The following is a 144,179-nucleotide window of genomic DNA, read 5'->3' as shown; positions in this document are numbered from 1 at the left end:
GAAACAAGCTTTCTGAGCTGAGAACTGCATTTTGTGACAAAGTGCTTCAGTGGATGATGAGAATGTCAGTTTTGACAAAGAACACTATTCATTACTAAAATGCTCTAATTGAGCTGTTAGAATGTCAGAAACAAGCTTTCTGAGCTGAGAACTGCATTTTGTGACATAGTTCATCAGTGGATGATGAGAATGTCAGTTTTGACGAAGAAAACTGTTCATTACTAAAATGCTCTAATTGAGCTGTTAGAATGTTAGAAACAAGCTTTCTGAGCTGAGAACTGCATTTTGTGACATAGTTCATCAGTGGATGATGAGAATGTCAGTTTTGACAAAGAACACTGTTCATTACTAAAATGCTCCAATTGAGCTGTTAGAATGTCAGAAACAAGCTTTCTGAGCTGAAATCTGCATTTTGTGACAAAGTGAATCAGTGGATGATGAGAATGTCACTTTTGACAAAGAACACTGTTCATTAATGAAATGCTCCAATTGAGCTGTTAGAATGTCAGAAACAAGCTTTCTGAGCTGAAAACTGCATTTTGTGACAAAGTGAATTAGTGGATGGATGAGAATGTCACTTTTGACAAAGAACACTGTTCATTAATGAAATGCTCCAATTGAGCTGTTAGAATGTCAGAAACAAGCTTTCTGAGCTGAAAACTGCATTTTGTGACAAAAAGCATCAGTGGATGATGAGAATGTCAGTTTTGACAAAGAACACTGTTCATTACTGAAATGCTCCAATTGAGCTGTTAGAATGTCAGAAACAAGCTTTCTGAGCTGAAAACTGCATTTTGTGACATAGTTCATCAGTGGATGATGAGAATGTCAGTTTTGACAAAGAACACTGATCATCACTAAAATGCTCCAATTAAGCTGTTAGAATGTCAGAAACAAGCTTTCTGAGCTGAGAACTGCATTTTGTGACATAGTTCATCAGTGGATGATGAGAATGTCAGTTTTGACAAAGAACACTGTTCATTACTAAAATTCTCTAATTGAGCTGTTAGAATGTCAGAAACAAGCTTTCTGAGCTGAGAACTGCATTTTGTGAGAAAGTGAATCAGTGGATGATGAGAATGTCAGTTTTGACAAAGAACACTGTTCATTACTAAAATGCTCCAATTGAGCTGTTAGAATGTCAGAAACAAGCTTTCTGAGCATAAAACTGCATTTTGTGACAAAGTGCATCAGTGGGTGATGAGAATGTCAGTTTTGACAAAGAACACTGTTCATTACTAAAATGCTCTAATTGAGCTGTTAGAATGTCAGAAACAAGCTTTCTGAGCTGAAAACTGCATTTTGTGACAAAGTGAATCAGTGAATGATGAGAATGTCAGTTTTGACAAAGAACACTGATCATTACTAAAATGCTCTAATTGAGCTGTTAGAATGTCAGAAACAAGCTTTCTGAGCTGAGAACTGCATTTTGTGACAAAGTGAATCAGTGGATGATGAGAATGTCACTTTTGACAAAGAACACTGATCATTACTAAAATGCTCTAATTGAGCTGTTAGAATGTCAGAAAAAAGCTTTCTGAGATGAAAACTGCATTTTGTGACAAAGTGAATCAGTGGATGATGAGAATGTCACTTTTGACAAAGAACACTGATCATTATTGAAATGCTCCAATTGAGCTGTTAGAATGTCAGAAACAAGCTTTCTGAGCTGAGAAATGCATTTTGTGACAAAGTGCTTCAGTGGATGATGAGAATGTCAGTTTTGACAAAGAACACTGTTCATTACTAAAATGCTCTAATTGAGCTGTTAGAATGTCAGAAACAAGCTTTCTGAGCTGAGAACTGCATTTTGTGACATAGTTCATCAGTGGATGATGAGAATGTCAGTTTTGACAAAGAACACTGATCATTACTAAAATGCTCCAATTGAGCTGTTAGAATGTCAGAAACAAGCTTTCTGAGCTGAGAAATGCATTTTGTGACAAAGTGCTTCAGTGGATGATGAGAATGTCAGTTTTGACAAAGAACACTGTTCATTACTGAAATGCTCCAATTGAGCTGTTAGAAAGTCAGAAACAAGCTTTCTGAGCTGAGAACTGCATTTTGTGACATAGTTCATCAGTGGATGATGAGAATGTCACTTTTGACAAAGAACACTGTTCATTACTAAAATGCTCTAATTGAGCTGTTAGAATGTCAGAAACAAGCTTTCTGAGCTGAGAACTGCATTTTGTGACATAGTTCATCAGTGGATGATGAGAATGTCAGTTTTGACAAAGAACACTGATCATTACTAAAATGCTCCAATTGAGCTGTTAGAATGTCAGAAACAAGCTTTCTGAGCTGAGAAATGCATTTTGTGACAAAGTGCTTCAGTGGATGATGAGAATGTCAGTTTTGACAAAGAACACTGTTCATTACTGAAATGCTCCAATTGAGCTGTTAGAATGTCAGAAACAAGCTTTCTGAGCTGAGAAATGCATTTTGTGACAAAGTGCATCAGTGGATGATGAGAATGTCACTTTTGACAAAGAACACTGTTCATTACTAAAATGCTCTAATTGAGCTGTTAGAATGTCAGAAACAAGCTTTCTGAGCTGAGAACTGCATTTTGTGACAAAAAGCATCAGTGGATGATGAGAATGTCAGTTTTGACAAAGAACACTGATCATTACTAAAATGCTCCAATTGAGCTGTTAGAATGTCAGAAACAAGCTTTCTGAGCTGAGAAATGCATTTTGTGACAAAGTGCTTCAGTGGATGATGAGAATGTCAGTTTTGACAAAGAACACTGTTCATTACTAAAATGCTCTAATTGAGCTGTTAGAATGTCAGAAACAAGCTTTCTGAGCTGAGAACTGCATTTTGTGACATAGTTCATCAGTGGATGATGAGAATGTCAGTTTTGACAAAGAAAACTGTTCATTACTAAAATGCTCTAATTGAGCTGTTAGAATGTTAGAAACAAGCTTTCTGAGCTGAGAACTGCATTTTGTGACATAGTTCATCAGTGGATGATGAGAATGTCAGTTTTGACAAAGAACACTGATCATTACTAAAATGCTCCAATTGAGCTGTTAGAATGTCAGAAACAAGCTTTCTGAGCTGAGAAATGCATTTTGTGACAAAGTGCTTCAGTGGATGATGAGAATGTCAGTTTTGACAAAGAACACTGTTCATTACTAAAATGCTCTAATTGAGCTGTTAGAATGTCAGAAACAAGCTTTCTGAGCTGAGAACTGCATTTTGTGACATAGTTCATCAGTGGATGATGAGAATGTCACTTTTGACAAAGAACACTGATCATTACTAAAATGCTCTAATTGAGCTGTTAGAATGTCAGAAAAAAGCTTTCTGAGCTGAGAACTGCATTTTGTGACATAGTTCATCAGTGGATGATGAGAATGTCAGTTTTGACAAAGAAAACTGTTCATTACTAAAATGCTCTAATTGAGCTGTTAGAATGTCAGAAACAAGCTTTCTGAGCTGAGAACTGCATTTTGTGACATAGTTCATCAGTGGATGATGAGAATGTCAGTTTTGACAAAGAAAACTGTTCATTACTAAAATGCTCTAATTGAGCTGTTAGAATGTTAGAAACAAGCTTTCTGAGCTGAGAACTGCATTTTGTGACATAGTTCATCAGTGGATGATGAGAATGTCAGTTTTGACAAAGAACACTGTTCATTACTAAAATGCTCTAATTGAGCTGTTAGAATGTTAGAAACAAGCTTTCTGAGCTGAGAACTGCATTTTGTGACATAGTTCATCAGTGGATGATGAGAATGTCAGTTTTGACAAAGAACACTGTTCATTACTAAAATGCTCCAATTGAGCTGTTAGAATGTCAGAAACAAGCTTTCTGAGCTGAGAACTGCATTTTGTGACAAAGTGAATCAGTGGATGATGAGAATGACACTTGACAAAGAACACTGATCATTACTAAAATGCTCTAATTGAGCTGTTAGAATGTCAGAAACAAGCTTTCTGAGCTGAGAACTGCATTTTGTGACAAAGTGAATCAGTGGATGATGAGAATGTCACTTTTGACAAAGAACACTGATCATTACTAAAATGCTCTAACTGAGCTGTTAGAATGTCAGAAAAAAGCTTTCTGAGCTGAGAACTGCATTTTGTGACAAAATGCATCAGTGGATGATGAGAATGTCAGTTTTGACAAAGAACACTGTTCATTACTGAAATGCTCTAACTGAGCTGTTAGAATGTCAGAAACAAGCTTTCTGAGCAGAAAACTGCATTTTGTGACAAAGTGATTCAGTGGATGATCAGAATGTCAGTTTTGACAAAGAACACTGATCATTACTAAAATGCTCTAATTGAGCTGTTAGAATGTCAGAAACAAGCTTTTTGAGCAGAAAACTGCATTTTTTGACAAAATGCATCAGTGGATGATGAGAATGTCAGTTTTGACAAAGAACACTGTTCATTACTTAAATGCTCTAACTGAGCTGGTAGAATGTCAGAAACAAGCTTTCTGAGCTGAGAAATGCATTTTGTGACAAAGTGCTTCAGTGGATGATGAGAATGTCAGTTTTGACAAAGAACACTGTTCATTACTAAAATGCTCTAATTGAGCTGTTAGAATGTCAGAAACAAGCTTTCTGAGCTGAGAACTGCATTTTGTGACATAGTTCATCAGTGGATGATGAGAATGTCGGTTTTGACAAAGAACACTGTTCATTACTGAAATGCTCTAATTGAGCTGTTAGAATGTCAGAAACAAGCTTTCTGAGCTGAGAAATGCATTTTGTGACAAAGTGCATCAGTGGATGATGAGAATGTCACTTTTGACAAAGAACACTGTTCATTACTAAAATGCTCTAATTGAGCTGTTAGAATGTCAGAAACAAGCTTTCTGAGCTGAGAACTGCATTTTGTGACAAAAAGCATCACTGGATGATGAGAATGTCAGTTTTGACAAAGAACACTGATCATTACTAAAATGCTCCAATTGAGCTGTTAGAATGTCAGAAACAAGCTTTCTGAGCTGAGAACTGCATTTTGTGACAAAGTGCTTCAGTGGATGATGAGAATGTCAGTTTTGACAAAGAACACTGTTCATTACTTAAATGCTCCAATTGAGCTGTTAGAATGTCAGAAACAAGCTTTCTGAGCTGAGAAATGCATTTTGTGACAAAGTGCATCAGTGGATGATGAGAATGTCACTTTTGACAAAGAACACTGTTCATTACTAAAATGCTCTAATTGAGCTGTTAGAATGTCAGAAACAAGCTTTCTGAGCTGAGAACTGCATTTTGTGACAAAAAGCATCAGTGGATGATGAGAATGTCAGTTTTGACAAAGAACACTGATCATTACTAAAATGCTCAAATTGAGCTGTTAGAATGTCAGAAACAAGCTTTCTGAGCTGAGAAATGCATTTTGTGACAAAGTGAATTAGTGGACGGATGAGAATGTCACTTTTGACAAAGAACACTGATCATTACTAAAATGCTCCAATTGAGCTGTTAGAATGTCAGAAACAAGCTTTCTGAGCTGAGAAATGCATTTTGTGAAAAAGTGCTTCAGTGGATGATGAGAATGTCAGTTTTGACAAAGAACACTGTTCATTACTGAAATGCTCCAATTGAGCTGTTAGAATGTCAGAAACAAGCTTTCTGAGCTGAGAAATGCATTTTGTGACAAAGTGCATCAGTGGATGATGAGAATGTCACTTTTGACAAAGAACACTGTTCATTACTGAAATGCTCTAATTGAGCTGTTAGAATGTCAGAAACAAGCTTTCTGAGCTGAGAACTGCATTTTGTGACATAGTTCATCAGTGGATGATGAGAATGTCAGTTTTGACAAAGAACACTGTTCATTACTGAAATGCTCCAATTGAGCTGTTAGAATGTCAGAAACAAGCTTTCTGAGCTGAGAAATGCATTTTGTGACAAAGTGCATCAGTGGATGATGAGAATGTCACTTTTGACAAAGAACACTGTTCATTACTAAAATGCTCTAATTGAGCTGTTAGAATGTCAGAAACAAGCTTTCTGAGCTGAGAACTGCATTTTGTGACAAAAAGCATCAGTGGATGATGAGAATGTCAGTTTTGACAAAGAACACTGATCATTACTAAAATGCTCCAATTGAGCTTTTAGAATGTCAGAAACAAGCTTTCTGAGCTGAGAAATGCATTTTGTGACAAAGTGCTTCAGTGGATGATGAGAATGTCAGTTTTGACAAAGAACACTGTTCATTACTAAAATGCTCTAATTGAGCTGTTAGAATGTCAGAAACAAGCTTTCTGAGCTGAGAACTGCATTTTGTGACAAAGTGCTTCAGTGGATGATGAGAATGTCAGTTTTGACAAAGAACACTATTCATTACTAAAATGCTCTAATTGAGCTGTTAGAATGTCAGAAACAAGCTTTCTGAGCTGAGAACTGCATTTTGTGACATAGTTCATCAGTGGATGATGAGAATGTCAGTTTTGACGAAGAAAACTGTTCATTACTAAAATGCTCTAATTGAGCTGTTAGAATGTTAGAAACAAGCTTTCTGAGCTGAGAACTGCATTTTGTGACATAGTTCATCAGTGGATGATGAGAATGTCAGTTTTGACAAAGAACACTGTTCATTACTAAAATGCTCCAATTGAGCTGTTAGAATGTCAGAAACAAGCTTTCTGAGCTGAGAACTGCATTTTGTGACAAAGTGAATCAGTGGATGATGAGAATGTCACTTTTGACAAAGAACACTGTTCATTAATGAAATGCTCCAATTGAGCTGTTAGAATGTCAGAAACAAGCTTTCTGAGCTGAAAACTGCATTTTGTGACAAAGTGAATTAGTGGATGGATGAGAATGTCACTTTTGACAAAGAACACTGTTCATTAATGAAATGCTCCAATTGAGCTGTTAGAATGTCAGAAACAAGCTTTCTGAGCTGAAAACTGCATTTTGTGACAAAAAGCATCAGTGGATGATGAGAATGTCAGTTTTGACAAAGAACACTGTTCATTACTGAAATGCTCCAATTGAGCTGTTAGAATGTCAGAAACAAGCTTTCTGAGCTGAAAACTGCATTTTGTGACATAGTTCATCAGTGGATGATGAGAATGTCAGTTTTGACAAAGAACACTGATCATCACTAAAATGCTCCAATTAAGCTGTTAGAATGTCAGAAACAAGCTTTCTGAGCTGAGAACTGCATTTTGTGACATAGTTCATCAGTGGATGATGAGAATGTCAGTTTTGACAAAGAACACTGTTCATTACTAAAATTCTCTAATTGAGCTGTTAGAATGTCAGAAACAAGCTTTCTGAGCTGAGATCTGCATTTTGTGAGAAAGTGAATCAGTGGATGATGAGAATGTCAGTTTTGACAAAGAACACTGATCATTACTAAAATGCTCCAATTGAGCTGTTAGAATGTCAGAAACAAGCTTTCTGAGCTGAAAACTGCATTTTGTGACATAGTTCATCAGTGGATGATGAGAATGTCAGTTATGACAAAGAACACTGTTCATTACTAAAATTCTCTAATTGAGCTGTTAGAATGTCAGAAACAAGCTTTCTGAGCTGAGAACTGCATTTTGTGAGAAAGTGAATCAGTGGATGATGAGAATGTCAGTTTTGACAAAGAACACTGTTCATTACTAAAATGCTCCAATTGAGCTGTTAGAATGTCAGAAACAAGCTTTCTGAGCATAAAACTGCATTTTGTGACAAAGTGCATCAGTGGGTGATGAGAATGTCAGTTTTGACAAAGAACACTGTTCATTACTAAAATGCTCTAATTGAGCTGTTAGAATGTCAGAAACAAGCTTTCTGAGCTGAAAACTGCATTTTGTGACATAGTTCATCAGTGGATGATGAGAATGTCAGTTTTGACAAAGAACACTGTTCATTACTAAAATTCTCTAATTGAGCTGTTAGAATGTCAGAAACAAGCTTTCTGAGCTGAGATCTGCATTTTGTGAGAAAGTGAATCAGTGGATGATGAGAATGTCAGTTTTGACAAAGAACACTGATCATTACTAAAATGCTCCAATTGAGCTGTTAGAATGTCAGAAACAAGCTTTCTGAGCATAAAACTGCATTTTGTGACAAAGTGCATCAGTGGGTGATGAGAATGTCAGTTTTGACAAAGAACACTGTTCATTACTAAAATGCTCTAATTGAGCTGTTAGAATGTCAGAAACAAGCTTTCTGAGCTGAAAACTGCATTTTGTGACAAAGTGAATCAGTGAATGATGAGAATGTCAGTTTTGACAAAGAACACTGATCATTACTAAAATGCTCTAATTGAGCTGTTAGAATGTCAGAAACAAGCTTTCTGAGCTGAGAACTGCATTTTGTGACAAAGTGAATCAGTGGATGATGAGAATGTCACTTTTGACAAAGAACACTGATCATTACTAAAATGCTCTAATTGAGCTGTTAGAATGTCAGAAAAAAGCTTTCTGAGATGAAAACTGCATTTTGTGACAAAGTGAATCAGTGGATGATGAGAATGTCAGTTTTGACAAAGAACACTGTTCATTACTGAAATGCTCCAATTGAGCTGTTAGAAAGTCAGAAACAAGCTTTCTGAGCTGAGAACTGCATTTTGTGACATAGTTCATCAGTGGATGATGAGAATGTCACTTTTGACAAAGAACACTGTTCATTACTAAAATGCTCTAATTGAGCTGTTAGAATGTCAGAAACAAGCTTTCTGAGCTGAGAACTGCATTTTGTGACATAGTTCATCAGTGGATGATGAGAATGTCAGTTTTGACAAAGAACACTGATCATTACTAAAATGCTCCAATTGAGCTGTTAGAATGTCAGAAACAAGCTTTCTGAGCTGAGAAATGCATTTTGTGACAAAGTGCTTCAGTGGATGATGAGAATGTCAGTTTTGACAAAGAACACTGTTCATTACTGAAATGCTCCAATTGAGCTGTTAGAATGTCAGAAACAAGCTTTCTGAGCTGAGAAATGCATTTTGTGACAAAGTGCATCAGTGGATGATGAGAATGTCACTTTTGACAAAGAACACTGTTCATTACTAAAATGCTCTAATTGAGCTGTTAGAATGTCAGAAACAAGCTTTCTGAGCTGAGAACTGCATTTTGTGACAAAAAGCATCAGTGGATGATGAGAATGTCAGTTTTGACAAAGAACACTGATCATTACTAAAATGCTCCAATTGAGCTGTTAGAATGTCAGAAACAAGCTTTCTGAGCTGAGAAATGCATTTTGTGACAAAGTGCTTCAGTGGATGATGAGAATGTCAGTTTTGACAAAGAACACTGTTCATTACTAAAATGCTCTAATTGAGCTGTTAGAATGTCAGAAACAAGCTTTCTGAGCTGAGAACTGCATTTTGTGACATAGTTCATCAGTGGATGATGAGAATGTCAGTTTTGACAAAGAAAACTGTTCATTACTAAAATGCTCTAATTGAGCTGTTAGAATGTTAGAAACAAGCTTTCTGAGCTGAGAACTGCATTTTGTGACATAGTTCATCAGTGGATGATGAGAATGTCAGTTTTGACAAAGAACACTGATCATTACTAAAATGCTCCAATTGAGCTGTTAGAATGTCAGAAACAAGCTTTCTGAGCTGAGAAATGCATTTTGTGACAAAGTGCTTCAGTGGATGATGAGAATGTCAGTTTTGACAAAGAACACTGTTCATTACTAAAATGCTCTAATTGAGCTGTTAGAATGTCAGAAACAAGCTTTCTGAGCTGAGAACTGCATTTTGTGACATAGTTCATCAGTGGATGATGAGAATGTCACTTTTGACAAAGAACACTGATCATTACTAAAATGCTCTAATTGAGCTGTTAGAATGTCAGAAAAAAGCTTTCTGAGCTGAGAACTGCATTTTGTGACATAGTTCATCAGTGGATGATGAGAATGTCAGTTTTGACAAAGAACACTGTTCATTACTGAAATGCTCCAATTGAGCTGTTAGAATGTCAGAAACAAGCTTTCTGAGCTGAGAAATGCATTTTGTGACAAAGTGCATCAGTGGATGATGAGAATGTCACTTTTGACAAAGAACACTGTTCATTACTAAAATGCTCTAATTGAGCTGTTAGAATGTCAGAAACAAGCTTTCTGAGCTGAGAACTGCATTTTGTGACAAAAAGCATCAGTGGATGATGAGAATGTCAGTTTTGACAAAGAACACTGTTCATTACTAAAATGCTCTAATTGAGCTGTTAGAATGTCAGAAACAAGCTTTCTGAGCTGAGAAATGCATTTTGTGACAAAGTGCATCAGTGGATGATGAGAATGTCACTTTTGACAAAGAACACTGTTCATTACTAAAATGCTCTAATTGAGCTGTTAGAATGTCAGAAACAAGCTTTCTGAGCTGAGAACTGCATTTTGTGACAAAAAGCATCAGTGGATGATGAGAATGTCAGTTTTGACAAAGAACACTGATCATTACTAAAATGCTCCAATTGAGCTGTTAGAATGTCAGAAACAAGCTTTCTGAGCTGAGAAATGCATTTTGTGACAAAGTGCTTCAGTGGATGATGAGAATGTCAGTTTTGACAAAGAACACTGTTCATTACTAAAATGCTCTAATTGAGCTGTTAGAATGTCAGAAACAAGCTTTCTGAGCTGAGAACTGCATTTTGTGACATAGTTCATCAGTGGATGATGAGAATGTCAGTTTTGACAAAGAAAACTGTTCATTACTAAAATGCTCTAATTGAGCTGTTAGAATGTTAGAAACAAGCTTTCTGAGCTGAGAAATGCATTTTGTGACATAGTTCATCAGTGGATGATGAGAATGTCAGTTTTGACAAAGAACACTGATCATTACTAAAATGCTCCAATTGAGCTGTTAGAATGTCAGAAACAAGCTTTCTGAGCTGAGAAATGCATTTTGTGACAAAGTGCTTCAGTGGATGATGAGAATGTCAGTTTTGACAAAGAACACTGTTCATTACTAAAATGCTCTAATTGAGCTGTTAGAATGTCAGAAACAAACTTTCTGAGCTGAGAACTGCATTTTGTGACATAGTTCATCAGTGGATGATGAGAATGTCAGTTTTGACAAAGAACACTGTTCATTACTAAAATGCTCCAATTGAGCTGTTAGAATGTCAGAAACAAGCTTTCTGAGCTGAGAACTGCATTTTGTGACAAAGTGAATCAGTGGATGATGAGAATGTCACTTTTGACAAAGAACACTGTTCATTACTAAAATGCTCTAATTGAGCTGTTAGAATGTCAGAAACAAGCTTTCTGAGCTGAGAACTGCATTTTGTGACATAGTTCATCAGTGGATGATGAGAATGTCAGTTTTGACAAAGAACACTGATCATTACTAAAATGCTCCAATTGAGCTGTTAGAATGTCAGAAACAAGCTTTCTGAGCTGAGAAATGCATTTTGTGACAAAGTGCTTCAGTGGATGATGAGAATGTCAGTTTTGACAAAGAACACTGTTCATTACTGAAATGCTCCAATTGAGCTGTTAGAATGTCAGAAACAAGCTTTCTGAGCTGAGAAATGCATTTTGTGACAAAGTGCATCAGTGGATGATGAGAATGTCACTTTTGACAAAGAACACTGTTCATTACTAAAATGCTCTAATTGAGCTGTTAGAATGTCAGAAACAAGCTTTCTGAGCTGAGAACTGCATTTTGTGACAAAAAGCATCAGTGGATGATGAGAATGTCAGTTTTGACAAAGAACACTGATCATTACTAAAATGCTCCAATTGAGCTGTTAGAATGTCAGAAACAAGCTTTCTGAGCTGAGAAATGCATTTTGTGACAAAGTGCTTCAGTGGATGATGAGAATGTCAGTTTTGACAAAGAACACTGTTCATTACTAAAATGCTCTAATTGAGCTGTTAGAATGTCAGAAACAAGCTTTCTGAGCTGAGAACTGCATTTTGTGACATAGTTCATCAGTGGATGATGAGAATGTCACTTTTGACAAAGAACACTGTTCATTACTAAAATGCTCTAATTGAGCTGTTAGAATGTCAGAAACAAGCTTTCTGAGCTGAGAACTGCATTTTGTGACAAAAAGCATCAGTGGATGATGAGAATGTCAGTTTTGACAAAGAACACTGATCATTACTAAAATGCTCCAATTGAGCTTTTAGAATGTCAGAAACAAGCTTTCTGAGCTGAGAAATGCATTTTGTGACAAAGTGCTTCAGTGGATGATGAGAATGTCAGTTTTGACAAAGAACACTGTTCATTACTAAAATGCTCTAATTGAGCTGTTAGAATGTCAGAAACAAGCTTTCTGAGCTGAGAACTGCATTTTGTGACATAGTTCATCAGTGGATGATGAGAATGTCACTTTTGACAAAGAACACTGATCATTACTAAAATGCTCTAATTGAGCTGTTAGAATGTCAGAAAAAAGCTTTCTGAGCTGAGAACTGCATTTTGTGACATAGTTCATCAGTGGATGATGAGAATGTCAGTTTTGACAAAGAACACTGTTCATTACTGAAATGCTCCAATTGAGCTGTTAGAATGTCAGAAACAAGCTTTCTGAGCTGAGAAATGCATTTTGTGACAAAGTGCATCAGTGGATGATGAGAATGTCACTTTTGACAAAGAACACTGTTCATTACTAAAATGCTCTAATTGAGCTGTTAGAATGTCAGAAACAAGCTTTCTGAGCTGAGAACTGCATTTTGTGACAAAAAGCATCAGTGGATGATGAGAATGTCAGTTTTGACAAAGAACACTGTTCATTACTAAAATGCTCTAATTGAGCTGTTAGAATGTCAGAAACAAGCTTTCTGAGCTGAGAAATGCATTTTGTGACAAAGTGCATCAGTGGATGATGAGAATGTCACTTTTGACAAAGAACACTGTTCATTACTAAAATGCTCTAATTGAGCTGTTAGAATGTCAGAAACAAGCTTTCTGAGCTGAGAACTGCATTTTGTGACAAAAAGCATCAGTGGATGATGAGAATGTCAGTTTTGACAAAGAACACTTATCATTACTAAAATGCTCCAATTGAGCTGTTAGAATGTCAGAAACAAGCTTTCTGAGCTGAGAAATGCATTTTGTGACAAAGTGCTTCAGTGGATGATGAGAATGTCAGTTTTGACAAAGAACACTGTTCATTACTAAAATGCTCTAATTGAGCTGTTAGAATGTCAGAAACAAGCTTTCTGAGCTGAGAACTGCATTTTGTGACATAGTTCATCAGTGGATGATGAGAATGTCAGTTTTGACAAAGAAAACTGTTCATTACTAAAATGCTCTAATTGAGCTGTTAGAATGTTAGAAACAAGCTTTCTGAGCTGAGAACTGCATTTTGTGACATAGTTCATCAGTGGATGATGAGAATGTCAGTTTTGACAAAGAACACTGATCATTACTAAAATGCTCCAATTGAGCTGTTAGAATGTCAGAAACAAGCTTTCTGAGCTGAGAAATGCATTTTGTGACAAAGTGCTTCAGTGGATGATGAGAATGTCAGTTTTGACAAAGAACACTGTTCATTACTAAAATGCTCTAATTGAGCTGTTAGAATGTCAGAAACAAACTTTCTGACCTGAGAACTGCATTTTGTGACATAGTTCATCAGTGGATGATGAGAATGTCAGTTTTGACAAAGAACACTGTTCATTACTAAAATGCTCCAATTGAGCTGTTAGAATGTCAGAAACAAGCTTTCTGAGCTGAGAACTGCATTTTGTGACAAAGTGAATCAGTGGATGATGAGAATGAAACTTTTGACAAAGAACACTGATCATTACTAAAATGCTCTAATTGAGCTGTTAGAATGTCAGAAACAAGCTTTCTGAGCTGAGAACTGCATTTTGTGACATAGTTCATCAGTGGATGATGAGAATGTCAGTTTTGACAAAGAAAACTGTTCATTACTAAAATGCTCTAATTGAGCTGTTAGAATGTTAGAAACAAGCTTTCTGAGCTGAGAACTGCATTTTGTGACATAGTTCATCAGTGGATGATGAGAATGTCAGTTTTGACAAAGAACACTGTTCATTACTAAAATGCTCCAATTGAGCTGTTAGAATGTCAGAAACAAGCTTTCTGAGCTGAGAACTGCATTTTGTGACAAAGTGAATCAGTGGATGATGAGAATGACACTTTTGACAAAGAACACTGATCATTACTAAAATGCTCTAATTGAGCTGTTAGAATGTCAGAAAAAAGCTTTCTGAGATGAAAACTGCATTTTGTGACAAAGTGAATCAGTGGATGATGAGAATGTCACTTTTGACAAAGAACACTGATCATTACTAAAATGCTCTAACTGAGCTGTTAGAATGTCAGAAAAAAGCTTTCTGAGCTGAGAACTGCATTTTGTGACAAAATGCATCAGTGGATGATGAGAATGTCAGTTTTGACAAAGAACACTGTTCATTACTGAAATGCTCTAACTGAGCTGTTAGAATGTCAGAAACAAGCTTTCTGAGCAGAAAACTGCATTTTGTGACAAAGTGATTCAGTGGATGATCAGAATGTCAGTTTTGACAAAGAACACTGATCATTCCTAAAATGCTCTAATTGAGCTGTTAGAATGTCAGAAACAAGCTTTTTGAGCAGAAAACTGCATTTTTTGACAAAATGCATCAGTGGATGATAAGAATGTCAGTTTTGACAAAGAACACTGTTCATTACTTAAATGCTCTAACTGAGCTGGTAGAATGTCAGAAACAAGCTTTCTGAGCTGAGAAATGCATTTTGTGACAAAGTGCTTCAGTGGATGATGAGAATGTCAGTTTTGACAAAGAACACTGTTCATTACTAAAATGCTCTAATTGAGCTGTTAGAATGTCAGAAACAAGCTTTCTGAGCTGAGAACTGCATTTTGTGACATAGTTCATCAGTGGATGATGAAAATGTCGGTTTTGACAAAGAACACTGTTCATTACTGAAATGCTCTAATTGAGCTGTTAGAATGTCAGAAACAAGCTTTCTGAGCTGAGAAATGCATTTTGTGACAAAGTGCATCAGTGGATGATGAGAATGTCACTTTTGACAAAGAACACTGTTCATTACTAAAATGCTCTAATTGAGCTGTTAGAATGTCAGAAACAAGCTTTCTGAGCTGAGAACTGCATTTTGTGACAAAAAGCATCAGTGGATGATGAGAATGTCAGTTTTGACAAAGAACACTGATCATTACTAAAATGCTCCAATTGAGCTGTTAGAATGTCAGAAACAAGCTTTCTGAGCTGAGAACTGCATTTTGTGACAAAGTGCTTCAGTGGATGATGAGAATGTCAGTTTTGACAAAGAACACTGTTCATTACTAAAATGCTCTAATTGAGCTGTTAGAATGTCAGAAACAAGCTTTCTGAGCTGAGAACTGCATTTTGTGACAAAGTGCTTCAGTGGATGATGAGAATGTCAGTTTTGACAAAGAACACTGTTCATTACTTAAATGCTCCAATTGAGCTGTTAGAATGTCAGAAACAAGCTTTCTGAGCTGAGAAATGCATTTTGTGACAAAGTGCATCAGTGGATGATGAGAATGTCACTTTTGACAAAGAACACTGTTCATTACTAAAATGCTCTAATTGAGCTGTTAGAATGTCAGAAACAAGCTTTCTGAGCTGAGAACTGCATTTTGTGACAAAAAGCATCAGTGGATGATGAGAATGTCAGTTTTGACAAAGAACACTGATCATTACTAAAATGCTCCAATTGAGCTGTTAGAATGTCAGAAACAAGCTTTCTGAGCTGAGAAATGCATTTTGTGACAAAGTGAATTAGTGGATGGATGAGAATGTCACTTTTGACAAAGAACACTGATCATTACTAAAATGCTCCAATTGAGCTGTTAGAATGTCAGAAACAAGCTTTCTGAGCTGAGAAATGCATTTTGTGACAAAATGCATCAGTGGATGATGAGAATGACACTTTTGACAAAGAACACTGTTCATTACTAAAATGCTCTAATTGAGCTTTTAGAATGTCAGAAAAAAGCTTTCTGAGATGAAAACTGCATTTTGTGACAAAGTGAATTGATGGATGATGAGAATGTCACTTTTGACAAAGAACACTGATCATTACTAAAATGCTCTAACTGAGCTGTTAGAATGTCAGAAAAAAGCTTTCTGAGCTGAGAACTGCATTTTGTGACAAAATGCATCAGTGGATGATGAGAATGTCAGTTTTGACAAAGAACACTGTTCATTACTGAAATGCTCTAACTGAGCTGTTAGAATGTCAGAAACAAGCTTTCTGAAGCAGAAAACTGCATTTTGTGACAAAGTGATTCAGTGGATGATCAGAATGTCAGTTTTGACAAAGAACACTGATCATTACTAAAATGCTCTAATTGAGCCGTTAGAATGTCAGAAACAAGCTTTTTGAGCAGAAAACTGCATTTTTTTGACAAAATGCATCAGTGGATGATAAGAATGTCAGTTTTGACAAAGAACACTGTTCATTACTTAAATGCTCTAACTGAGCTGGTAGAATGTCAGAAACAAGCTTTCTGAGCTGAGAAATGCATTTTGTGACAAAGTGCTTCAGTGGATGATGAGAATGTCAGTTTTGACAAAGAACACTGTTCATTACTAAAATGCTCTAATTGAGCTGTTAGAATGTCAGAAACAAGCTTTCTGAGCTGAGAACTGCATTTTGTGACATAGTTCATCAGTGGATGATGAGAATGTCGGTTTTGACAAAGAACACTGTTCATTACTGAAATGCTCTAATTGAGCTGTTAGAATGTCAGAAACAAGCTTTCTGAGCTGAGAAATGCATTTTGTGACAAAGTGCATCAGTGGATGATGAGAATGTCACTTTTGACAAAGAACACTGTTCATTACTAAAATGCTCTAATTGAGCTGTTAGAATGTCAGAAACAAGCTTTCTGAGCTGAGAACTGCATTTTGTGACAAAAAGCATCAGTGGATGATGAGAATGTCAGTTTTGACAAAGAACACTGATCATTACTAAAATGCTCCAATTGAGCTGTTAGAATGTCAGAAACAAGCTTTCTGAGCTGAGAACTGCATTTTGTGACAAAGTGCTTCAGTGGATGATGAGAATGTCAGTTTTGACAAAGAACACTGTTCATTACTAAAATGCTCTAATTGAGCTGTTAGAATGTCAGAAACAAGCTTTCTGAGCTGAGAACTGCATTTTGTGACAAAGTGCTTCAGTGGATGATGAGAATGTCAGTTTTGACAAAGAACACTGTTCATTACTTAAATGCTCCAATTGAGCTGTTAGAATGTCAGAAACAAGCTTTCTGAGCTGAGAAATGCATTTTGTGACAAAGTGCATCAGTGGATGATGAGAATGTCACTTTTGACAAAGAACACTGTTCATTACTAAAATGCTCTAATTGAGCTGTTAGAATGTCAGAAACAAGCTTTCTGAGCTGAGAACTGCATTTTGTGACAAAAAGCATCAGTGGATGATGAGAATGTCAGTTTTGACAAAGAACACTGATCGTTACTAAAATGCTCCAATTGAGCTGTTAGAATGTCAGAAACAAGCTTTCTGAGCTGAGAAATGCATTTTGTGACAAAGTGAATTAGTGGATGGATGAGAATGTCACTTTTGACAAAGAACACTGATCATTACTAAAATGCTCCAATTGAGCTGTTAGAATGTCAGAAACAAGCTTTCTGAGCTGAGAAATGCATTTTGTGACAAAGTGCTTCAGTGGATGATGAGAATGTCAGTTTTGACAAAGAACACTGTTCATTACTGAAATGCTCCAATTGAGCTGTTAGAATGTCAGAAACAAGCTTTCTGAGCTGAGAAATGCATTTTGTGACAAAGTGCATCAGTGGATGATGAGAATGTCACTTTTGACAAAGAACACTGTTCATTACTGAAATGCTCTAATTGAGCTGTTAGAATGTCAGAAACAAGCTTTCTGAGCTGAGAACTGCATTTTGTGACATAGTTCATCAGTGGATGACGAGAATGTCAGTTTTGACAAAGAACACTGTTCATTACTGAAATGCTCCAATTGAGCTGTTAGAATGTCAGAAACAAGCTTTCTGAGCTGAGAAATGCATTTTGTGACAAAGTGCATCAGTGGATGATGAGAATGTCACTTTTGACAAAGAACACTGTTCATTACTAAAATGCTCTAATTGAGCTGTTAGAATGTCAGAAACAAGCTTTCTGAGCTGAGAACTGCATTTTGTGACAAAAAGCATCAGTGGATGATGAGAATGTCAGTTTTGACAAAGAACACTGATCATTACTAAAATGCTCCAATTGAGCTTTTAGAATGTCAGAAACAAGCTTTCTGAGCTGAGAAATGCATTTTGTGACAAAGTGCTTCAGTGGATGATGAGAATGTCAGTTTTGACAAAGAACACTGTTCATTACTAAAATGCTCTAATTGAGCTGTTAGAATGTCAGAAACAAGCTTTCTGAGCTGAGAACTGCATTTTGTGACAAAGTGCTTCAGTGGATGATGAGAATGTCAGTTTTGACAAAGAACACTATTCATTACTAAAATGCTCTAATTGAGCTGTTAGAATGTCAGAAACAAGCTTTCTGAGCTGAGAACTGCATTTTGTGACATAGTTCATCAGTGGATGATGAGAATGTCAGTTTTGACAAAGAAAACTGTTCATTACTAAAATGCTCTAATTGAGCTGTTAGAATGTTAGAAACAAGCTTTCTGAGCTGAGAACTGCATTTTGTGACATAGTTCATCAGTGGATGATGAGAATGTCAGTTTTGACAAAGAACACTGTTCATTACTAAAATGCTCCAATTGAGCTGTTAGAATGTCAGAAACAAGCTTTCTGAGCTGAGAACTGCATTTTGTGACAACGTGAATCAGTGGATGATGAGAATGTCACTTTTGACAAAGAACACTGTTCATTAATGAAATGCTCCAATTGAGCTGTTAGAATGTCAGAAACAAGCTTTCTGAGCTGAAAACTGCATTTTGTGACAAAGTGAATTAGTGGATGGATGAGAATGTCACTTTTGACAAAGAACACTGTTCATTAATGAAATGCTCCAATTGAGCTGTTAGAATGTCAGAAACAAGCTTTCTGAGCTGAAAACTGCATTTTGTGACAAAAAGCATCAGTGGATGATGAGAATGTCAGTTTTGACAAAGAACACTGTTCATTACTGAAATGCTCCAATTGAGCTGTTAGAATGTCAGAAACAAGCTTTCTGAGCTGAAAACTGCATTTTGTGACATAGTTCATCAGTGGATGATCAGAATGTCAGTTTTGACAAAGAACACTGATCATCACTAAAATGCTCCAATTACGCTGTTAGAATGTCAGAAACAAGCTTTCTGAGCTGAGATCTGCATTTTGTGAGAAAGTGAATCAGTGGATGATGAGAATGTCAGTTTTGACAAAGAACACTGATCATTACTAAAATGCTCCAATTGAGCTGTTAGAATGTCAGAAACAAGCTTTCTGAGCTGAGAACTGCATTTTGTGACAAAGTGAATCAGTGGATGGATGAGAATGTCACTTTTGACAAAGAACACTGTTCATTACTGAAATGCTCCAATTGAGCTGTTAGAATGTCAGAAACAAGCTTTCTGAGCTGAAAACTGCATTTTGTGACATAGTTCATCAGTGGATGATGAGAATGTCAGTTTTGACAAAGAACACTGTTCATTACTAAAATGCTCTAATTGAGCTGTTAGAATGTCAGAAACAAGCTTTCTGAGCTGAGAACTGCATTTTGTGAGAAAGTGAATCAGTGGATGATGAGAATGTCAGTTTTGACAAAGAACACTGTTCATTACTAAAATGCTCCAATTGAGCTGTTAGAATGTCAGAAACAAGCTTTCTGAGCATAAAACTGCATTTTGTGACAAAGTGCATCAGTGGGTGATGAGAATGTCAGTTTTGACAAAGAACACTGTTCATTACTAAAATGCTCTAATTGAGCTGTTAGAATGTCAGAAACAAGCTTTCTGAGCTGAAAACTGCATTTTGTGACAAAGTGAATCAGTGGATGATGAGAATGTCAGTTTTGACAAAGAACACTGATCATTACTAAAATGCTCCAATTGAGCTGTTAGAATGTCAGAAACAAGCTTTCTGAGGTGAGAACTGCATTTTGTGACAAAGTGAATCAGTGGATGATGAGAATGTCACTTTTGACAAAGAACACTGATCATTACTAAAATGCTCTAATTGAGCTGTTAGAATGTCAGAAAAAAGCTTTCTGAGATGAAAACTGCATTTTGTGACAAAGTGAATCAGTGGATGATGAGAATGTCACTTTTGACAAAGAACACTGATCATTACTGAAATGCTCCAATTGAGCTGTTAGAATGTCAGAAACAAGCTTTCTGAGCTGAGAAATGCATTTTGTGACAAAGTGCTTCAGTGGATGATGAGAATGTCAGTTTTGACAAAGAACACTGTTCATTACTAAAATGCTCTATTTGAGCTGTTAGAATGTCAGAAACAAGCTTTCTGAGCTGAGAACTGCATTTTGTGACATAGTTCATCAGTGGATGATGAGAATGTCACTTTTGACAAAGAACACTGTTCATTACTAAAATGCTCTAATTGAGCTGTTAGAATGTCAGAAACAAGCTTTCTGAGCTGAGAACTGCATTTTGTGACATAGTTCATCAGTGGATGATGAGAATGTCAGTTTTGACAAAGAACACTGATCATTACTAAAATGCTCCAATTGAGCTGTTAGAATGTCAGAAACAAGCTTTCTGAGCTGAGAAATGCATTTTGTGACAAAGTGCTTAAGTGGATGATGAGAATGTCAGTTTTGACAAAGAACACTGTTCATTACTGAAATGCTCCAATTGAGCTGTTAGAAAGTCAGAAACAAGCTTTCTGAGCTGAGAACTGCATTTTGTGACATAGTTCATCAGTGGATGATGAGAATGTCACTTTTGACAAAGAACACTGTTCATTACTAAAATGCTCTAATTGAGCTGTTAGAATGTCAGAAACAAGCTTTCTGAGCTGAGAACTGCATTTTGTGACATAGTTCATCAGTGGATGATGAGAATGTCACTTTTGACAAAGAACACTGTTCATTACTAAAATGCTCTAATTGAGCTGTTAGAATGTCAGAAACAAGCTTTCTGAGCTGAGAACTGCATTTTGTGACATAGTTCATCAGTGGATGATGAGAATGTCAGTTTTGACAAAGAACACTGATCATTACTAAAATGCTCCAATTGAGCTGTTAGAATGTCAGAAACAAGCTTTCTGAGCTGAGAAATGCATTTTGTGACAAAGTGCTTCAGTGGATGATGAGAATGTCAGTTTTGACAAAGAACACTGTTCATTACTGAAATGCTCCAATTGAGCTGTTAGAATGTCAGAAACAAGCTTTCTGAGCTGAGAAATGCATTTTGTGACAAAGTGCATCAGTGGATGATGAGAATGTCACTTTTGACAAAGAACACTGTTCATTACTAAAATGCTCTAATTGAGCTGTTAGAATGTCAGAAACAAGCTTTCTGAGCTGAGAACTGCATTTTGTGACAAAAAGCATCAGTGGATGATGAGAATGTCAGTTTTGACAAAGAACACTGATCATTACTAAAATGCTCCAATTGAGCTGTTAGAATGTCAGAAACAAGCTTTCTGAGCTGAGAAATGCATTTTGTGACAAAGTGCTTCAGTGGATGATGAGAATGTCAGTTTTGACAAAGAACACTGTTCATTACTAAAATGCTCTAATTGAGCTGTTAGAATGTCAGAAACAAGCTTTCTGAGCTGAGAACTGCATTTTGTGACATAGTTCATCAGTGGATGATGAGAATGTCAGTTTTGACAAAGAAAACTGTTCATTACTAAAATGCTCTAATTGAGCTGTTAGAATGTTAGAAACAAGCTTTCTGAGCTGAGAACTGCATTTTGTGACATAGTTCATCAGTGGATGATGAGAATGTCAGTTTTGACAAAGAACACTGATCATTACTAAAATGCTCCAATTGAGCTGTTAGAATGTCAGAAACAAGCTTTCTGAGCTGAGAAATGCATTTTGTGACAAAGTGCTTCAGTGGATGATGAGAATGTCAGTTTTGACAAAGAACACTGTTCATTACTAAAATGCTCTAATTGAGCTGTTAGAATGTCAGAAACAAGCTTTCTGAGCTGAGAACTGCATTTTGTGACATAGTTCATCAGTGGATGATGAGAATGTCACTTTTGACAAAGAACACTGATCATTACTAAAATGCTCTAATTGAGCTGTTAGAATGTCAGAAAAAAAGCTTTCTGAGCTGAGAACTGCATTTTGTGACATAGTTCATCAGTGGATGATGAGAATGTCAGTTTTGACAAAGAACACTGTTCATTACTGAAATGCTCCAATTGAGCTGTTAGAATGTCAGAAACAAGCTTTCTGAGCTGAGAAATGCATTTTGTGACAAAGTGCATCAGTGGATGATGAGAATGTCACTTTTGACAAAGAACACTGTTCATTACTAAAATGCTCTAATTGAGCTGTTAGAATGTCAGAAACAAGCTTTCTGAGCTGAGAACTGCATTTTGTGACAAAAAGCATCAGTGGATGATGAGAATGTCAGTTTTGACAAAGAACACTGTTCATTACTAAAATGCTCTAATTGAGCTGTTAGAATGTCAGAAACAAGCTTTCTGAGCTGAGAAATGCATTTTGTGACAAAGTGCATCAGTGGATGATGAGAATGTCACTTTTGACAAAGAACACTGTTCATTACTAAAATGCTCTAATTGAGCTGTTAGAATGTCAGAAACAAGCTTTCTGAGCTGAGAACTGCATTTTGTGACAAAAAGCATCAGTGGATGATGAGAATGTCAGTTTTGACAAAGAACACTGATCATTACTAAAATGCTCCAATTGAGCTGTTAGAATGTCAGAAACAAGCTTTCTGAGCTGAGAAATGCATTTTGTGACAAAGTGCTTCAGTGGATGATGAGAATGTCAGTTTTGACAAAGAAAACTGTTCATTACTAAAATGCTCTAATTGAGCTGTTAGAATGTCAGAAACAAGCTTTCTGAGCTGAGAACTGCATTTTGTGACATAGTTCATCAGTGGATGATGAGAATGTCAGTTTTGACAAAGAAAACTGTTCATTACTAAAATGCTCTAATTGAGCTGTTAGAATGTTAGAAACAAGCTTTCTGAGCTGAGAACTGCATTTTGTGACATAGTTCATCAGTGGATGATGAGAATGTCAGTTTTGACAAAGAACACTGATCATTACTAAAATGCTCCAATTGAGCTGTTAGAATGTCAGAAACAAGCTTTCTGAGCTGAGAAATGCATTTTGTGACAAAGTGCTTCAGTGGATGATGAGAATGTCAGTTTTGACAAAGAACACTGTTCATTACTAAAATGCTCTAATTGAGCTGTTAGAATGTCAGAAACAAACTTTCTGAGCTGAGAACTGCATTTTGTGACATAGTTCATCAGTGGATGATGAGAATGTCAGTTTTGACAAAGAACACTGTTCATTACTAAAATGCTCCAATTGAGCTGTTAGAATGTCAGAAACAAGCTTTCTGAGCTGAGAACTGCATTTTGTGACAAAGTGAATCAGTGGATGATGAGAATGAAACTTTTGACAAAGAACACTGATCATTACTAAAATGCTCTAATTGAGCTGTTAGAATGTCAGAAAAAAGCTTTCTGAGATGAAAACTGCATTTTGTGACAAAGTGAATCAGTGGATGATGAGAATGTCACTTTTGACAAAGAACACTGATCATTACTAAAATGCTCTAATTGAGCTGTTAGAATGTCAGAAAAAAGCTTTCTGAGCTGAGAACTGCATTTTGTGACAAAATGCATCAGTGGATGATGAGAATGTCAGTTTTGACAAAGAACACTGTTCATTACTGAAATGCTCTAACTGAGCTGTTAGAATGTCAGAAAAAAGCTTTTTGAGCAGAAAACTGCATTTTGTGACTAAGTGATTCAGTGGATGATCAGAATGTCAGTTTTGACAAAGAACACTGATCATTACTAAAATGCTCTAATTGAGCTGTTAGAATGTCAGAAACAAGCTTTCTGAGCTGAGAACTGCATTTTGTGACAAAGTGAATCAGTGGATGGATGAGAATGTCACTTTTGACAAAGAACACTGATCATTACTAAAATGCTCTAATTGAGCTGTTAGAATGTCAGAAAAAAGCTTTCTGAGCTGAGAACTGCATTTTGTGACAAAATGCATCAGTGGATGATGAGAATGTCAGTTTTGACAAAGAACACTGTTCATTACTGAAATGCTCTAACTGAGCTGTTAGAATGTCAGAAAAAAGCTTTTTGAGCAGAAAACTGCATTTTGTGACAAAGTGATTCAGTGGATGATCAGAATGTCAGTTTTGACAAAGAACACTGATCATTACTAAAATGCTCTAATTGAGCTGTTAGAATGTCAGAAACAAGCTTTCTGAGCTGAGAAATGCATTTTGTGACAAAGTGCTTCAGTGGATGATGAGAATGTCAGTTTTGACAAAGAACACTGATCATTACTAAAATGCTCTAATTGAGCTGTTAGAATGTCAGAAACAAGCTTTCTGAGCTGAGAAATGCATTTTGTGACAAAGTGCTTCAGTGGATGATGAGAATGTCAGTTTTGACAAAGAACACTGATAATTACTAAAATGCTCTAACTGAGCTGTTAGAATGTCAGAAACAAGCTTGCTGAGCTGAGAACTGCATTTTGTGACAAAAAGCATCAGTGGATGATGAGAATGTCAGTTTTGACAAAGAACACTGTTCATTACTAAAATGCTCTAATTGAGCTGTTAGAATGTCAGAAACAAGCTTTCTGAGCTGAGAACTGCATTTTGTGACATAGTTCATCAGTGGATGATGAGAATGTCAGTTTTGACAAAGAACACTGTTCATTACTAAAATGCTCTAATTGAGCTGTTAGAATGTCAGAAACAAACTTTCTGAGCTGAAAACTGCATTTTGTGACAAAAAGCATCAGTGGATGATGAGAATGTCAGTTTTGACAAAGAACACTGATCATTACTAAAATGCTCCAATTGAGCTGTTAGAATGTCAGAAACAAGCTTTCTGAGCTGAGAACTGCATTTTGTGACATAGTTCATCAGTGGATGATGAGAATGTCAGTTTTGACAAAGAACACTGTTCATTACTGAAATGCTCCAATTGAGCTGTTAGAATGTCAGAAACAAATTTTCTGAGCTGAGAAATGCATTTTGTGACATAGTTCATCAGTGGATGATGAGAATGTCAGTTTTGACAAAGAACTCTGTTCATTACTGAAATGCTCCAATTGAGCTGTTAGAATGTCAGAAACAAGCTTTCTGAGCTGAGAAATGCATTTTGTGACAAAGTGCTTCAGTGGATGATGAGAATGTCAGTTTTGACAAAGAACACTGTTCATTACTAAAATGCTCTAATTGAGCTGTTAGAATGTCAGAAACAAGCTTCCTGAGCTGAGAACTGCATTTTGTGACAAAAAGCATCAGTGGATGATGAGAATGTCAGTTTTGACAAAGAACACTGATCATTACTAAAATGCTCCAATTGAGCTGTTAGAATGTCAGAAACAAACTTTCTGAGCTGAGAAATGCATTTTGTGACAAAGTGCTTCAGTGGATGATGAGAATGTCAGTTTTGACAAAGAACACTGTTCATTAATAAAATGCTCTAATTTAGCTGTTAGAATGTCAGAAACAAGCTTTCTGAGCTGAGAACTGCATTTTGTGACATAGTTCATCAGTGGATGATGAGAATGTCAGTTTTGACAAAGAACACTGATCATCACTAAAATGCTCCAATTAAGCTGTTAGAATGTCAGAAACAAGCTTTCTGAGCTGAGAACTGCATTTTGTGACAAAGTGAATCAGTGGATGATGAGAATGTCAGTTTTGACAAAGAACACTGTTCATTACTAAAATGCTCTAATTGAGCTGTTAGAATGTCAGAAACAAGCTTTCTGAGCATAAAACTGCATTTTGTGACAAAGTGCATCAGTGGGTGATGAGAATGTCAGTTTTGACAAAGAACACTGTTCATTACTAAAATGCTCTAATTGAGCTGTTAGAATGTCAGAAGCAAGCTTTCTGAGCTGAAAACTGCATTTTGTGACAAAGTGAATCAGTTGATGGATGAGAATGTCACTTTTGACAAAGAACACTGTTCATTAATGAAATGCTCCAATTGAGCTGTTAGAATGTCAGAAACAAGCTTTCTGAGCTGAAAACTGCATTTTGTGACAAAAAGCATCAGTGGATGATGAGAATGTCAGTTTTGACAAAGAACACTGATCATTACTAAAATGCTCCAATTGAGCTGTTAGAATGTCAGAAACAAGCTTTCTGAGCTGAGAACTGCATTTTGTGACATAGTTCATCAGTGGATGATGAGAATGTCAGTTTTGACAAAGAACACTGATCATTACTAAAATGCTCCAATTGAGCTGTTAGAATGTCAGAAACAAGCTTTCTGAGCTGAGAAATGCATTTTGTGACAAAGTGCATCAGTGGGTGATGAGAATGTCAGTTTTGACAAAGAACACTGTTCATTACTAAAATGCTCTAATTGAGCTGTTAGAATGTCAGAAACAAGCTTTCTGAGCTGAAAACTGCATTTTGTGACAAAGTGAATCAGTGGATGATGAGAATGTCAGTTTTGACAAAGAACACTGATCATTACTAAAATGCTCTAATTGAGCTGTTAGAATGTCAGAAACAAGCTTTCTGAGCTGAGAACTGCATTTTGTGACATAGTTCATCAGTGGATGATGAGAATGTCAGTTTTGACAAAGAACACTGTTCATTACTGAAATGCTCTAATTGAGCTGTTAGAATGTCAGAAACAAGCTTTCTGAGCTGAGAACTGCATTTTGTGACAAAGTGAATCAGTTGATGGATGAGAATGTCACTTTTGACAAAGAACACTGTTCATTAATGAAATGCTCCAATTGAGCTGTTAGAATGTCAGAAACAAGCTTTCTGAGCTGAAAACTGCATTTTGTGACAAAAAGCATCAGTGGATGATGAGAATGTCAGTTTTGACAAAGAACACTGATCATTACTAAAATGCTCCAATTGAGCTGTTAGAATGTCAGAAACAAGCTTTCTGAGCTGAGAACTGCATTTTGTGACATAGTTCATCAGTGGATGATGAGAATGTCAGTTTTGACAAAGAACACTGTTCATTACTGAAATGCTCTAATTGAGCTGTTAGAATGTCAGAAACAAGCTTTCTGAGCTGAGAACTGCATTTTGTGACATAGTTCATCAGTGGATGATGAGAATGTCAGTTTTGACAAAGAACTCTGTTCATTACTGAAATGCTCCAATTGAGCTGTTAGAATGTCAGAAACAAGCTTTCTGAGCTGAAAACTGCATTTTGTGACAAAGTGAATCAGTGGATGGATGAGAATGTCACTTTTGACAAAGAACACTGTTCATTACTAAAATGCTCTAATTGAGCTGTTAGAATGTCAGAAACAAGCTTTCTGAGCTGAGAACTGCATTTTGTGACATAGTTCATCAGTGGATGAAGAGAATGTCAGTTTTGACAAAGAACACTGTTCATTACTGAAATGCTCTAATTGAGCTGTTAGAATGTCAGAAACAAGCTTTCTGAGCTGAGAACTGCATTTTGTGACATAGTTCATCAGTGGATGATGAGAATGTCAGTTTTGACAAAGAACTCTGTTCATTACTGAAATGCTCCAATTGAGCTGTTAGAATGTCAGAAACAAGCTTTCTGAGCTGAGAAATGCATTTTGTGACAAAGTGCTTCAGTGGATGATGAGAATGTCAGTTTTGACAAAGAACACTGTTCATTACTAAAATGCTCTAATTGAGCTGTTAGAATGTCAGAAACAAGCTTTCTGAGCTGAGAAATGCATTTTGTGACAAAGTGCTTCAGTGGATGATGAGAATGTCAGTTTTGACAAAGAACACTGATCATTACTAAAATGCTCCAATTGAGCTGTTAGAATGTCAGAAACAAGCTTTCTGAGCTGAGAACTGCATTTTGTGACATAGTTCATCAGTGGATGATGAGAATGTCAGTTTTGACAAAGAACACTGTTCATTACTGAAATGCTCTAATTGAGCTGTTAGAATGTCAGAAACAAGCTTTCTGAGCTGAGAACTGCATTTTGTGACATAGTTCATCAGTGGATGATGAGAATGTCAGTTTTGACAAAGAACTCTGTTCATTACTGAAATGCTCCAATTGAGCTGTTAGAATGTCAGAAACAAGCTTTCTGAGCTGAAAACTGCATTTTGTGACAAAGTGAATCAGTGGATGGATGAGAATGTCACTTTTGATAAAGAACACTGTTCATTACTGAAATGCTCCAATTGAGCTGTTAGAATGTCAGAAACAAGCTTTCTGAGCTGAGAAATGCATTTTGTGACAAAGTGCATCAGTGGATGATGAGAATGTCAGTTTTGACAAAGAACACTGTTCATTACTAAAATGCTCTAATTGAGCTGTTAGAATGTCAGAAACAAGCTTTCTGAGCTGAGAACTGCATTTTGTGACAAAAAGCATCAGTGGATGATGAGAATGTCAGTTTTGACAAAGAACACTGATCATTACTAAAATGCTCCAATTGAGCTGTTAGAATGTCAGAAACAAGCTTTCTGAGCTGAGAAATGCATTTTGTGACAAAGTGCTTCAGTGGATGATGAGAATGTCAGTTTTGACAAAGAACACTGTTCATTACTAAAATGCTCTAATTGAGCTGTTAGAATGTCAGAAACAAGCTTTCTGAGCTGAAAACTGCATTTTGTGACAAAAAGCATCAGTGGATGATGAGAATGTCAGTTTTGACAAAGAACACTGATCATTACTAAAATGCTCCAATTGAGCTGTTAGAATGTCAGAAACAAGCTTTCTGAGCTGAGAACTGCATTTTGTGACATAGTTCATCAGTGGATGATGAGAATGTCAGTTTTGACAAAGAACACTGTTCATTACTGAAATGCTCTAATTGAGCTGTTAGAATGTCAGAAACAAGCTTTCTGAGCTGAGAACTGCATTTTGTGACATAGTTCATCAGTGGATGATGAGAATGTCAGTTTTGACAAAGAACTCTGTTCATTACTGAAATGCTCCAATTGAGCTGTTAGAATGTCAGAAACAAGCTTTCTGAGCTGAAAACTGCATTTTGTGACAAAGTGAATCAGTGGATGAAGAGAATGTCAGTTTTGACAAAGAACACTGATCATTACTAAAATGCTCCAATTGAGCTGTTAGAATGTCAGAAACAAGCTTTCTGAGCTGAGAAATGCATTTTGTGACAAAGTGCTTCAGTGGATGATGAGAATGTCAGTTTTGACAAAGAACACTGTTCATTACTAAAATGCTCTAATTGAGCTGTTAGAATGTCAAAAACAAGCTTTCTGAGCTGAGAAATGCATTTTGTGACAAAGTGCATCAGTGGATGATGAGAATGTCAGTTTTGACAAAGAACACTAATCATCACTAAAATGCTCCAATTAAGCTGTTAGAATGTCAGAAACAAGCTTTCTGAGCTGAGAACTGCATTTTGTGACATAGTTCATCAGTGGATGATGAGAATGTCAGTTTTGACAAAGAACACTGATCATCACTAAAATGCTCCAATTAATCTGTTAGAATGTCAGAAACAAGCTTTCTGAGCTGAGAACTGCATTTTGTGACATAGTTCATCAGTCGATGATGAGAATGTCAGTTTTGACAAAGAACTCTGTTTATTACTGAAATGCTCCAATTGAGCTGTTAGAATGTCAGAAACAAGCTTTCTGAGCTGAGAACTGCATTTTGTGACAAAGTGAATCAGTTGATGGATGAGAATGTCACTTTTGACAAGAACACTGTTCATTAATGAAATGCTCCAATTGAGCTGTTAGAATGTCAGAAACAAGCTTTCTGAGCTGAAAACTGCATTTTGTGACAAAAAGCATCAGTGGATGATGAGAATGTCAGTTTTGACAAAGAACACTGTTCATTACTAAAATGCTCTAATTGAGCTGTTAGAATGTCAGAAACAAGCTTTCTGAGCTGAGAACTGCATTTTGTGACAAAAAGCATCAGTGGATGATGAGAATGTCAGTTTTGACAAAGAACACTGATCATTACTAAAATGCTCCAATTGAGCTGTTAGAATGTCAGAAACAAGCTTTCTGAGCTGAGAACTGCATTTTGTGACATAGTTCATCAGTGGATGATGAGAATGTCAGTTTTGACAAAGAACACTGTTCATTACTGAAATGCTCCAATTGAGCTGTTAGAATGTCAGAAACAAATTTTCTGAGCTGAGAAATGCATTTTGTGACAAAGTGCATCAGTGGATGATGAGAATGTCAGTTTTGACAAAGAACACTGATCATCACTAAAATGCTCCAATTAAGCTGTTAGAATGTCAGAAACAAGCTTTCTGAGCTGAGAACTGCATTTTGTGACATAGTTCATCAGTGGATGATGAGAATGTCAGTTTTGACAAAGAACTCTGTTCATTACTGAAATGCTCCAATTGAGCTGTTAGAATGTCAGAAACAAGCTTTCTGAGCTGAGAAATGCATTTTGTGACAAAGTGCTTCAGTGGATGATGAGAATGTCAGTTTTGACAAAGAACACTGTTCATTACTAAAATGCTCTAATTGAGCTGTTAGAATGTCAGAAACAAGCTTTCTGAGCTGAGAACTGCATTTTGTGACAAAAAGCATCAGTGGATGATGAGAATGTCAGTTTTGACAAAGAACACTGATCATTACTAAAATGCTCCAATTGAGCTGTTAGAATGTCAGAAACAAACTTTCTGAGCTGAGAAATGCATTTTGTGACAAAGTGCTTCAGTGGATGATGAGAATGTCAGTTTTGACAAAGAACACTGTTCATTAATAAAATGCTCTAATTTAGCTGTTAGAATGTCAGAAACAAGCTTTCTGAGCTGAGAACTGCATTTTGTGACATAGTTCATCAGTGGATGATGAGAATGTCAGTTTTGACAAAGAACACTGATCATCACTAAAATGCTCCAATTAAGCTGTTAGAATGTCAGAAACAAGCTTTCTGAGCTGAGAACTGCATTTTGTGACAAAGTGAATCAGTGGATGATGAGAATGTCAGTTTTGACAAAGAACACTGTTCATTACTAAAATGCTCCAATTGAGCTGTTAGAATGTCAGAAACAAGCTTTCTGAGCATAAAACTGCATTTTGTGACAAAGTGCATCAGTGGGTGATGAGAATGTCAGTTTTGACAAAGAACACTGTTCATTACTAAAATGCTCTAATTGAGCTGTTAGAATGTCAGAAACAAGCTTTCTGAGCTGAAAACTGCATTTTGTGACAAAGTGAATCAGTGGATGATGAGAATGTCAGTTTTGACAAAGAACACTGATCATTACTAAAATGCTCTAATTGAGCTGTTAGAATGTCAGAAACAAGCTTTCTGAGCTGAGAACTGCATTTTGTGACATAGTTCATCAGTGGATGATGAGAATGTCAGTTTTGACAAAGAACACTGTTCATTACTGAAATGCTCTAATTGAGCTGTTAGAATGTCAGAAACAAGCTTTCTGAGCTGAGAACTGCATTTTGTGACAAAGTGAATCAGTTGATGGATGAGAATGTCACTTTTGACAAAGAACACTGTTCATTAATGAAATGCTCCAATTGAGCTGTTAGAATGTCAGAAACAAGCTTTCTGAGCTGAAAACTGCATTTTGTGACAAAAAGCATCAGTGGATGATGAGAATGTCAGTTTTGACAAAGAACACTGATCATTACTAAAATGCTCCAATTGAGCTGTTAGAATGTCAGAAACAAGCTTTCTGAGCTGAGAACTGCATTTTGTGACATAGTTCATCAGTGGATGATGAGAATGTCAGTTTTGACAAAGAACACTGATCATCACTAAAATGCTCCAATTAAGCTGTTAGAATGTCAGAAACAAGCTTTCTGAGCTGAGAACTGCATTTTGTGACAAAGTGAATCAGTGGATGATGAGAATGTCAGTTTTGACAAAGAACACTGTTCATTACTAAAATGCTCCAATTGAGCTGTTAGAATGTCAGAAACAAGCTTTCTGAGCATAAAACTGCATTTTGTGACAAAGTGCATCAGTGGGTGATGAGAATGTCAGTTTTGACAAAGAACACTGTTCATTACTAAAATGCTCTAATTGAGCTGTTAGAATGTCAGAAACAAGCTTTCTGAGCTGAAAACTGCATTTTGTGACAAAGTGAATCAGTGGATGATGAGAATGTCAGTTTTGACAAAGAACACTGATCATTACTAAAATGCTCTAATTGAGCTGTTAGAATGTCAGAAACAAGCTTTCTGAGCTGAGAACTGCATTTTGTGACAAAAAGCATCAGTGGATGATGAGAATGTCAGTTTTGACAAAGAACACTGTTCATTACTGAAATGCTCTAATTGAGCTGTTAGAATGTCAGAAACAAGCTTTCTGAGCTGAGAACTGCATTTTGTGACAAAGTGAATCAGTTGATGGATGAGAATGTCACTTTTGACAAAGAACACTGTTCATTAATGAAATGCTCCAATTGAGCTGTTAGAATGTCAGAAACAAGCTTTCTGAGCTGAAAACTGCATTTTGTGACAAAAAGCATCAGTGGATGATGGGAATGTCAGTTTTGACAAAGAACACTGATCATTACTAAAATGCTCCAATTGAGCTGTTAGAATGTCAGAAACAAGCTTTCTGAGCTGAGAACTGCATTTTGTGACATAGTTCATCAGTGGATGATGAGAATGTCAGTTTTGACAAAGAACACTGTTCATTAGTGAAATGCTCTAATTGAGCTGTTAGAATGTCAGAAACAAGCTTTCTGAGCTGAGAACTGCATTTTGTGACATAGTTCATCAGTGGATGATGAGAATGTCAGTTTTGACAAAGAACACTGTTCATTACTGAAATGCTCCAATTGAGCTGTTAGAATGTCAGAAACAAGCTTTCTGAGCTGAAAACTGCATTTTGTGACAAAGTGAATCAGTGGATGGATGAGAATGTCACTTTTGACAAAGAACACTGTTCATTACTAAAATGCTCTAATTGAGCTGTTAGAATGTCAGAAACAAGCTTTCTGAGCTGAGAACTGCATTTTGTGACATAGTTCATCAGTGGATGAAGAGAATGTCAGTTTTGACAAAGAACACTGATCATTACTAAAATGCTCCAATTGAGCTGTTAGAATGTCAGAAACAAGCTTTCTGAGCTGAGAAATGCATTTTGTGACAAAGTGCTTCAGTGGATGATGAGAATGTCAGTTTTGACAAAGAACACTGTTCATTACTAAAATGCTCTAATTGAGCTGTTAGAATGTCAAAAACAAGCTTTCTGAGCTGAGAAATGCATTTTGTGACAAAGTGCATCAGTGGATGATGAGAATGTCAGTTTTGACAAAGAACACTAATCATCACTAAAATGCTCCAATTAAGCTGTTAGAATGTCAGAAACAAGCTTTCTGAGCTGAGAACTGCATTTTGTGACATAGTTCATCAGTGGATGATGAGAATGTCACTTTTGACAAAGAACACTGTTCATTACTAAAATGCTCCAATTGAGCTGTTAGAATGTCAGAAACAAGCTTTCTGAGCTGAGAACTGCATTTTGTGACATAGTTCATCAGTGGATGATGAGAATGTCAGTTTTGACAAAGAACTCTGTTTATTACTGAAATGGTCCAATTGAGCTGTTAGAATGTCAGAAACAAGCTTTCTGAGCTGAGAACTGCATTTTGTGACAAAGTGAATCAGTTGATGGATGAGAATGTCACTTTTGACAAAGAACACTGTTCATTAATGAAATGCTCCAATTGAGCTGTTAGAATGTCAGAAACAAGCTTTCTGAGCTGAAAACTGCATTTTGTGACAAAAAGCATCAGTGGATGATGGGAATGTCAGTTTTGACAAAGAACACTGATCATTACTAAAATGCTCCAATTGAGCTGTTAGAATGTCAGAAACAAGCTTTCTGAGCTGAGAACTGCATTTTGTGACATAGTTCATCAGTGGATGATGAGAATGTCAGTTTTGACAAAGAACACTGTTCATTAGTGAAATGCTCTAATTGAGCTGTTAGAATGTCAGAAACAAGCTTTCTGAGCTGAGAACTGCATTTTGTGACATAGTTCATCAGTGGATGAAGAGAATGTCAGTTTTGACAAAGAACACTGATCATTACTAAAATGCTCCAATTGAGCTGTTAGAATGTCAGAAACAAGCTTTCTGAGCTGAGAAATGCATTTTGTGACAAAGTGCTTCAGTGGATGATGAGAATGTCAGTTTTGACAAAGAACACTGTTCATTACTAAAATGCTCTAATTGAGCTGTTAGAATGTCAAAAACAAGCTTTCTGAGCTGAGAAATGCATTTTGTGACAAAGTGCATCAGTGGATGATGAGAATGTCAGTTTTGACAAAGAACACTAATCATCACTAAAATGCTCCAATTAAGCTGTTAGAATGTCAGAAACAAGCTTTCTGAGCTGAGAACTGCATTTTGTGACATAGTTCATCAGTGGATGATGAGAATGTCACTTTTGACAAAGAACACTGTTCATTACTAAAATGCTCCAATTGAGCTGTTAGAATGTCAGAAACAAGCTTTCTGAGCTGAGAACTGCATTTTGTGACATAGTTCATCAGTGGATGATGAGAATGTCAGTTTTGACAAAGAACTCTGTTTATTACTGAAATGGTCCAATTGAGCTGTTAGAATGTCAGAAACAAGCTTTCTGAGCTGAGAACTGCATTTTGTGACAAAGTGAATCAGTTGATGGATGAGAATGTCACTTTTGACTAGAACACTGTTCATTAATGAAATGCTCCAATTGAGCTGTTAGAATGTCAGAAACAAGCTTTCTGAGCTGAAAACTGCATTTTGTGACAAAAAGCATCAGGGGATGATGAGAATATCAGTTTTGACAAAGATAATTACTAAAATGCTCCAATTGAGCTGTTAGAATGTCAGAAACAAGCTTTCTGAGCTGAGAACTGCTTTTTGTGACAAAGTGCATCAGTGGATTATGAGAATGTCAGTTTTGACAAAGAACACTGTTCATTACTAAAATGCTCTAATTGAGCTGTTAGAATGTCAGAAACAAGCTTTCTGAGCTGAAAACTGCATTTTGTGACAAAGTGGATCAGGGGATGATGACAATGTCAATTTTTAGACAAAGAACACTGTTCATTACTAAAATGCTCTAATTGAGCTTTTAGAATGTCAGAAACAAGCTTTCTGAGCTGAAAACTGCATTTTGTGACAAAGTTCATCAGTGGATGAGGAGAATGTCAGTTTTGACAAAGAACACTGTTCATTGCTGAAATGCTCTAATTGAGCTGTTAGAATGTCAGAAACAAGCTTTCTGAGCTGAAAACGGCATTTTGAGACAAAGTGCATCAGGGGATGATGAGAATGTCAGTTTTGACAAAGAACACTGTTCATTACTAAAATGCTCTAATTGAGCTGTTAGAATGTCAGAAACAAGCTTTCTGAGCTGAAAACGGCATTTTGAGACAAAGTGCATCAGGGGATGATGAGAATGTCAGTTTTGACAAAGAACACTGTTCATTACTAAAATGCTCTAATTGAGCTGTTAGAATGTCAGAAACAAGCTTTCTGAGCTGAAAACTGCATTTTGTGACAAAGTTCATCAGTGGATGATGAGAATGTCAGTTTTGACAAAGAACACTGTTCATTACTGAAATGCTCCAATTGAGCTGTTAGAATGTCAGAAACAAGCTTTCTGAGCTGAAAACGTCTCAGGTTACGACTGTAACCGTAGTTCCCTGAGACAGGGAACGAGACACTGCGTCAATGTTGACACTTTGGGGAACGCCAGCAGCGTGACGCATCTGAATACGTTGTGTGAAACTAATCTCGCGACTTATCGTCGCGCCGCGATTTATCGTCGCGCCGCGATGACGTCACTATGACGTCACGAGTGACGCGCGGCACCGGAAGGTATAAATAGGAAGCGGACGCAATGCAAATCAGCTTCTGCAAAAATTATTGAAGCAAATGCTCCAGGCACAGGGAGTTATGGCACAACGACGCAGTGTCTCGTTCCCTGTCTCAGGGAACTACGGTTACAGTCGTAACCTGAGACGTTCCCTTTCGAGGGAACTCTACACTGCGTCAATGTTGACACTTTGGGGAACGAAATGCCCACTACGCCATAATGCATTGTGTCTGTCCAAGTGTGAAGGTGTCCACGCACATCTCAGGACAAAAGTGCCTGGGTTCCAGGTAAAGAAAAGAGGTCCAGTTTGTAGTACCATATAAACATCCTGCATAGACGCCCGACAGAAGGGCCCGCGAGGAAGCCATACTCCGAGTTGAATGTGCCCTTACTAGCAGAGGTGAAGGTATTCCACGCACCTCGTAAGCTAAAGAAATTGCCTCTACCATCCATTTACAAATGGGCTGCTTAGAGGTTGGTTGACCTCTGTTACGAGGTCCAAAACAGACCAACAGTTGGTTAGAATTTCGTCATAAAGAAGACCTGCGCACATATTCTTCTAACGCCCAGACAGGGCATGACAATTATTACCTTCGGTTATCCGCTATCTCGTGAGGTGGAGGATGAAAAGCCTGGAGCTAACTCCAAACAAGATTGAGAAGCTAATAAAGCTTGAAGGTCGCCTACCCTCCAAAGAGAGGTAATGACTACCAGACAGGCTAGCTTGAGGGATAAATGAATGTCCCAGCTAGACTCAATGGCCTTAAAAGGCATCTGGGAAAGCCCTTCTAGAATCACAGTCTAGAGCAGGAACTTTCACCTGAGATGAAGGCCTCATCCTCATGGTTCCATGCAGGAACCGAACAGCTAAGGGATGTCTCCCCAGAGAACCCTCGGGTATAGGGGGTGACAGGCCGAGATAGCTGCCACATACACTTTAATGTATGTCGGACTCTTTCTAGAAATCCTGGGAGCAGAACGATCGGAGGGAAAGCTTATAATAACTGTCTCGACCGCACCACCAAAGAGGCCTTCCGAGGAGAGAGGTGCATCAAGCAGCACAGTTTTATCTCTCTCCTTAATGCCTGACAGATTTACCCACAGGTGTCTCTCTGTGGCTACCAGTGCTGACATGGAGCGCCCAATAGCTTGGGCTGTCTCCTTAGTGGCCGGAAGAGTAAGATCTGCTGCTGTTCTCAACTCGTTGAGCAGACTTGGATCTATTACCTCGCCCTCTTTAATATCCCCCAGCAAGTCGGCCTGGTATGCCTGCAATAGACCCATGGTGTGTAGGCATGATCCAGCCCGACCTGAAGCCATATATGCCTTGCCTACCAAATTAGATGTCACTCTACATGGTTTGGAGGGCAATGTCGGGGATTTCAAAGATGATGCCGAATCTGGTGAAAGATACACGGCCAACGTATCTTCTACCCTTGGCATCATGCCATACCCCTTATCTCTAGCCCCTAACACATTCGAAAAATTCGTGGATGTGGAAGAAATGCGAGAAGAGTATGGTTTTTTTTTCACGATTTGGACACCTCTGAGTGTAAATCGGGGAAAAAAGGCAACCCCCGACGCTGAGGTTGTACCGGTTTTTCCAAGAATCTTTCATCCAATTTACTGACAGACAAAACTTCTTGTTGCTCTGTGGGCCAGTCAATGCCAAGTCTGGCTACCGCCCGGCCAACAACCTCTAACAGCTCCTCATACCCAGGGGAAAGGGGAATTTCATTGGGCTCATCTATGTCCCGTGCCGCCATGCGGGCTCCCGTATCCCTTCCAGAGGCAATGGAACTGGGGGGTTGAGAAAAGGCCGAAGCCGTCTCAACACCCTCATAAACATCCATCTGCGAGCCCCACGAACGGAGACGCCGCGCTGCCTCGGCAGTAGCGGGTCCCGATCCGTGAGGCTGGCGAATTTTGCCTGACTCATCAAACAAAGCAGCACGAGAGTTGAGTGTTTTTAGTGATAGCCACAAACAATGTTCCCAGGGATCCCCCTTAAGAGCTGCCTTAGCATGCTCAAATCCCAAACACTCAACACAGAGTTCATGTGTATCCCCACCCGTAATAAAACGAGGACAAGGGGAAACACATGGCTTAAAGGTCTTTTGTCTACTCATTTCTAATAAAGTTTTCAATAAACAATCTAGACAACGTCGTAAACAAACAGACAATAAACTTCACACACACAGAGCGCTTTGCTGAAATGGCAGAAGCTGATTTGCATTGCGTCCGCTTCCTATTTATACCTTCCGGTGCCGCGCGTCACTCGTGACGTCATAGTGACGTCATCGCGGCGCGACGATAAGTCGCGAGATTAGTTTCACACAACGTATTCAGATGCGTCACGCTGCTGGCGTTCCCCAAAGTGTCAACATTGACGCAGTGTAGAGTTCCCTCGAAAGGGAACTGCATTTTGTGACAAACTGCATCAGTGGATGATGAGAATGTCAGTTTTGACAAAGAACACTGTTCATTACTGAAATGCACCAATTGAGCTATTAGAATGTCAGAAACAAGCTTTCTGAGCTGAAGACGACATTTTGTGACAAAGTGCATCAGGGGATGATGAGAATGTCAGTTTTGACAAAGAACACTGTTCATTGCTAAAATGCTCTTATTGAGCTGTTAGAATGTCAGAAACAAGCTTTCTGAGCTGAGAACTGCATTTTGTGACAAAGTGAATCAGTGGATGATGAGAATGTCAGTTTTGACAAAGAACACTGATCACTACTAAAATGCTCTAATTGAGCTGTTAGAATGTCAGAAACAAGCTTTCTGAGCAGAAAACTGCATTTTGTGACAAAGTGCATCAATGGATGATGAGAATGTCAGTTTTGACAAAGAACACTGTTCATTATTAAAATGCTCTAATTGAGCTGTTAGAATGTCAGAAACAAGCTTGCTGAGCTGAGAACTGCATTTTGTGACAAAGTGAATCAGTGGATGATGAGAATGTCAGTTTTGACAAAGAACACTGACCATTACTAAAATGCTCCAATTGAGCTGTTAGAATGTCAGAAACAAGCTTTCTGAGCTGAGAACTGCTTTTTGTGACAAAGTGCATCAGTGGATTATGAGAATGTCAGTTTTGACAAAGAACACTGTTCATTACTAAAATGCTCTAATTGAGCTGTTAGAATGTCAGAAACAAGCTTTCTGAGCTGAAAACTGCATTTTGTGACAAAGTTCATCAGTGGATGAGGAGAATGTCAGTTTTGACAAAGAACACTGTTCATTGCTGAAATGCTCTAATTGAGCTGTTAGAATGTCAGAAACAAGCTTTCTGAGCTGAAAACGGCATTTTGAGACAAAGTGCATCAGGGGATGATGAGAATGTCAGTTTTGACAAAGAACACTGTTCATTACTAAAATGCTCTAATTGAGCTGTTAGAATGTCAGAAACAAGCTTTCTGAGCTGAAAACGGCATTTTGAGACAAAGTGCATCAGGGGATGATGAGAATGTCAGTTTTGACAAAGAACACTGTTCATTACTAAAATGCTCTAATTGAGCTGTTAGAATGTCAGAAACAAGCTGTTAATTACTGAAATGCTCTAATTGAGCTGTTAGAATGTCAGAAACAAGCTTACTGAGCTGCAAACTGCATTTTGTGACAAAGTGCATCAGAGGATGATGAGAAAGTCAGTTTTGACAAAGAACACTTTTCATTACTGAAATGCTCTAATTGAGCTGTTTGAATGTCAGAAACAAGCTAACTGAGCTGAAAACTGCTTTTTGTGACAAAGAGCATCAGAGGATGATGAGAAAGTTAGTTTTAACAAAGAACACAAGTTCATTACTGAAATTCTCTAATTGAGATGTTTGAATGTCAGAAACAAGCTAACTGAGCTGAAAACTGCTTTTTGTGACAAAGAGCATCAGAGGATAATGAGAAAGTCAGTTTTGACAAAGAACACTGTTCATTACTGAAATGCTTTAATTGAGCTGTTAGAATGTCAGAAACAAGCTTACAGTGCTGAAAACTGCATTTTGTGACAATGTGCATCAGAGGATGAGGAAAAAGTCAGTTTTGACAAAGAACATAGTTCATTACTGAAATGCTTTAATTGAGCTGTTAGAATGTCAGAAACAATCTTACTGAGCTGAAAACTGCATTTTGTGAAAATGTGCATCAGAGGATGATGAGAAAGTCCGTTTTGACAAAGAACACTGTTCATTGCTGAAATGATCTAATTGAGCTCTTACAATGTTAGAAACAAGCTTACTCAGCTGAAAACTGCTTTTTGTGACAAAGAGCATCAGAGGATGATGAGAAAGTTAGTTTTAACAAAGAACACAGTCCATTACTGAAATGCTCTAATTGAGCTGTTAGAATGTCAGAAACAAGATTACAGCGCTGAAAACTGCATTTTTGTGACATTGTGCGTTAGAGGATGATGAGAAACTCAGTTTTGACAGAGAACACAATCCATTAATGAAACGCTCTAATTGAGCTGTTTGAATGTCAGAAACAAGCTAACTGAGCTGAAAAATGCTTTTTGTGACAAAGAGCATCAGAGGATGATGAGAATGTGAGTTTGACAAAGAACAGAGTTCATTGCTTAAATGCTCATATTGAGCTGCCAGAAACAAGATTTTTGAACTGAAAACTACTTTTTGTAACAAAGAGCATCAGAGGATGATGAGAAAGTGAGTTTTGACAAATAGCACTGTTCATTACTGAAATGCTCCAATTGAGCTGGTAGAATGTCAGAAACAAGCTTACTGAGCTGCAAACTGCATTTTGTGACAAAGTGCATCAGAGGTTGATGAGAAACTCAGTATTGACAAAGAACACAGTCCATTACTGAAATGCTCTAATTGAGCTGTTTGAATGTCAAAAACAAGCTAACTGAGCTGAAAACTGCATTTTTGTGACATTGTGCGTTAGAGGATGATGAGAAACTCAGTTTTGACAGAGAACACAATCCATTACTGAAACGCTCTAATTGAGCTGTTTGAATGTCAGAAACAAGCTTTCTGAGCTGAAAACTGCTTTTTGTGACAAAGAGCATCAAAGGATGATGAGAATGTGAGTTTGACAAAGAACAGAGTTCATTGCTTAAATGCTCATATTGAGCTGCCAGAAACAAGCTTTTTGAACTGAAAACTACTTTTTGTAACAAAAAGCATCAGAGGTTGATGAGAAAGTCAGTTTTAACAAAGAACACAGTTCATTACTGAAATGCTCTAATTGAGCTGTTAGAATGTCAGAAACAAACTTACTCAGATGAAATCTCCATTTTGTGACAAAGTGCATCAGAGGTTGATGAGAAACTCAGTATTGACAAAGAACACAGTCCATTACTGAAATGCTCCAATTGAGCTTTTTGAATGTCAGAAACAAGCTAACTGAGCTGAAAACTGCTTTTTGTGACAAAAAGCATCAGAGGATGATGAGAAAGTTAGTTTTAACAAAGAACACAAGTTCATTACTGAAATGCTCTAATTGAGCTGTTTGAATGTCAGAAACAAGCTAACTGAGATGAAAACTGCTTTTTGTGACAAAGAGCATCAGAGGATAATGAGAAAGTCAGTTTTGACTAAGAAAACAGTTCATTACTGAAATGCTTTAATTGAGCTGTTAGAAAGTCAGAAACAAGCTTACAGTGCTGAAAACTGCATTTTGTGACAATGTGCATCAGAGGATGAGGAAGAAGTCAGTTTTGACAAAGAACATAGTTCATTACTGAAATGCTTGAATTGAGCTGTTAGAATGTCAGCAACAAGCTAACTGAGCTGAAAACTGATTTTGTGACAAAGTGCATCAGAGGATGATGAGGAACTCAGTTTTGACAAAGAACACTGTTCATTACTGAAATGCTCAAGTTGGGCTTTTAAAATGTCAGAAACAAGCTTACTGAGCTGAAAACTGATTTTGTGACAATGTGCATCAGAGGATGATGAGAAAGTGAGTTTTGACAAAGAACATAGATCATTTCTAAAATGCTCTTATTGAGCTGCCAGAATTCCAGAAACAAGCTTTTAACACTGAAAACTGCTTTTTGTGACAAAGAGAATCAGAGGATGATGAGAAAGTGAGTTTTGAGGAATAACACTGTTCATTACTGAAATGCTCCAATTGAGCTGTTAGAATGTCAGAAACAAGCTTACTGAGCTGCAAACTGCATTTTGTGACAATGTGCATCAGAGGATGGAGAGAACGTCAGTTTTGACAAAGAACACTGTTCATTACTGAAATGCTCTAATTGAGCTGTTAGAATGTCAGAAACGTCTCGGGTTACTTGGCTGTAACCCTGTTCCCTGAAAAAGCGGGAACGAGATGCTGCGTTTCAAACGCTATGGGAGAACGTCTTTGTTCGACCGGTTGTGAAGCACGTGTGTCAAACACGCCAAAAATTCTTTTGGCTTTAAATAACCTCGGCAGGTAATTTGGTTAATTACACCATCACCTGCAGGTTATAAATACGCGTGGCGCGAACGCGTCTTCAGGTTCCAATTTTGTCTGAAAGGACGTCCGGCACGCCTACAGTGCGGCATTGAGGCGCAGCATCTCGTTCCCGCTTTTTCAGGGAACAGGGTTACAGCCAAGTAACCCGAGACGTTCCCTATCAAAAGCTACTCTCGATGCTGCGTTTCAAACGCTATGGGAACGAGAATACCAACGCCGCCGCACTGGAGGTGTCTTGACCCCCCAAGGTTGTGTGGTATGTGTGCACACGCCAAGAGGAGGCCTCAGACGTGACTCTGGGATGTAGACTCCAGGACTTGTGAGCCTGGAGTAGCGTGGACATCCAGACTATAAAATCTGACAAATGTGTGCGGAGAGGACCAGCCCGCCGCATCACACACTTGCTGCAAGGGGACACCTCTTGCTAAGGCCATTGAAGATGAAACCCCCCTTGTTGAATGAGCTCTGACACCTAGAGGTGAAGCTTGACCGCGCGCCTCATAGGCCAGAGCAATAGCATCCCTTACCCAATGTGACATTGTTTGCCTGGTGGCAGCCGCCCCTTTGTTGCGGCTCCCATAACATATGAAAAGCTGCTCTGATTTACGCCACTGGCTAATGCGGTGGATGTAATTCTGAAGAGCACGTACTGGACACAGTAGGTGTAATCGTTCCTGCTCAGACGTCGTGAACGGCGGAGGACAGAAGGCCTCAAGAACAACCGGATGCACGGTGGAGAACGGAACTTTAGGCATATAACTCGGGTGAGGATGCAGAATAGCTTTGACCATCCCAGGGGCAAAAATTAAGCAGGACGGTGAGGTCGAGAGCGCCTGCAAATCTCCAATTCTCTTAAGAGAGGTGATTGCCATTAGAAAAACCATCTTAAAGGTCAGAAGCCTAATAGGTGCTGACTCCATAGGTTCAAAAGGGGCGCTAACCAGACCCTCGAGCACAATTGCTAAGTCCCATGACGGAACAGTCCGTCTAGACGGAGGCATTAGCCGCCTCGCTCCACGAATAAAGCGGGCGACTAAAGGAAAACACTAAAAAGTGTTTTCCCACAGAAACCCCACCAATCAGGGCATGGCAAGCCGAAATAGCGGCCACATAAACCCTGAGAGTACCGGGCTTTGTCCCTGAGGACAGTTTCTCTTGCAGAAACTCCAGCACTGAAACAATCTGGCAGTGAATTGGGTCTGCATGGTGTACCATGCACCATCTTTCAAAAACGCTCCATCTAAGGGCGTAGCTCCTTCTAGTGGAGGGAGCCCTAGCACTTAAAATAGTCTCTATTACATCAGGCGGAAGCCCTGAACCTCTCAGCTGGTGCCCTTCAGGGGCCAGACATGGAGGTTCCACAGCTCGGGATGGGGATTAAACACCGTCCCCTGTGCCTGAGACAAAAGATCTCTCCTGACTGGGATCGCCCATGGCTTGTCGTCGAGGAGGGATATTAGGTCCGAAAACCAAATTCTGGTTGGCCAACGGGGAGCTATCAATAAGAGGCGACACCCCTGTTGACGGACCTTCGCTAGGACTCCCGGGAGCAGAGCTATCGGAGGATATGCGTAAAGACGCAGTCTGGGCCACGTGTGGGCCATCGCGTCCAGACCCAGGGGAGCTGGATGACTCAGAGAGAAGTAGAGGGGACATTGTGCTGTCTCCTGTGTAGCAAAGAGGTCCACCTCTGCTTCGTAAAATCTTTCCCAGATTTGTCTCACTATCTCGGGGTGGAGTTTCCATTCCTCGTTCGTCACAGCTTGTCTGGACAGAAAGTCTGCTCCCACATTCATATGCCCCGGGATGTGAATCGCTCGGAGGGACAGGAATTTGACCTCTGCCCAGGGCAGGATCTGCTGGGCCAATTTGTTCAGGTGGCGCGACCGCAGCCCACCCTGGTGATTTATGTACGAGACTACTGAGGTGTTGTCCACCCGCACTAGGACATGGTAGCCTCGTAACTGCCGGAGGAAGTACTTCAGGGCCAGAAATACAGCCATCATTTCGAGGCAATTGATGTGCCAATCGAGAAGATGACCTCTCCAGATCCCTTGGGCTGGACGGCCATCTAAAACCGCACCCCAACCTGTGAGGGAAGCGTCTGTCGTTAGCATCCTGCGACGACAACACGGACCGAGAGTGGGACCTAGAGTCAGAAACCGAGGTCTGAACCACATAGAAAGGGTGCGAAGCCCCTGGCGCGTCACCCTTATTTGCCTCTGGGGGTTGGCCCTTGGATGAAACCCCCTGGCTCTGAGCCACAACTGAAACGGTCTCATATGCAGGAGGCCCAGAGGTATTACTGTGGAAGCCGCCGCCATGAGACCTAGGACTCTTTGAAAGTGATGATTTGTCACTCTCTGGCCTAACCTGATGCTCCTCAGGGTGTTCTGAATGGATTCGACACGTGCAGGTGACAGTTGTGCCTGCATTGCGATCGAGTCCCATATAACCCTCAGATACGTTGTATTCTGTGTAGGGGAAAGAACACTCTTCTTGACGTTGAGTCTTAACCCGAGAGTCTCGAGATGAACTAGGACTACATCCCGATGTCGAAGCGCTAGCTCCCGAGACTGAGCTAAAAGCAGCCAGTCGTCTATGTAATTCAAAATGCGGATGCCCTGGAGTCACAGAGGAGCCAGAGCTGCATCCACGCACTTTGTGTATGTGCGGGGTGACAAGGCTAGGCCGAATGGAAGAACCCGATACTGGTAAGCTTCGCCCCCGAAAGCGAACCTCAGGAATTTCCTGTGTTGTGGCAAGATCTCTATGTGAAAGTATGCGTCTTTGAGATCGATCGTCACGAACCAGTCGTGACACTGAATTTGAGACACAATCATCTTGATTGTCAACATTTTGAACTTGTGTGTTTTTAGGTAGCGGTTCATTCCGCGAAGATCTAGAATTGGACGCAACCCCCCATCCTTCTTGGGAACTAGAAAATACCGACTGTAATAGCCTGACATTCTGTCTGATAGGGGAACACGTTCTATGGCCCCTTTGTCCAGCAGAGCTTGTAATTCTTGTGTCAACAGATGTGCTCGCTCCGGTTGGACGGAAGTTGAGACCACTCCGTTGAAACGCGGAGGACGATATGCAAATTGAATTCTGTAGCCTTTGGCAATAGTTCTTTCTACCCATGGAGAGATACCTGGCAGTAGTTGCCACGCTGCCAGCTTCTCTGAAAGGGGTATAAGCGTTGACACTTCCTCTAATTGGGGGGATGCCAGACGTTCGGCGTCCTGAATCATGGCAGGAGACGACCGAACATTTAGCATTTTTGAGACCGCCAATCCCCGAAACGCCGGTGGCGGCGGAGATTGCACAGCGGCCCTGTGAGGGTGCCGAAGAGGAGCCTCTAATTTCTCTTGGAATTTTAAGCACCCCTCCCTGGGGGGGCACACCCCCACAGTCCCGGGCACACTCATCTCAGGATCTCTTCTTTTTAGAGGAGATGGACTGCCTCAAGTCCGGCCTCCCCGAGGTGGCCTGAGGGGCACGGTGGGCCGCTCCCGTGCCTCTTTGAGGGGGGGCGCGATTCGCCACACTCTGCCTGACGACCTCACGTCTCAGGTAGACCGGACCCACCCGAGACTGTGTGCCTGGCCGGGACTGGGGAACTGGTCCAGAGTGGGTGGCCGACACTCCAGACGCTTGAGCACGACGGGGGAGATACCTCACGAAAGCCTCCTCGTGTTTTCTCGACTCCCTGAACCTGGTGACTACGGTATTAACCGCATCACCAAACAGTCCAGAAGGCGAGATCGGGGCATCAAGGAGGAACGCACGGTCCCGGTCCCTGATGCCCGTGAGGTTCAACCACAGGTGTCTCTCCGTGGTTACCAACGCAGCCATAGAACGGCCGATGGCACGGGCCGTCTGCTTGGTCGCACTGAGAGACAAATCTGTGGCCCGGCGTAGTTCTGAGAACGCCGTTTCATCGATCACCCCGTCCGTGCTCACGTCATGCAGCAAGTCAGCCTGATATGCCTGCAGAACCGCCATGGTGTGCAGGGCAGCACCAGCCTGACCGGCTGCCTGAAAAGCCTTCCCCACCAGCGCAGATGTAACCCTGCAAGGCTTGGTAGGGAGAGAAGGCTTTTTCAAGGATGATGATGTCCCAGGGTAGAGATAACTTGCCAGTGTCTCTTCCACACGGGGCACCATCGTGTACCCTCGTGATTTCGCGCCGACAATAGTCGAATAAATCGACGTTGACGGCACGAAAACACGGGAGGAATGAGGTCTCTGCCATGACCGAGAAATCTCGGCGTGGAGATCCTCAAAAAATGGGAGAGCCCGACTTTTGGGCTCCTCCCCTTGGCCACCCGACAGATATCTGTCATCTAATTTTGAGTGTCTGGGGATCTCTTGTTCCTGCGGCCAGTCGAGTTTTAGACGGTCGACTGCATTCGTCACCGCACCGAGCAGCTCATCTAACGCTTTTGCGTCGCGAGAGGAACGCCCCGAGGCGGCGCTCTCCAAGCCCGCAGAAACAAGAGATGCCTCATCCTCCGCCCGATCCGAAGAAGTGCCGGGGCACGCTTCGGAAGCGGACGCAAGACGTCGCGGCTCGGCGAGTGCATGGGAGAAACGGCTTCCGTCTCCCGTGCGTCGGCTAGATTGAACCGCGAACCCCAGCTCGGAGGAGAGACGGCTCGATCGCTCTTAAAGAAAGAACGCCGAGCACGGAGAACCTTAATGTCGAACACATCACAGAGTTCGCACAGTCCTTCCAGTCCCATGGTGGCATGATCAACCCCCAAACACTCAAAACAGAATTCATGTCTATCCAGTTCGTCCAGGTACCTCTGACACGGAGGCACACATTTCCGTGCTGGACTAGACATGATCCTTTATCTTATTTCTTAAATTAAAGAAAACTTTGCTTTCGCTTTGCTTTCACTTTAGTTTCGCTTAGCGTTCACTTTAGTTTCGCTTTGCTTTCACTTTAGTTTCGCTTTGCTTTCACTTTAGTTTCGCTTTGCTTTCAAACACACACATGCATACAATGCGGTCCTTGAAGACAAAAGAACCTGAAGACGCGTTCGCGCCACGCGTATTTATAACCTGCAGGTGATGGTGTAATTAACCAAATTACCTGCCGAGGTTATTTAAAGCCAAAAGAATTTTTGGCGTGTTTGACACACGTGCTTCACAACCGGTTGAACAAAGACGTTCTCCCATAGCGTTTGAAACGCAGCATCGAGAGTAGCTTTTGATAGGGAACAAGCTTTCTAAGCTGAAAACTGCATTTTGTGACAAAGTGCATTAGTGGATGATGAGAAAATTAGTTTTGACAAAGAACGCTGTTTATTACTGAAATGCTCTAATTGAACTTTTAGAATGTCAGAAACACGCTTATTTAGCTGAAAACTGCTTTTTGTGATAAAGAGCATCATGAATCATGAGAAAGTGAATTTTCACAAAGAACTCAGTTCATTACTGAAGTGCTCTTATTGAGCTGCCAGAATGCCAGAAACAAGCTTTTTGAACTGAAAAATGCTTTTTACTAAGAAAGTTTCGCATTATATTACGGATGAGAAAGTGAATTTTCACAAAGAACTCAGTTCATTACTGAAGTGCTCTTATTGAGCTGCCAGAAGGCCAGAAACAAGCTTTTTGAACTGAAAAATGCTTTTTACTAAGAAAGTTTCGCAAGAAAAAGCGGTTTTCAGACATAGAACACATCTTAGGAGCATGGAAACAGTGTTAAAGTGACATTTGCTACACTTGTCACCTTATCTGATCAGAGGCCTGTCAGAAAACATAAAACTGTCAAAACGTGACTTATGCAGTGAAAAGCTGTTTTCAGACACAAAGAACATCATAGGAGCATGGAAACAGTGTTAAAGTGACATTTGCTACACTTGTCACTTTATCTGATCAGAGGACTGTCAGAAAACATAAAACTGACAAAAAGTGACGTATGCAGCGAAAAGCTTTTTCAGACACAGAAAACATCCTATGCGCATAGAAACAGTGTAAGTCACATTTGCTACACTTGTCACTTTATTTGATCAGAAGTTTGTCAGAAAAAATATAACTGACATTATAATGTGTTTCGCAAGAAAAAGCTGTTTTCAGACATAGAAATCATCCCAGGAGCATAGAAACAGTGTAAAAGTCACATTTGCTACACATGTCACTTTATTTGATCAGAGGTTTGTCAGAGAACATAAAACTGTCAAAAAGTGACTAATGCAATGAAAAGCTGTTTTCAGACACAGAAAAAAAACCCAGGCTCATGGAAAATGTGTAAAAGTCACATTTTCTACCTTTTGTTACTTTATCTGATCAGAGGCCTGTAAAAAAATTATTTGCTGACAGTATAAAGGAGTTGTGCAACGAAAAAATCCTAGGCTCATGAAACAGTGTAAAAGTCACATTTGCTACACTTGTCCCTTTATTTGATCAGAGGTTTGTCAGAAAACATAAAACTGACTTTATAATGTATTTCGCAAGAAAAAGCAGTTTTCAAACACAGAAAACATCCTAGGAGCATGGAAACAGTGTTAAAATCACATCTGCTACACTTGTCAGTTCATCTGATGAGAGATCGCTCAGAAAATATTAAACTGAGAGTATAATGAGTTTCGCATGAAAAAGTGGTTTTCAGACATAGAAAACATCTTAGGAGCATGGAAACAGTTTTAAAAACACATCGGCAACACTTCTTAGTTTATTTGATCAGAGGGTACGTCAGAAAACGTAAAACTGACAGGAACGAGACTTATGCAGTGAAAATTTCAGACACAGAAAACATTCCAGACGCATAGAAACAGTGTAAAAGTCACATTTGCTACACTTGTCAGTTTATTGCATCAGATGTCTCTCAGAGAACATAAAACTGTCAAAAAGTGACTAATGCAATGAAAAGCTGTTTTCAGACACAGAAAAAAAACAGGCTCAATGGAAAATGTGTAAAAGTCACATTTTCTACCTTTTGTTACTTTATCTGATCAGAGGCCTGTAAAAAAATTATTTACTGACAGTATAATGGAGTTGTGCAACGAAAACATCCTAGGCTCATGAAACAGTGTAAAAGTCACATTTGCTACACTTGTCACTTTATTTGATCAGAGGTTTGTCAGAAAACAAAACTGACATTGAAAACAGCTTTTAAAAACACATCGGCAACATAGTTTATTTGATCAGAGGATACGTCAAAAAACATTAAACTGACAGGAACGAGACCTATGCAGTGAATAAAAGCATTCCAGACGCATAGAAACAGTATAAAAGTCACATTTGCTACACTTGTCAGTTTATTGGATCAGATGTCTCTCAGAAAACATAAAACTGACAAAAAGTGACTAATGCAATGAAAAGCTGTTTTCAGAAACAGAAGCCACCATAGGATCATGGAAACAGTGTTAAAATCACATCTGCAACACTTCTTAGTTTATTTGATCAGAGGTCCGTCAGAAAACATAAAACTGTCAAAACGTGACTAATGCAGTGAAAAGCTTTTTTCAGACACGGAAAACATAATAGGAGCATGGAAACAGTGTTAAAGTCACTTGTCACTTTATCTGATTAGAGGCATGTCAGAAAACATAAAACTGACAAAATAGTGATGTTTGCAGCGAAAAGCTTTTTTCAGACATAGAAATCATCCTATGCGCATGGAAACAGTGTAAAAGTCACATTTGCTACACTTGTCACTTTATTTGATCAGAGGTTTGTCAGAAAACATAAAACTGACTTTATAATGTATTTCGCAAGAAAAAGCAGTTTTCAAACACAGAAAACGTCTCAGGTTACGACTGTAACCGTAGTTCCCTGAGACAGGGAACGAGACACTGCGTCAATGTTGACACTTTGGGGAACGCCAGCAGCGTGACGCATCTGAATACGTTGTGTTAAACTAATCTCGCGACTTATCGTCGCGCCGCGATTTATCGTCGCGCCGCGATGACGTCACTATGACGTCACGAGTGACGCGCGGCACCGGAAGGTATAAATAGGAAGCGGACGCAATGCAAATCAGCTTCTGCAAAAATTATTGAAGCAAATGCTCCAGGCACAGGGAGTTATGGCACAACGACGCAGTGTCTCGTTCCCTGTCTCAGGGAACTACGGTTACAGTCGTAACCTGAGACGTTCCCTTTCGAGGGAACTCTACACTGCGTCAATGTTGACACTTTGGGGAACGAAATGCCCACTACGCCATAATGCATTGTGTCTGTCCAAGTGTGAAGGTGTCCACGCACATCTCAGGACAAAAGTGCCTGGGTTCCAGGTAAAGAAAAGAGGTCCAGTTTGTAGTACCATATAAACATCCTGCATAGACGCCCGACAGAAGGGCCCGCGAGGAAGCCATACTCCGAGTTGAATGTGCCCTTACTAGCAGAGGTGAAGGTATTCCACGCACCTCGTAAGCTAAAGAAATTGCCTCTACCATCCATTTACAAATGGGCTGCTTAGAGGTTGGTTGACTTCTGTTACGAGGTCCAAAACAGACCAACAGTCTGTGAGAATTTTGTCATAAAGAAGACCTGCGCACATATTCTTCTAACGCCCAGACAGGGCATGACAATTATTACCTTCGGTATCCGCTATCTCGTGAGGTGGAGGATGAAAAGCCTGGAGCTAACTCCAAACCAGATTGAGAAGCTGATAAAGCTTGAAGGTCGCCTACCCTCCAAAGAGAGGTAATGACTACCAGACAGGCTAGCTTGAGGGATAAATGAATGTCCCAGCTAGAGTCAATGGCCTTAAAAAGCATCTGGGAAAGCCCTTCTAGAATCACAGTCTAGAGCAGGAACTTTCACCTGAGATGAAGGCCTCATCCTCATGGTTCCATGCAGGAACCGAACAGCTAAGGGATGTCTCCCCAGAGAACCCTCGGGTATAGGGGGTGACAGGCCGAGATAGCTGCCACATACACTTTAATGTATGTCGGACTCTTTCTAGAAGTCCTGGGAGCAGAGCGATCGGAGGGAAAGCTTACAGATGCCGTTGTGGCAATGTCTGTACCAGGGCGTCCAGTCCCAACGGAGCTGGCCGTGTAAATGAAGACCACAGAGGACAATGAAACGTCTCTTGGGACGCAAACAGGTCGATGGAGTCTCCTCTCCCCCGGGCCTCAGCCCCTGCCTTGACAGCTTGTCTGCTCCCACATTCTGGACTCCAGGGATGTACACTGCCCTGAGCGATGTAAACTTCTCCTGGGCCCATAGGAGAACCTAGTGCGCCAGTCTGTAGAGAGGGCGTAGTCTCAGGCCCCCTTGAAGATTTATGTAAGAGAACTGTCGTATTCTGTTGATAAGAACATGATGGCCTTTAAGGACTGGAAGGAAGTACCTCAGTACTTGTAGTACAGCTAATCTCCAGGCAATATTTGTGCAGTTGGTGAGGCTGCACTCCAATTTCAACCCTTGATTGAGAAACCAAGGATTCTTCCATATAACCAGGAAACGAAGGCATCTGCGCGTTAACCTGATCATACAGAACGGGTTACCTCTCGAGGAAAACCTTTTGCCTTTTAGCCACCACTGTAAAGATCTCATGTGCAGGAGGCCAAAGGAATCACGTTGGACGCTGCCGCCATTAGACCAAAAAATTCACAGAAATGCTTGACAGTGTAAGCATGACCTTACTTGATCCTGGACACCGCTGTCAGGATCTATTCGACACGTGCAGGGGACAATCGTGCCTGCATCGTGACCGAATCCTATACTACCTCTATTGAGGAGTTTAGTTGCTCTTTCTGGCATTGAGCCGTAACCCCCCACGCTTCATATGGTCGAGAACGAGATCTCAATGTCGAATCGCCATATTGTGAAACTGAACTAATATTAACCAGTTGTCTATGTAATTTAGTATATGGATCCCTTGAAGTCTCAAAGGAGCAAGGGCTGAATCCATGCATTTTGTAAAGGTGCGTGAGGAAAGAACAAGGCCGTATGGAAGAACTCAATATAGGTAAGCTTTGCCCCCGAAAGCAAACCTGAGAAACTTCCGATATTGAGGAAGGATAAGAGTGTGGAAGTATGCAAATTTCAGCACTATTGTGGTTAACCAGTCTTCTGATCTGATTCCGGCCACAATAATAGGGACAGTGAGTATCTTGAGCTTGTATCTCTTCAGATTTGTTGAGATTTCTCAGATATAAAAATGGGCCTCAGCCCTCCATCCTTCTCACGACTGTGAAGTACCGGCTGTTTAAAGCCGATCTGACTCTCATGGGGGGGAACATATTGTATGGCCCCTTTCACCAAGAGAGACAACTCTTACCCTTCTACTACCCCATTAGAATTTGTAAAGCTTTCTCCACTCGTGGAGAAAGGTATGCTAAGGGGTCAACCTCTCGACATTGATGTCGGTTGTGTGAAGCCCGATGCCCTGAAGCGGCTGACCGGCAGGGAATGGTCGGACTGTTGATTTTATTTGCAGATTCACTAGGTCTACATCATCTTCGGGTAGACTCTGATGATTCCATGTAATAAAAACTAACGTGCCCCGAAACGTCTTGGACGGCGGGGTTAACGTAAAGATTTTCTGAGGACTTCTTGGAAGGATCGAACTTTTCAGTCCTCCAAGAGGAGCCGCCCTCGGATGTCCTGAAAACCCATCAGGACCTCTTTGCAGCAGCCTTCCGATTTGTGACTATAATATTCCTTAGATCTGGTTTCACCTGCCTAGCAGGTTTAGGAGGTTGCTGCCTCGACCCCCAAGCTCTCTGAGGGGGGGTTCGAGTAGCTACACTCTGCTTCTGCTGCTGCCTATATGAGGAGCTTGTAGATGGCTGGGGCTGTCCTTGGACTGCAGACCCCTGGGGATAAGAGCGGAGAGGTAAATACTTATGAAACGCAGCAGCCTGGCGTTTTGTCTCCTGGAAACGGTCAACAACTGTCTCGACCGCACCACCAAAGAGGCCTTCCGAGGAGAGAGGTGCATCAAGCAGCACAGTTTTATCTCTCTCCTTAATGCCTGACAGATTTACCCACAGGTGTCTCTCTGTGGCTACCAGTGCTGACATGGAGCGCCCAACAGCTTGGGCTGTCTCCTTAGTGGCCCGAAGAGTAAGATCTGCTGCTGTTCTCAACTCGTTGAGCAGACTTGGATCTATTACCTCGCCCTCTTTAATATCCCCCAGCAAGTCGGCTTGGTATGCCTGCAATAGACCCATGGTGTGTAGGCATGATCCAGCCCGACCTGAAGCCATATATGCCTTGCCTACCAAATTAGATGTCACTCTACATGGTTTGGAGGGCAATGTCGGGGATTTCAAAGATGATGCCGAATCTGGTGAAAGATACACGGCCAACGTATCTTCTACCCTTGGCATCATGCCATACCCCTTATCTCTAGCCCCTAACACATTCGAAAAATTCGTGGATGTGGAAGAAATGCGAGAAGAGTATGGTTTTTTCCACGATTTGGACACCTCTGAGTGTAAATCGGGGAAAAAAGGCAACCCCCGACGCTGAGGTTGTACCCGTTTTTCCAAGAATCTTTCATCCAATTTACTGACAGACAAAACTTCTTGTTGCTCTGTGGGCCAGTCAATGCCAAGTCTGGCTACCGCCCGGCCAACAACCTCTAACAGCTCCTCATACCCAGGGGAAAGGGTCATTGGGCTCATCTATGTCCCGTGCATGAAAACCAACACTCTCTAACTCCTCAGAGCTAGAGCAATGCGTTGGGCTTCTGGATGGGGCGGGAGAAGCCGCCATGCGGGCTCCCGTATCCCTTCCAGAGGCAATGGAACTGGGGGGTTGAGAAAAGGCCGAAGCCGTCTCAACAACCTCATAAACATCCATCTGCGAGCCCCACGAACGGAGACGCCGCGCTGCCTCGGCAGTAGCGGGTCCCGATCCGTGAGGCTGGCGAATTTTGCCTGACTCATCAAACAAAGCAGCACGAGAGTTGAGTGTTTTTAGTGATAGCCACAAACAATGTTCACAGGGATCCCCCGTAAGAGCTGCCTTAGCATGCTCAAATCCCAAACACTCAACACAGAGTTCATGTGTATCCCCACCCGTAATAAACCGAGGACAAGGGGAAACACATGGCTTAAAGGTCTTTTGTCTACTCATTTCTAATAAAGTTTTCAATAAACAATCTAGACAACGTCGTAAACAAACAGACAATAAACTTCACACACACAGAGCGCTTTGCTGAAATGGCAGAAGCTGATTTGCATTGCGTCCGCTTCCTATTTATACCTTCCGGTGCCGCGCGTCACTCGTGACGTCATAGTGACGTCATCGCGGCGCGACGATAAGTCGCGAGATTAGTTTCACACAACGTATTCAGATGCGTCACGCTGCTGGCGTTCCCCAAAGTGTCAACATTGACGCAGTGTAGAGTTCCCTCGAAAGGGAACATCCTAGGAGCATGGAAACAGTGTAAAAGTCACATTTGCTACACTTGTCAGTTTATTGGATCAGATGTCTCTCAGAGAACATAAAACTGTCAAAAAGTGACTAATGCAATGAAAAGCTGTTTTCAGACACAGAAAAAAAAACCAGGCTCATGGAAAATGTGTAAAAGTCACATTTTCTACCTTTTGTTACTTTATCTGATCAGAGGCCTGTAAAAAAATTATTTACTGACAGTATAATGGAGTTGTGCAACGAAAACATCCTAGGCTCATGAAACAGTGTAAAAGTCACATTTGCTACACTTGTCACTTTATTTGATCAGAGGTTTGTCAGAAAACAAAACTGACATTGAAAACAGCTATTTCTTGCGAAACACATTATAGACATAGAAATCATACCAGGAGCATAGAAACAGTGTAAAAGTCACATTTGCTACACATGTCACTTTATTTGATCAGATGTTTGTCAGAAAACATAAAACTGACATTATAATGTTTATCGCAAGAAAAAGCTATTTTCAGACACAGCAAAACATCCTAGGAGCATGGAAACAGTTTTAAAAACACATCGGCAACATAGTTTATTTGATCAGAGGATACGTCAGAAAACATAAAACTGACAGGAACGAGACCTATGCAGTGAAAAAAAGCATTTCAGACGCATAGAAACAGTGTAAAAGTCACATTTGCTACACTTGTCAGTTTATTGGATCAGATGTCTCTCAGAAAACATAAAACTGTCAAAACGTGACTTATGCAGTGAAAAGCTTTTTTCAGACACGGAAAACATAATAGGAGCATGGAAACAGTGTTAAACTGACATTTGCTACACTTGTCACTTTATCTGATCAGAGGCATGTCAGAAAACATAAAACTGACAAAAAGTGATGTTTGCAGCGAAAAGCTTTTTTCAGACATAGAAATCCTCCTATGCGCATGGAAACAGTGTAAGTCACATTTGCTACACTTGTCACTTTATTTGATCAGAGGTTTGTCAGAAAACATAAAACTGACTTTATAATGTATTTCGCAAGAAAAAGCAGTTTTCAAACACAGAAAACATCCTCGGAGCATGGAAACAGTGTAAAAGTCACATTTGCTACACTTGTCAGTTTATTGGATCAGATGTCTCTCAGAGAACATAAAACTGTCAAAAAGTGACTAATGCAATGAAAAGCTGTTTTCAGACACAGAAAAAAAAAACAGGCTCATGGAAAATGTGTAAAAGTCACATTTTCTACCTTTTTTTACTTTATCTGATCAGAGGCCTGTAAAAAAAAATTTACTGACAGTATAATGGAGTTGTGCAACGAAAACATCCTAGGCTCATGAAACAGTGTAAAAGTCACGTTTGCTACACTTGTCCCTTTATTTGATCAGAGGTTTGTCAGAAAACATAAAACTGACTTTATAATGTATTTCGCAAGAAAAAGCAGTGTTCAAACACAGAAAACATCCTAGGAGCATGGAAACAGTGTTAAAATCACATCTGCTACACTTGTCAGTTCATCTGATGAGAGATCGCTCAGAAAATATTAAACTGAGAGTATAATAAATTTCGCATGAAAAAGTGGTTTTCAGACATAGAAAACATCTTAGGAGCATGGAAACAGTTTTAAAAACACATCGGCAACACTTCTTAGTTTATTTGATCAGAGGGTACGTCAGAAAACGTAAAACTGACAGGAACGAGACTTATGCAGTGAAAATTTCAGACACAGAAAACATTACAGACGCATAGAAACAGTGTAAAAGTCACATTTGCTACACTTGTCAGTTTATTGCATCAGATGTCTCTCAGAGAACATAAAACTGTCAAAAAGTGACTAATGCAATGAAAAAGCTGTTTTCAGACAGAAAAAAAACCAGGCTCATGGAAAATGTGTAAAAGTCACATTTTCTACCTTTTGTTACTTTATCTGATCAGAGGCCTGTAAAAAAATTATTTACTGACAGTATAATGGAGTTGTGCAACGAAAACATCCTAGGCTCATGAAACAGTGTAAAAGTCACATTTGCTACACTTGTCACTTTATTTGATCAGAGGTTTGTCAGAAAACAAAACTGACATTATAATGTTTATCGCAAGAAAAAGCTATTTTCAGACACAGAAAACATCCTAGGAGCATGGAAACAGTGTTAAAATCACATCTGCTACACTTGTCAGTTCATCTGATGAGAGGTCTCTCAGAAAATATTAAACTGAGAGTATGATGAGTTTCGCAAGAAAAAGCGTGTTTCAGACATAGAAAACATCTTAGGAGCATGGAAACAGTTTTAAAAACACATCGGCAACATAGTTTATTTGATCAGAGGATACGTCAGAAAACATAAAACTGACAGGAACGAGACCTATGCAGTGAAAAAAAGCATTCCAGACGCATAGAAACAGTGTAAAAGTCACATTTGCTACACTTGTCAGTTTTTTGGATCAGATGTCTCTCAGAAAACATAAAACTGACAAAAAGTGACTAATGCAATGAAAAGCTGTTTTCAGAAACAGAAGCCACCATAGGATCATGGAAACAGTGTTAAAATCACATCTGCAACACTTCTTAGTTTATTTGATCAGAGGTCCGTCAGAAAACATAAAACTGTCAAAACGTGACTTATGCAGTGAAAAGCTTTTTTCAGACACGGAAAACATAATAGGAGCATGGAAACAGTGTTAAACTGACATTTGCTACACTTGTCACTTTATCTGATCAGAGGCATGTCAGAAAACATAAAACTGACAAAAAGTTATGTTTGCAGCGAAAAGCTTTTTTCAGACATAGAAATCATCCTATGCGCATGGAAACAGTGTAAGTCACATTTGCTACACTTGTCACTTTATTTGATCAGAGGTTTGTCAGAAAACATAAAACTGACTTTATAATGTATTTCGCAAGAAAAAGCAGTTTTCAAACACAGAAAACATCCTAGGAGCATGGAAACAGTGTAAAAGTCACATTTGCTACACTTGTCAGTTTATTGGATCAGATGTCTCTCAGAGAACATAAAACTGTCAAAAAGTGACTAATGCAATGAAAAGCTGTTTTCAGACACAGAAAAAAAACCCAGGCTCATGGAAAATGTCTAAAAGTCACATTTTCTACCTTTTGTTACTTTATCTGATCAGAGGCCTGTAAAAAAAATATTTACTGACAGTATAATGGAGTTGTGCAACGAAAACATCCTAGGCTCATGAAACAGTGTAAAAGTCACATTTGCTACACTTGTCACTTTATTTGATCAGAGGTTTGTCAGAAAACATAAAACTGACTTTATAATGTATTTCGCAAGAAAAAGCAGTTTTCAAACACAGAAAACATCCTAGGAGCATGGAAACAGTGTTAAAATCACATCTGCTACACTTGTCAGTTCATCTGATGAGAGATCGCTCAGAAAATATTAAACTGAGAGTATAATGAGTTTCGCATGAAAAAGTGGTTTTCAGACATAGAAAACATCTTAGGAGCATGGAAACAGTTTTAAAAACACATCGGCAACACTTCTTAGTTTATTTGATCAGAGGGTACGTCAGAAAACGTAAAACTGACAGGAACGAGACTTATGCAGTGAAAAAAATTTTCAGACACAGAAAACATTCCAGACGCATAGAAACAGTGTAAAGGTCACATTTGCTACACTTGTCAGTTTATTGGATCAGATGACTCTCAGAGAACATAAAACTGTCAAAAAGTGACTAATGCAATGAAAAGCTGTTTTCAGACACAGAAAAAAAACCAGGCTCATGGAAAATGTGTAAAAGTCACATTTTCTACCTTTTGTTACTTTATCTGATCAGAGGCCTGTAAAAAAATTATTTACTGACAGTATAACGGAGTTGTGCAACGAAAACATCCTAGGCTCATGAAACAGTGTAAAAGTCACATTTGCTACACTTGTCACTTTATTTGATCAGAGGTTTGTCAGAAAACATAAAACTGACTTTATAATGTGTTTCGCAAGAAAAAGCTGTTTTCAGACATAGAAATCATCCCAGGAGCATAGAAACAGTGTAAAAGTCACATTTGCTACACATGTCACTTTATTTGATCAGAGGTTTGTCAGAAAACATAAAACTGACATTATAATGTTTATCGCAAGAAAAAGCTGTTTTCAGACACAGAAAACATCCTAGGAGCATGGAAACAGTGTTAAAATCACATCTGCTACACTTGTCAGTTCATCTGATGAGAGGTCTCTCAGAAAATATTAAACTGAGAGTATAATGAGTTTCGCTAGAAAAAGCGGGTTTCAGACATGGAAAACATCTTAGGAGCATGGAAACAGTTTTAAAAACACATCGGCAACATAGTTTATTTGATCAGAGGATACGTCAGAAAACATAAAACTGACAGGAACGAGACCTATGCAGTGAAAAAAAGCATTCCAGACGCATAGAAACAGTCTAAAAGTCACATTTGCTACACTTGTCAGTTTATTGGATCAGATGTCTCTCAGAAAACATAAAACTGACAAAAAGTGACTAATGCAATGAAAAGCTGTTTTCAGAAACAGAAGCCACCATAGGATCATGGAAACAGTGTTAAAATCACATCTGCAACACTTCTTAGTTTATTTGATCAGAGGTCCTTCAGAAAACATAAAACTGTCAAAACGTGACTTATGCAGTGAAAAGCTTTTTTCAGACACGGAAAACATAATAGGAGCATGGAAACAGTGTTAAAGTAACATTTGCTACACTTGTCACTTTATCTGATCAGAGGCATGTCAGAAAACATAAAACTGACAAAAAGTGATGTTTGCAGCGAAAAGCTTTTTTCAGACATAGAAATCATCCTATGCGCATGGAAACAGTGTAAAAGTCACATTTGCTTCACTTGTCACTTTATTTGATCAGAGGTTTGTCAGAAAACATAAAACTGACTTTATAATGTATTTCGCAAGAAAAAGCAGTTTTCAAACACAGAAAACATCCTAGGAGCATGGAAACAGTGTTAAAATCACATCTGCTACACTTGTCAGTTCATCTGATGAGAGATCGCTCAGAAAATATTAAACTGAGAGTATAATGAGTTTCGCAAGAAAAAGTGGTTTTCTGACATAGAAAACATCTTAGGAGCATGGAAACAGTTTTAAAAACACATCGGCAGTTTTAAAAACACAACAGTTTCTGAACACTTCTTAGTTTATTTGATCAGAGGGTACGTCAGAAAACATAAAACTGACAGGAACGAGACTTATGCAGTGAAAAATTTTTTCAGACACAGAAAACATTCCAGACGCATAGAAACAGTGTAAAAGTCACATTTGCTACACTTGTCAGTTTATTGGATCAGATGTCTCTCAGAGAACATAAAACTGACAAAAAGTGACTAATGCAATGAAAAGCTGTTTTCAGACACAGAATAAAAAACAGGCTCATGGAAAATGTGTAAAAGTCACATTTTCTACCTTTTGTTACTTTATCTGATCAGAAGCCTGTAAAAAATTTATTTACTGACAGTATAATGGAGTTGTGCAACGAAAACATCCTAGGCTCATGAAACAGTGTAAAAGTCACATTTGCTACACTTGTCACTTTATTTGATCAGAGGTTTGTCAGAAAACATAAAACTGACATTATAATGTGTTTCGCAAGAAAAAGCTGTTTTCAGACATAGAAACATTTGCTACACTTCTTAGTTTATTTGATCAGAGGTCCATCAGAAAACATAAAACTGACAAAAGATTAACAGCAAAACATCCCCACTCGATCATAGTAGTTAGTTAAGTGTAGTACACAGGCAGATTGATTCTTATTTGTACTACCATAGTTTAACCATGACATTGGCCATAGTAATACTATGATTCCTTTAGTGAGACAATAGAAATGTTTTATGTTTACTGCAACTTAACTAATATTTTTACTGCAGTAAAACCGTGTTTAATTTAATATTGACCAGCTGTAATTACAAACATGCATGTTGAAAGTCAAAGGAAATACTGCTGCTGCTGCTAATGTTGTTTATTTTATAGGCAAACAATCTAAAACATATTCATTTGATTTCTTATTTAAAATGTATGTTTAAAGTTATAAAGATAATTTATCCACATTTGATGAAAACTACACAAAAACTATAGATTATTGAAATCTCATATATTTGTTTTTTAGTAATACACAACAATCAACACAATGGACCTCCATTTTTGGTTTTAATACCAGTCTAAGAAGTGTAACCATCAAATAATCTATTTAATAATAGGCATTTCTTTACACCTATAAAATGCCCATTGTAAAAAGTGACATATGCTTGCTGTATAATTGTTGAGATCTGGATATTTTTATTTATTTAAATAAACATCCTTTCAAGACATTGTTAAAAACACACATAGCTGGCATTGCACAATAGCAGCTTTTATTACACTACATGTAAAAAGGCATTTTTGCATCTTAGTGCATGTCTCACTAAAGTACTAAAATATGTACATATATGGTTATAAAAACAACATTATAAAAGTTCTGTGGGGAATGTGTAAATTCGAGCGCATGTGTTTTATGTCAAATGCTATGTACAGTGAAAGAAAAACTGAAAACAATTGTTGGGAAATAGACCATTGCAAAATTTTTTTAAATATTACCTTGAAATAACACATTCAGTAAAATCACCCAAAATGAAACAAAAGCTTTATCCAGTACCAATAGGATGAATTATCTTCTTTTAAGTATCGTTGAAAATAAAGTTGGCCAACATATAAAGTGATGGACTGAGGTTATAAGCATAATGGAAGAAATAAGTTGTTGTCATGAAAGTATATCCAGAGCTTTTAGAGAGCAATCCATAAAGCAAGTAATGCCATACAGTCAAATATTCAGCAGCAATAGCAAGAGGCAAAACCACAAACAACAGCCTCATCTGAACTTCAAGACACAGTGTCATTTAAGGCACAATGGCCACTTAAATTATTAATGGACAAAATATACACAAAAACACTACAGTAATATCAACATGATTTGCTTTTTACTCTGGGTTTTGATTACTATTTGTGACTACATTCGTTCATCATTATACGATCTTGCATAATATTGAACTAAAAATGCGAAACAGGTCCAATGGACTAAAATGTTTAATGCTAAAAATGAACAACTATCAACAATATCTTCTGAAAAACGCTATTATTTTAGTTTTTCAGGACATCACAAGGGACAAGTCAAAGATATTAGAGCTTTCACAAAAGTCCAACGCATAACGATTAGCATGAAGAAAACATTCATTGTCTTTGCAAATCTGTCACTGAAGTAATGCTGACATGACGCGAATGGAGCGTCACACTGCACAGTAGAAATTCGTGTTCACTTAAAGTGTTCAACAAAATTATGTACTGTCTTCTAAATGTGTGCATCACAGGATATGAACTTCACAAAAGTCTTTTAAAATCAGCGATTTGTAAGCACATTGTGGATCCCATTTTCTTCCACATCATCTGCGTATAGAAACTCCAGGTCACCCAGACTGCAGCTGTTGTGTAAATTTAGCACAAAGGCACTTGAGATGCTTTTACGGTGATACAGTCTGGACACTGCAGGCCCGGATTATATTCACAAAAGAGGCAGATTATCCCAGGAATATGTCAGTTTATACACATCCATCAGTAGACACTGCTGGGACAGGCTGTATTTGCTCTGTGGTGTGCTCAGGCAAGACTGTCACTTCAGGGAGTGCTTGCAGAGGTGATGTTATCTGCTCAAATGATGGCAGGCCTGGGGATACTGACTGGCTGATATGCTGGGTGGGCAGAGTCTGTGGCACACTTGTTGGTGTGCTGGCTATAAGCAGCTCGGAGGTATGATAGTAGGGCAAAAAAGGTCTTTCCATAGCACAGGAGCGCATGGCCTGATGTGTGTGCTGCAGAAGAAAAGGGAAGCGTGAGGTGAAATAGGAAACAAAGTTATCTGGAATAGATCCAAGGGTCTGCTGGACATCTTCGGGTAACTCCCGGTAATGATGCTTCTGCAGGAGACAAATAAAATAACTGAATACATTTACAGTTAGTCATTTAGCAGACGCTTTTATCCAAAGCGACTTACAAAGAGTTCAGGGAGCAATGAGCGATATGTCATAAAAGAGCAATTGTACAATAGGTGCTAATACTAAGTTAATAAAAAAAGAATAAAATGTTTTTTAAAGGTCATAAGATTCAACAATACTCATTCGCTACCTACTTAAAAGTGAAACATTCAAGGATGACAAAATAAAAACTTAAAACTCAACCAAAATGACAAATTTTAAAGCTGTTTTCAGCTGTTAGGACGAGGCATTTAAAACCCATTAAATCTATCGATAGATTGTAGGATCTGGATTTCTTAAAAGCAACTTGTTTGCTTGTCTGCAGTTTTGGCCTCACAAACAAATAGTATGATTTATCAGATCTATCATTATATTACACAGTTTAGGTCAAAATAATTCTGAAAATAAAGGTTTATTTTTTATTTAGTCCACGAAATAAATGTTAAAGTTCACACCTAAGAATACTAACATAATACAAAAAAATAGCCCAGGGCAAATGTTTTTTTAAACATATATTTTTGCAGTTTGTTCCTTTATTTGTACATTTTTAGTGAGAGAGAGGACAGGAAGCTAAGTGGGAGAGAGAAGGGGATGGGATCAGGAAAGGACCATGAGATAAGAATCGAACCCGGAGCCCGATGCGCAACCACGCCACGTGTCGGAGAACTGCCCAAGAGGCTATTGGCTCAGACAGGGCAAAAGTTTACATGCCCTGATTATTAACTTTATGATGGAACCTGAACAATCAATGACAGTTGTTATGTCCTCCAGGTCCTCCAGAATGTTCGTTTTTTCAGCATTTCTGTATGTTTGACTCATTTCCAGCAGTAACCGAGTGATGATAACATTCATCTTTTTACATTGAGGACAATCAAGAAACTCGTACACAATTATAACAATAGATATAAACATTCAGTGAAGCTCATGATGGCAACACGATCCATTTAAAGTCCCAGTGGAATGCCTTGGAACGCGCAGCATTATTTTATGTGTTGACGTAATTTAAACAAAAAAATAAAGAGAGCGTGAGATATATTGAGTGGTCCCGCCCCCTTTTAAAAATGACCAATAGCGTTTTGTAACGTCACTTTGCAAAGCTGTATTTAACAGCTTGATCGCCACAGTGGTATAAAAGTCTATTAGAAAGATTAGGAAGATTGGTCATTGTGTCATTTGAAGCTTACGTTGGTGAGTGAGACTGCGATGTCTTATGTACAGTATAGATTTTACACAAGTCAGATACGTTTAGTTTTATCAGCAGATTTGCACGTTTGATCGCGAATATGATCAGCTCTGTGGTATCGTGTCTCTTAACTGGAGCACTCACGTGACACTGACACGAAATTAAGGCTTAAATGTTAATGTTAACACTCTCTGGATCATCCCCTTCTAGTGCACTATGCACAATCACCATGTAGGACATAATAAATGTGGGAACAAGTGGCTGATATGAGGTGCCACTTCAGCAGCTCTGCTAGTGAAGGGAGCGGGCCTTTTGGATTCTAAAGCACATTTGATTGGACAAGAACTTTGACGAGAGGCTATAGTGTAGTATGATGTCATGGAATTTCTAGGGGTTTTTTAAAAGCATGTGACCGACTGTCATTTATATCTTCTAAATGCTTATTTTGTCAGCGCATAGAAGCATATCAGTTTATTGAAGTCCTTAAGGCTAACTTATTATTAATAAAAGGAGAAAAAAACTTTTATTTGGATTTCATTGGGGCATTATAGAAAGTAAAATTGACTGACATCTCTTTACATGGAGAAAAGTATATCACTCTGTTAATGCAGCATACGCAAAGATTGTGGTGTCAACAAACAAATGTAATTTAGTTAATGTACCTTATTTCTCATAGCACGCAGAAGATCTCTGACTGATCCACCTTTATATGACCGAAATTTGCGCAGATCTACAAATTTTGGTAGGCAGAACAAAAGTTTTAGGATTCAAAGTTAAACACACAGAAAACTGGACAATCATGATGCAGCTTCATAATGGATAAATCGAAAATTGAGAATTACACCACTAGAAAAACAATATGAAATTTCAGCAATGCTTACCGGTCTGTAAGGGCACAGTAATATGATCCCTCCAATCACCTTTTACCACTACCCGCCCTCCTCTCTCCAGCTGCCTCACAATTGGTCCATCTAACGGCTCCTTCTCAATTCTATCACTCACGTCCTATTAGACAAAAAATTCAAACATCAAACCTGTTTAGACAGAATTAGAAAAAGGTTTAAGTTTAATGCACTTGCAATCAGATTTATCAGATTTACAATTAAAGGGGATGTGCAATGGTGTTTTATAGATTCTGAGTTCTTTACAATGTTAAACGTGATGGCTTCTCATGCTTGACATGTCATACTGTCATAAGTTGACTATGCTCAAAATCCTCCCCGGCGTTCGTATAGGTTTCAGAAAGCTTTTTGCGAACATTAAATTCCCTTACGTAACAACTTTTCTTCATCATATATTGTACAACCGACCCGCAAGAGCGAGATGAAAGAGCACGCCCACGCGTCAAATGGGGAACTCGGGAGAAGGAGCATGAGAGAGAGAGCATTACGTTTGCGGAGTTCAGCTGTATTTGTTTGTTCACTGCATTTCTGTGAGGAATGTTTTATATATATATATATATATATACGGTGGATAAAACTTTTATAAATGTGAACAAACTAAATACTCTTTGAAGATTCGAAGTATGCACTATTACTCTATTGGTCCTTAAGATTGGCTGAACTGTGTGTTACATCTGTTTCAATAAAAAGCTCACAAAATCTGTATTATCTTAATCAGATCAATGATAATAGTATCTACCCGTAAACATTTTGAAGGGTCAGTTACACCCACTGGTTTTCCAAATATTTAAAGTGAACCAGAGACTCATTACTGACAAGGTCAATATAGCTAATGTTTAATAGACAATTTATTACTGTCACCAGTAATGTTTTAGGTACAGAGGATCAGGGAATTGTTGAATTGATACAAAATATCAGATTAATTTTCCTATATTACCAACTCAAGTGAAAACATTATTATCACTGTCAGATTATAAGAAATCTTCTGGGTCCGATCAAATTGACCCAGTCTTTTTAAATATCAAAATGTAGGACTTTGTAATATGGCCATGAGAATTTTCGGATAGAACCCAATGCCTTTCTGTACATACATGTAACTACACATCATCACTGTTAAGAGATCTTCTAACAAGGGTGTCCCACAAAGATCTAAATTGGCACCACTTTCTCTATTTTTATAAATTATTCAAGCAAGGAAATAGCTTCAGCAAAGTTGCATTCCTACGCTGACGACAATTACTTATTCACCGGCTTCCGGCCAAACTTTTGAAATGCTTCAGGATTCTTTTAATATTTTACAGCATAATTGTTCGAAAAATTTCTTACTGTGTATAATTTGCTGTCTAACGCAAAGGTATGTATCCATTCTAGATTATGTCAATCGCAAGTCAAAAGACCCTGCAGACCTCTCTCTCTACCAATCTCTTCTCTCTTCTTTCTCTGTAGATGTCACCTCTGCAAAAACAGATTACTACCACTCGATCTGCAACTCTCCGGACTCTCGAACGCTCTTCAAAACCTTCTCTGCTCTCCTCTGTCCGCCTGCTCCCGCACCTTCATCGGAGTTAACAGCTGCTGATTTTGCATCGTTCTTCGTAAAGAAAACTACTGCCATCAGCAGCCAGTTCTCTACGCCACCACCTGTCGAACCCGCCCACATCCCTGACGCGTGTGTACTCCCCACCTTTTCTCCTCTGTCTGAAGCTGATGTCTCCAAGGTCATTGGCTCCAACCACCCTACCACCTGCCCACTGGATCCCATCCCCACCCATCTCCTCCAGGCCATCTCTCCAACGGTTGTGCCTGCTCTGACCCACATCATCAACTCTTCGCTCACCACTGGGACATTTCCCACAGCGTTCAAAGAGGCCCGCATCACACCGCTTCTAAAGAAACCCACCGTGGACCCTACACTGCTAGAAAACTACAGGCCTGTCTCCCTTCTTCCCTTCATCGCCAAAGCCCTGGAGCGAGTTGTGTTCAACCAGCTCTCCTCCTTTCTCATGCAAAACAACCTCCTAGACAGCAATCAGTCTGGGTTCAAGACCGGTCATTCCACAGAGACTGCACTTCTCTCAGTCATCGAAGCCCTGAGACTGGCAAAAGCATCATCCATGTCATCTGTGCTCATCCTACTGGATCTGTCTGCTGCCTTTGACACTGTCAATCATCACATCCTCCTGGCTTCTCTTAGTGCTATGGGTGTCACTGGAATGGCGTTGCAATGGTTTGAGTCCTACCTGTCGGGTAGGTCATTCAGAGTATCCTGGAGAGATGAGGTCTCCGCGTCCCAACAGCTCAACACGGGGGTGCCACAGGGCTCAGTGCTTGGACCGCTACTCTTCTCCATTTACATGACATCCCTCGGCTCGGTCATTCAGAAGCATGGCTTCTCCTATCACTGCTATGCCGACGACACTCAACTCTACTTGTCATTTCAACCGGACGATCCGACGGTCGCTGCTCGCATCGCAGCATTTGATGCACATCTCGCTTTGGATGAAGGATCATCACCTGCAAATAACCTTGCAAAAACGGAACTGCTTGTGATCCCAGCCAACCCAAATTTTCACCACAACCTTGCCATTCAACTAGGCTCATCAACGATTACACCGTCCAGCACAGCCAGAAACCTGGGAGTGGTAATCGATGATCGTCTTAACCTCACAAGTCATGTTGCCAGCACCACCCGGTCCTGTAGATTCATCCTCTACAACATTAGGAAAATTAGACCTTTCCTATCGGAGCACTCTACGCAAGTCCTAGTCCAGGCTCTTGTCCTGTCCAAACTGGATTATTGCAATGCGCTTCTGGCTGGACTTCCTGCTTGCACAATCAAACCTCTCCAGATGATCCAGAATGCGGCAGCAAGAGTGGTCTTTAATGAACCGAAGAGAGCGCATGTAACTCCGCTCTTCATCAGGTTACACTGGCTCCCTGTTGCCGCCCGCATAAAGTTCAAAGCTATGCTCCTGGCCTACAAGACCAACACCGGATCTGCACCATCGTATCTCCACTCGCTAATGCAGATCTATGTTCCTGCCAGATCACTGCGGTCTACAAAGGAACAACGACTAGTGGTACCATCCCAAAAAGGAAAAAAGTCACTCTCCCGTACCTTCTCTGGATCTGTTCCACATTGGTGGAATGATTTACCAACTGCTACAAGATCAGCAGCCTTAAAACGCATCTCTTCCGTCAACACGTCGCTGATTGATTTTTCCAAATTCTCTTCCCTTTCCTTCTTTATAAAAAAAAACAACCTTACTAACCTCACTATTCTTAGCTTTTTATACTGTTCTAGGCTTTAATGGACTAGTTTGATGCACTTATGTATTTTGTGGCCTATGTTGTTATAATTGCTTCCAATGTTTCCTCATCTGTAAGTCGCTTTGGATAAAAGCGTCTGCTAAATGACTAAATGTCAAATGTAAACATGCAATTTGCATAACTTGGAAAATGGAAACTAAAATTAAATAAAAGAGAAAATAAAATGAAAATCAAACTTTAATTGTGTCAGTATTATTGCGTGAGCATTATAAATACCTTTGTAACACATTTTCATTTTCATATTGGCAGTCTTACCTCGAACTTTTAGTGAAAATGAAATATAAAATCACCAATTACATTTTCTTTTTCAATTTGACAGGGACAGCACATTGTCAATGAGTAAAATCATGTCATTTTATTTGATCTCATTTATCATTTTGGCACACATCGTGCATGCAGTTATGTATAATGATATTGTTAATCTGGTCTTCATTTACATCATTTAATTAATTTATTTAAATTTGGCAGGATTAACCTTCCATAATGAACAGCTGCTACGCTGATTATTCTCTGTTCGCTTTGTTGTCAGATATGCCAGCTCCAGTCTGGATCCTGCCTCGCACAAAGGCGTCGGATGACCTAACACATGCGGAAAGACGGCACCACCCTTGCCAGGACCTTTAATTGACACCAGCTCCAGACTTTAAAAATTATTCCAAATTAATTTATATTTAATATAACCATTTTCTTTTTGTGTTTAATGTATTTTTATATTGTGCCCTTGTGTAAAGTTGCTTTGCAATAGTTTAAACTGTGAAAAGCACTTTACAATAAACTTGAATTGGATTTAATCCATGATGCTGTGTCTCTGAACAAGATGTCCAATATCTATGGTATAATAATAGGTCCACAACAACAAAGAGCAGGCGGTATAATTACAACAGTTTAATATAATTACAACGGTCATTAACAAGGGTTAACAACAATTTTCCTCAATTTTTCTTTTGTAAAACCAAAAGACAAATTATTTTTTGTGTAAACATACTTGGCAATAAATCATTAAATTAAGTTTGTCCTGTTAGCACAGTCTGATCACCATTATTTAACGCATATGTGTTAAATCCGCTTAAAAACAATACGCCTAATCAATAAAATTATAAATGATCTATATTCCTTAGGTATTTTTGTGTAGACTGCTGAATAACTTTAAAAATAGTTAATAGTAATTTGACCTGTGCTTTATTTTGAAAATAAATTAGATGAGTAATGATACATTGGAATTTCAGGAATAGATCGACATATTTGGTTAAGGTTTTTGTTATAGAAACAATAAACAATTCATAAATGTAAAAAGTCACAGCTTAAAAATTGCATTGCATTAAAAATGTGTAAATTTCTTATAATAAATAAATAAAAATATGTGGTAAAACAAGGAATTGACCAGGAATCGAAAAACAGCAGCTAGTATCGATTCCCAAACCAGGAATTGGAATTAAAATCAGAATCGAACAGACCTACCTGGAAGAACTGCAGACGTTTTTCCAGACTCCAGAAGAAGGGATGTTTCAGCACTCTCTCCGCTGATGGCCTCTTCTCTGGGTCCATACTCAACATTTTTTCGATCAAGTTTTGGGCCACAATGCCCTCTGCACAAGACAATATGCAATTCATACAAGTAAATGTCTTGTCCAAGATCGAACAGCTTTTGAGTCAGAACGGTGGTGTGGTGGTGCTACCATGTGTGTTCTGCTGTAAGTGGTCCAGAGAGTATGCTCCTAATAGAATGTTTGCTTGCCGCTGCAAGGACTTTCCAAAGGCGTGATGTCCCTCAGATACCACATAGTAAAACACACATCCTGCAGAGAAGATGTCTACCATGCACGTCTGTATAATTAAAAGGGAAGTATTACTGTGAGTATGGAGTATACAGTATGTGTCATGACTAGACAAAAAAAACAACAGGGTTATCTCTTACAGGGTTTTGCTTTGCATCTTCATTGAGCACTTCAGGGGCGATCCAGCCCTCAGTTCCAGGGACCCCTGACCTCCGACTGAAACTGTGTCTACCCACTGCTAGTTTCTTACACAGGCCGAAGTCCGAGATCATGGCCTTTACTCGGCCATGTGAGTTTGGCATTGATACCAGAATGTTGTGTGGCTTGAGATCTCTGTGAACTATCAATGCATGAGAGACCAAGTGTCAATAGCCACATTTACATGCACTTGTAATCAGACTCATGGCTCAATTGGACTGAAAAGTAAATTCATGTAAACACTTTCATCAATCCGATTGAGGTCGATGCGATTTAGATTGCGATTGGATTGAAATGGGTGGTGTAGACTGACAGCAATCCGATAAGGAGGAACAAATTATGCGTGTTAACGCTAGAATCTGAATATTTTCTCAATTGTATTTAAAAATAACCTCTGCACACATGCAGTGAAGTGCTGCGTATGTCTTATACATCTTATAGTTACAGATCTGGACATTAAAAATGTGCAAGAGAGAGAACACGATCTTCCACCATGCTGCGGTACATGATTCCGCCAAGCAGCATTGGCGCAACAAGACTGTTAGGTGGCAGTTCAATCACTTATTCTGCAGCTGTAAAGAACTTCAGACTATACTTAGAACAAAGTATATTATTGAATTTAATAATAAAGAAAACCTCTGTAAGCCAAATCTAGCAATATTTAAGCTAGTTACTTGTTCTTTTTTATTAAATCAACATAAAGAGAAAAAAGAATATAACTCAACATTCCAGCCTGTTTAATTATTTAACTTTACTGATATTATACTGCATGTTTATGTTAATTGTATAGCTACAGAAGGTATTTACTTCTTGGCCTTTATTTGTTTAAACCCCATCCATAGTTTAAGTCGTTTTTTGGAAAGTTTTCTAGTGAAAATGTGTCCTGTTAAATCATAACAGACAATAATTAGGATCATGGGTGACGGAATCAAAAATGACAGCACTTTAGCAGCAACTTCAGTGATGCAGTGAGTAAGATGTCTGACAAGAAATGTTAGTTTTGACACTATCAATCAAGTTTGAATCAACCTTCACCAAACAAAATTATCACATATCATATCGTACAGGCATTTATATTTAACAATGTACGGGAACATTTTCATTTAGGGCATGTTTTTCGACACATGATCTCACAGCATGCCATTGACAAGTTTAGTCATTTAAAATAATTTCCCAAAAACAATATTGTTGACAGTGAACATGCTGGGTGGCTATTGTTACAGAGACCAGTGAGAGAGAGATGTGCAAGTAAATCTGATTCCCTGACTTCTACTTTCAACAAAGATGCTTAGCCTCTCGTTAGAGCACTCGTCTCCCATAATGGAAGACACCGGTTCGAGACCAGAGCAGTTAGAGCAAATTGTATCTTTTTTTCATGTGAATATATGGGCAGAATTGGATTTTAAAACTCGGTTTGGAACTAACAAAACATACCTGATCCGCAATTAATGAACTAACTAATAACTGTCTGTCTAAAATTACATTCAAATTTACCAAATTGGACCCTTAATAAAGAACTTGGAGTATTTGTAAGGAGCAGCTGTATTCCGTAGTGGTCCACCAATTACACATTTGACCATTATAAATACTCATCATTGACTCTGCACACCCCACACATAAACTTTTTGAACTGTTGCCCTCTGGCAGGCACTTCAGAGCACCAAACACCAGGACTTCCAGACACAGAAGCAGCTTCTTCCCCCAGGCAATCTCCCTCCTAAACAGATAACTGCTCCTTAAGAGCAATATTCCACTTTCACTTCTCCTATAGTGTGCACTATAGTGCCTTATTTTATGTACATATGTACATTTTATGTTCCTGTAGCTCAGTGGTTAGAGCCTTGCTTTAACAACGCAAGGTTGTGGGTTCGATCCCAGGGGATTGCAGATACCTATGTATATAAATATATAGGATAATCCTATATAAAAGTCGCTTTGGATAAAACGTCTGCCAAATTCCTAAATGTAAATGTTATGTTATTATCCCCCTTTTCTTGTACAATAGTCTTTTATTTTATATATTAATATTTTAGATTGCAAATCGTATTTTATTTTATTTCCAACACCAAAGTAAATTCCTTGTGTGTGCAAGCACACTTGGCAATAAAGCTCTTCTGATTCTTATTTGTATGGACAGTGGGGCATTCACATAAACAGTTGAGTTAGAGCAAGTATTTGAACCTCAGAATTTCATAATTAATGTGGGAAATGACAAAAAAATTCCACTTTTTGAGAGAAAGAACCACCCCTTCCAAAAGGCTGGCTACGGTCAAGATATATTACACAGCAATGGCTTCAAATTATAGAGAGACTTTTTGAATAGAGAAGTTAGTTGAGGCGATCCCTTATCGCCTTTCAGTCACGGGATGGGAGGTCATGAAATTTCCTACCAACCATTTCTGTTATTTTTGGCCGCAGGTTGTTAGGATAAGGCATGTTTCCCCTTTGAGCCATGAAAGTTTATAGAACCTAAATGTTGGTAAATGTTGTGTGGAATTAGATTCTTAAACAAAAGCACAGCAAAGCATCACTCTCCCATATGGACCCGCTGAATCTAGGTAAAAAATAATTCTCTTATAAAGTAACCTTTATTTAATGTAGATTTAAGACTAATCTTTGTTGGTGCAACCCACTCTTAATGTTTTTTTCTAGCCGCTTCACAACATTCAACACAGATAGGCCAGTTGGGTGTTAGGCCTGTATCTTCACAGGTGTGAATCAGTTCATGGCCATGACACAAAGTTAAGACCAAACTAAATCTGTATCTTTTTTCATGTGAATACTAAATACGCAGAATTTGTTTTTAAAACTTGTTTTGTAACTAACAAAACATAACTGCTCTGCATTTATTTGACTAACTAAAACTCTCGGTCTAAAAAAAATCTTGTTGTTCATTCTCTCCTTTGCTTACTCCAGCTTTAATCCTCCTAGTAGCGTGACCTTGTTAACTAATGGTAATGTTTTGCGTGTTGACAAAATGTTTATTTGCTCTCCCACTTGTAAGTCGATTTGGATAAAAGTGTCTGCCAAATGAATAATTGATTTAACTAGCTGTTCATATGCTGCTTAGCCTTGTCTGTGAAACCAAGGCAATGCATGAAATCTAATTATATTTTTTATATTCTTTAACATAAATGTGGAAGATAATAATTGTTTTAAAATGAGTTGGTTGGATAAACTTTAAAAAGTTTTACTTTTGAAAACAATTTACAGTTCTAACAGTACCAATATTTTTTGTCAATAAAATCAATTTCACGAGTTAATCATACAGTCATAGATCCAAGGTAACCCATGTAGGATTAGGACTGGCCATTTACAGTAATACACACAAATTACATATTTTTGTCAAGTCGGGGTCACAATTATTAAAACAAATATACTACAGATTTAATTCACAAATCTAATTAAAAAAACGAAAATATTATACATATTACAGGTTCCTATGCTATTGTAGATCCACCTAAATAACAAAGCGCAATGAGGCCTAAAACAAGTCGATGTGCCAACTGGTGGATCTTCTAGGAAGCGTTTTTTTTATTCTAACAAACAGGTCACAAAGACCAGATCTGTACGTCAAATGTTAAAAAATCTGAAAGCCGACCACAAGAGCCTGTTTTATCCATTCAGAAGCACACTAATTTTTAAGGAAATGTTCTGCCGGGCTTGTGTGTGTTATTTTACAAAATTACATAAAGCAAAGAGAGAACATGGTATTATTAAATACGGACTATATTGACTTTACACATCCATCCAAAGACGAAGTTTGAAGTGAGATGTTGCAAGGTCCCGCTACATTAAATGGACGACTGGGAAGTTTTTTAATGGCTTCGCAGTTGTTTCTTTCCCTCGAGTTAAAAGAGGAATAATGTTGTTCATCAGATGTTGGTATTTGGGCTATGCGAGGTCATTTGAGGTAGTTTTTGGATCGCGTTGAACAGCCATTGAACTGGATTTATTTTTATAGGCAACCCTATAGCTGTCCGATTGCGCAGACATTTTGCTCTGAATATATTTCATGTACATGTAAAATAGTTTTTGAATCGTATTGCAACATCATTCGGATTGACAAAATGCGTGCATGTAAACATAGCCATTGACAAAATATAAAAACATTTACGGGAATAAACACTCATCTTTCAGCAAGAATAACGCTCTATTAAATTATTGTTTTTAATGGTTACCTATATTAAGGGAATGTAAATGGGCCAGTCCAGACATTGTCTGCTCCAGCAGAGTAACAGGCTCCAAACCATAGCGGTTAAAATCCCTTCGCTCAACATACTTAAAAAAAGAAAGGTACAAAGTGAATTGTATTGTAATATACATGATTTAAGGATTGTATACGAAAGAGAATCAAATTATTTTATAAAAGTGAAATTGCAACAACCAGTCAAGTTAACATTATTTGTTAAAGGGGTTTCCGCTCCAATCAAAAATAATACAAGAAACCAGATGACTGTTACCATTTAAAAGAATAAAGACACCTTATTATAGGTTTTGTAGCAAGGGCACCACCATCTAGCAGTAACGCTGATGGTGACTTAACAGGGTTGGTTGCCTTGCCTGAGTTCATCAAACACAATGGGAGAGACACTGTTAAATACAAGACAGTGAAGGACATACCGAGAAAGATAACGACTAAGACACGAGGAATCAGAAGTAGTGATGGGAAGTTCGGATCATTTTAATGACTCCGACCTTTGAGTCACGAATCTTTTTTCGAGTCATATCGTTTATTTTAGCAAAATATAATTCTAATATTACAGGTTACTTTCCAAACACATCTACTACTTATGCAAACGTTTATTACATTACAAACAATACAAAACGTTAATGTTATAAGATACAGAAAAGATGAATTCAAGAAAAGACTTACAACAAGTCTTCGGGGTTAAATCGTTTGTTCATCACGTGACAGCTTCGTGAGCTAAACCAATGTAGTCAGAGCCGGAAAGATAATTGATTAGTTCATGTCCCGAGTCTTCGGGTTTGAGTCCAAAATTACAAAGCACTTAAAGTTTTTATTCCAATTTTGACCATTTTAACTAGGCAGACTTGACATATTGGTCTAATATTTGAATAAGAAGATTGGTCAAAAAGGACACAGTGACAAAGTGGAAGCAAATAACATTTTGAATTTGAATTATTAATGTTAGTTTAACATATTAATGTTATGATAACATCAGCTTCAACATTTGTAACCAAACTGACATAAAACTGGAGAATTAAAGTGATTTACTTAGAAATAGATATAGAAATAGTTGTGTGCTTGGGTCACACAAAGTTCAGCTGAAGGATAACTGTCACTCTAGACTGTCACCCAGGTGACCATTTCACACCCACCCCCACTAGGTAAGGGGCAGAGAAGAGCCTCAGACATTATTCTAACATCTCAGGAGAATGAGCACTAGAAAAAGGAGTGATGTTTGGACTCATTTTGTGGCAACTTCAGCCACTGAAGCAAAATGCAACATATGCAAAAAAAAAATTTCAGCTAAAGGAGGAAGCACTTCTAATTTGTCAAAAACTGTAATGCCTAGGCTGTATGACAAGTTAAAAGGTAATTTAATGGATGTAATAAAGTTCCATAGTAGGGAAGGAAGGAGGCGGGAACCAGCGAACATTCAAACAATAAAACTTTAATTAAATCAAATAGACAAACACGGAAGTAAAGACCGGCAGCCACCTCACGGTCGACTGCCGGCCATAAAACAAACACAAACTTAACACAATGTCAAGGCTCGACCCTCTCTCGTCAACAGTCCTGCCGGTCGTCCTTTTAAGCTCCCGGTCTCCTCCGTGAGAGATGCGGGACCGGTGCGTGCACAGCTGATTGCAACTATCACTCACGCCACCGGCCCCACCTCACAGCTCTCGTCCCGCCTTCCTCACCACAATGGACAAAATCAAGAGTGCCTCTGCTGTTTGTCTCACAACATTTGTCTCACAACAGACTGCTGGACCTCTTTGACTAGAGAAAGTTAAATGACTGTGACATGTCATTTCATAGAGGACTTTCAGATGACCTCCTATCTTCTGGACTGCTTTGTTTGCCAGCAAAATTGTTTCAGCCCTTAAAGAACATCTCCACTGGGACCACATACCTTGTTTCGCACATATGCTGAACCTCATTGTCAGAGCTGCATTGAAGGAGGTCCAAGGAATATTGCAAAGGTCAAGACAATAGTTGAATACTTCCATAGAAGTACAGTTGCTTCAGACAAGCTCAAGGCCACACAAAAACAGATGGCTCATGAGATGTTGAGGTTAAAACAGGATGTGGCCACAAGGTGGAATTCAACATATTACATGTTGAAAAGATTTAATGAAATCAAAGATCCAATCATCTCCACCCTGGCACTTACTAATGCATCTCTGCTTACCTTGTCACCAGAGGAATGGAACATTTTCAGATACATTTTGGACATTATTAAGCCATTTGAGTAGGTCACCACTGAAGTGAGTGCAGAAAAGTAAGTATAGTTCAATTTTTTTATTATTATTAATTTTATTTTAACTCTCTTAATGATGCATGTTTTTCTGTATCCTTATTCCTAACAGAGAAGTATATGAAGTACTGGTTTTGATTTTGCTATAATTCATTTATAAACAATTTGTAATCTTCATAGGTTTGTGACTGCCTCCAAAGTCATTTTGATGATAAGGGGTCTTCAGAGGATTGTTACCCGATATCAAAGAAATCCCTCCAGCTCTGACCATGTAAAAAAACTAGTGGATTCCCTGATGTTGGAAATGACCAAGAGGTTTGGCAAAGTGGAACACATTCAGAAGCTCAGACTCAGCCCATCCAAGGTCCGGGAGCTTGTTTTTTTAATGCAAACTTGGCTTAAAGCATGTTCTAAAATATAGCTACAGTGTGTTATTTATTTTAAAGCTTATTTATTAAAATTTTTATAAAAAGCCTAGATTGTTGTGCAATATTATATTTTAGTTTTTCTTAAGGCGCAAATTTGCGCCGCGTTAACCAATCAGGAGCCTGCTCTAGTAGTGACGTGATTATGACATAGCGAGCGGAGGCAGAAATCCGAAACAACAAAGAAGGACTGCGCCTCCGAAGGATTTGATGGATCTAGACACGGCGCATAACGAGTCTATATATCTATCTTCAGCCTTCCATAGCACATAACGCGCAGCTACCCTCTCAATAAAATCCATGTCCGCCGTTTCGCAATTAGACGGGAGCCGCCCGGCAGAAGCCCCTCCCATATAACAAACTGTTTCTTGCATGTTTTATTGTGTATATAGTATAGTGTTATCAGCATTCCGTTGATGCTGCATCCGACGCTATTCCTGCCTGTTTTTTCTTTTAAATGGTAACCTGGCCACCTATATCATTTTTGATTGGTGTGGAAACCCAATTTGACTGGATAATTAATTTCCGGATAGTACACCCCAAAAAAAAAAATGTGTGTACATCAGAACAATGAAATGTATACAGGTTAGAACAACTTGAGTAAATGATGACAGGATTTTCATTTTGGGATGAACTATCACAAAATTTGCATAACACTGTAACTAGTTGACATAAAAACTCACTTTAAACAAACAAACATGCACTATTCTATAAAGATGAGAAACTGTGAATAACTGCTAAATTATCAGAGGTAAAATATAAACAACATGAATATGAAATGAAAATGTAAAATAACAATTTTAAATGTCACATTATGGAAATAAAAACCATACAAAAATGTTACCATATCAATGCCATTCAAGTAGGGCTGATTTGTGGTGTCTGTCATACCTCTTGAAGTGTGGCGCTGCAGAGCTCTATAGCGATATACTGAAACTGTCTGTCTCTCTCCGTGCAAAAATATCGAATCACATTGGGATGCTCGTCTGACTCCCGCAGCAGCTGAACCTCTCGATCTGCAAAACTGAAACATTCTGGGAGAATTCTCTTGACAGCCACTTGACGATTGTCAAACTGACCCCTGAACACATACAGAGAAACCTTTAGTGACAACAAAATTAAATAATGCCAGAAATGAACCAAAAGTCACTCTTTGTCACCTGCCTGTACACAATAGTTCCCTCAGCACCATGTCCAAGAACATCTTTGGGATTAAAAGTGATGTTAACAATACTGACAGTGTTGCACTCCTCTTCTGAAAACAAAACCACAATCAATCAAACAAAGCAAAAAAGGCAGAAGTAAAAAAAAACAATGACACAATTAGGGATGCACCGATACCACTTTTTAAGGATCGAGTACTGATACTTTTTCCCTGGTACTCACCGATACCAGTTTTTTTTTTTTGCTTCAAAAAATTTCAAAGCCCAAAATTCACAGTGTCCAATAACCTCCAAAGGGCAAAACCGAGGACATAAGCATGCAGATTGCCATGCATGGGTCGTCATCATTGATTTTGAAATATTTCCACACTGCTAAGCGCGAATGAAGCGTTAAGAGAGAGTGATTTACATGTTAAGTCAATGCAAAGACGCGATAGACCTACTTGCGGTGCGATTCACGTGAATGAGGCTGCGAGAATTGAGTGTTGGCGTTATTCGCGCGAGTTGAAAAACCTGAACATTGGCGAAAGTTTTTGCCGTCTTAACCAATCAGGAGCCTGCTCTAGTAGGGACGCCTCTGAAGGACTGCGCCTCTGAAGGACTGCGCCTCTGAAGGACTGCGCCTCTGAAGGACTGCGCCTCTGAAGGACTGCGCCTCTGAAGGACTGCGCCTCTGAAGGACTGCGCCTCTGAAGGACTGCGCCTCTGAAGGACTGCGCCTCTGAAGGACTGCGCCTCTGAAGGACTGCGCCTCTGAAGGACTGCGCCTCTGAAGGACTGCGCCTCTGAAGGACTGCGCCTCTGAAGGACTGCGCCTCTGAAGGACTGCGCCTCTGAAGGACTGCGCCTCTGAAGGACTGCGCCTCTGAAGGACTGCGCCTCTGAAGGACTGCGCCTCTGAAGGACTGCGCCTCTGAAGGACTGCGCCTCTGAAGGACTGCGCCTCTGAAGGACTGCGCCTCTGAAGGACTGCGCCTCTGAAGGACTGCGCCTCTGAAGGACTGCGCCTCTGAAGGACTGCGCCTCTGAAGGACTGCGCCTCTGAAGGACTGCGCCTCTGAAGGACTGCGCCTCTGAAGGACTGCGCCTCTGAAGGACTGCGCCTCTGAAGGACTGCGCCTCTGAAGGACTGCGCCTCTGAAGGACTGCGCCTCTGAAGGACTGCGCCTCTGAAGGACTGCGCCTCTGAAGGACTGCGCCTCTGAAGGACTGCGCCTCTGAAGGACTGCGCCTCTGAAGGACTGCGCCTCTGAAGGACTGCGCCTCTGAAGGACTGCGCCTCTGAAGGACTGCGCCTCTGAAGGACTGCGCCTCTGAAGGACTGCGCCTCTGAAGGACTGCGCCTCTGAAGGACTGCGCCTCTGAAGGACTGCGCCTCTGAAGGACTGCGCCTCTGAAGGACTGCGCCTCTGAAGGACTGCGCCTCTGAAGGACTGCGCCTCTGAAGGACTGCGCCTCTGAAGGACTGCGCCTCTGGACCCAGACACGGCGCCGAACGAGTCTATGTCTATCTTCAGCCTTTCACAGCACATAATGCGCAGCTACCTGCTCAACAAAATCCATGGCCGCCATTTCGCAACAAGACTTGAACTGCCTGCCAGAAGCCCCTCCCATGACGCGAATTTCCCTTGCGAATGAAGCGAATTCCACGCGCGATGTTCAAGCGTCCAACTACACACGAATAGCGCGATTTAGGTGTGAACACTCTATGACATTGTGTCTGCTACGGCAGGTGTCTCTGTGTGCACTGGAACGTTCTGTCAATTACGTCACGTGAGGTATCGGTCTTTGGTATAGGAGAATTTTTACGAGTATGAGTACGAGTACATGAGCTTGGTATCGGGCCCGATACCGATACTGGTATCGGTGCATCCCTAGACACAATGCAAGTATGTACTAGTAATAGCATGAGTACACACCGGAAAACACAAAAAGACACCATAGCATGTTTTTTTCAAAACATCTTTATAACTTCGCATAACTTTGGTTGAATCTAAAAAGTCTTAATTAAAACATTTAGCAGCATTTTAATCCAGCGGAAATCTGTATGGAAAACACTTGGTTTCCACTTGTTAAGTAGATGTTTTTATTTTCTTTAAAGGTTTTATTAGACAATATGTGACCCTGGATCACAAAACCAGTCTTAAGTAGCACGGGAAAATTTTTAGTAAAAGCCAAAAATACATTGTGTGGGTCAAAATTATAGATTTTTCTTTTATGACAAAAATCATTAGGATATTAAGTAAAGATCATGTTCAATAAAGATATTTTGTAAATTTTCAACCCAAAATATATAAAAACTTTATTTTTGTGAGTGGATGGCCTGCTACAGTGCCTCGGATTAACAACTTCAAAGGCGATTTTCTCAATATTTAGATGTTTTACACTCTTGTATCTCCACCAGATATTGTCCCATCTTAACAACCCATATATCAATAAAAAGCTTAACTATTCAGCTTTCAGTTGATGTAAAAATCAAAATTTCGAGAAATTTACCCATAAGACTGGTTTTGTTGTCCAGGGTCACATATTATGTTCTGTTTTAGATGTAATGCAATGTGTCGATTTAAGGTTCAAGAACCTCAACAAAGGCTAAGAGAAATCAGACACCCCGCCTTTAAATACAGGTTAAAGTTTTAATCCACCATTAATTAATCTCTGTTTAAAATTTTATAAAACTAGGATCAACAAACCCTAGATTAGCTCTAAAAACTGTTTACTTAATCCTTGTTGGTGCATGTGGTGAGGAAGGGGGGACGAGAGCCGTGAGGCAAGAGAACAAGCATGCCCAAACATCAAACAGCGAGAGAAAGAGCATGCCGAACAATGTGCTTTATTCGTTGTACGGAAGTTCAGAAGTGTTTGTTTGTTCACTGCATTTCAGTAATGAATGTTATATAAACGGTGGATAAAATGCTGGATTTGTATTGATAGAGCAGTCACGTTTGAATAAAGTGAGAGTAATGCATAGTGTCAATATGAAAAATATGTAAAACCTCAGGAGCGCTAAAAGCATTGCATCACTACACAAGGAGACTAGCTAACTTTACCCTGAAGAGAACGGCAACTTGGTAAGTAGTGAAGCAAGTTTTCAGTTGTTTATGATGGAGATATTTTCAAAACTTTTGATCATCCCGTGTTTTGGAGGCGGCTCATATGAGAACGAGCCAACCAGGGAAAACTCCCGCAGCTTCAGGCTGTGAGCTCCTGCCACCTCACAATAACGTTGTATAAAATAACTTTTCAATGCCGTAGTTTACACAGGACATGGAAATGTGCATTGATATAACTTAATTTTACACGTTACTTGTTTGCTTTGATATGTGAACTGTCTTTGTAGTGTTAAGAGAGGGAAAGCTGGGCAATTTATTTAAATTCCGCCGGCAGGTCCATCAGCTTGGCATTATAAATCACTATGTTTCAGCAATAAACAAGTAAATTTTTCCAAGTTGTTTTCAGAGATGATGAAATGTTAAAGAATAATCTTTTTTTATATATTCACGAAAATGCCGCATCACGACATCCGATGGGTTTTCCCAGATCACTTTTCCTTATTGCCTAGATTCAAGCAGATTTAAAGAAGCATTTTATTTATAAGAAAATCTTACCTGCTTCCTCATGCTCATTGGCTGAATGTGCAATTTCAGACTGGGACAGGTTTGAGTGGTTGGACGCCCGTGGTGTGATGTTAGGGCTGCTGTGGGCAGAGCTCTCGCAGCGGATGTGGGCTGTCTCCAGGAAGTCGGAGTCAGGCGACTGAAAGATGAGATGCTGTCGCTGTAGGAGGTGAAGCTTCTCCTCCATCTGTTGCTGGAACTGCTGGTGCTGAAGCTGCTGCTGCTTGTTAACACTCTGAAGAAAGCAGCAGCACCTTCAGATCTGAGCAACTAATGCACTGATATCAGGCCACTTATACCAGATACTAGAGTTGCACGATTCTGGTTAAATTGAGAATCAATATTCTTTTTTTTAAATAAAGATTGAGATTCTCTTACGATTCTGAATGACAACTTAAAGTAATATATCACTTAATAGAGGTTCTGACAAAAAAAACGTTTCAAAAGTATTACATATTTCATGGTTAACCTATACTGACTATAGTGAAAACATCAAATGCAAAAGTTAAACTTCCTGAAAAGTATAAATACATTCAAGTAACTTGTATATTACCTAGGGATGCATGATCAATTATCGGCCATATCGGTATTGCCGATAAATGGTAATTTTTTATGTTATTGGGAAAAATTTGGTGGATTTATTATAGACGATAAATACAAAAAAATTCCTCTGGTTAAAATACACTACAGTACTGTCTTTCTGTCGCAATGATTCACTTACTGCTATCAGCAAAAAGAATTTGATGTAGGTACAGTACAGATAACGTATTTATAAATGTGTAAATTATAGGAACAAAAGAATATCGTTTGAATCAAACTGTTGTCTGAATGCTGTCTGTTTTGAGAGCTGTTAGACATGTGACTATAAAGAAAATTTTCTGCGTTGCTCGGGAAGAACATCTATAATTTGTTTATGAAATTAAAAATATACCAGAAACGTTTGAAGGTTAAAGAACCGTTAGCTAGTGTAGAGTAGTCTTGGTACATGATTTCAGGGAAAAAAGAGAACTAATGGTTACCTTGTTTTCTGCAGTCAATGTTTCAAATAAAAGCAGTTGTCCACTTTTTGCTTTTTGTTTCAGTCTAAGGGAATTTTATATTAATATTTAGATACTGTATATCGGCCATAAATCAGTTATCGGCTTCCAGTGATAAAGAATTATCGGTTATCGCCCAAAAATGTACATATCGTGCATCCCTAATATATACTGTATATATATTCAATATTTCTACAGCAAAACAAATTGATAATTCTTACAGGTTTTAGGATTTTTGCTTAACATCTACAGACACCTACACATTGCTTGAAGAGGTTAGAGAAAGATACAATTGATAAACATACAAATATAGTATTCTCAACTATAAACAGTTAAAAATAACCTGAAAACATGACATTTTGGGCAACTTTGTGGCCTGGGGGTTAGAGCGTTGGGCTTGTGATCAGATCTCAGTGCCAGCAGGTCATGACTGAAGTGCCCTTGAGCAAGACACCTTACCCCTGATTGCTCTGCAGTAATGTGTCACTGTAAAAAACTACTTGTAAGTCGCTTTGGATAAAAGCGTCTGCCAAATGAATAAATGTAAATGTAAAAAATGTAACTTGATGAGAAGCTCTTATAGCGCAGGTTCTCTTTAGCGTAAATAAATACATTGATAAGCGCCACAAACTCTTGCCGTGTTTTTACTGTAAAGACAGATTCGGATTTGTCCGCGCTACAAACTGCAATCATAAAATTTTTATTTAAACATCTCCAGTTAAGATGTGTGAAGCATAAGCTGAACAATATAACACAACCCTGAATGACAATCATAAGAGTAGTTTTGTTGCTGGCAGTATTTTATGTTGGTGTGTTATTTGGTGTGAGAATAATTGGCGCAGAGTGTGCGCTAGTAAATATGTGTGTATCATGCGTTGGCAACTCTGCTTTAATCCCAGTACTTCTGTGATAATTTGATACAGAAATAACGATAGTGTGTGGTTGAAAAAACTTCTAATGATGAACATTGCTTTCTCTGCTTCAGCGGCAGCACCAACACAGATTTTAGCATTATGATTTTAGTCGTAGGAGTAATAAAAAAAAGAGAATCATTGAGTTTCATTAATGAGATTGTGTTGGTGTTTGAATCGACTTGCTATATCGGAGTCAGCGAACATGTTTTGGAACAATTCCCCAATGCCCTGATTCGAATTATATGAATGATGGTTCAGGCACCAGATCAGCCCTGAGTTACGGTCTGCTGTCTGGCTATCGCTGTCTCGGTGGTTCTGGTGGCACTGGTTTGCTGCTGAGGTGGTGCGACAACAGCTGACCTTGAGTTGACATGATTTGCTGCGACCTGTGTAGTGCTGCTAACATTGCAAAACAACGAAATAGGGAGCTGCTCCCCCCTCACGCGAAGCCGCTGCTGCTGAATGTTCGATCCACTGTGTGACCTCATAGCGGTAATGCTGTTCCAGGTAACATTTATAGTTTTTTTGCAGACAGTGCAAAATGATTCCTGGTCATTCCCCCTGACGGGCTTAAGCCAGTCTTTAAATGACGGGTCGTCAACCCAAGTTCGCGAAAACTTACATTTCCCCATTTCACATTGTAAATTTGGTAGAAAATAGAAGCAAGTGGTTTTAATATCAACTGAGGCAAAATAATTTGTTGGCGTCTCTGATAGCCTATCAACCAAGGAACTCTACACAGTTTACTTCTACGTCATTGCTATCAACTCAGACTCACTCAGGGTCCTGTTAGAACCGTATACATTTTTAATGTATTCTTTTTACTACCGCATGGACACCGTGTTAGTTCATATAATCATGAATCTTAAAAATCTCTAAATAATTTTAACAGATGTTGAACAATAACAAAATTATTCAATCATTGTACAACACTGCTGCTATTGGGTGTGATACTGCTAAGAATAAGGACAGGTTTAGTGGTATGTGTAGGTTTAAGTTTTGGATAAGGGATCAACAGTGTACATGGCTCAATTTGATTACTATAAGGAACACTGTTAAATCTGTTTGTATTACACTGATTTGATAAATTAAGTATTTTCTTTAAAAGTTGATAATTTTTTTTCTGTTGATGTACGATTCAAGGAATATTCTGTTTAATTGTACACAATTGTATGCTTGAAAATGAAAATGTAACCACCCTTTACACAATGTTTTTTAAAGACCAATGCCCATAAAGGTATTACATGCTTGGTAAAATTGATACAAATTTACAAATGATGAATAGTAAATTTTAGATTGGGTACTGCAAAAACATGAACAAATTATTATTAAATGCAATTTTGCAATCAAGATGACTACTCAAAGTTACTAATAATTAGTTAATATTTATAAACCCCGTAGAAGCCTAAACAAAAAACAAAGCACAAATATATGACCTTTACAGATTGCGATTATGAATTTATTTAGTTTGTGAAGTGCTTATAATTACCAATTAAGCAAGTTTTGGTCTTTATCTTATGGTGCCCGTGTTACAGTGTGATTATACATTTAAGTACTGAGTAAATAAGGGATAATCCAGGGCTAGCAATGGATTATCACGTTTATAGCATGGTTATTTGCCAAATTAAAGCTGTTATTGCACCCTCCAGCCAATTATTGTATAATTTCTGTTAAAGTTGGCCTGAACTGGCCATTTTATTATTTTATACCTGTTGTTTAAGGTCGTTTGTGCGTTCTTAATTTTGAAAACACCAATTCAATATGTAATAGACTATTTTGCCTGCAGAATAATACTAATAATAGAGTTTTGAGGGCAGACCTGACCTGTTGAAAAGTCTCCATGCGTGTTTAGTGGAGTGTGGGTGCATCAAAATCTGTGTGTCTGTCTTCTGTGTTTTCACCTTTTTAGTTTTTTCTTGTATAACCTTATTTGTTTGCTTGTAGTCAATATGTTTTTTTGTACAGCTGCTTTGTAACAATGAAAATTGTAAAAAGCGCTATATAAATAAAGTTGACTTGACTATTTTCTTCCTTGGTTTTGAGGCTGGTTCAAGAAACATTTGGTTTTTAATGCCGGGCCGCATTGAAGACTTGGAAGTAAACGCCCACTGCTATAATTGGATCACAGTTCCAAATGAAAGCAGTTTGTCCTGGGATGCACATTATTCTACAGATGATCCACAACGAAGAGAGCACACATCACTCCGTTAGGTTACATTGTTTTACATTGTACATACGTTTTTTTTACAGCAATGGCGGTTCATTAAGGCTCTCAATAGTTCCCGGAATTTACAAGTAACGCGTGGAGCTGCGACTGAACAGACGAACTGAGGTAACCTTCTTACCCATTTGAAGAGGAAAGCCATTTAAAGAATAAAAAAATGAAAGAAATAAAGCATTTAAAGAGAAAACATAACTTCCTGGAACTATCTGAAGGCTCGATGAATCACGTGATGCTCAAGCATTTTGGACTTCCGTTGGCAGAACTCTCTCTCTCAATGGCTTACCTCAATGGCCTACCAGCCCTAATGTTTACCTTTGGGTAGATGATGATGAAGGCCACCCATCCAGCCAGCAGGAAGGTGCAGAAGATAATGGTGGCCATGTCTTTCAGCATGGAGTCCACCGGAGTCTCCACACGTGGTTGGCGTCCAGGCTTCTCCTGCAGGGAAGAGATGGGTGGAGGCACTGGACTGCTGTCCTCCATTCCACTTTCATTCACCTTCTGGAAGACAGCAGAAATACGTAAGGACTCTTTAACAGCTGAAGCCAGTGATGTAGTAGACACATGTACAGCATGGGACATTGTCCATACCTCTTCAATGGCTTTGTCTGTGGCGGGGGGAATGACGTTGCTGTGTTGACGGGGGATACTCTCTGGAAATTTTTCCAAGATTTTGTTGTGAGCATCAGGTGGTGTTTCGTGGTGACCTACAGATGAGAATAACAGATTGTGAGAATAATGTTTATACCTTAATAACATTACCAACACAGAAAATTACTTAGCCTCTGTAAAATTTTATTTTTACTAAAATATTGAGACCATTGTGATTTTGGAAAATAATAGTGTCTTGCATTGCCTAATTTTTCATATCTGATATTCTTGATATCTTTTCTGCATGATTTACAAAACGTGTGACTGAACTATAGGGCGCACCTATCAGCAGCAGAGAATTCCTCATGAAGTTGATGCGGTTTCTCTCCTTCAGTGCAGTGTTAAATTTCACTGTTGTGCTGGGTGTGATCACACACTCCTGGTCCTCTTCCACACTTGACTCCTGGTTACTTGGGCCCTCAAGCAAAGGAAACGTCCTCCCGCGGGGCTGACACACACACACACACACACACAAAGAAGATTAAACATCTAAAAGCCAACACTTCCACAGCACTGTTCATGGTTAATTGACAAAAAAGGGTTGGCAAGATGAGAAAATCATTAATCTTTTAAGAATTTAATAAATTCCATCATTCCAGAGAGCCATATAATTATATAACATTATATTGTCAACATTCACATAAACAAGACTTGAGACAATTTCAGCCTTGTTTACTTTAGAAGGGTGTGGAGTATGTTTTCACATTTATAAAGTCATCACACAGATCATACACATTCACCTGTAAAAGCTCTCTACTGTGTTCCATGTCGCTTAATTGTATTTGGTGTGACAGGGCCTTACAATGTTTTAACATTTTATCATAACTCACCACAACAGTAACACCATCATGTACCAGTGAGGGAGATGCGTACAAGCCAGTGGAGTGTTTCCCTACATACAGCGTGGACCTGTAACCGTACCGGACAGAAATAGTAGATTATCATTCACAATATGTTTTGAAGTTTTTAGACTGCAAGTGACTTTAAAAATAATTCATACAAATCACCTAAATAGAACAAATCTAATTCTATAAGTCTATTATATATTTAATAAGACAATATTACAAGTGATTCACATACTGGGAGTCTTTAAGAGGAACAATAGAGGTCCCCTGCAGTAAATTGTTGTTTTTTAATGTTGTTTATATTTCTATGTGGCGTTTTTAATATGAAAAATATTAAATATTATATTAAGAAAAGCCATGTGCAAATTCATAATTTTAAACCATTGTGGATTATTTTCTCGATAAGGCTGCAGATCCACCAAAGGCGCCTTTACGCGGCTGAATTTTTGCGGCGATTTTGTGGGTGCTTGAACTGCATTTTCTTTTTCAAGCTTGTGAAAAGCATAGTAACCATGATTTCATTTCAAGGCACAAAGGAATAATTATCGCAGGAAAAACTTTAGCATATGCTATTTTTATGCTTAAAGTGATAGTTCACCCAAAAACTTAAATTCTGTCATCATTTACTCACCCTCTTGTCATTTCAAACTTTAATGACTTTCTTCCGTAGAACAAAAAAAGTTGGTAACAGCACGGCACTGGCCCTTATTCACTTCTATTACTAAGGCAAGGGAATGGGGGCCAGATATCAAAATTCTTCAAAATCTCCTTTTTTTGTTCTGCAGAAGAAGTCATACAGGTTTGAAATGACAAGAGGGTGAGTTAATAATGACAGAATTGTTTTGGGGGGTAAACTATCACCTTAAAGATTAAACCTCAACAAATGCACAGGGTAACATGAGTGTTAAGAGATATGTGGCAAACTGCTGAGTTTGATCTAACTCCAGCCATTTCTTTTATAAAGTGATATGCTGTGAAAAACAAAACTGAATCTTCACATGCTCAAGCATCTTCTGCACATAGCATAGGAAAAGCAGACAGGATATGGCTCTTAAGCTGGATGTTGTAGAAAACACAAGGTGCTCAGACAACAAGATAATTTTACACAAAAGCATGTCGAGTCATAACCCCAAAAGAATCTGTCACATATATTTTTGACATGCCAAACAAATTCTTATTACTGAAAAGCATCTGGACTCTTTTTCAAAATTTTCTCTCATAATGCAATTTTGTAATACAACAAATTTACTTAATTTCTGCTTGGTAAGTATACCAATCTGTTTTTTTGTGTGTGGGCCAAAAATGTGTTCAACAGATGTGGTTATCATCTCTTAAATAACCAGTGTTACTTATTGTGCATGGGGTCTAAAGTGCTGCTCACATTAGCTTATCTTTAGTCTTCTTCTCCCGAAGGAACGGATATTTCCACGGCGTGATGCGTCCCCCCTCTCCTGACATGAAGGTCAGGTAACGCAGTGTTTCTACAGCAACGTTTGTGTGCGTGACCTTGCGCAGTCCCTCACGCTGCCAGATGTAGATGGCCACCACGGGAGAGTTGTAGTTCTGTACCCACTGCACATCGCCAGATTCGCTGTCTACCGTCACCACAAGACCATCACCATTGGACACAAAGTGAGCCATATCTGTCAAACACATAAAATAAAAAGAAAGGAAGATGAAAATTTTTTAAGGATTATGTGGTTTATCTTCACTGCAGCCAGGTGTGTTTACAGTGTGCCTCAGGTTCTATACAAAGTATTTTACCGCCTCTCTTTTGGCTTACAGTATGTATTAGAGAGATCTCAAACATTGAAATGCCATCGAATGACTGTTCTGTCACATACAAGAAAGTAGAAAATGGTGAACATACTGTATTTGGTATCCTCGTCGGGCAGAGTGTAGGCATAATCCGAATAGGTGGCATTCCAGCGCAGCTCTCTGCTCTTTGTGTCATACATGGTGATTGTGTACTCTGAGAAAACACATCCATATTACAGATACAAAGACAATTTATTACCATGAAATATTAACACGATTTTCATTGTTTGTTGAAAATATGAGTGCTGCTTTCCCATGCAAAATAGCTTGTGGGTGCAGTGGGGTACTGTTGTGGTTGATAAAATGTAGTTCGGTCACTAAACATTATCAGAGATATATTAATCAATCATTATTTCCCAGGGTAAGGCAGTTACAGTTTTCTCCATTTACAGGTTCCTTAGAGTTGAAGCACTACTTATAATGTTCTCACAAGAATCTTTATATGAAATAAAACAGTGAAACTTTGTGTGAAATTCTTAGTCTTACCTGTACGGCCAAGGTAGAGCAGAGAGGATGATGGACAGTACATCTCAGCATAGGAAGAGGTCAGCGTTTGCTGCTTCTCTCCAGTCAGCAGATCAACCACATACCAGATGTCTTGTTTCTTACCTACAGACAAACAAACATTTAACACCTAAATAAAGGGCTACAAATAAGGGTGTCCTGTAGCTTAGCTGGTAGAGAAGTGTGTTAGCAGTTCAAAGATCATGGGTTTGAATGCTCAAGCCCGGTGAACACACATTTACTGATAAAATGTCTACCTCAAATGCACTGCAAGTTGCTTTGGATAAGAAGTGCAAATGCATTCAGTAATAATGGGAACAGATGGCAGAAATAAACTGCAAAACTGCATATTTTGTAAATTTCTATTATGTGGACTTGATACTTTGGGGGTCTCATATACGTTCTGTGAAATGAATGGTTCATTATAATGACAATCCATAAGTTAAATTAAACATTTACATCCCTATCCTAAATATTTACAATCCTCGGTACTCTTAATATTGACTAGACTTTATCCATTTAAAATGTATTGGATCTTGAAAATGTGAACAAGTGGAAGGTTACTTCACTCCACAAGTGAAGTAACATTTGGCTTAATGAGGTACTCGGCAATGTAAAGGGGTTTTTCATTTATATCACTGATATACTGTATCAGTTTCATTTTTTATTTATACCACAGGGCCGTTGAATGCTCCAACTGATTGGTTGAAAAACGTTCTATCGGTGTGCATAACCTTGTCAGGTCCCGGGTTTGGTCTCCCTTCACTTTCTCACTCGCCTTTCCATGTGCACAGCTGATGCGGCTTGGCAATCAGCTGAGCGGCTCAGCAGCGCACAACTGTTCTTATTGCTCTCATTATTTTCCTCCCTTTCTATTCCTCTCTGTTTCTCTCCTTCGTTGCTGTTGCGTTGTATTACTACCTTACTCTAGCCTCTTGCCTTGTCGGATTATTTATACTAACCTTGCTCTCTTCTAGTTATAGTTTTCAAGTTTTCATGCACTGGAGAATTGTTTTGGACTTGACTGCCGCTTAGATCCGGATTCTCTCTGTTAGTCTGCACTGGTTTGGATTACGAGTTTTGCCTTTTCCCTCTGGACTCTGTTTGCACCTCGACCGACCCTTGCCTGTTGTGCTTCCTCTTTTGGATTACCCCTTCGGACTCTGTTCGCACCTCGACCGACCACCTGCCTGACTGACCCTGCATCTGCTTTGCCCTGGACTGTCTGAAGCCCTGCTTAGCTTTTGTTTTGTTCTTGCTTATTATTTGATTAAAACCATTATTATTTTGAATCTGCATTTGAAACCTTTCAGCAAATGAACACCTATGAAGGTGATTTCAGGTCTGCTGACCGCATTACAGTTTCAAATCACTTCGCCAAGTTTAAACAACAGCGAGGTTATAGCGTAGCCAACAGACCATTACCGCACAAAGCACCCTGCTCTTTATCTGATGTTTATGATGTCAAACTTTACTGTTAATGGAAACGTGTACAGTTTCGTTTTCCTCTTCATGCTGCATATAACTGATAAGCAAAAGTTTGTGATTTTTTTTTCTGCTGATGACAATAAATAATTTATTCCTCGTATTATTTCTATAACTGGGTGTTCTGTCACATTACTGGAAGCACCCAGGTTTGCACATGGTCTTTTGCTCTCTCGCTCGCACGCACACAGCAGTGGCTCAAGATTCAGTGTCTGTTCGCTCTAACGGACAGTTGAAATGAGATGCCCAAGACATATTAAATGCGATAACATGACAAATGTTGAAATTAAACATTTGAAGAATGTCATGTGGTGTGGTAACCATGGTATAAGCGGAATAATTGACTCCGTCCGTTCAATTATTAGAAAGTTAATAGAACGGCCCATCGTCAATTAATCCCTACCTAAAATCACCCATATTTGCCGGCCAAAAAACCTACTTTTCCCAAAAGTTATACGCTTGCCCGACCTCGCTGATTGGAAATCTAATATGACGGCTTCATGCAACTAGCCCATAAGGGCATTTTTATTTCAGGTGGGGCACCACTTTTAGTATAGTTTACTCCGGTTTCCTCCCCCAGTCCAAAGACAAGCAGGTTAGGTTAATCAAAGACTCTAAATGCCCCCTCCCCCAATTTATGTATGTACTAGTGCTGTCAATCGATTAAAAAAATGACTAATTAATCACACTCAATTGAATTTTTCTCAAATATGTCTAAGATGGGCATGCCATACAACACTGACTGACACTGAAGTCACCCGACTTCTCCCTCCCCACCCCACCACCTTTTTTCCATCTACATGCCATCCTTAGGACATATCACACAGGCACACGGCTTCTCGTATCACTGTTATGCTGATGACACCCAGATCTATACCTCGTTTCACCCAGACGATACCACTGTAGCAGCTTGCATAACAGCCTGCTTAGATGACATCTCAGCTTGGATGAAAGAGAATCACCTGCAGCCGAACCCGGCCAAGACAGAACTACTTGTGCTTCCGGAACACCCCACGGTCCAACACAATCTCACCATCCAGTTTGGCAACTCAACTATCACTCCCTCCGAATCAGCCAGGAACCTCGGAGTCATATTTGATGAACAGTTGTCCTTCAATGATCACATTGCAAAGACAACGCGATCATGCCGATATGCCGAATTTAACATTCGCAAGGTCAGACCCTACCTCACTATGCATGCGGCCCTAATCCTTGTCCAAGCCCTGGTAATCTCAAGGTTGGACTACTGGAATGCTCTCCTTGCTGGTCTTCCTGCAAAGGCTATCAAACCACTTCAACTGGTTCAAAACGCAGCAGCACGCCTCATCTTCCAACAGCCCAAAAGGGCTCATGTGACACCTCTTTTCATCTCTCTCCACTGTCTACCGGTTGAAGCCCGGATCAGATTTAAGTCACTGATGTTTGCATACAGGACTATCACTGGCTCTGCGCCAGTATACTTTCACACCCTACTACACCCTTCATCACCCATCAAGAACCTGCGTTCAGCAAACGAGCAGCGCCTTGTAATGCCTTCTCATAAGGGCACTAAATCCCTTTCCCGCTCATTCTCCTTCACAACTCCTTCCTGGTGGAACATTCTTCCCAATACGGTCAACCACATCTCTCACAACCTTCAAAACAACTACTTAAAACCCATCTTGACAGACAAATGAAAAAAAACAACAAAAAAATACACTAACCCTCTTCTCTCAACAGGTAGTGGTCTAGATACCATAGTGGTCTAGTACAATAGCACCTATTGTACTATTGCTCTTTTATGAGATATCGCTTATCGTCCCCGAACTCTTTGTAAGTCGCTTTGGATAAAAGCGTCTGCTAAATGACTGAATGTAAATGTAATACGTCAAATGAAAGGTCTGACTCTACAGAATAAGGAACTAAGGATCTTCATTTTGCTTAAATATTAACACAGATATAATAAACTTTGAATGAATCGCGAAGTATGTGCACAAGCAAAATAAACATTGCATATCTGATCTGATGACTTCACTAAGCATTTACAAATAGCCACAAATGTTACGGAATATTCATTGGTCTGTTGTTTTCTGCAATATGAGACCGTTCCTAACTGTCTGCGTGCTTGGATGTGGTAAATATCGTCTGTTTTGTCTCACGTGTGCAGGACACAAGATCCAATGCAAAACAAGATAGTAAATAAATAGGCAAAAATATATCAACGTCTATCCATCCAGATGAGATATATATTGAAAGAAACCTGAGACTCAGCCCTTTACATAGATACATGGTGTAAGAAAATCGGCCAATCATAGGCGAAGATATCTTGCTGCGTAAAGGGGGTGTGAGAGCATAACAAATACATTTTCCGCACGGCGCTTTACACATACGGTCGCTTTGTGTAACTTGGACGGCCGTTCTTGTCGATAAAATATAAAATAATGGCACCAAAAGTTAAGGGCAAGGGGAAACAAACAAACAAAAGTTTTCGTCGGTGTAGAAGCAGTTTTGGCTGAACTTGACAGGCTGAGTGATTCCGACAGTGCCGAGAGTGTGGATTCTGCCAGAGAAGCGGCGTTTCTCAAGGTAGAGGATGCTGAGTTGGATATGCAAGTAAATATCTTTACACATATATATGCTTTATGACTTTTTGTTAATGCTAATAATGACTGTGTTATTACTGTAATGTTCTTATATTCCTATATGTTTGGAAATAATATTGATTGTCGTGTTCTGCGTTGCGTATTTATACCGCTATTAGTTGTTGTCTGTTATAATAATGATGCTTGTGTGGACTACTAATAGTGTGCTTGCAGGACTACTGTTCTCTGTTCTTAGATGATACTGTTATTATTTGTTTTCATAAATTAAAAAAAGATACTTTGCCTTCCCAATGGTGCTTTTGAAGAACTCTTCCATACTATGGATAGAGACAATAAAATGTTTCCCTTATTTGCTGCCACCTGCTGGAATCAACTAGAACTGTCTGCAGTGTACTGGAGTTCACATGCTCCGAGTTATACACTTTCAAATACAGACTTTAGAACAAAAAATCAAAAAGCGCCTTGTGTTTTTTGTGTATACCATAAGTCTATCAACACATACAATAAAGTTTATCACTTTCAACAGTATTTTATGAAATTGTGGGGGGTTTTCTGTAAAATAACACCAGAATTTCTAATTTACACTTCTGTATGTGGGAATGGTGTGCTTTTAAAATTGGGTATGCCAAATTCAGGTGAAAATGGAGAAAAAGAACACTTTGCCTTTCCAAGGGTGCTTTTGAAGAACTCTTCCATACTGTGGGATAGAGAAAAACATGTGTTTTCCCTTATTTGCAGACACTTGCTGGAATCAAGTAAAGCTATCAACAGGTTCCTGGAGGACAAATGGGCAGAGTAATACACTTTGAAACACATATTTAGAAAATAAACTAAGAAACACATTTTTTGTGTGTTTCTCATAGGACTGACAACACTTACAATCATGTTTATCCCTTTCAACAGTGTTTTATGACATCTGGAGGGGTTTCCTGGAATATGGTCTGTGTTTGTTTATCATTTTAGAAACATCTCTAAACTGCAGCCAATGTTTTCTGCTGAAGACGCAGAGAAATGATTTATGATCTCACGTATAGAATATTGTAATTGATTGTTGGATGGATCTATTGCAAGACTTCTGAATAAACACCAGCTTGTTCAAAATGCATCAGCAAAAGTGCTCACCAGATCAAAGAAATTTGACCACATAAGCCCAATTCTAATCTATCTGCATTGGCTGCCCATTAAATACTGAAATCCACTTCAATATACTGATAACAGAGGTGGGAAGTAACTAATTACAAAAACTTTCGTTACTGTACTGAAGTACATTGTCAATTTTGTATACTTTCTTTAGTAGAATAAATGCAGGTACTTTGGGTAGAATAAAAATAAAGGTTTACATTTATGGTATACAAATTCATTATTAACTTCAATTTGCCAGTGGAGCAACACAACGAGCTAGCGTTTGACAGGCACTTTTCAAAACTACTGCTGTGCTGTGGAGCCCTACACATCAGGAAGTAGACAGGTCTTATTTGGGGCAAAACCAATCAAACCTTCCCGTTCAGCTGGAGGAGGGGGCCCTTACTGTCAACCAGGATTCAACATTAAATTACTGGTGTTTTGAATTAGCATCTTTAACGTTTGAGTATTTTAGTGAATTTATGCAAGCTTTACTATTCGATGTTTGGAAATCGTGATTTAGGGCAGTTCTTGAAATGGGTCATAGCAATGATATTACCAGAGCACAAAGTAGCTGAGGTAGATGGTGATCTAGGCTAAAACATATCACCGTTTTTGCACTGACATAGCACGGACAATGTACAGTGTCTAACATGCAAACGCACAGTATTTTATATGGTAAAGAACAGAGCAGTTAAACCAAAATGTACAGGGCAAAATTTCACTGTTAATGTCATAACTGAGTACTAGTTCCACAGTGGGAAATATAAAAATATTCCCCTAAAAATCAAAGCCATTGCCTGTAGGTAAGTAGATTTCCAGATCCAGGTCTAAATTCAAAGTGAATAGCAACACCTTTTCACAAATAACATGCCACATGAGTTGAGACACTTCAGTGAAGTAACCTACCCATGTATAAGATGCCATCAGAACTACGACATGGAGATGCCTGCACCAGCTCTGGTATGGTAAAGGGCAGTTTCTGTAAAAACACCAAAATATGTTAGTTTGTCAAAGTAACAAACATGCATTTTTTGTTTTAGTTTGTGGCTGGTTAAGTAAAGTCAGTGTTTCACTTCTACATTGTAACTACCGGTACCTACTACAGACCTTGCAAACTCGGGAAGAGGTGAAAAATATAATCATGCGTGCAATATAAATCTCTGTTGGGGGGACTTGGGGACATGCTTGCCCATAATTTTAACATGTAAATGAAGCATTTTGGCATACTCTGGCGAGGAAAAAATCTATACAGACGTGCTCAAATTTGTTGGTGCCCCTCCACAATAGACAAAGAATGCAACATTTTCTCTGAAATAACTTGAAACTGACAAAAGTCAATTGCATCCACCATTGTTTAATCCATATTTAATAGAAATCTGAAAATGCTATTGATTTTTTATTCAACATAACATTGTAAATAATCCTGGGTCTTCTTCCATGGAAACCCCTTTTGCTCAAAAAGCGACAGTTGGTGCGATCAGAAACTGACGTACCTTCACCTTGGAGTTCAGCTTGTATATGTTTGGCAGTTATCATTGGTTACCATTTGCACTATCCTTCTGTTCAATCTGGGGTCGATGTTCAAGGAACTAATTAGTTTTAAATATATCTATAATCCAATTATGTATTATCTTTTCTAAGAGGTACCAACAAATGTGTGCAGGCCATTTTACTGAGTTTCCACACCAGACACGGTAAATCATGCTATTTACGCGTAGTTGGACGCTTGAACATTTTGAGTTTACTCGCTTCATTCGCACGTCAAATTCATTCGCGAGTATACATGATACAATAGCTTTTAATTTCATCACTATTAAAGAGGAATGAAGCATTATTTCAATGAGCTGTAAGGGTACCAACAAATTTGAGCACGTCTGTATTTGTTTCAACAACAAAACAATTATTTGCCATCTATCAAAGAGAAACAAACGAGAAGTACAAATGACAACAGATTGTCTCACCGTTAGTCCCTCATTGTTTTTCCCTCCGAGAGAGTACAGACTTCCATCATTGGGGTCCGGGAGGAAAGCAGGCCTGTTAAAACATACAAGACACTCACCTACTTTGTTTAGGCTTTTAGCTGTTTGTCTGTAAAAGGAGTAGTTCACAGAAAAATTTGAACTTATTTATATACTGTACAATGGGAAAAATGATTGCTGATTTTGTAAGTTTCCCTGCTTACAAAGAAATGAAGGGTCGATAATTTGCCACATCATTGAGTGGCTGAGTGTTGGGGCCATGTACTGTAACCTCCTCCCCTCAACCAAAACACTGAAGATGGGTCATGGATGTGCTTTCAACATGACAAAGACCCAACACATGTCGATATCGCCAAGATAACCAAGTGGCTGAAGGAGAAGCACCTGAAGTGTCCTGGTCAGTCTCCAGACCCTAGTCCTATACAAAATCTGAAAGGAAGCTATGGAGTCGACCAAAATGTCTCCTGAAACGTGTTCGAACCTGGCGACCAACTATAAGAAACATCTTACCTCTGTGCTTGCCAACAAGGGTGCTCCATCAAGTACTAAGTTATGTTTTGCCCGAGGATCAAATACTTATTTTACTCAAAGAAATGCAAATCAATGTATAACATGAATGTTTACAGAATTATTTGGATATTCTGTTTCTATCAGTTAAAATAAACTTACCATAAAAAATACAGACCCTTCATTTCTTTGTAGGTGGGCTAACTGACAAAATCAGCAGGGGATCAAATCATTATTTTCCCCACTGTACGTAACCTCATTATATTTCAATATAGGTATTTGCAGGTCTTTTCCACACAATACCAGGTCACATGGGCCACATTTGTCAGGTTTCGAAAAACTAAATAAATCCTGAATCTTTGGGTGAACTATCCCTTTAATGTGTGAGTAAGGGCTGTGTTTTGTCTACAACTTTCCGGTACAATACGCATCACGATACAAAGCCACGATATAATACATATTCCGATATGGGTACATTTTTAATTACATTACTTTTTAGCAGAATGTATAAACAATATGATCTGTTTTTGTACATTGAATAACCACAGTTAAAACAACTGTGATGATTAATATAAATTGTATTTTTGATATGCAAAAAAACAATTGTTTTGGATTACAAAACATAATATTACAAATTTAGAGCAATATGCTTGCATAAACTTGCCATTCGTATTAGGCTACTTGTGTTGAATTGGCGCCTAATTAACTCCGCACAACTCTAACCTTAACTCTTAACCGTTTAAGTTAATGATACAAGAATGTGCTTACGGATGCACAGAGAAGGTGAGAGAATGCGCGCTTGCTTTTCACTTTATGATGGTTAAACTTCGCTAATCCGCGGGTCACATGCATACAGAATTGTCTGTACGGATTACAGATAAACAACAATTGGATTATTTACCAGACTAATAATTGTTACAAAACATTTGACACATAATTATTGGCTCATTTAAAAAGTGCGGCAGAATCGATACGGAGGCAGTTTTATCTAGGATGGTATCGTCAGAAGCACAGACCTAGTGTGAGTGCATCACACATTTGATCAACAGGCTAAAATAACTGATATCACAAACAGGAAGAAAGAACACACTCAGCATCTTTGCGCTGTTCCTGTTTTAACTTCCTCAAAAACATTCTCACAGATAAAGGTACACTTACTCTGACACGTGAGTTGGGACTTGTAGAACAGGATCTGCATTGGGATGAGAAAATGTTTTAGTTCAGACAGAAAAACACTAAATCACAGGCGAATAAAGACAATCAAAAACAATCACAATAATGTGATTATGCTCATATCGCAGTATGCATAATCGATAGGGATGTAACAATGGTGATCTCACATTGCATTGTTTTACAGAATGAGTTGAGGCAAATTAACTGTTTGTAAAATAAAAATCTATTTTGTGTTGTATAACAAAACTAAATTGGAGTTAAAAAAATTCCAAATCATTAAAAAAGAATAATACAAAAGTTTATTTAATATAAAATAACTAAGACTGTGCTTTTCCTAACTTTAACTTTTTAAAGAAATATCAGCATATCCACGTGTACCAAATTTGCAGAAAAACTGTTTTGAACAGTTTTTTCAAAACGTACAGCAATTCTTTTACTTTCTCAACCGACTTGAATCCTCAAATAATATAATCGATTGAATTGTTAAATCCCTCATAATCAAAGTAACATATGTGGTGTACGCCGGTTGTAATCGCAATAAGAAGGCATCACTTCATGCTAAATCACATTTAAGCTGCTTTGACCACGGTGCGAATGTGCTTCTGTCATGCACCTTAAGTGCAAATTCATGGAAACAAGGCATTCTGAAGTTTTACCATCAGCAACTCTGTTTCAGCAGTCTCTGCTAGTTATCGTCATACAGAAACAACGGGATAACAGCAATGAATTGCAATACTTTTTTTTTAAAAAGGTTAAAAAATGCAGCTGAAAATACAACTTGGTGTGGATAACCTGAGGTTTTTTTTTACATCCCACCATTACATACCAGTAGACACTATTATAGTTTCCATTAAAACCAATACAATTTAAACTATAACCATCAATATTTATGACCAGCCCTAATTTCTATATTCATCACAACGCCGAATAATCATGTGTGATGCAGTTGCTGTGATAATAATTACAGATACTGCACATCAGCTTTCATGACATAAAAGCAGAAACAAATGAGTTTTTTTCCATGTAAATAGATTTGACAGGCACAGCCCTTGGTTTATCATTGGTTTGTAAACCTGACTTTAGATATGTTGCCCAGTCACTAATGGTACCATGTGGAAAGATTTCATAAACATGGTATTGCTTTTAAGGTACTATTGAAAGGCAGCCAGCTTTATCCCTACAGCACATCTGTCATATCCAGGTATCCTACCTAATTAATTATGGTTTTAACTGTGGTAAAACTGAGAAAGATTCAAAAGCAAACAAAGCTCTGCTCTCTGGTACTTTGATGTCATAAACCCATCGGTCTGCGAAGCACCTCATAAAAAGCAAAAAGATAATATGACACTCCTGGCCACAATAAAGGTTGTGTTCAATTTCACACATTCATATGCTTCTGGCCATTTACAGTGCATTACACAATTGATACCTCAAGCTCCAAGGCAATCAGAAACATCTTTCAGTTTCCATCTGTACCTTCTTTCAGGGTCCATTTGATGGATCCAGATATCCTGCTGACTGCATGGAGATTCCCATCCAGTGTGGACACAAACAGCAGACTCTCTGGGACTGACACTGTGGTGCTGCTGCAAAAACCCTGTGAAAACACAGTGACAAATCGCTTTACCAAAATACATGCAATGCAAAGACATTGCAGTTGATGATGATAATTTACACAAACAAAATATACACAACACGACGGCAGGTTATAAGTGCTGCTTAAATCCAACAAGAACTACAACACATGAGCACAGCACACATCAAATCACAACAAAGACACAATAGTCTTCACAGTAGTGAAGAAAGTGTCCGTCTGAAATAATAGTTAACCGTTCAGCTGGTTGAAAACGCAGCAGCACACCTCATCTTCTAACAGCCAAAGAGGGCTCATGTGAGACCCCTTTTCATCGACCTCCACTGGCTACCGGTTGAAGCCCTTATCAGATTCAAGTCACTGATGTTTGCCTACAGGACTATCACTGGATCTGCACCCACACACCCTCCTACACTCCTACACCCCATCAAGAACTCTGCATTCAGCAAGCGAGCGTCGCCTTGGTATCCCATCGCATAAGGGCACTAAATCGCTTTCCCGCTCATTCTCCTTCACAACTCCTTCCTGGTGGAACATTCTTCCTAACTACTTAAAACCCATATCTTCTGTGACTACTTGACAGGCAAAAGAGAAAAAAACACTAACCCTCTTCTCTCAACAGGAAGTGGTCTAACTTTTGTTGAAACTAGTAACTTTGTATTAGCACCTAATGTACTATTGCTCTTTTATGACATAACGCTTATTGCTCTCTGAACTCTTTGTAAGTCGCTTTGGATAAAAGCCTCTGCTAAGTGACTAAATGTAAATGTAAAAACTCTGTCATAATTGACTCACCCTATAGTCATTTCGAACCTGTATGACTTTCTTATGCAAAACACAAAATAAGAGATTTTGAAGAATGTTGCTGGCACCTGTTCACTTGCATTGGTTTTGTGTCCATACAATAGAAGTGAATGAGTGCAGATGCTGTCCGGTTAGCAACTTTCTAAAAAAATATATGTTTGTGTTCTGCAGTCATACAGGTTTGAAATAACAAGAGTGCAAAAAATTTATTTAAATCCTTTAAATAGTAAACAAAGAAAAATAATCTACCCTCCTGATCGGCGAGCGTTGCTTCTCCCTCCAAATACGTGTCGCATAAGAGCAGGAAAGTATATGGACACTTGTACTGCAACCCTTAAGTAAAGGGAAATGCAGCAGTAGTCTAATGAAGTATTTTCAACTGTCTGTTTACTGCTTGCTATATAGGTTTGTGCCAAATTATAAACCATAACGTCTTGCATCTACATTTAGCATTAATGACAATAGCATGTTAAGAGCATTTCATAATGAATCATGTTTTAATCACAAATATTATTAAGAATCAGTTCTAGTATTCATGGCATGGAAAGGTAATTTGTTAGTAACTTAGTAAGTACTTCTGCTCATGATAAATTCACTTCAGTTGTTACAAAACCTTTCACCACTAGTAGAAGAAAACCAGCACAACCCTAGGTTTTTATTTAACACAGTGTCTAAATTAACCAAAAGTACATCGTCAGCAACTTCTAACTCTGTATACCAGCATAGCAGTGTTGAGTCTATGAACTATTTCACAAATAATAAGATATTAGAGAAAAAATGATAACTATGCAACCAGAAGTGAAACCCACTTAACAAACAACTAACTAGAGCGCCCCTAAGGAAAAATTGCGATTTTTTTGTACCATAGATCACGGTGAACTATCGAAAATCATTAGATCATCTACTAAATCAACTACATGCATGCTAGACCCTATACCTACAAATCTACTGAAAGCGATGCTCCCAGAAATGATAGATCCTCCTCTTAGCATTAATAACTCATCTTTGACACTAGGACATGTGCCTAAAGCAAATGGCTGTTATAAGGCCCCTGTCAAAAAAACATCTTGACCCTGGAGAACTAGTTAACAGTTAACAGCTAGTGATTGATCTGATTAAAGTAGTATTTGGGTATTTTGTTTCTAGTATTTGTGTCAGAAATGTATTATTTTATTTTTTGAAGTGCAGTGGCAGAATTTTTGGAAGCCTGCTAAAATGATTGAAATCAATCTTGGTGGTCTAAATTAACACCTAATTCACTGTTCTAAGCCTTCCCAAAAATTAGGCAGGAGACTGCGAGAGTTATCTTAAGCAGACAAACCAAAAAATAGTTGGAATTGAATAAAGCCTACAGGGCAAGCTACTAACTTTAAAACAATAATTTGAAAACAATGTACAAACAGGACTACGGAGCGCATACAGGGACAAACATGATCATCTAGTGCTTTATGTTAATCTCCGTATTGAGGTAAACTTTGGATAGGTACGTCGTTGAGGCAGTTCTTCTGACATATTCATTTTATCCCCAATAATATGTAAACATTCAATTAAAATAACAACATGCTAAAGTTAAAAGGTCAATAAAAAGCATATGCTGGTTAGGCAGGTTTTGAAGCATGGTAGCTCGTTTCTGTTGGTTTAAGATGGTCATGCGTTGATTCAAGATGGTCCTAAACATGACCAGTTTAGGACCAGCACATGACCAACTTAAACCAGCACAAACCAGCTACCATGCTTCAAAACCTAGCTAACCAGCATTTGCTGGTGTTTTCAACAGGGTAATACAAATATGTGCTAGTGAATTTAGGCCATTTTATTATTTCAAGAAATTGATAAGAAGGCAGGCCTTTTTTTTGACCTACTAAATTTGGTATTAAACTTTTTAAGAAATATTAATTGTCAATCTCAGTTACAGTCTTGACATTTGGCATTATTACTACCATTTATACAGTACTAGTGCTAGTTTTTTACAGTTCAATAGTTAAAAGTGTAATGTTTTGGACTACACTGCACATCACTATTAATGAAGCACATTTCGATTTAAATATAGTTAAATCGTAAATTCATGTTTAAGGGGATACTGAGGTGATCTTTTTCGATTTAAGTAGCAATCACAATTCATACAGAAATTAGATTCCGTGCAGTATTATAAATAAATATGTAAATGTAAATATAACAATTTACTTGATAAATAGCGTGGAGTAGTGTTGTCAAAAGTCCCAGTACTTCGGGTCCAAGTCTGTACCCAAATATAAATAAGTTGGCGATACCCAATTTTGTAACGGGCAACCAGGTAGTGATGCTTATTACTTAGTTATAAAAGCATTAAAGGGTTAATAAGGCTGCGATGGGGTCAAATAAATGGGAGGACATGATGGGGTTCACACTACGTATTCTATATAGGCCTATCCGAAATATATAGGCCTTTGTTCTAGAAAACAATAGATGAATGACTAGCAATGTGTATGACTTGATTATAACATTGTAAATAACATTAGGTTTCTAGGACAGACCGATTAAATCGCTTTATAAGACGTCAATCGTTGTGAGCCGCAGCAATTACTTTAGTTTTTAATGTAGCAGCGTATTGTACTTTCAAATATGTGGCTCAGAACGTGCATTTTTTTAAAAGTCTCACTTATTTGAAATGTGAATGGGCCGCATTTAAACCGCATACTACCAGTTGACTTACCCTGCTGTACATTATTGTTTTACCTATATTAAATGGATAGTAGACTCAAAAATAATAATTCCTTTTATACCCGTATGTACGGGGCGGAAACTGGTGTGCGCATGCCATTCGCCAAGACCATTGCCATTTTTAATTTAATCTCGGAGATGATAGGTTCTCATCACAATGTCGAGAGACCGACTGAAGGGGAACCATGGTTACTACACATAGTAACACTTGTTTATTCACCGTTTATTCTCGGAGTGGCAATCTTTTAAAGTTAAAGTAACATTTCCTCTTTGTTTAGGATTATCTGGTGGTCTGCAGCAAATGCGAAACGTGCAGTAAAATCAACATATTTGACAAAGAATATTCCTGTTTTGTTGTGCCATTGTTTGGGGGCTTGTGCAGATCTTGTGCTCTGCGCGAATATGTGACAAAATGAGCTGACGCGGATGAAACTGTACCTATCTTTGCTTTCATACATAGAACATAATCAGAGAATATTTGTTTATGGTAAGTATTTTACAAAAGCAATTTCTTTGCTAAAGAATATTGTTATTATGAGTATACCCAAATAAATTCAGACCAATCATAGTTTTGAATGATGTATTAGTCTTATTTGTATGAACAAAATTACTGGAGCATTTAAGTATCCCTCCGCAGTGATAAGCGGCACATAAGACAAAGACAAAACACTGTTACAGGGGCTTCACACCAAATGCGAAGTAAAGTCACCATGAAACAGAAGTTGCGAGAGACTTCTTTTCCGTATCGTGACGTATATTCGAGTGAAACTGCTTCTAAAATTAGAAACAAATCTAGTTTTATTTTGTCCTTCCATTTTTTTATTGGTTTGTTGTAAGTTGGGCCTGAGGAAAGGGCTAAAAATGCTTGGCCATTGGACAGCCAGTATAGTCCTACCTATTTTTTGTTGCTTACGTCATATTGAGAGGCGGAGAGGAGCTTAATGTTTTTGAATAAAGATTACAAGTCAATAAAAAAATAATCATGGTGTGCACGGAAAAATAATTTAAAACATTTAAAACACTTAGAATTTTCCTGTTTGATTTCATGGTGACTAAGCGATTTGCACGAGTAAATTACATACATGTGTGTATCTGAATGTTTATGCGTAGTAAGTCGCGAAAATAAATAACTCAGTCTGACACTTCTTGCAAGAAGGTTGAGAGGCGACTGTGTCCCATGGGCATGCATGTCTGAGAGTGCACTTGACTGTAGATTGTCTTTTGAGAGCACGCAATACTTTATGCTTTAAAATGGCTTGTACTTGTGAAAAGGCATGACTTAAAAATGATGTGCAAGTGCCTATTCCATCAATTGATGCGCGATCTCTGAAGCAGCTCGAGCTAGCAAATGCTTTCAGTGCAATAACCTACTATGGTAGTCATTGATATCCCAGAAATATCTTTCCGTGTTCATCAAAAAATAAATGTATACACGTTTGGAACAACTTGAGGGCGAGTAAATGATGACAGAATTTTCTTTTTTGGGTGGAGTATCCCTTTTAAATGGCAAGATCTTGGATAGACAGTTTGATAATGACCTACTACCTATAAAGTAACCTTACAACTATGGTTTTGCTAGAAAATAAGTAATGTGGGTGAATTGGATCAGAAAATACTTTCTGAACCCAAAATGCACTCATTTTAAGTTAAGCCAACTGGAAATAGTACACAAATAAAATGCTATGGCAGGCCTACTAAACTTGCTCTCTGATAGAGTTGTGTTAAGGGATACTCCACCCAAAAATGAAAAATCTGTCATGAATTACTCACCCTTTAGTTGTTCCAAACATGTATACACTTCTTTGTTCGGTCGAACACAAAGAGAAATATTTTGGAATAATGTTAGCAACAAAAAGTTCTTAAACACCATTGGCTGCCATAGTATGAAAAAACATTTAGTAATTTTTTGGTTCTGTTGAACACAAAATAATATATTTTGAGGAATGTAGGAAAACAAACAGTTCTGGGGCACTTTTGACTGCCATTTAAATGTTTCCTACTATGGCAGTCAATGGTGCTTCGGAACTGTTGGTTGCAAACATTATTCCAAAATATCTCTCTTTGTGTTCGACCGAACAAAGAAGTGTATACATGTTTGGAACAACTAGAGGGTGAGTAATTCATGACAGAATATGAATTTTTGTGTGGAGTTAAGTGTTTCTAAAGGATGGCTGATTCTGAACACATCATCATTCAGCAGGCCAATAGACGCAACCAGCCACATATTCAATGTTACCCAAACTACACTAATAACATACATATATACTTTAGGAAATGTGACCAGACATGAAAACTCGATCAGCCTGATGTTCACTCACCATCAGACTGCTGTGACACCAGCACATGATCGCAGTTATAATCCACACGAGCGCCCTGCTGCACACTCCCCACGCCATCAAACATACATATAAACACACTCAAATCATGAAGAGTAGGCGGCAGAGTTGTATAACTTCACTAACGTTTTATTTAACTGCCGTTTAATGCCTCATTGTGCTGCTGCACCACTAACAGGCGGATTTGTTACTACTCTTCCGCTTCCTGCTGCGGCTCACACGCATAACACGCTGTGGGCGGGGTTGCCAAACACTTCCGCCTGTACACGAAAGTAAGTTAGGCGTTTGTTTTGTCAGGATTTGTGAAGTAGGACGAAAACCAGCAATTGGTCAAAATAACAATTTTAACGACATCATATAAACGCTTTTATGCTTTGCCAAATTACTAAATGATTATTATTTGCCTTTGTACCAGTGGCGCAACTTTGTTTTGAAAAGTGGTGGGGACAAAAACAAGTAACACTTTAATATTTTTTCTCTGCAATAACTCCTGCTCTCAAAGTATGTGGTTTCCAACCTGTCTTGTTGTGGGGAAGGTCTTGGCTGTTGCGGTGCATTACACTTAAAGAACTGGTTATTCCTATGACTAAAATGTCACGTGTTCAGTGGTTTACGCTTTTTTTGTGCCAGGACATTGGATGCACATGCAAGCGCCGCGAAGGCGGATGATGCTCGCATTTCATTCTGGCTGCGTTTCAGGAGTCGCGGCTGTCTGGCTTCCGCTAAAATAACTTAATTGTGGAGATGGTGAGAAAGCAGCGAATCCTGCGTTTTCCGCGACTTTTAGATGTTAATGGCCCCTAAACAATATGCAACCTCCGTAAGCATTTCCTGATTTCTTCCAAAAAGTGGTGGGTACATTTTATGCCTATGCATTGTACTCGTCTATTTTGGAGTGTATTACTAAGTAGACTGTCATTGCCTTAATGTTTGAGTAAACGATCCGTTTTTTAACTAGAGGTCAAGTGTTGGAATCCATATTGTAAAAACGTGTATGTGTGGCATACACTTGTAATGTGTATGTGTTATTATTTATGTTAATGTGTGTTCTAAACCCTGCTTAAATAATTCCTGTAGCACACCGAGTTTCAGAACGGCGCAGTGCCGGCCTCTGCCAAAAGGGGCGCATAGGGGTTGTCATGTTGACTTACGTGTGTTAACTTCAGATGTTGCCAGCCGGATCTGATGAAAGCCACAAACCGCATCTTGCGTTTATTTTCTCCTGAAATTTTAGGTAGGCTATGTGTCTACAATAGTAAATATTTTTTTTTGCAAACATTGATGTAATACCAAGTAAGTTTATGTTTCTTTATGTGTTTGGTGTGAAATAACTTGCTGTGGATGTAACCTGTCTCACTCGCCCCGCTCTACGCGGGCTTCGAACCGACGTCGGTCCGAATGGGAGACGGGTATGGCAAGCCTTTTTAACATTTAAAAGCTAAGTTTGACTATCCGGAATTAACATTGTAGATATCAACAACGTCTTTCTGACTAGTCGTAATTACATTTTGGATAGTTGGAATTGTCATTCAAGATATCTGTAACGTAATTGTGACTAGTCGAAACTACAGTTAGAGATATCTGTAATTCAGTTTTGACTAGGCAAAACTGAATTACAGATATCTGCAATGACGTCATTGGAAACGACATTCAACTCGTCACACATCTTAAATGACAATTGCGGATATCTGTAATTCAGTTTTGACTAGACAGAATTAAAGTTAAAGAAATCTCAAACGTCATTATGACTAGTGCAAATTATTGTGCATGACGTTGCTCTATTTTAGATATCCATAAATACGTAATTTCCCCTCCCCGCCATAATCAAAGTAAATGGATGAAGGAGCAGTCATGGCGTTGGCTGTAATCGAAAAAACCACCAGAAAATGGCATGAAATTGAACGAGCCCTCACACAGGGGATTTGTGGAGAGAGAGAACGTCGTTCTATTGAAAACTGTGAAAGAAATCTCGGAAGAATTGAGCATTTGCTGTCACCAGACACAAACAACGAACTCAAAAGCAGTTTGGCTCAACTGAAAACTCTAATAGACGCAAATTTCCGTGCTGGGGAAGACCGACGTTTCTCTGTCAGGTGCATTAGTTCAGGTGAGTCTCTCTATCACTGCATTCGTGCATTATTATATGCATTAACGTATGGGGAAATGATCCGACCTAGCCGGCTAGCTACGGCTAACTACAACGTTAACCTATGGGGGCAATATTTGTAACAGCTTTTGGGGCTTTTAACACTCAGAATTTTTTTAAGAGCTCATACTGTCTATGATTAAGAGCTCCGGAACGTGAGCTGGGTCCTTACCAGACTCAAATGGTGTAGGAAAACAATAACCTTTGTTTTTTTGCAGGCAGTCAGCCTGTCGTTTACTTCCGAAACACAACGACAAGGTAAACAGAGCTAGCAGTCTGCCTGCAAAAACACAAACCATAAAATGATCTTTTACCGGAAGGCTAGTAACCAAAAAATAAAAAGCCTGTCCCAGTTGCATCATGTTAAAACAAAATTGATATCCTAATACAAAGGAATTATGTTTAGCAATAATTCTTTATATTTATCGATTTACTGTAGGCTACGTATCCATGTGCTTATTTATGCAATCATTTAATGTATTGGTCTTACACCGTTATGTCCACTGCTCTCAGCAATAAACACTGTATTTTTGCAATTCCACAAGTCTCTCTATTTCCAGTGTAGCTTGCTGGCTTATTCATTAACAATATGCAATTCCAATGCATGTATGAGAATTGGTATGCTGATATATACAAAAAATAAACAGTAATGCTGCTTAAACACTTAAACTTAGTTGACTTTTTCTTTTTGTAGGGAGAAGAGGCCGACCAGCCCTTGATGTTACCAGAGAACACATTGCATTTCTGCTGAAGCAAGGCCATACAATTGCAAAAACTGCTGAAATACTGGGATGCTCCTCATCATTTCTGTACAAGAAGTCAAAGTTGATGGGTATACCTGTTAGAAGTATGCTGTCTGCAATAGATGATGGTGAACTAGAACAACATGTGAGGCAACTTCAGAGCCAATATCCTAATTCTGGAAATGAGGTAATTGGTGGTCTTTAGGTTGTATTTAATTCACATTTGTGTGCCATTGTTTTGTGAAAATCATGTCAATTTAGATCTTTTCAAAAATCTGTTTCAGATGATAAGAGCTCTGTTGCGCGCACAGGGTGTGCTTGTTACACGGTCCAGGGTGCGTGAGATGTTGACACGGGTAAATCCTACTGCTACTGCAAGGAGATGGAGCCAGACAGTTGCAAGACGTGTTTATCATGTACCTTACCCCAATAGTTTGTGGCACATTGATGGGAACATGCGTCTGATCAGGTTATTATTACCAGTCAAACTTTTTATATTTTGAAAAGACCTTCAGCAAGTGAAAAACTGGACTTTACAGCTATATTGTTTCCAGACTACTGTCAATAGTATTATCATTTTAAAGTAATATTTGTTTTTCAACCTTTCTAGATGGGGCTTTGTAATTCATGGTGCAATTGATGGATACTCCCGTCTGATTACTTACCTCAACTGCAGCACAGACAATCGTGCCACAACAGTGCTTTCTCAGTTTTTGAAAGCAACATGCCTCTATGCCCTACCGTCAAGAGTCAGATCTGACCATGGTGGTGAAAACATCCTTGTGGCTTTATTCATGCATCTAGTTCAAGGACTTGAACACAGAGGTTTCATAACCGGACAATCCGTTCACAATCAGAGAATTGAACGCCTTTGGCGTGATGTATTTTTGCATGTGTTGCAGCACTTTTATCTTATGTTCTACTCCTTAGAGGATTCAGAGGTTCTAAACCCAGATGATGATGTCCACAGACTTTCACTGCATATTGTTTATCTTCCTGAGATTCAAAAAAGACTGGAGCAGTTTAGACAGGCCTGGAACCTCCATCCGTTGCGAACTGAAAATAATTGCACACCAACTCAACTCTGGACAGAGGGCATGCTCAAAAACATTGCAACAGACAGCACAGCTGTCAACAATGTGTTTGGGGAAAATCCCTACAGCGACCAAAACATTGATGTCATCCTAGCGCAGTATGGAATTCAAACACTGCCTTCACTTGATGAGGAAGAGTTCCCAGCTGTTAATGTAGAGCCACCTCAACTCATCCTCACTCAGCAACAACAGACATCTGTACACAATGCAATCCAACACATTTCTGATCTAAAGATGAAATATCAGGCTTGTTGTACTGCAATTGTCAGTATTTTGCAAACTCAGGTATAGTCCAATTCCAAGCCCAGAGACAAAAGTTTTTTGGCTGCATATATTATCCAGGACGGAAAGACATTTTTAGTTTCATCAGCTTTAATCCTCTGAGGACTGAGGGCATTTCTATATATCTTCATGAATTCGTCTTTTAAGGGTATTTGCATATATAACTGATACCTACAGAGCCCCGGAGGTAACATGGAGGAAGAAAAAAAAAACGTACTTTACATGTTTTTTTTTTCTTCTTCGTTTTTATTGTTTTTTTTTTCCCTCAATGTCACTTCCGGGGCTCCGTAGACCCCATGTGTTTCATATCAAAATATTCAGAATAAACTCAGCTTTATGCATAGTGATGCCCAAAATTGTTCCAGATTGTGTGAAGAGATAATTTGTCGTAAAGCGGAAATATTTCTCAAATCTCTTGTGAAGCAAACCTAAACTTAATTGTTTTGGTGCTTGAAATTAGTTTTTTAAAAGTCTTGGGTTCACAATAGCATTATATATGAATAAAATGGTAAATGTCTTACATTACATTCTGTAATATCCTTTTGAGTAGGAGTTTTGTTAAACATCACTCGGACATGCCAGTGCATCTTTTGCCCTCAGAGTTTAAAATAAGGCGGTATGGGTGGTGCAGCTGCAGCTGTTGGAGCTAATGCCAGGTGTGCTAGATTTGTGGGTGCCAGTCCAGACATTGGCAGTAGCTAACAGCACTGTTGGTGTTGTGTTGTTTCTTTATTTATAGTGTTGTTAGCTGACAATATTTTTATAGTTCTTTTCTACTTCCATTGTTATGATTTGTAGAAAAAGTGTCTAATTAGTATGAATGAGATTTAAATGTTGTATAAAACTCTTTAATGTATGAAAAATGTAAAACATCTTAAGGTTTAAATGTAATATGAATCTATAGACAAGATTTGAAAATGCATAAAAAAAATGTATTCAATAATGACGTGACGCCCATTTTTTTGTGTCTATAAGGTGAAATTAAATTTAAATACATTTCATTTAAAAAACAGACAAACAAATTACATTAATACATACTTTTTTTAGAGGCCATATTTTAAAGAGTTTGGTTTTAATTCATTTTAAGAGAATAATTGGCGATTAAGGGCAAAAATGTCTAAGTGGTCTAACCGTCAAAACTTTGTACCAACATTTTTATCTTGCTTAAAAAGGTCAAATTTCTTAATAAAAGATCTCATTAACTACTTGGGCATTAACCTAAATTTAAGGTTATTATACATATTTACAATATATTTTATAATTATGCTTATATTTATTTTTATAATTTTGGGAATCCTGTCAGTCATGCTAGCTTCCTGAAATGTCAAGTGGTGGGTGTAACCTAAGGTGTAACCACCATTTAAGGTGCCATTTTGTTAAAATCAGCAAGAAGACCACATGACAGAAAGTTACATCAGAGAAAAGGACCCCTGATCAGCATAACTGCTGCGTCACAAGATTAATAACTGATAAATATAAGTTAATAAGACATTTTTAGGTTAAGTTCAGTTCTTTGGTTCACATGTCAAATGGTATGACCCAAGTAAAACATTGAAAAACATTCTTTTGAATGAAAATGTGTATTTAGTGTAAAAATTATGTTTGATTATTTACACCAAGGCCATATGCTGATATGTGTCCATTATAATGCCTGACCAATTTGATTTTACATTGAAATGTCAAATGGTGTAACCGGTTACACCATTTGACTCCTATTACAAGCCTCTCAATTTTTGGCCAATCTTTTCAAATATAACTAGTTCAGTTACTGGTCCCAGAGGTTATATGAACTTAATTACTATTTAGAACTATTTGTATGTGTTCACTGTTTGAATCTTTTAAAAGTGGAAGTAATTTATCCAACACTTAATTAAGATAGCTTATTTAGCTAGGCTAGGCTAAATCATTATAGTGCAAGGCCTTAGTGTTTAAAAAAGGTTTTACCCTTAAATTACAATTTCCATATCATTCCTTTGCAATGTTACAATAATTTCTTAACAATTTAACAACATAGAAGGAGCCAGTTGAACTGTGACCCCTAATGTATTACAAGAACAGCAGCTTTGAAATACCTAAAACATTCAAGGATTATTTAATTGAAGTATAAAATGTTACTTAAATATTAAAAATGCCATTGAACAAAATGCAGTTTATCAAATTGAATTCAGATAAATGCACCAGAATAAGTTAAAGAGCTCATATTATGCTCATTTTCAGGTTAATAATTGCGTTTAGAGGTTGTACCAGAATAGTTTTACATGGTTTAATTTAAAAAAAAAACACCATTATTTTTTGTTGTACTGCACATTGCTGCAGCTCCTCTTTTCACCCTGTCTGTTTAGCACTCTGTTTTAGGTACAGAGTGAGACATCTCACTTCTGTTCCATCTTTGTTGGGAGTCGCACATGCTCAGTACCTAGATAAGGACTACTAGCCAGTCAGAAGCAGAGTATGAGGGCGTGTCCTGACAGTACCTAGGTAAGGACTACTAGCCAGTCAGAAGAAAAATGATGTGCAGGGAAATTAGTTTGATAAAATGTAATACTCTACTCCACTGTAGAAACAATTTAAGACTTTTTACACAATTTGTCGAAGATTATTTAGAAAACAAATGTTTCCAGCACGTCTACCACTTGATATTGCAATAACAAATATAATTTAAATTTAGAAGTAAGACTAATAAAATCTATTTTTGGCTGAAATTTGGAAATAGGAGTTAATTTGTATGAGTGCACTCACAATGTAGTGGATGAAATATTAAATATTAATCATTCCTTTGTGGTTACACCACTTGACATTTTAGGTCCATTTGGTCCTACCGGTTAAAAAAAAGGGTGAAAATCCTATTTCAAATTAAATAAAATGTACAATAACACAAAATATACATTTTAACGAAACTCAATGCCTTTAAAAAAGCTTTTTCAAAGTTTTTGAGTCTTTTTCATCCTTATTCGTCATTGACCCATGAATACTTGGAAAAGTGGAGAAGGATCTAAATATTTATGAATGGGATTGAAAAGATGAATAAAAAAATGAACAAGCTGGTAATGTATGAAAAAACATGGAATGTTTAATGGCTTGAATGGGGATTTTAGATTAACAGTTAAGGAGAGAGGTTTAACAGCCAAAAATACCTTAAATACCTTAACATCAATCAATCAGAACAGAGACCGAGTCACGATAGGGACAGGTTACAACGGTAAGCTGTTGAGGTTGATGACCAGAGGAGTCTGACAGACGCTGGAGGGACAGAAGTCAGTATAACTGAATGTGATACAATGAACAAACTGTTTATAAAACAAACCGCAGTAAGAGTTTCATTTTTCACCATGTTATACAGTTTACTATATCACATTTGCTTGTACTGACTTCTGTCCCTTCAGTGTCTGTCCAGACTCTTCAAGTCATCCTCCTTTACCTCAAACCTCCTCTGGTCAGGTAGCAGCTTCCAGCTCTGACGGAACTACAACCAGCCTGACTTTGTTTGCCTTGTCTGTATTCACTCTGTATTCGTCAACATCTACATAAGCCAAACATATTGGCAGTTATGTGTGATTTGATCAAATTCATTGAATTACAAACCCAATCAATCCTTACAGTAGGCTTATAAAGGAGTATTTCATTAGACAACCACAACAGTGTCACCATAGTAACCATGAACTACAAGCCCAATAAATGTCTTGTAAAAATTAAAATATTTTTAAAAAACATTCAAAATATAAAAAAAATACACAATACATTTGAGTTAACTGAAAAACTCAATATTGAATAACCTATAAACTGAAGTTAACTGTTACTAAAGCAAAATAAACAAAATTACTAAATCTAATAAAAAAAAGAAAAAAAGAAAAAATTCCCATCTGAACCTGTGACTTGCTTCAACACAGCATTCTATCAACTAACTTCTAAGCATAAATATAGCTCAAGTGAAAACTGAATTTCCATCAACAAATTTTACACACAGTGACATCATGCAAGTCCAAAGGTTGGAGCTTGCAAAATTCCTTCCATCATGTATTGTTTGAAGGCTTCATAGGAAGAGTGCAGCGGCACGCGGAGTAGAAGAGCACAAGTATTTGCTTCTGGGAAGATTCTGTTGCCCTCATGAAGGAACTGAATTTGTGGACGGTGTGGAAATCCCAGCGGAGGCACTGTTGAGGCTCCAGTTGTAAACTCCAATACCTTCTCCAGGGTGACTGGACTGCATTCTCCTTCTGTAACACAAGAAAGTGGAGAGAAATAGTAATTTAGGTCCCTTAAACACATTAAGGTTGATTTTATTTTTTGCCCAGCCCTAGTCTTTTGTATGTGTTACTTTGGAAGTTGCATACCGACAGGACTTTTTGTGGTGAATATCAACCACAAAAGCCTCAGTCAAGTACTTCTTTGGTAAAATATTACAACACAATATGAACAAGTTTAAGGGAGCTACCCATGTTCACACAGCCAGACTTCAATGTCACTTCAACTACAGCATTAATTTTCCTGCCAACCAGGACAACAAAATAACCACTAATTAATTGTACTTATGAAGTCCATGTTATAACTTGTACAATAAATAGTATACCTTCAATTTCAATTAACCAGTCACGCCAAAAGCATATTGTCTGGTTTTCTTGGTCTCTCCTGTTGCTGCCCTGCACAGAGAAGTCCACGTCAAATAAAGTGCATAGGTCCTTCGCCTGTAGTGGAATCTCCTCACTGACAAACATGTTGTAGAACACTGCTGGATTTTTCCTCAGCTCCTCCAGTAAACCAAGGGTTTTTAACCCCTCAGCAAACCTATAAAAACATGGCACGTAATGTGTGAGTCGTCCTGGGCCAATGACAGGTTCATTTTTCGGAAAGATTAAGACAGTTGAGGCACTTACTGGTCCAGGGCAGTCACCAATCTTCCATTGACAAAGAAGTCTGCAGCTGACTGTACAAGGGAGTCCTTCTCCTTCAGGCTGGAAACATGTCTTAAGGAACCTATAATGCTGAGACTATCTGCTGCCTCTGCAATTGCAGTGTTCGCCTCTCGGACTGTTGTTGCTTCCTGTATCTAAAAAGAAAGCGAAAGAAATACAGAAAAAGACAGAATGGAAGACAATGAAAGAGTTGAGTTAGTCAGTCCAAAATTGGCGTGCAAGGATACCTTCCCTTTATAAAATGAGATGTTTAAGCAATATAGCGCTCGTGTTCATGAGGATCTCCAAACATTCTCATGAAAACAAGTGCTATATTGCTTTTTTACAGCAGTTCCACTTGCATCTGAACATGTTTGAAGAGATTCATAAATAGAAAATAACAGGGCTGTGTCACAGTACTGTACATTCAATGTATAACCTTTTCTCCTGTTTACTTTTATTAACTGTTCCCTGAAAGTATGGTCACCAACTTCATCCACTGTGGCGGGGGGTGTTGGTATCCCACAGATTTGATGGAAAAGCCTTTCGGAAAAGAAGTGTGGACCGACTCCTCCATGGACGACACACACAGCAATCATTTTTGCCACCCATGTGTAAAGTTTAGTCTGCAAAGCTAAAATTAAAGACATAACCGTAAAATATTGCTCTGTTTTAATGCTTCTTAAAAATGCAATACCTTAAAATGCTATGATTAATATTAGTGCTACAACGAATAATAAGTATTGCACCTTTCGAAACATCAAGTACAAAAAGACAAAGAAATGAAGAATCATGGAAAAATCCTAACTGAGAATTAACAAATCAAGGCAAAATGCCCAACACAAAAAAACAGAACACAATAAATCAGACCAGAGAAATAAGGGAGCAATAATTTTTAAATGGGTTTCTGTGTATACACTTCTAAAATTCTGCCAGTTGAAGAATTCTTAAGAATTTGGGCTTCCCTACCTTGAGTATCAAGAGACAACTGCCGGTCTTTCTCATGGCCCTCAAAGATATTGGACTGGTGGACAGCCCTCATTAACAGCCTTAGGTACTCTCTTGTTGGGCCGCCTTCGTCAACTGCCCCTTCACCATTGTCATCTTCATCCACAAACACAACATCCAATTTTGCTTCAGGGTTGAAGAACCTACGCTTGAACGCCCGCAGGCTACACAGTAAAACATTATCCCTGCACACATTTATTTGATTGCTTGTTGGACAGAAGCTTCCGTCAACTTTGCTGACCATTTTTTTCAATATGGTTTGTAGATCAATCCTGCAACCAAAGAAGTTCATGCATTTTATTAATAAGCCAAATATGTACCATATTTTATAAGTTTTAACCACCTGATTAAATGTAACAGGATATAGAAAATGAAAAATGTACATAAACAAAAATATTAGGTCAAGAGAAAAGCATACTCATCCACAGGTCCTCTGAGGTGATGTGTTGATACATGAGACTGATTTTGTGTAACTGTCTCATCTTGTTCATCAAGAATAATGATTGGTTCCTGGGCAGATGGAGGGAGTGATGGTTCGTCATGAAGAGTCAGGATTTCTTGTGGTTGTGATAACAGAGTCAGTGGTGGCTGGGAGGAGGGCTCAGACAGCAGTGAGCGGGTGGAGGTCTCACACAGCAGTGGCTGGAGAGAGGGCACAGAGAGACTTGGCTGGGTGGAGGTCTCACACAGCAGTGGCTGGAGAGAGGGCACAGAGAGACTTGGCTGGGTGGAGGTCTCACACAGCAGTGGCTGGAGAGAGGGCACAGAGAGACTTGGCTGGGTGGAGGTCTCACACAGCAGTGGCTGGAGAGAGGGCACAGAGAGACTTGGCTGGGTGGAGGTCTCACACAGCAGTGGCTGGAGAGAGGGCACAGAGAGACTTGGCTGGGAGGAGGTCTCAGCCAGCAATGACTGACCATGAGATGTATCGTCTAGGGCATGAGCTCCATCATTTTGTTGATCCGAGAGAATTTCCTGAAAAACATGCATAATACATGAGCTTGCACAAACCAAAACACATTCCGTTTTCATTTGAGACAGGAAATAAAATTCAACACACATTTACCTGTACATCCTGATTTGAATACCAAAGTACATATAGAGTTGAGGATGCTTTTATGCCATGATCCATTATCGACCCGGATGAACTGCTCTCAATTGATCTTGAGGATGTGGCTTCTTGCACTACAAAGATTTCACTGGCAATATCATCTTGTCCCACAAAGTCAAACAAGATCTAAAAAGATGTGAAACAGTGTTACACCAGTCCAGTTTTACAACCCACTGAAAGACACTTGATATTTCTCAAGCTGAACACACATCACCTGGATTGGCTCTGACAAGCTGAATTTCCTCCCATTGATGTGTCCATTTGGATATTTAAATTTGATCAAGGCCCCATCTGAGGGTTCCTCACATGCAGACAGTCGCTGACGTCTTGCCTCAATAGCCTGAAATGTGATTTCTCTCATTTAAAAAATTTTTTAAAAAAATAACCTTCAGCTAGTTTATCAAACTAATATATTATAAACAAACCTTTTGACGTCTTTCCTCACAGGCCTGATAGGCTAGTTTCTTCCTCTCCTATTAAAAGAAGACTACATTAAAATGTATGCATTCTTTAAGAGAATGTAAATCATAAATAGAACTTAAGCATTACCTTCTCCTGATCCACCAACAAACTTGTATTATACTCCTGGTCTTGCTGAGAACGTATTGCTCGCCATTCTTGAAGAGCCTAAATTAAAAACAAATCACCATCAAAATAGTACACACAAAATGAATAAATACTTAAAAAAAATAGATTCTATACATTGTCAAAATTGAGTACCTGATTTGCAACCACACTTTGAGCTTGGGTACTCTCAGCCACAGTCTCATCTTGTACTAGAGCAATTGATAGCGATGGGAATGAATTAATGGATATGGCAGAGGATGTGGATGCCACCTGGTAGTACACAGAAAATCCAAATGATTTCTCCTTCAGCAAGAGAACACACTCGCTCATAGTGGAAACAAAATACATTAGAAAATATACATAGGTAAAAAAATTACAAAAACTGTTATCCTAGGGAATGTAACTACTCAGACAGAATACATACATCTTAACACATTAGAAAAGACAATAAAAACACAGTGTGTGTGTGTATGTATGTGTACATACATACATACATAATTGTCTTTTTCTAATGTGTTAAGATGTCACTACAAAGTGTAGGGCTGCCACCTCTTAGTCGACTAATCGGTCATTTTGGTCTTAGTCGACTAAGATTTCTTTAGTCGATTAGTCATTTTTTATGCTTAAAAACTCATTTCCAAGAAACTTATTTATGGTAAACACAAGATTTAAAGTGGTGCTTTTGCAGGATTAATTGTGGAGAAACTCAGTTTTACAGATGGTTAATTAACTACATTTATATTGCGCTTTTCTAGTCTTAACCACCTCTCAAAGCGCACAGCTCTTGTCAATTAAATCAACTAATCGATTAGTCGACAAAATTGTATAAGTGTTAGTCGACTAAGAATTTCTTTAGTTGAGGACAGCCCTAACAAAGTGCATAGTGGACATAAAACATTAAATGTGCAATCATTTTAATATGGACCTGATCTGAAACCACTTGAGGTGAGGTCTCATCTACTGGTGGAGCTGCGAGTGGTGGGAATGAATTCTGGGACATGTCAGAGGGTGGTGATGTTACCTGAGGGTAGAGACGGTAACTTCAGTTATAGGCACATATGTTACAGAGAACATGTGTGATTGTAGTATGATATAAATCCCTGGGTATACAATTCCATACCTGCAAGACAGTGGCTCGTGGCACGATGTAAAGTCTGCTTTTGCCAACAACTGCTTTTAATTCCTTCACAGAACTAACTTGTAATTTCTGGATCTTGCGTCCTTTGCCTGTCCTTGCCAATTCAAAGCCTACCAAATTTAAACTGACGCGAGGGTAGCTTTGGCAAACAAAGTTGTTCAATTCAGATAAACTCCAGTTTAACCCAATCTTTGAGTTTGTGCGTCCGGGCTCTGTTGACTCATGCAGAGGTTTTCCTAAAAATGGAAATGTAAACATCAGTATAATCTGTTCCTAGTGGTCTCACTCACAAGGACATCAGACATTTGAGCATAATGTGAAAGAACATAAACATACGATATATGGTGTAGCTTAGCCTCTGAATGCACCACCCAAATCCTCACACATTAACCATAACCACCATTGAGTAACTTCAGAATGTTGATGCAAAATGATTCATTGGAAGGTATTCCTGGACACTTTTAAAGTGATGCCTTGGCATGAGAAAGTGTTGCATAGGTGTTAACTATTAAAAACAGCTACATGGAAATTTATGAAAATCATCAAAGAGTAAACTGCTCTATAATATTTCTTTAAAACAAATGCTAAATGTATTTTAACAGTCAAATGTTTCCAAATATAGAGACAGTATAACAAATGGGACCAGACAGGGTCAAGCCAACACAATTCAAAGCAGCTCATTCCATAGCTTCCTTAGCGAGGTTAGATAAGGTGTAAAAGTAAATAACACTCTATTATGTGCTTCAATCTCACATTTACCTAATCCAAGTTTAGCCAGTTCCTCAAGTTCTTTTGTGGGAGGCAGAAAACCATTATCTGGCCCTGGAAGGAGGAAAAGTTTTGCTTGCCAAATAGGGCTTTCCCTGCGTCCACCAGATCCTCCTGTAAACACAAATACATAACTGTCAGCAGTCATTCTTGGCTAAAATGATTTTTGAGCGTTAAGCGTACATTTTTATGAGGCTTGTACATCAGGCCAGTAAATTATGCTACAAATAACTTTACAGTAAGGAAGCAAGATAAGTAAACCCAGCAAAACATGCTGGGAAAGCAAAAACCGTGGCCAAAATACAACCTAGGGTCTTTTTGTTAATGTACACGAGTCAAACGTTCGTTTAAAAAGGGTATTGACGACAAAAGCTGCACTTGAACTAGAGCATTGTTCGTGTACAAGGAGTTTACTTAAAACGACGTTTTTAACGCTGGAACTTCGCTAGCTAGCTACATATGGCAGCAACCGGAAGACAACGTGAGGTAGCTAGCTAAGTCCTAGGTCCTGCTAACAAAAACGTCTTTTAAGCAAACTCTTCGCACACGAACAATGTTCTCAATGCTAGTGTTCATGTGTAGGGACCCTTATAATATACAAGCAAAGTGTTATGTTGTGTCGAGTGGTCTTAGCTAGCCATCTAGCTAGCTAGTATTTTAAAAATAGCGATTTTGGTGCTAGTAGTGCCCCTAGCGTTGACCCTAAAACTAAACAACCTTCAATCTTAAAAAGTGCAGTTTTTGTCGTAGTTAAGTATAACTTTAAACAGACGTTTGACTCGAGTACATTCACAAAGACCCTAGAATGCATTTTGGCAACGGTTTTGCTTTAAGTTAGCATATTATTAAACAGATACCCCGAACTTCTGCAAGCACATTAGCAATTCTGATGTTAAAAAAGAAAACTTACCCCGAACTCGATGAACTTGCCGGCGAAATAGTCGTCTTGTTGTGGAAAGTAACGTTGAATCATTATTTCTCGCTGCCAGCTCCAGTCTTGCACGGGTTGCAGCATTAAAAAGACGATTAAAAACTCCTTCGGCCTCTGGCTGCTCCGACATGGTGCTAATCAGTGATAATTACAAGTTAACAGGTGCTCCGCCTAAAGTGGGATGCGGGCCTAACAATGATTTGCATACACATACAGATATCTGCAACGTCATTTCGCCTAGTCAAAACTCTAATTCAAGATATCTGTAATTACATTTTGACTAGGCAGAATGAAAGTTACAGATATCTCAAATTTCAGATATCTCTAATCAAAATTAATTTCAAGATATCTATAACTTGATAATAGATATCTACAATTAAATTATGACTATCCCTAACTGCAGTTTAAGATATCTACAACGTCATTTTGACTAGTCATAATTCCAGTTACAGATATCTACAACGTAATTTCGCCTAGTCAAAACTTAATTTAAGATATCTCAAAATGAACATGTAGATATCTTGAATTGAGGTGAATTAAAGATATCTTGAACTGGAGTTATGACTAGTCAGAATCAAATTGTAGATATCTCAAACTGGAATTACAGATATCTACAATTCAGTTGCGGATATCCGTAATTCACATAGTGGATATCCGCAACTGAATTGTAGATATCTGTAATGATAAACCCCATACAAATGAATGTCAAAAGTGACGTCATTTGTCCTAGGAAGAATGTCTTTGTGGATATCTGAAATGACAATTATGGATAGGAAGAATGTAATTGCGGATATCTGAAATGTTCTTTTTGACTAGGCAAAACTGAATTACAGATATCTGCAACACATATCCAGTCTAGCTGTTAAATGTTAAAAAGGCTTGCCATAGACGGGAGGAGGCTGCAGTCCCTGGCGTCTGTCGCTAGAGCGTCTCTTGGAGTTACAGAATTTTAAATGGTGACCGTTAATACGCACATTTGTAAATTAACTTATTTCAGTATAATCGTTTCAGAAAACTGGGCATAAAATGTATACATTTCTGTTAATAAATAAAATGCATGTTTGATATATACAATGTTTCTTTTTGTCAGATGAGTTTAGTTGTATTTTAGTGTATTGATGTAGAAATTTCTGATGAATAAGTGATTTTTTTCTCCTACAGAAAAGAGATTTGCTGACTACATTTTTTAAAGTGTTACTGCACAAGGAAGAGATTAATAGATCATGTAATGTGTTTTGTTGAAGAAGAGACAAACAAGAAACTGTTGGGTTTAAATATAAACTTTATTTTTCGTTTAAATATGTAGGCTATTCATGCCCATAGAATACCTATTCTTGTTAGGTAAAGAATTGACTACATGCATAAGACCTGAACAAGTTATGAATATGTTAAATAAACTGACATTGCCAGCAGCATCTAAGAAAAAAACACACTCTTAAAACAAATGTGTTAAAAACAGGGACAACACATATTGAGTTAAATTTGACACTGAACATGTGTTATCAAATGTAACACACAGATGTGTTGCTTTAGTAAACACATCAATGTGTTATTTTTTGTGTATGTAACACAACTGTGTGTTGTTGAGTAATTGTTTAGTTTTAATATAAAATATTTAAAATATGAAATTACTCAATTTGGAAACTTTTTATTAAGAAACAAACAGATGCAAACAAACTACTGAATACTGTCCATATATTTGATCTTTTATAACAAATATTAGAAATAAGTGAAAATACTGTTGAATTGTTTGCAGTACAAGTGTTAAACAAGCATACATTAATTACATTATATGCATTTTAAAAGACTATTTATAAAATAATTCATTGAATCAGCACATTTTAAACACTGTTGAATAAAACAATGCCTGAAATGGTTTCCAACATGTAAATTGCAAGAAAACTATTCTCAACTTGCCCTCAAACTTGCCAAGGTGTTATTTCACATTTAGAAAAATACTTTAAATGAACTTGACATTTGTATTCAGATAAATAACACATAGTTCATGTACTGACCAGCTGGCAACTTATCGATTACCATTAAAACCTGGTCAAAGACGGACAAATATATTTTCAACAAATTAGTTTCAAACACTAACATATTTAAAATAAAACTTTGTATCTAGGAGCGACATATTGCTGATCACAAAATTACACAATATCCAAAGGTCTATAATCATTTAAATCATCAGGCGGCTTTGCCATGTGAAAATCCAGATGGCGTGGGTGGAAGAAGATGACTGAGGATCTTCAACATGGTACAACACAGCTCATCTGGATGTAGTAAACATGCAACAATTTTTTTTCATTGTATTTATTTATTACTTTTATATCAAACATTGAATGTTAAATATTGAATTTCATTTTCCACATTATAAATTGTGTGCACATGTCACACAGAGGCAGAAAATCGTACCATCATGTTGACTGTCAACTTTCTTCAATAATTGTCTGACGTCCATTTTCTTCTCTAACAATGCTTTCGAGTTTTGGAATAATGGTTCCCTCCCATTTCCTGATAAACATGTCTTCTTTCTCATCTGTAAAGCTTGCAAAAAACTCCATATCCACCTTTAGTGAATATAACAGATCAGAATATAACAGAATAATATATTGTAAAAAGAAAAATATACATATATATATATAATTGTAACTGTAATTTAAAAATTAATTTCTTACCTGAGGGAGACGGCCACATCTCTGACAGGAATGGTGGTAGGAACAGAATGTCAAATCAGTTGGTGATTTTGTCATTATCCATCAAAGACATGCTCAGTGAAGTGAGCACTTTGTACACACATTGTCAAGTACTGTAAGTCACACATTAATGTATAGAGCCGATATTTTGGTATCTTTTTGGCATCTGTGTATTTACTTTACTGTGGTTCAAAAACCATATACTGACAATCCATGTTTCTTTACAAGGTCACTAACAGCAACTTTATCAAATAACTTTCTTGATGAAATGGATAGCGTCTTTGTCTCTTCATGTTCTCTCAGGACTGTAGGGAGCCTTTTCCTCGAGCAATGTCTTGGTTGCATCTGTTGAATGACACTATAACAATGACATAACATTAAACAGTCAATGTTTACTTAGACTACTACTTATAAAAGGCAATAATGGTTGAACACTTGTTTCTATTGGACTCTATGTGATATTTGGAATTTGTCAAACTCCATAAATTCTGTATTCAAATCAGTGTCAATGAATTCTTGAAAATCTGTGTCAAATTTCAATATTGGATCAACAGATACTTGTTGAGACTACTCAGTTTTTACTGAGTTGATCAGTTCTCCAGTGTAAACAGTTTTCTCCATGTTTCCTTTCTGTCTACAATGACAGTTGCAAGCACTCTGTGTAAAATTGTTAAAGTAACTGTGGTTTGGTCTTCGTCTTCCATTACCTGAAAAATAAGACTTACTGTATATTAAGTCCATTTTTAAAATACATATTAAAAAGCATTCTACACTATCACACGTGTAACTGGTAGCTGGTTCAAGCTTGTTATGAGCCAATCAAAGCTGGCTGAACAGCTTGGCCGAGCTGGCGAGGACCTGGCTGAGCTGGGTATTAGCTGGATGTTCCAGTAGGGAAACAAAAACTTTACATTATTACCCATGCTGCATTGCCAAATAGTCATGTAACATAGCACAAAATGGTGCCTATTTAATCCCACAAGGATGTTGATTACTGTACATAGCGCTTTATTCTGCAGAAGGCATTGAGGTTCGACTCTTACCATTAAACCACTACTCTCCAGTAGGACAAGACACAGTGACGGTGCATATTGTTCCAATGTTTGTTAATAATCCTGTAATAGTTACCTGAATGAGAGCTCTGCATCAGGCAATTTTCTTAAATGATTAACCATAACAAAGGTAAAAATGAACAGCCAATAATCACAAAACTTTCTTACACTATATAAAAATACAATATATATATATATATATATATATATATATATATATCACCTCACCTAAAGGATTATTACGAACACCTGTTCACATGGCTGTTGCTTCAATGCATTTAGGGGTGTGGTCCTGGTCAAGACAATCTCCTAAACTCGAAACTGAATGTCAGAATGGGAAAGAAAGGTGATATAAGCAATTTTGAGCGTGGCATGGTTATTGGTGCCAGACGGGCTGGTCTGAGTATTTCACAATCTGCTCAGTTACTGGGATTATCACGCACAACCATTTTTAGGGTTTACAAAGAATGGTGTGAAAAGGGAAAAACATCCAATATGCGGCAGTCCTGTGGGCGAAAATGCCTTGTTGATGCTAGAGGTCAGAGGAGAATGGGCCGACTGATTCAAGCTGATAGAAGAGCAACTTTGACTGAAATATCCACTCGTTACAACCGAGGTATGCAGCAAAGCATTTGTGAAGCCACAACATGCACAACCTTGAGGCGGATGGGCTACAACAGCAGAAGACCCCACCGTGTCATGATTCTGCTGCATCATGTCATGTTTCTCTAAGTATAGTGGCAGGATCATGACAGAACCTCATGTTTAATGTGGAGAGAGGCAATTATTGTCATTGCTTTCCATACACTCTCTCTGGTCTCGTCTCTGTTCCCATCCTCTCGTTACCTCGTTATTGATTAATGCCCAACACCTGTTCCACTCTTGATTTGCTCCCTTATTTAATGCCCTTGTGTCGTCTGTCGGTTCATTGTGGTTTGTGTGGTGAGTTCCTGTGTTGTGTTAGTTAAGTTATTTGTAGTTTATGTCAAGAATTTATTCAAGGCTTGTTTATGTGTAGTTAGTTTTAGTCCTGTTCTGTCTTGTCATTATATTCCCATGTTTTGTTATGTTACCCCACGTGGGTCTTTGTTTTATGTAAACCCCTTACCCGCTGTCTGCACCTGGGTCCTCTGTCCGTGTCTCACCACTGGAGAACCATGACACAACCGGGTACCACTCATCTCCACTACAAATAGGAAAAAGAGGCTACAATTTGCACGAGCTCACCAAAATTGGACAGTTGAGGATTGGAAAAATGTTGCCTTGTCTGACAAGTCTCGATTTCTGTTGAGACATTCAGATGGTAGAGTCAGAATTTGGCCTAAACAGAATGATAACATGGATCCATCATGCCTTGTTACCACTGTGCAGGCTGGTAGTGGTGGTGGTGTAATGGTGTGGGGGATGTTTTCTTGGCACACTTAAGGGCCCCTTAGTGCCAATTGGGCATCTTTTAAATGCCACGGCCTACCTGAGTATTGCTTCTCACCATGTCCATCCCTTTATGACCACCAAGTACCCATCCTCTGATGGCTACTTCCAGCAGGATAATGCACCATGTCACAAAGCTCTAATCATTACAAATTGGTTTCTTGAACATGACAATGAGTGCACTGTACTAAAATGGCCCCCACAGTCACCAGATCTCAACCCAATACAGCATCTTTGGGATGTGGTTGAACGAGAGCTTCGTTCCCAGGATGTGCATCCCACAAATCTCCATCAACTGCAAGATGAAATTCTATCAATATGGGCCAACATTTCTACAGAATGCTTTCAGCCCCTTGTTGAATCACGTAAAATAAGTCAGTTCTGAAGGCGAAAGAGGGTCAAACACAGTATTAGTATGGTGTTCCTAATAATCCTTTAGGTGAGTGTATATATCACAGGTCAGCTGTGGCCTATTGGTTTGAGAGTTGTGCTTGTGATCAGAAGGTTGCCGTTTCGAATCTCAGTGCTGGCAGGTCATGACTGAAGTGCCCTTGAGCAAGGCACCTTACCCCTGATTGCTTTGCAGTAATGTGCCACTGCAAAAACTACTTGTAAGTTTCTTTGGATAAAAGCGTCTGCCAAATGAATAAATGTAAATATCGAATTATAGCTTATTGTTTTCTGGAAACTCCACCAGATTCTTCTTCTACGTCTCCCTGAGTACCATTGTGGTGATTTTTGTGTTCTTTCACTGTTTCATTTTTTAATAACTGCACACCAAACCATGACCAATACTAACTTAAAGGCATATTTAAAAACATCATAAAAATATAAAATCGAATTGTTTACTGCAAATTCCACCATATACTTGTTCTACGTCTCCCCAAGTACTATTGTGGTGATTTTTGTATTCTTTCACTCTTTCATTTTTTAATAACTGCACACTAAACCATGACCAATACTAACTTAAAAGCATATTTAAAAACATCATAAAAATATAAAATCAAATAGTTTACTGCAAATTCAACCATATCCTTGTTCTACATCTCCCCAAGTGCCATTGTGGTGATTTTTGTGTTCTTTCACTGTTTCATTTTTTAATGACTGCACACCAAATCATGTCCAATACTAATTTAAAGGCATATTTAAAAAAAATCATAAAAAATATAATCTCAAATTGTTTTCTGGAAACTCCACAAGATTCTTGTTCTACGTCTCCCCAAGTATCACTGTGGTGATTTTTGTGTTCTTTCACCATTTTATGTTTTAATAATTGCACACCGAATTCATGAACAATACTATTTATTATTAGCAGTGGTTGTTGTATTAATTTGTTCCCTGTAGCAGATACCTTCATTATGCTGACTAGTAGAATTTCTCTACAATTCAACAATCAATCCAGCATTCCATCAACAACAATCTTCAATCTAGATTGATTTCAACACTAACCTGTTTCCAATGCTGCTTCTCTGAACTACGTACATGTGAATAAAGACATTGTTAGTGATTTTACATTTACTCATTCTATCGTCTGCAATATCATCCCAATACCTGAACATATTAATGTTGTAATGTGGAGATGTTGAGCTTGCGTTAAAAAAAAAAATCTCTGATTTTCCCAACCACACCACCTTGGTGAAGACACTAATAGAGGAGGTTGGACTGAAACCCATCTATATGAGGGAACTGCTGAGAAATGAGAAAACAAGCTGCATCCACTTCATCGCTGCTGAGCCAAGTTTGTGGGTGCAGGATGCTTTACATTTGTCCTTTGATCACTACTTTCACCAACTGTCTGGCTTGAATTACTTCCGGTGAATGATGTCTCCAAAGTGGTAGATAGGACTTTTTCTTTTTGCTTTTAATGGTTTCCCCTATTTCTGTAGGATAAACACCATAAATAAACATATATTTTTATGTGAATTATTTGACTTGAATAGGTATTTCCAACTTACATCTACATTTAGGCATTTGGCAGACGCTTTGGATAGCGAATTACATTGCATTATCCTATACATTTATACATAGGTACCTGCAATCCCCTGGGATCAAACCCACAACCTTGCATTGTTAACTTAGCGTATATAGACTCTGTGTTCATGCCTCCTGGGATGCGTCATTGTCGAAAGTCCGCCCCTTGTCTTCATCCCAAGAGATCACGGAGTGTGAAACTTGGCCATCGAGGCTGCTCGTTGTTTTCGTGGTGACATCCACACATCCACATTGGTGGTGTGCCTTCAGGGCTTCCATCGGTGTGGCATCTCTTGGTGGGCGTGTCAGAGTGCCAGCTGTTTGTTGACTCGCTAACAGATCCATCGTATGACTGTGTGCCTGTGAATACGTGTGCGTGTGTGCGTGCCGATATTCAATCAGGGAAATCTCTTTGCTCTCGTTAAAGCCAGGTTGAGCAGCTATATTCACAACTTGCTGTCAAGTAACCCTTGCTTATTGAGCCACGTCTGCTGCTTTGGGGGAAACAGAACTAACTTGGGATCTCATCTCGTCTGTTGCTCAGGCGATCTGTCTTAGGCTCTAGTGAGCCTTAAAGGGTTCTTGTTTCTGTTATTTCATGATTTTGTATCTGTTTATGTCTCCATCTTTGTATGGATTTGGCTGGTTCTGTCACCAGTCCTTTTTAGCTGCATGATCATCGCTGTGTAATGACTTCTTGCATGGATTGATTGCAGCCAAATCATTTATATAATTTTTGTTATCATTTTGTGACGTGACCACGTCATCTTGAATGTGTATTATTTTGTCATAAATTGTTGTTGTTTTCTGTCTTTGTTTGAGTGGATTGTTTATCTATATTTCTTTAATTTTTTTATTCTGCAGGAGCTAGGTTTTCCTGGAAGTGGGCCGGTGCTGGTAGCTGCACAGCCTTTACCTTAACACTAGGGGTTTATTAGCGCTGTGTTATTTCTGATCACTATTTGTAGTGGAGCGTGACTTTCTAATTGTGGTGTTTCAGCCGTATGCAGCTATAGCTAGCCCTGCTTTCGGAACATCAGCCCCTGCACTGATCTACCTATTTTCGTCCTTTTGTTGACGAATCGAGATAATTTATTGTGATTTGTTATTATTATTTGGTTAATTGCTCTCTTTAATAAAAATTGTTTGTTTTATTGTGAACTCACGCCTCCTGCCTCTCTTGAGCAAACGGACTTGTTTATTAGATTATTTCCCCGGTAATTCGGGGTGGCGTAGTCACTACTAGTCGAGCCTTTCATAAGTTCTGTTTTATGTCTGGTACTATATATGTTGTCGTTGTTGTTTCCCTGTGGCTTCTTGGAGTACAATAAAATATATTGGATTATTGGCATCTCTCGAATGTTCTCTGCACAAGCTGTTACACATGGCAGGGATAAAAATGCATCCTTAGACTTCTCTTACCAAATGAACAATTTCTCATGTGGCTGTTAATTTTTTTGGACACATAACACTTGCCAAGATTTAAGTACAATAGATTGTTTTACCTTTCTTTTAGTGATACGTTTTGCATCATTAAATTCCCTTAGAAGTGCAGTGTGGGTGTCTTTATAGATCATGATAAAGTCATCAAGTCTTTTTTCCATAATTTCTTGAGTCTTGTGTGAAATCTTTTTGAAAATGTATTCGAAAATAGCTGGTATGGGGGTCCTTCAGGGGACCTGAAGATACAGTTAACACGTTAGGTTAATATCTTGTTTGTTTTAAGAACCAATTTGGTTTTAGAACAACACTACATCTGTACAGCTAAAGTTAAAAACTTGCTTGATGTAAAAGCAGAGAAAAGGATAGGAGACCAAAACCTTGAATAATTAATTTGCATAACAAAATGAATAAGGATTCAATTCAATTCAACTTTATTTATATAGCACTTTTCACAATTTGCATTGTTCCAAAGCAGCTTTACAGGGGAAAAAATAAAAAACCCCAAAAAGGGTAAAACACGCTACATGTGTTAAGGTTGTGGACAGAACCCAAGCGCAGGCAGACATGTGTCGAACAACAAGACTTTATTTCAAAACAAAGACCCTCGATGGGGAAAACATGAACACAAACAAGACTGAAAACTAAAACTTCCCACAAGGGGGACAAAACAAACAAGGTCTTAAGAATAACAAACTAAGTCCACAAACTTGAGTCCAGGGAACAGGAACACGGGTAATCCAGAAGGACGAAGGGTAAATGTGCCAAGTGTGCAAAGTGCAAAATGAACTGGGGCTTGATAAAGGGAAACACTAACAAGGACTGATGACACAGGGAGAGTGGCGGCAGGTGACATGGATGAAACACTATGGGAAAGCTAACAGGAGGATTGCACGAGGCAGGTGAGGGGACTGAAACACTAAGGGAAAGAGGGACCAGGGCTGGAGACAAGACTAACACTAATGGACCACTAACCGGGGAAACAAGGGGGCGGGACTAAAGGACGTGACACCGGAGAGAGAGCATGGCTTCTCAAACCAAAACAATGCTCTTTCTCCACACAAAACACATGGGACTGACATGATCCTGCCACAAGACTCGAAAACCAAGACAAGGAGAGGCAGGATCATGAAAACATGGTGTTTTATATAGTAAATTAAATTATTCTAGTAAATAATATCTAATGTCAGCATCTCCTGGTGGTTTATTTAGCATATGTTGCATTAAGTGAATGCTTGGCTGAAAAGATGCGTCTTTAGTCTAGATTTAAATTGGGCGAGTGTGTGTGATCCTCGAATAATATCAGGAAGGCTATTCCAGAGTTTAGGTGCTACGTATGAGAAAGCTCGACCCCTTTGGTGGATTTAGTTATTCTAGGTATTATCAAAAGTCGTGCGTTTTGAGATCTTAGAGAGCGTGATGGGTTGTAGTGTGATAGAAGCTCTGTTAGGTAGGTAGGGGCTAAACCCTTTAAGGCTTTATTAAGTGTTTAAATAACTTTAAAGTCAATACGATACTTAATGGGTAGCCAGTGAAGGGTTGATAAAATTGGGGTTATGTGATCGTATTTTCTGGACCTGGTAAGAACTCTGGCAGCTGCGTTCTGAACTAACTGTAGTTTGTCTATTGATGATGCAGGACAACCACTAAGTAGCGCATTACAGTAGTCAAGTCTTCAGGTTATAAATGCATGAATAAGCTTCTCCGCGTCAGCAACACATAGAATATTTCGTAACTTGGCAACATTTCTTAGGTGGAAGAAAGCTGTTTTTGTGACATTTGAGATGTGATTTCGCAATGACAGGTTGTTGTCTAATATAACGCCTAGATCTTTTACAGTATTAGTTGGAGTAACAGTACATCCTTCAACTTGCAGTTTATAATCAGAAATATTCGGTTTGCGTGTCTTTGGTCCGATAAGTAATATTTCTGTTTTATTAGAATTTAAAAGAAGGAAATTACAGGTCATCCAATGTTTCATATCTTCAATGCACTCTGCCAATTTGGATAGCTGGGAGGAATCATCTGGTCTTGATGAGATATATAGCTGAGTATCATCTGCATAGCAATGGAAGCGAACTCCATGTTTTTTAATAATGTTTCCGAGGGGCAGCATGTATATGGAGAACAGCACGGGTCCCAGAAACGATCCCTGAGGAAATCCATAATTTACTTGCGTTAGATTTGATGATTCCCCATTTAAATGGACAAATTGATGTCTGTCTGACAAGTAAGATCTTAACCATTGTAGTGCCTGTCCCTCAATACAGGTATAATTGTATAAATTATCTAGAAGTATGTTATGTTCTACGGTATCGAACGCAGCACTAAGGTCAAGCAGGACCAGGAGTGAGATGTTACCTTTATCTGATGCTATAAGCAGGTCGTTTGTAATTTTAAAGAGCGCAGTTTCAGTGCTATGATGCGTTCTAAAGCCTGACTGAAATTTTTCGTGTATGTCGTTATTTTGTAAGAAAGAGCACAACTGAGTGCACACTACTTTTTCTAGAATTTTAGACAGGTATGGGAGATTTGAAATCGGTCTATAGTTTCCTAGTTCATTTGGATCTAAGTTTGGTTTCTTGATTAGAGGCTTAATGACGGCCATCTTAAACGGTCCTGGGACATGGCCTAGATTAATTGACGAGTTGATAATGTTATGAATGGGCTCAATTGCAACAGGTAGTAACTCTTTTAATAATGTAGTTGGTATGGGGTCTAATAAGCAAGTTGTAGGTTTACATGTTGCAATAAGTTTAATTAAATCTTCCTGTTTTATAGGTGAAAAACGCTGTAGCCTTTCTTTTGGAGCGATGGTTGGTGCTAATTCATAGGACAGATTTGGAGGTTGAGTTTTTACTATTTTGTCACAAATGTTTTCGATTTTCTCTGTAAAAAATATCATGAATTCATTGCTACCGAGGTGCGGCGGAATAGCCAGGTCAGGTGGAGTCTGTTTATTTGTTAGTTTAGCAACTGTGCTAAATAAAAACCTTGGATTGTTTTTGTTGGTTTCTATGAGGTTACGGAGGTGCTCAGCCTTTGCTGCTTTTAGTGCCTTTTTATAACAATTTGCACTCTCTTTCCACGCCATTTTAAAGACCTTGCGATTTTATCCATTTGCGCTCTAGTTTGCGAGTTTCTCTTTTAAGGGCGCGAGTGGTGCTATTGCACCATGGTGCAATTTTTTTCTCATTAATCTTTTTTGACTTCGTAGGTGCGACAGCTTCTAATGTATTAGAGAAAATAGTGCCCAATTTGCTGGTCATGTCATCGAGCGATTCTTTATTTATTGGTATGGTTATTAAAGGAGTCAGATCTGTCAAGCTCTTTGCGAAACTATCTTTAGTAGTGGAGGTGATTGTTCTACCCTGTCGATAACGAGTTAAAAGGCTGATTCCTGCCGTGCGCAAATGATCGGTGACATCGTCGCTTTGAGGCATAATATCTATATTGGTTAGATAGGCTCTGTGAGATATAATCATGTCTAGTGTATGATTAAATCGATGCGTGGGTCCTTTAATGTGTTGTATTACCCCAAAAGATTGTAGTAGTTCTGTAAACGCCAGTGCTAATGCATCGTTAGCGCTATCTACGTGGATATTAAAATCTCAGACAATTAGTATTTTATCAACGTTAACCAATAGGTCCGATAGGAAGTCCGCAAACTCTTTCAGAAAATCAGTATAGGGACCAGGGGGTCTATACACCGTAGCCAATGTAAAAGAAAGCAATTGTTTTTTACTTTTGGTAGGAATACTTATGTTCAACGCAAGCACTTCGAATGATTTAAACTTATGCTCTGTTCTCTTAGTTACAGTAAGAAAGTTTCTAAATATTGTAGCGACGCCGCCACCCCGACCATGGCTCATGCATATAGCTTGGTGGGGTACACTCATTTAGACCGAAATAATCATTTGGTTTAAGCCAGGTCTCGGTAAGACAGAGTATATCAAAACTGTTGTCCGTGATCATTTCATTTACAATAACTGCCTTTGAATTTAGTGATCTAATATTAAGTAGGCCGAACTTTATGAATTGGTTTTGGTTGTTTATTACATTGTCTTCAGGTTTAATCACGATCAAATTTTTTCTCTGACTTTTACCAAAATATTTACTTTGTAGTATTATTCGGGGGACACATACGGTCTCCATATATTTGGAAACAGTAACATTTATAGCAGTTGAGGAGCACAGACTATGGTTAAAGTTTTGACTTACCTGAGGGAGACTTACCGGAGGGAGACATAGTCAACAGGTAGCGCCTTCGAGATGTTGTCGGACAGGACAGCCGCTCCGATGCTGCTGGGGTGCAGGCCGTCGGGGCGGAAGAGCCTAGGTCGCTCCCAGAACAGATCAAAATGATTAACAAAGAGCAGCTTCTGTTCAATACACCATGACATCAACCATGATGTGATTATTTGATTTTAATATATGCCTTGACTGACTCAATCTACTATTATTGGTCCATACCTGGCAATGGGCTAAAATAATCTGACAGACATACAACTTGGTCATGTCAAGTAATACTTTACAGATATGTTTTTTCCTGATTGACTCTTTTTCACAAAAAGTGTTACTGACCCAGCATCATGATTGTCTATAAAGCTGCATGAGGCAAGAAGTATGCAGCCAACGAGGAGATGAATGTCTCAGTGTAGTAAACATCAGGATCCCTTTTTTGTTGAGGGGTGCAGTGCCTATGACTTCCATGAAATGTCTTTGAAAAGGCGTTTGACTGAAGGTGTCCTTAAATATGATTAACATAATGTTTACATCAATGATTCTAACTAGGTTAGAGGAATAAATTATTTTAAGACTTTTTTAATGTGTTTACTGTGTACCTCGAGGTCCTCAGGAACTATGCTGTTGTCATCGACAACTGAATCTCCAATAGTCGTCAACAAACCCGAATGTTGTTGAAGTGTTTTTCAACATTTTCAGAGCTGCATGGGCTTGAGAAGATGACAGTACAGCTCAGGAGCATTTCATCAAACTCAGCAATGGAACTTGTCAAAAGTCCAAAGATATGCATGGCAAGCTTGTAGTTCTTTGGTGCACTGAAAGAGAAAAAAATTATAACATTCATCATAAATTATTTGTTGTATCTGCTTAAAAATCTGATTCGATGAATTAAAGAATTTGGTGGGTTCTTATCAGAACTAGTACTGGCTGCAGACAGAGTCCTTGTTGTTGGTGACTTTAACATTCATGTAGATAATGATACAGATGCTTTAGGAATGGCTTTTAAAGACACTCTTAACTCCATGGGCGTTAGTCAACATGTGTCGGGACCTACTCACCTTCGTAATCATACTTTAGATTTAATATTGTCTTACGGTATAAACGTGGGCAACGTAAAAATCCTTCAGCAGAGCGAAGACATTTCGGATCATTATCTGGTATCATGCTTGCTTCACTACCCAATGGTGGCAAATCAAACTCCAAGTTACAAATATTGTAGAACATTAACTTCGACTACAAAAGATGCGTTTCTTGATAATTTGCCTGAATTGTCTCTAATCTCTATGAGTAATAACGTTGAAGATTTGGACTTTACTATTGAAAATATTAATGCCACCTTCTCGGAAACGCTAGACATAGTTGCTCATCTGCGCTTAAAGAAGATTAAAAATGACAGACCGACACCGTGGAATAATGAACTCACTCAGGCTCTAAAGAAAGCGGCACGAAAAATGGAGTGCAACTTTAAAAAGACTAAATTAGAGGTATTTCGTACTGCCTGGAAGGATAGTATTAAAAAATACAGGAAAGCCCTAAAAACGTCGAGATCTGCCTACCTTTCATCACTAATAGAAGAAAACCAGCATAACCCTAGGTTTTTATTTGATACAGTGGCTAAATTAACCAAAAATAAATCGTCAGCGACTTCTGATTCTGTATACCAGCATAGCAGTGATGATTTTATGAACTATTTCACAAATAAAATCCAAGATATTAGAGAAAAAATTATAACTATGCAACCAGAAGTGAATCCCGCTGTACAAACGATTAACTACAGCGGCTCTAAGGAGAAATTACGTTTATTTTCTACTATAGATCACGATGAACTCTCTAAAATCATTAGATCATCTAAATCAACTTCATGCATGTTAGACCCTATACCTACAAATCTACTGAAAGAGATGCTCCCAGAAATTATAGATCCTCTACTTAGCATTATTAACTCATCTCTGACATTGGGACATATGCCTAAAGCATATAAGGTTGCTGTTATAAGGCCCCTTGTCAAAAAAACCCATCTGGACCCTGGGGAACTAGTTAACTACAGACCTATTTCGAATCTACCTTTCTTATCTAAAGTTCTGGAAAAAGTAGTCTCAATTCAAATATGCTCCTTCCTCCAAAGGAATGAGATTAATGAAGATTTCCAGTCTGGATTTAGAGCACATCACAGTACAGAGACTGCTCTGATTAGAGTTACAAATGATCTGCTTATGGCATCCGACCATGTTGTATCTCCTTATTGGTGCTGCTAGATCTTAGTGCTGCATTCGATACCATTGACCACAGCATGCTCCTACATAGACTCGAAAATGATGTCGGTATTAAGGAAATAGCTTTGAAATGGCTTAGATCTTATTTATGCGACCGTTTTCAATATGTAGCAATAAACAATGAGGTATCATGCAAATCGAAAGTCCAGTACTTATCGGACCAAAAACCGCCCTACGTAACAACCAAGAATACTGCTTAACTATTGATGGATGTTCCATAAAACCCTCATCTTTAGCTAAGAATCTTGGCTTTATATTCGATAGTACTCTGTCATTTGAGAACCAGGTCGCCAACACCTGTAAAATTGCGTTTTTCCATCTTAAAAATATATCTAAACTACGTCATATGCTGTCACCATCAGATGCAGAGAAGCTTATACATGCCTTTATGACATCAAGACTAGATTACTGTAATGCACTATTAGGTGGTTGCCCTGCAGGCCTATTACAAAAACTCCAACTGGTCCAAAATGCGGCAGCTCGAGTTCTGACGCGTACAAAAAAGTATGAGCATATTAGCCCGGTTCTATCAACCTTGCACTGGTTACCTGTAAAGCATTGCATAAACTTTAAAATCTTGCTTATTACCTATAAAGCCTTGCATGGTTTAGCTCCTCACTACTTGAGAGAACTTCTAACGTATTATAGTCCATCACGTGCACTACGCTCTCAGGTGTCAGGTCAGTTGGTAATACCTAGAATTTCAAAATCAAGTGCAGGCGGCAGATCATTTTCCTATCTAGCGCCTAAACTTTGGAACAGTCTTCCCTGCACTGTCCGGGAGGCAGACACACTCTGTCAGTTTAAATCTAGACTAAAGACGCATCTTTTTAGTCTTGCATACACTAGACTATCATAATATATATATTTCACAGATCTAGGCTGCACTAGTTAGATCAACCGGAACTAGGGACACTTCCAATAACAACTGATGCATTTGTTGCATCAAAGAGTGCAGAACAGTACTCTACTCTCAGCCAGTCTTGTCTCATTGTTCCAAGGTTACCAGAGCGGGCAGGACGCAGTCCAAGGTTACTGGAGCGGGCAGGGCGCAATCCATTCTCAGACCTGACAAATGCTGGACGAAGGACGTGGCGACTCTACAAAACTTCAGTCGCTATTAGATTATTAATGATAATTTTAAATCTAACTTTGTTTTTTATTTTGCCTTGTTGTGCAAGCACTGTCGAGCTTGTGCAGAGGCAGCAGTTTTTGCCAGAGGGGAACTGGAATCCCCTGGTTAGGCCTGGTCTCCCTCTGAGGTTTTTTTTCTCCTCCAATGGAGTTTTGGGTTCCTCGCCACCGTTTGCATACTGTTTTGCACTGTTTTCCTGGCCGGGGGGGGGGCTGCTAGCATTTTGGTAGTCTTTTTTAAGTAACACTGCATATAGGAATTTATTGTGTGTCTGATATTTGACCTGTGTTTTGACTTCCATAACCTTTTATGTTTTACTTATAGTCAATGTTTTCTTGTACAGCTGCTTTGTAACAATGAAAATTGTAAAAAGCGCTATATAAATAAAGCTGACTTGACTTGACTGGACTATCATGCTTGTTTCACTACCCTATGGTGGCCAATCAAACACCTAGTTACAAATATGGTAGAACAAAAACTATGACTACAAAAGGTGCGTTTCTTGATAATTTGCCTGAATTGTCTCAAATCTGATCTCTACATCATGAGTAATAACGTTGAAGATCTTGACTTTACCATTGAAAATTTTAATGCCACCTTCTCGGAAACGCTAGACATAGTTGCTCCTTGCTCTTTAAGAAGATTAAAAATTACAGCCCGACACCGTGGAATAATGAACACACTCAGGCTCTTAAGAAAGCGTCACGAAAAATGGAGCGCAACTTTAAGAAAACTAAGTTAGAGGTATTGTTAAATTTTACTGAAATCGACAGCTGACAGTTGAATCTCTGGCATACTTTGACAAAACATACTGAAATAAATAAGCACTTACTTATCCACTGTTAAATAAGTACGTTCTATATAGTCTGGTTACTCTTGTAGTAGTAGGGCTCTCACTAAATCCTTGGTGTTTCGAGTCGGACGTTATCACATAGTGTTTTTTGGCAAGTTTAAGAATCATAAGTAGTTTAGAAAGCTAGGGTTAGGGTTTCATAAGACTATAAGCAGCCAGGATTCATGTGCTCTCGGAATTATCGGATATATGAGTTCACAGGGTAAAAAAATCCCACTGGGAAGTTGTGAAATAATTTTGCTACCCGAGTTCGCGAGATGGGTGGGCCCACCACACAATAAACATGGCAGAAGGGAGAAGGAGTTCTGCTCTGACAGATATCATTTATTAGTTTTTCTTCAACAGCTTCATTGCTTTGTCTTGCAATGAAGAATGGCGTCCTCCATTCTTTCTGACAACAAAGCACCTGAACCCAACCAGCTCGCAATCATGATATCAGAAGTGGAAATTATCAAATTTCCGAGGGCACGCAAAGGTAGCATTAGTCAAAACCAACAAGCCACACCCACAGATCTGATTCGAAACACCAAGGATAAAGGCTGCTTCCTATTACCAAGGATAAAGGCTGCGTCCTATTACCCCCACATGCTGTCTTGGCCACTTGAGTGCGTGTCTTTCATTTATTGCACACTAAACCTACACTATCTTGAATGCCGCTTCAGAGTGGTATTCAAGGCTAAGCGAATCCGATCATGCATCAAGTTATGGATATATATTGCATACTTTTTTACCTGTTGTGGCTAAAAGGGATACAGCTACGGCTGGAAGGGATGCAAAATATCAACATAAAATTACAATTATTTACATCAAGTAAAACATGCAAAATGTTACATGCCTTCCCTGGAAATTTTTTGTAATTTAAATAGTCTCCATTGGGTGTACTTAGTGGTTTTATGCGAATGTGGCACCCATCAATAGCACCAATGGCTTTGCTGAAGTCATCATGCTGTGCCAAATCAGCAAAGCCTTGACCAAAACATTCAAGCTGATCTCTCCGTGGGTAACTTATGACTTTACCCTCCCTCACAATTTTCTTGATTTGAGCTGTGATCCAGTGGACATGAAAAGAAACCGTTGACTTGGACATGGAGAAAACATTTGCAGTCACTTGCAGTCATTAGAAAGTCCATGAGCCAGCCAATTCACAAACACCAAAACCTTAAGGTGCATTCTCTGCTGTGGTACCCCGTTTGCATTAACTGGATTAAAGTGTTCATTGATGTCTGAGAAAGACGGAAATTCGAAAAAAATTCATCTAAAAACATAAGAGACATGGCAATATTAATCACTGCATAAAAAGAAAGCAAAGAAAACTGTTACCTTGGTGCTGTTACCTAAATACAAAAAAACGCAATAAACAATATTTACTGACTGTCATTGTGATTTGTTGTTAAAAAGTAGGAAGTTTCCTTAATTTTTGTCGGTTCCCAATGCATTGTGTTTGGTTGTTTTGTTCCTTGGAGTATTTTGAGATTAAATTCTGTGTCAAATAAAAATCCAAGTGATCGCGCAGATGGCTCACGCATCGATTTGCATTTATAACATTAAAAATGTACCATTATAATCGCAACGACAGATTTGCAATATAGTTTTGAAATATACGGTTGTAATTACTATATGTGGTGCGAATGATGTAATTGACCATGTGAGAAGCGCATTTAGGCTATACTGTATGTTTGTAAGGACATGTGCCCTGAGGATTGATTCTTCATTCGAACACATGAGATGTAGGAGTCTTGCAGATTTCATTTTACAGATGTCCTTGTAAAATAATTTACCATCCGGTTGGGTGCAAAAGCAAAAAAGGTTTATATTTTGATAGTGGTTTTATTATAGTAGCGATGTAGTTTGATTAGCATTTTGTTTCAAAGTCAACACCTCGGGCCCGCTCTATAGTAGCTAACATCTGGCCTGACAGGAAATGTGAACCACGATTTTTGACAAATAAAATTGAATGGTGAATAGCTGTATGTGAATGCTTCTCTGAGCAAAGTATATATTGAGTTGCAACCAGATGCGTAGCTGTATACACACAACAGTCATTTTGACAACAGTCATTTTGACTGGAAACGAAATATTTCAGAGGGTTCGTATTACGAGCTGTTGATCATCAATTAACACACATTTAGGTGATTTCAGGTGAGATTGTACATGATTCCGCTTGCATTTGATTCCAGTGGAGCACTGTCTACTGCACATTCATTTGAGTGCGGATTTGAGCAGCCAGTGGTCTATGTAGACATGTCTCGGAAGTAACTGTCATTTCAGAGCTCAGGCATTCCTTGAAAGTGATTTGTGTTAAAGAGAATATCTCCCTTTAGAGTTGACCTTGAGCTTTATGGCTTTGAAGATCTATTTATGCCCAAACAGCAACGTTCCAAACTAAAAAGAGTTAAAAAGCTAAATAGCGACTCTTTAAAGTGGTCTTTTTTCCCACAAACAAATTTTGCACTACTGGAAAAAGATATTTACTAACAAAAATATAAGTAAACTTTTAAGAATAAAGGTCCATGCCATATAAGAAACATTTTGGTTCCACAAAGAACCACTTTGCCAAATGTTCTTTGAAGAACCAACAATTTTTTACTTTTCTATAATCTGAAGAACCAGACATTGAAGGTTCTTTATGTAACCAAAACAGCACCTTTTTTTGTATGGAACAACAGAACCATTACATTAAATAGAAAAACATTATTAAAACACGAGTGAGTATGAGAGAAAAGATTTGATTTAGCCAATTTAAAGATTACAATTTTTTTGTTAAGAAAATTGGAATAAAATGCTCTGTGTTAAAGAATATATTAATGTTTGTAGAGCTATTCCTTCTTTTAACTTTGTTTATACATATTATCAAATCAAAGGTGTCTATTAAACTTAAATATTGTTAACGATTAAAAATGTAATAATAAAAGAATAGGAAATGCTTTAAAACACAAATAATTTCTGATTTCAACTCATCATCTTCTAGTGTTAAAATGTATGGAAATGCAACATTCATTTAAAAACAAAGATATGCTATTTATAATCATCAAAAATGTTTACCCAGCTGCTGAAATTTTATGTAAAAGATTTTGTTTTGAAGTAGAAGCTTGCATTTTATTGAGAATTGGTTATTTTTTTGTCCTCTTATACATTTTTACAGTTTACAGTTTTGGTAAGATATTTATGGCTGGCTAGATGTTGGTACTGAAATGTAATTTAATGATTTCCAGATATTGATTTATGTGGACATATATTTAAAAAGTAAGCAGAGTAACAATATCCCTTCCTTGAAATGTTCTAAAAATTAATGTAAAAGTTATTTATCATCGCTAAAATATATACCCCAAGACCATCAGTCCCTCTCTGACCTATATAAATGCATGTCTGAGTCTCTTTCTCAGACATACATCTATTCCTTGCTTCTATCCCCCATGGTTTGTTGCTGGATTATTTATTGTAGAACTTATTTTTTTGTTTGTTTGTAAGGTTTAATGCATCCACATGAAAAAATACTATTAGTAAACTGTGGTAAAATTCTTTAGAATTTACTCCTTGTCTTAACTTGTCTTTTTTAAAATCTGTTTATATAAAGTTGTTGCACTTTAGCAGCTTTGTTTACTATGTTCACTTATACACGTAAATATATAAATTGTCATATTTGTGTGTTTTATTTTCACTTGTCAAACTGCAGTGCTATGACAATTTTTACACAAGTGTGCCCATATTTATGGTCTTGGGACCCCACAACCCCACGAGCCGGCCCTGGTTATATGCTTTGTAATTCCCTATTTGATTTTGTATACAAAAACGCCATTGTGCTTTCATATATATATATATATATATATACATATATATACTTTTCATCAGGAAAAACAACGCAAATCGGTTTATGTGGACCTTCCTGATATGGCGGCGCAGTTGGTCCACGATTCAGCATTAATATTTAAAGTCTATGGGCGGCGCTGTACCTTCCGGCACTATATATCGCAGTGCAGAAGAGAATACGACGCGCATGCAGTTCAATGCTTGATCAGATCAGGCTGTAACAGAAAAATGAAGATCTAATGTTAGCTGACCGACTCTGATGAAGGTACGTGGAGAAAATAGTTTTATTGTTTGAATGACCAAGTCGATTTTTTTCCTTTGAAATTATTACAACATGGCATTTTATACGTATTCTCATACGAAAGCACGTGTTAGCCACGTGGCCTTTCTATGTCACATTCACTTTAAATGGAACAGTCAAAAATATTTAAAGTGTAATTTTAATTTTTACCAGGTTTTAGTTGTTACACATCCGTGATTAACTGTGTTTTCCTCCATTAGGGTTTCTGATAGTAACGTGGAGCGGCAGAGGTGAGCTCCGGTCTGTCAGCATTAGGCTACATGTTAAAGCAACCTAAGATATTTAAATTTCGAGCCTATTATGTTTAATTGTGTTCAAACTCATCCTTGGACTCCTTTTCTTGAAACCACATCAGATGAAGAAATGGACATATTAACTCTGTAGCGGTTTTACTGGTATAATAAAAAAAAGTTTAAATCTTTTTGACTGATTTGTATTGAGTTTGTATGTAATAAACAGTGTGTGCGTGTGTGTGTGTCGTTGATATACATGCGTGTTAGCACTGTCTTTGAACCTGTTGAGCCCATTCATGGCTCAATGGGCCAAGCAACAGTGCAAAAGTAAAGGCTTGTTCTATAACTGGAGTCTCTTGGAATTGGTCCCAAGTTCCTCTTTTAAAAGCAAACTACAATTGTATTCATCCAAGAAAAACATAGGTTTTTGTTTCATTAAGCTTATTTTTCGCCGTGTAGATAATATTACACTTCTAGAAACCATGTACAGAATATTTTTTGCTTACTGCAGGAATTTGACGCAGAGCGGGACGGTTTTAATATTAATTATCATAACTTTCACTTTCTAACTGTGAGTGTGCAGCTAAGGGAAAGAAAGGAAAGAGTGTGGGGAAGGGGTTGCCTTGGAGATAACTGGCCACGGGGCCCTTTGAAGTTATAATCCGTCCCCGAATGGGTGTAGTCTAGTATAAATCAGACCCGGGGTGCTTCTCGTTTCTTATTTGTGCGTCCTCGTTTCCTTTCCTCGCGTCTTAGTTCCACCTCTTCAGGAGGCAAGAGAAGGAAGCAAGGACGGAGGAATCGAAGCAAGTGAAATGATCTATCCTCGCTCTTTAGCGTCACTTCAAAGCGTCGTCAACTAATGATGACTGTACACCGCTGGATTTAGCTTGCACATCGGGATTCTTGAATTTATGTGTTATCTCTTAAAGATATTATATGTTCATATACCAATTAATGTAAAATGTTTGATTATGTGGTGAATTTCTATAGTTTACATGGCAAATATTATATTCATAAACAAAAGTTTGTAAAATCTGCACTTAACTGCAATTTATTTTTTGTTAGAATTGGATAACTTAAAAAATCTATTTTGCTCATAAACAAGTTGTTAAAATGCAAACGTTTTTTTTTCAATTTAATATCCCGTCTATTTTTATGGACGCTCTTTTGTTTATATTATATATATATTATACAATTTTTTGGTGGATTTAGAATGTGTCCATAGGAAAGAGGAGAATTATTTGCTGTTGTTTTCTGTATTTATTCATTTTCATTTTTTCTTTATTATTATTTATTAATCCTTTTTTTTCTTTTCCTCTTTGTGTGATCTGTATAATATTGCTACTTTAAAAGATTTCTTTGAATAAAAAAACTGCAGCAACAAGCTACAAACACAAAAAACCGTTTCAACCTCCACAAAATACCACATTTGTTCTTATTTTTTTTACCAGTTATTATTAATGAATTATTGTTGTTGTGATTTCACATACATTGCGTCTTGTACATATAAACAATAATTCATAAACAGTGGCAAGAACACACATTTACAATAACTTTATGCTTAATACTGACATTTATGTGTGTTTGAATGTTCTGCCATGGTTAGCACTTGGAGCAGATGTGAAGTGGGAGGAGAATTTATACGTTAGGCAATAAAAACTTCCGCATAGGTTAACACCTGTGTATCCTCGCCCATGACTCCTCAGGAAGCCTCGTCGATCCTCGACTCCTCCCGGTGCAATTAAAGAATTGAGATGTCCTTCAATATGGATGAGCTCGATCGGTGTCCGGGTCAGAGGATAGAGGAGCGAGGAGGGATATTTCGAAGCACCCCTGGCCGTCGTACGCCATATTGATGTGATCATGTGACGTAATTCTTCTTCCTTCACATTTCAATGGCTGGTGGCAATTTACGCCACCTACTGAAATGTGGCAAGAGATTAGCCATGTGATGTAATGACAAGCGCAACAACTGAAGCTATGAGAGCCAGGTTGCATTAGCACCGTCACATGGGTTTTGTACAAGCACACAACACATGAAACAAAGCTTTCAATGTTCTTCTCGTACAGCACATTCAGAGCTTTTTATTTTCAAGTATTTTCCCATTTCAAACTTCCCATTGTGAAGAATGATTATGGAATGTTCTTTTTGTAAAAAAAAATGCTAAACGACTGTAATCTGCAG

At 38.5% G+C, this 144,179-nt stretch overlaps 2 protein-coding genes across 8 annotated transcripts; one reads left to right on the top strand and one right to left on the bottom strand.

Moving 5' to 3' along the window:
* Positions 1-60,173: 60,173 nt before the first annotated feature.
* ern1 (endoplasmic reticulum to nucleus signaling 1) lies at positions 60,174-106,143 on the bottom strand. 2 transcript variants are annotated; one of them, XM_079455467.1, is made up of 22 exons: positions 105,860-106,143; positions 99,920-100,040; positions 98,429-98,462; positions 96,746-96,818; positions 95,691-95,763; positions 89,575-89,697; positions 89,141-89,242; positions 88,652-88,913; positions 87,256-87,334; positions 86,708-86,873; positions 86,366-86,481; positions 86,087-86,275; positions 81,591-81,834; positions 77,984-78,074; positions 77,711-77,900; positions 74,127-74,226; positions 69,888-70,087; positions 69,649-69,796; positions 69,431-69,558; positions 64,622-64,745; positions 64,403-64,470; positions 60,174-62,500 (listed from the first exon to the last, which is right to left on the bottom strand). In XM_079455467.1, the coding sequence occupies exons 1-22, from the start codon at positions 105,935-105,937 to the stop codon at positions 62,126-62,128; spliced, it is 3,084 nt and encodes a 1,027-aa protein (XP_079311593.1). In that variant the 5' UTR covers positions 105,938-106,143; the 3' UTR covers positions 60,174-62,125. The 2 variants fall into 2 exon arrangements, with proteins under 2 accessions (XP_079311593.1, XP_079311592.1); XM_079455466.1 differs by having other exon boundaries at positions 86,087-86,272; positions 105,860-106,084.
* LOC306893562 (uncharacterized protein) lies at positions 106,119-111,345 on the top strand. 6 transcript variants are annotated; one of them, XR_013786593.1, is made up of 8 exons: positions 106,128-106,149; positions 106,508-106,728; positions 106,955-107,286; positions 107,665-107,984; positions 108,242-108,281; positions 108,718-108,953; positions 109,051-109,235; positions 109,377-111,345. XR_013786593.1 is itself a non-coding variant. In XM_079455471.1 (7 exons), the coding sequence occupies exons 4-7, from the start codon at positions 107,711-107,713 to the stop codon at positions 110,149-110,151; spliced, it is 1,470 nt and encodes a 489-aa protein (XP_079311597.1). In that variant the 5' UTR covers positions 106,119-106,149; positions 106,508-106,697; positions 106,955-107,286; positions 107,665-107,710; the 3' UTR covers positions 110,152-111,345. The 6 variants fall into 6 exon arrangements, 4 of the variants coding, with proteins under 4 accessions (XP_079311597.1, XP_079311596.1, XP_079311595.1 ...); XM_079455471.1 differs by lacking the exon at positions 108,242-108,281 and having other exon boundaries at positions 106,119-106,149; positions 106,508-106,697; XR_013786594.1 differs by lacking the exon at positions 108,242-108,281 and having other exon boundaries at positions 106,130-106,149; positions 109,028-109,235; positions 109,377-111,080.
* The last annotated feature ends 32,834 nt before the right edge of the window (positions 111,346-144,179 follow it).

The sequence above is a fragment of the Barbatula barbatula genome (assembly GCF_947034865.1).
Source record: "Barbatula barbatula genome assembly, chromosome: 5".
NCBI classification, from domain to species: domain Eukaryota; kingdom Metazoa; phylum Chordata; class Actinopteri; order Cypriniformes; family Nemacheilidae; genus Barbatula; species Barbatula barbatula.
This window is presented reverse-complemented; position numbering and strand designations above follow the sequence as displayed.

Excerpts from the sequence above, each read along its gene's own strand:
- ern1 (XM_079455467.1), bottom strand. The coding sequence starts at position 105,937 with ATGGCGTGGGGAGTGTGCAGCAGGGCGCTCGTGTGGATTATAACTGCG. Across the intron at positions 77,901-77,983 it reads GAGGGAACTATTGTGTACAG|GGGTCAGTTTGACAATCGTC; the intron begins GCAGGTGACAAA and ends GTATGTGTTCAG. Across the intron at positions 74,227-77,710 it reads GCAGCGCCACACTTCAAGAG|TATGTTGAGCGAAGGGATTT; the intron begins GTATGACAGACA and ends TCTTTTTTTAAG.
- LOC306893562 (XM_079455471.1), top strand. The coding sequence starts at position 107,711 with ATGGATGAAGGAGCAGTCATGGCGTTGGCTGTAATCGAAAAAACCACC. Across the intron at positions 108,954-109,050 it reads ATCCTAATTCTGGAAATGAG|ATGATAAGAGCTCTGTTGCG; the intron begins GTAATTGGTGGT and ends AATCTGTTTCAG. Across the intron at positions 109,236-109,376 it reads GGGAACATGCGTCTGATCAG|ATGGGGCTTTGTAATTCATG; the intron begins GTTATTATTACC and ends CAACCTTTCTAG.